The following is a 144,179-nucleotide window of genomic DNA, read 5'->3' on the forward strand; positions in this document are numbered from 1 at the left end:
TCTGAGGAAGCATTACATATGATCACTTTGATATGACATGATATTTGGTCTGCCCCGCAAGTTGAATTTTCGTATATATCAATTCAAAACGTGTCTAAAACAATTTCCAAACACAACATTTTTTAAATCTAAAAAAAAGTATTTAACCTCCACACATCTCAATAGAAAATGGTGGTGGGCTAGCTGAAAGCATATATTTAATAGCAAAATGTACCATTGTTTTCCAGTGCATTTGAATTTTGAACTTGAAAAAAGGGGTTTTGAATTTTCTCCACCCACTAGAAACGGCCGATAATAGGGGGATGTTAGCTAAACAGACATTGCCAGTACAATGGGTCGGACTGAAGAGCTCAGTGACATGTGGCTTTGTCATAGGATGCCACCTTTGCCACAATTCAGTTCATGAAATTTCTACCCTAATGGATCTGCCCCGCTCCACTGTAAGCGCTGCAATTGTGAAGTGGAACCATCTAGGAGCAACAACAGCCCAGCCACGAAGTGGTAGACCACGCAAACTCACAGAGCGGGGCCACCGAGTACTCAAGCGTGTAATGGGTATAAATCGCCTATCATCTGTTGCATCACTCACCACCAAGTTCCAAACTGCCTCTGGAATCAACATCAGCACAATAACTGAGCGTCAGGAACTTAATTAAATGGGTTTCCATGGCTGAGCAGCTGTATGCAAGCCCCACATCAACATGTGCCATGCCAAGCGTCAGCTAGGTTAGTGTAAAGCATGCTGCCACTGGACTCTGGAGCAGTGGAAACGTGTTCTCTGTAGTGATCAATCACGCTTCACTATCTGGCAGTCTGATTGAGGAATCTGGATGTGACCGATGCAAGGAGAACGCTACCTACCAAAATGCATAGTGCCTACCGTAAAGTATGAAGGAGGAGGGATAATGGTCTGGGGCTGTGTGCTAGGCCCCTTAGTTCTAGTGAAGGGTCATCTTAACGCTACATGATACAAAGACATTTTAGACAATTAGGTGCTTCCAAATTCTCACAGAGACACTCCAAAACCAAGTGGAAAGCCTTCCAGGTGGAGTGGGAGCTGTTACAGCTGCAAAAGGTAGGGGGGGGGGATAAACTCCATATTAATGCCCATGGATTTAATATGGGATGTCCAACAAGGTCATATACAGTTAGGTCCGGAAATATCTGGACACTGACACAATTGTAATAATTTTTGCTCTGTATGCCACCCCAATGGATTTGAATTTAAACAACTGATAATTCAAGGGGTTGAACAAAATTATCTAATGAAACATTTAGGAATTGCAAACATTTTCATACACAGTGCCCTTATTACAGGGGCAATGACTGCTTGAAATCTGGAGCGCATGGACATCACCAAGTGTTGGGTTTCCTCCTTTGTGATGCTCTGCCAGGCCTTTACTGCAGCTATCTTCATTTGTTGTTTGTTCGTGGGTCTTTCTGCCTTCAGTTTTGTCTTCAGCAATTGGAATGCATGCTTGATTGGGTTGAGTTCAAGTGATTGACACAGTCATTGCAGAATATTCCACTTTGGCCACCAGGTTTGCACACATCTCAGGAGGGATTTTGTCCCACTTCTCTTTGCAGATCTTCTCCAAGTCAGTAAGGTTTTGAGGCTGATGTTTGGCAACTCGAACCTTCAGCTCCCTCCACAGATTTTCTATGGGATTAAGGTCTGGAGACTGGCTAGGCCACTCCCTGACCTTAATGTGCTTCTTCTTGAGCCACTCCTTTGTTGCCTTGGACGTGTGTTTTGGGTCATTGTCATGCTGGAATACCCATCCACTATCCATTTTCAATGCCCTGGCTGAGGGAAGGAGGTTCTCACCCAAGATTTAACGGTACATGGCCCCGTCCATTGTCCCTTTGATGCGGTGAAGTTGTCCTGTCCCCTTAGCAGAAAAACACCCCCAAAGCATAATGTTTCCACCTCCATGTTTGATGGTGGGGATGTTGTTCTTGGGGTCATAGACAACATTCCTTATCCTCCAAACACAGTGAGTTAAGTTGATGCCAAAGAGATTGATTTTGGTGTGATCTGACCACAACACTTTCACCCAGTTTTCCTCTGAATCATTCAGATGTCCATTGGCAAACATGTTCTTTCTTGAGCAGCAGGACCTTGTGGGCACTGCAGGATTTCAGTCCTTCACGGCGTAGTGTGTTACCAATTGTTTTCTTGGTGACTATGGTCCCCGCTGCATTGAGATCATTGACAAGATCCTCCTGTGTAGTTCTGGGCTGATTCCTCACCATTCTCATGATCATTGCAACTCCACGAGGTGAAATCTTGCATGGAGCCCAAGACCGAGGAAGATTGACAGTTCTTTGGTGTTTCTTCCATTTTCAAATAATCGCACCAACTGTTTTCACCTTCTGCTTGGGGATGGTCCTGTAGCCAATTCCTGCCTTGTGTAGGATTTGCAATCATGTCCCTGACATCCTTGGACAGCTCTTTGGTCATGGCCATGGTGGAGAGTTTGGAATCTGATTGATTGCTTCTGTGGACAGGTGTCTTTTATACAGGTAACAAGCTGAGATTAGGAGCACTCCCTTTAAGGGTGTGTATAAAGTGTATAAAGCCGTTGCACAGGTTGCAACAGATCTCACAGTCTTTTGGTGTTTGTCGCTAACTCACCTTATACTGTCTTTTGTTGACTACCCACAGCTAGCACCTAACATATGTGTTTCACCTTGCCAATCAGAAAATGTGAGATGAAAAGGGTAGTAAGGTTCAAAGAACATTGGACTGAGACGGGGTGTCCGGCGACACTGTGGCCCTATCTGGGCGAAGCCCCGGACAGTGCCCAACAGGCAGGAAATCAATCCACCCACATTGCCAAGCATCAACCAAAGGGACACCCACCAACCACAACCACCCTGAAATGAGGGCTGAGTATTGCCAGCAGAGTACAGCCCAATTGCACAAGTGCGCAATAGAGAGAAAACAAGCCAGTGACTCCGCCCCCAAGAGGCATTGTAGGGATGGCATCCCAGTGGCGATGAGAGCCCACCTGGCAAGACAGCAAGGGTGGACAGTAACAAGCCTTTCTGGTCACCTTCACGCCCCTGGGCCAGGCTACACCTAATCATAAACCGTGCTGTAGAGATGAGTCTTTAGTAGATACTTGAAAGTTTGCACTGAGTTTGCACTTTCTAACCTTAATTGGCAAATCATTCCACAGTAGTGAGAAAGGGCCCTGCCTCCGGCTGTTTGTTTAGAAATTCTAGGTATAATTAACCTACAATTGAATATGAATCCCATAAGAAGAAAATATGTTTTTGCCTGCTCACTCATGTTTTCTTTACAAATGGTACATATTTTACCAGTTCTCCAAGGGTATGCACATTTTTGAGTACAACTGTATGTCAGATGCAGGTCTGTCCATAGTTAAAATGTATTGTTTCACTGGATAACCTTATCCAATTTAGCATGTTAATTTGACAGTTTTAGGATAATGCAAGCAAGCAAACGTCATCCAGCTATCTTATTACATCTCTTATGACTTGTCCATTTGTACCTGGCTTTATTTAGACATTGCTTATTGTGGTTGCACAGCTATCTCTAAAATGTGGCTTACAGTGGGGAGAACAAGTATTTGATACACTGCTGATTTAGCAGGTTTTCCTACTTAAAAAGAGGTCTGTAATTTTTATCATAGGTACACTTCAACTGTGAGAGACAGAATCTAAAACAAAAATCCAGAAAATCACATTGTATGATTTTTAAATAATTAATTTGCATGACATAAGTATTTGATCACCTACTAACCAGTAAGAATTCCGGCTCTCACAGACCTGTTCGTTTTTCTTTAAGAAGCCCTCCTGTTCCCCACTCATTACCTGTATTAACTGCACCTGTTTGAACTTGTTACCTGTATAAAAGACACCTGTCCACACACTCAATCAAACAGACTCCAACCTCTCCGCAATGGCCAAGACCAAAGAGCTGTGTAAGGACATCAGGTATTGTCCTGTAGGCTAGGATGGGCTACAGGACAATAGGCAAGCAGCTTGGTGAGAAGGCAAAAAAATATTGGCGCAATTATTAGAAAATGGGAGAAGTTCAAGATGACGGTCAATCTACCTCGGTCTGGGGCTCCATGCATGATCTCACCTCGTGGGGCATCAATGATCATGAGGAAGGTGAGGGATCAGCCCAGAACTACACGGCATGGCCTGGTCAATGACCTGAAGAGTGCTGGGACCACAGTCTCAAAGAAAACCATTAGTAACACACTACGCCGTCATGGATTAAAATCCTGCAGCGCACGCAAGGTTCCCCTGTTCTAGACAGCGCATGTCCAGGCCCGTCTGAAGTTTGCCAATGACCATCTGGATGATCCAGAGGAGGAATGGGAGAAGGTCATGTGGTCTGATGAGCTTTTTGGTCTAAACTCCACTCGCCGTGTTTGGAGGAAGAAGAAGGATGAGTACAACCCCAAGAACATCCCAACCGTGAAGCATGGAGGTGGAAACATCATTCTTTGGGGATGCTTTTCTGCAAAGGGGACAGGATGACTGCACCATATCTCCTTCTCTCAGTAAGAGCATTGAAGATGGGTCGTGGCTGGGTTTTCCAAAATGACAATGACCCGAAACACACAGCCAGGACAACTAAGGAGTGGCTCCGTAAGTAGCATCTCAAGGTCCTAGAGTGGCCTAGCCAGTCTCCTGACCTGAACCCAATAGAAAATCTATGGAGGGAATTGAAAGTCTGTATTGCCCAGCGACAGCCCCGAAACCTGAAGGATCTGGAGAAGGTCTGTTTGGAGGAGTGGGCCAAAATCCCTGCTGTACTGTGTGCAAACGTGGTCAAGAACTACAGGAAACGTATGATCTCTGTAATTGCAAACAAAGGTTTCTGTACCAAATATTAAGTTCTGCTTTTCTGATGTATCAAATACTTATGTCATGCAATAAAATGCAAATTAATTACTTAAAATCATACAATGTGATTTTCTGGATTTTTGTTTTAGATTCCGTCACTCACAGTTGAAGAGTACCTATGATCAAAATTACAGACTTCTACATGCTTTGTAAGTGGGAAAACGTGCAAAATCGGCAGTGTATCAAATACTTGTTTTCCCACTGTATGTAAATGTTAGTTCATTAGTAATACCACTCAAAACTCTATTTGATCCTGAAACACTGTTCAGTATTTCCTATTTGCTTTGACTTTCAGTGGGAGAACTACACTCCTGGTAAAAGAAACTGAATACACAGTAAACCAAAACAGAAGGTCAGTACCTTCATGTAGTGCTGGTGGAAAAGGCACAACAAGACAAATTTAGACAAATTTGAGGCCTGGCACGAGCTTCAAGAACCGGTCTGCAAGACCTGTTTCTGACCCCTTGCCCGCGGATGAGCCTAGGCACCAGCTACAAGCACAGCAGCATCTCAGCATCGTCCAACACAGCCGGCGTAATACGTGCTCATCCACGGATGAGGCCATGCAAAGCATGGTTCAGCACAACAGCAAGAGAAGTCATGGCCTCAGTGTTGATGTGCCAGACCCTTGAACTGAGATGTTCAAAGTGTATTAAAATAATGTTAGATACTTCCTCAACCTGAAAGTATCGTCTCTGTTAAAGCATAATTTTGGGGCCTAATATAAGCCCCTGGTTGGTCGATAGGGGCCTTTGTGAATGCACAGCTACCTGCTACACCACTTTTCATTATTTTGTTATTTTCATTTTTTTGTGTGTTTATAGTATTTCCTGTCTATCAACTGTCATTTTGTTGTGCCAGTATCCCCTTAGCCCCATCACTGAATTTAAGTCCAGATAGGGACCTCTGTGAAAGCACAGCCACCTTTAGGCCTGAACAGTGAGTCTGTGTGAGTAGTGTCTGATCCAGTGACATGTCTGAATGAGTGTGTGTGGAGCAGTGTGTAATGTGTCTATGTTGATCTAAACGGATCTTTACAGCCAGAAAGCTTGTCTAAGATCAGGCGTAATTACCCTCAATGGTCGGAGACATTAGCACATTTCTAACTCTCTATGTCTCTGATCTTCTTCCTCACTGTCATCTTTCAGGAAAATCCCCTAATTACTGAGCCAAGTGTGAATGCACTGTTCCACCCCACCCCCCACAAGCAGGCTTTGTTCCCTCTCCTGTTTCGCGTTTTTTTATCTCAGCACTTAAAAGCAATTATTCTCTAAATATGAATGCTTTCGAACAGACCCAGCTATTCAAAAGCCTTTTTTTCCTCCCCCTTCATCTTTCTCTTTTTTGCCTTATGGGCAAAAACAAAGAAAAGTCAAGGTGTCTGGTGTCTAAAGATCATTCATTGTTTCCTCCCGGTCTGGTGTCTGAAGAGCTTTCTCCCCGGCTGCAGAAGTTGAGTTGTTGTAATGTGATCTCACATTAAGGATGAAAACAAAACAATGAGGGGGTGGAGACCCCTGAGGATGGGTCCCATCACTACAGAGGAACCATGGGAACCGGTTCTGCACCATACAGTGGCCAGACGAAGGGGAGTGGAACACAGTGGCGCGCCGGGCCTCTTGTGAGGCAGGACTCCGTGATGCTGTTACAGCTGTGACACGGACTCACACAGCAGGGCCTGATGTTCACACTTGCAGATGGAGGTTCATGGTAACTAGTCTAGGATTGTTATGCAACACTGCTGCAATGGTGATGATATTGTTGTTGATGATGCGTCATTTCAGCTGTTTATGCTTAATTGACAGAAGCAGTGGGAAAAGGTAGAGGAGTTGCTGTGGGAAAAGATAGAGGGGGACATAAGGCCACAAGGTGATGATCATTATGATAACGACAAAGAAGGCAACGATGTTGTTCACTAAAGAATCAGAGTTACCTTTATTCGCCAAGTTAGATTTACTCATGCTCAGAATTAGCGGTAGACAACATGCTATTAAATTCACTTATTAAGAAATAACAAACATTGTTTTACAAAGTCCTCCAGCTCCTTGGCATGAACAGTTTTGGAAAATGGCTTGACAGGGATATATCTGCTAAGTCAGATATGTCACATCATTTGTGGAGGCATAAGTGTGCTGTCAATTCCTATTAGTTTCTGTCAACCTGACGACCGAAGAGGCATCAACAAAAGTAAAGGGTTCAGTAAAACGACAGTTTGGAACATGTGTAAAAATGTGGAAAGCACTGGTAAGTTAATGGCAATTGCAAATGGCTTGACTATCTAAAGGCCTGTAGAGTGAATGACTGAAGAATGCTCACCACAATTACAAAAAAACGAACAACTGCAACAGATCAGCAACACTCCAGAAACTAGGCATGGATGTGCCAGCCACAACCATTCACAGGAGACTACATCAGAAGAACTAAAATGCTATATTGCAAGGGGAAAACCACTAGTCACAGTGAACACCTGAAGTATTTGGACAGTGATAAATGTTTTGAAAAAAGGATACAGAGACTATGGGGTTATAGTTCAGGCTTTCAGCTTTAATTTTAGGGTTTTTCATACATTTTTAATCCATTGTTTTCACAGCTATTTGTTATTAGGCATGTGTTTGTTTGCATTGTTAGTTCAGGCACAAGTGACCTGTCAATGTCTAATCTTGATTCAACATTCTTTCTTTGTATTTGCCATCTGGCAAAAGGAGCCCCAACTAAGTATTGAGTGCTGTACATGCTCATACTTTTCATGTTCATACTTTTCAGTTGGCCAACATTTCTAAATATCATTTTTTTGTATTGGTCTTCAGTAATATTCACATTTTCTGAGATACTGAATTTGGGATTTTCATTAGTTGTCAGTTATAATCATCACAATTAAAAGAAATAAACATTTTAAAAATATCAGTCTGTGTGTAATGAATTAATATAAAACTTTTTTAATAGAATTGCTGAAATAAATCAACTTTTTGATGATATTCAAATTCTATGACCAGCACCTGTAGGCCTAGATGTGTCAACCACTACCATATGCCGAAGACTTGCAGAACTACATACAGAACTACAGAGGCTGGACTGCAAGGTGCAAAAACATCAGTTAGCCTCAAAAACAGGATGCCAAAAAATTTACATTTCAGAGTTAAGAAAAAATATCTTGTGGACAGATGAGAATGATTAACATTTACAAGAGGAAAGTGTGAAAAAAAAAGGAACAGGCATATCACTTCATCTGTCATAGAGCAAAGGCTTTGTCAAGTTTGGAGCATGATCTGGCTCACTTCTCCTCATTTATGATGACTGCTGGTGCCAGCAGCTGGATGAATTCAGACGTTTAGCTCTAAACTCAATGGACAGCTCCTCAACATTCAGCAGATCAATGACCCCAAACACACATAGCTACCAAGGGATTGTTCTGGGCCAAAAAGTGACATTTCTTAACCAAGGTGTTCACCTGATCCGAATCCAACTGAGTATGTATTTCACATACTGAAGTCTAGACTAAAGGCCTGTGTGGAGAATAAATACTTCTCAACATACCACCTCAAAAAATTGTGAAAATAGTGTTATGGCTTTCCACTGAATGGCTGCCACAGTAACTGTTCACCTTTTCAATACCCAGATTTAAATCCAACTGAGCTGTTCTTTCAATTTCAGAAAATTAGAATTAAGGCAAAAAGACCCCAAAGCAACTGATAATGGCTGCAGTACAGGCCTGGTAGAGCATCACTAGAGAAGACACTCTGTCTCTCCTGGGGAGTTATTTTAGGCAGTTATTGCATTTGCATACAAAGGACAATACCAAACAGTAGTGGACATTAAATTAATGTATCTCATTATTTTGACTGTGTATAACAACAGTTGCTTTTTTCTAAATGGTTAAACTATTCAGGTCCATATCTACCATTGAGCAATCAGAGGTCAAATCTTCTGTGTTTTTCTGTTTGGTTTTATATATGGAAGTGAATAGAAAAACAAAATCAAAAGCAAAGATTTTTCAGAATTCATGATCACTGTCTGCTTTTGCAAGACACATTTGTCGTCAGGATTGCTTGTGTGTTGTGAATTGAAGCCAGGCAGATAAAAACTAAGTATGTATGGTAAATATAATATACATAAATGTAAGTGGGATGAAGAAAGAAATAATTATGTACATTTTAAAATCAAATTATTGGAAATTATTTTAACATGATGCAAAATGTAAAGCATGACAAAGCAAGATGAACCCTAAGGGACAGTTTTGCAGACACGGATTTAGCCTAGCCTAGGAGTAAAATATCAACTTCAATAGAAAACGCCATGGAGCTTGTTTTTTGTCCTAGACTTGGCTTAATCTGTGTCTGTGTAACCGGTTAAAAAATTTACACTGAGTTTTCTTTACTGACACAGAACAAAATGGAAAGATATAGCCAAACAAACCAAATGTTTTGGAAGGAGACAAAGGAGGAGAGACAAGAGAGAGAAGGTAAAGTGAAGGAAGAGAGAGAAAGAGAAGGTGAAAAATTTAATAAAATAAAATATATTGCCAACGAAGGGACATAGAATTGTAGCCTAGAAATATCAAACACAGTCAAACTTACCTAGGTCAGTGGAAGGGATTTCTGTGTTTACCCAATACAATTATATTGTTTCGTGGGAACTGGTACCATATGTCAATAAAAAATGTCGAGGTTTGGACTTTTGTGCAAAATGGCTTCATAGGAAAAAAGTGTGCAATAACTGTGAAATATCAGTATAGTTGTGTGTTCCCAGCATTTACGCATTAAGAGAATGTGGGTATTTTTATAGAACACAGAGGGTGTGTTCAGGGCCCTGGCAGGCATTTTATTAACAAAAACCGGAGAGCCAGGGCAGGAGGTAATTCAAAACCCATAGTTAAACCCCATTTTTGGGGAGACAGCGTCACCTCTGGGGTGGCATCCCTGTGGGGTTTTAGGAGGAATAGGTGATTGGTGCTCATAGCTTTGATGGATGCTCCGGCACCCTCCATCTCTTAGACATCTTCTTCCACCATTGTTGTGCAGGGTTGCCTCCTTCATTTCCTGTGGTTTTGGCCTCTGCCCCATGCTTCTCCCTGGGAGGCCTTAAATCCCTCCTCTGACGAGGTCTCAAGGGGAGGCGGGTGTGTAGGGGCAGGGTTAGCCCAGCTTGTAGCTTCCGGAATCTTACGGAAGCTACTAACATTTTCTGTTAGGGGGCAGTGACATGTCAGGAAGATCCTACTACAACAGCTGAACTTCATTTGTGATTAATCAGAATCACTTTAAATGATGGCAGGTGTGTAATTACTTCTATTTAACATTAGTTTGAATGAGATTGGTAAATTCTGAACACAGCCACATCCCCAGTTATAAGAGGGTGTGCACACTAATGCAACCAGGTTATTGTAAGGTTTTTATTTGAAATTTTCCCCCCTCGAATATTTCAGTTTGTTTTTCAATTGAATTGTTCACATTATGAGTCACATTAAAAGTGGAAAAAGTTCTGAGATGATTTCTCTTTGTCTCGTTCTTTTACATCACAATAACCTGGCATTTTAACAGGGGTGTGTAGACTTTTTATATCCACTGTATACACATGTTGTGTTATCTGACAATGCCATATGCCTTTTAATGTGTCCTGCTGAAATGTAAAAACAAACAGTCACTTTTGGGGTTCTAAGGATCAAAAAAATTCTTCTGTGCAATCATCTGAAGATAAATACATTCAAGTATTCAAATACTTAATACTTAGTAAAATATCTTCAATCCCAATAAAACTTTTAAAAGCTTATGCTGACTGATTTTACAGGAGTCTGTCAAATTACCTAGATGCCTGGATGCTCTTTCAAAGCACCTGTTCAAACAGGATCTAACAAGTAATGAACAGTAAATCTCTGAAGGAAATTCTTATAAAGGAAGATGTGATCCTTCACTTTGTGTGCAAATTGGGCACAGAAGTCAGGGCACTGTAAATTTAAACAAAACATTGGAGTGATGAACAAGGGCAGTTTTCTCCATTTGAGAGTGGAGCACCATTGTTTCCGAGCTAGGAGAATGTTAAACACCTGGAGATGTTAATGTGAACTGCTGTTAATGAGTGAGTGGGATTTCCATGGCATAACTCTGTTCACATACACCACCATTTTCAAACAATAACAATTTGTAATGACTTCTGATGTAAAAAGTGGGTTATGCATATGGTACAATTAAGTAATAGTAATCACTCCCTGTGAGTTCTGTGAGTTCTCCCCAAAGAATGTGGCACTCGTAAGATTATTAATAAGCATAGGGAAGTTACCGCATATAAAAATGTAGAATTTATCTGATGTGAAACACAAAACACAAACACAAAACTGTTGACAAGCAACTATTAACCAAGTCATGACAGCTTTATTATGAATATAAAATGGACTGATTGATGGAGTTGCAAAATACATATTGTTTCTAACCATGAGCTGCAGTTTGGGAATAATAATTGTGTTGTTTTATATATTTTATGCTTGGTTTGCAAACTGCTGGGACTAGTTGAAGAAGCACCTTTTTTATTATGCTTTATTTGTTTTAGTCATTTTGCTGCACTTGTTTCAATATTACGGGTTCAGCTATCATAAATCATGAATATGACTTCTGTAACACAGAAAAATACATCCCAAAATGTATTTGAAAGAAAAAGTACACAGTGGATTCTTCAGTGGCTACTTAATAAACCACTGGGCTGTGGTAAACGCACCTCCCAGAATTCCCTTCTAATGCAGTACATGTATGAAATGTGCATGATGTCAATATTCAAGTAAACATTTCTCTTTATAAATTAAGGTTAACTTTTTTGAAACGTGTTACTGACATCAAATTCAAAGTGTACACTTTTCTGCTGAATATAGGGTTTAAATTATATACACATCATTGCATTCTGTTTTTATTTACATTTTATACAGCGTCCCAACTTTTTTGGAAATGGGGTTGTATAACAAAAACTAATTCTGGCACGGGTGTCCAGAAATGAGAAACAGAAAGGGACAGGATTTTGACCCAGAAGGTATAGCTAATCTTTCTGACTTTCCCATAGATATGCCCCAAATGTCCAATATTTTTTGGGGGGTGTTTTGTTTTGATTCAAGTGATCAAAGAGCATAAGTAGTTATTTTGGCATAAATTCAACTCAACGGTTATAACTCAATGGTTATAAAGCATTATACATAGTGTTTTGTCAAGAGATCATGTATTGAACTTACATAAATTCAAATGATTATAATATTCTGTTTTTGCTTTCTTGTATCTGAAAATGCATAGATTTGAATTTGGTATCTTAATTATGGTCCTAAATAGGGCCTTGAAATGGTTTACACAAATACCGTTAAATACACACTGAGGATATTTAAAAAATGTCTTGCTCTTCCTATGAAGACATCTACGGTATAACTCCTGTTGGCATCCTTTTCTGTGGCATGGCAGAGGGAGCCCTCTGGGCTTCTTCCTTGTTATAGCGTTGACCTGTGATTCAAACGTATTAATGGGATGCAGATTCCCTCAAATGAATTTTTGCATCATCTTGTTTTCAACTGGCCAAATGAAAACCAAAATGAATTCTCCATGCTGGAAGTTTGACAGACCTCACAGTTTTACATTTCTGTCAGGGATGAGTCAAACCATCACATGGACTTAGTTCCCTATTGAATGAATGGCAGTGTGGGATGCCCCTTTTATTAGTGCTGTAAACATGGTCACAGTTTGATCATGTGCTTTTGGAAATTTCAATAATTGCTTGTTTCTGGGAATTCTCTTTCAAACTCAGTGATCTGGGATGAATAAAAATGAAGGGTTTGCATCTGAAGAACATGATGTAAAAAGTACAGGCACAACATTTCGCCAACCTTGGTTTACAAAAACACATAAACGTGAATGGCTGCTACTTCAACCGCAGCATCGGAAACTGATTCTGCCATGATTTTATGAATCAGATATTAAAAGTGACAAACACGTTATTTGGGGATTTTTTGTTTGATTGCGTACATTAAAAAAAGTATTAATCGCACATCTGTATTGGAATGACCAGGTGCAAAAAAAATAAACAAATAAAAATATGCACACTGCCTCAGCTTTCCAGTCCCATAGACAAGGCTTGAAATTAGTCTTGTAGTACCTTTGCCGTGTGTCAGCAGATGATGATAGGATTTTGGGACAAAACATTTTCAGGTTTTCAAGCTACTTTTCTGCCACAACAGTGATGTTGAGTGTGATGAAGAGCAAAAGTATGTTTTTGAGAGTGCTGTTGTTTTAACCAGGGTTGGTTGTGCTTGATTGTAGTTGCTGTTGATTGCGGTCCTGTTTGATCTGAGGCTCCATGATTAGAAGACATGACCACCCTTCAGTGGCATCATCTAGCTACATCTACAAACGAGCAGATGAACGCAGAGGTCTCTCCAAGTAAATGTTATGAGTACAGGCTGATATTGGACATTAAAATGGTACAGGCCTCTCCATAACAGCGTCTACTGGGAAGCTGAGGGGAAGGAGGGCTCATAGATCCTGTTTTAACAAGACTTTGTTTTCCCATGTTACTCAAAACAGGCTAAAACAATCATCATAATTTTATTCACAGCCTGGGCACACAGATGTAGAAAGAGATAAAGAGAGAAAGAAATACAGAAAGATAGAGAGGGATTGTGTATGTGAACTAGAGAGTAAGCTTGTTCACTTCTCATGCAGGAAGTTAACAGAGACCTGCTCCGCAGGGATTCCTGTTTCCCCTTTTCGCCTCACTTAACCCCCACTCGAGACTCCACGGCACGGGAAGGAGGCCCCTTGAAGAGACTGGCACAGGCTGAGACAGTGTGCGTGTGTTTGTGTTTGTGTGTGTGTGTGTGTTAATTCCCTGTAGAAGTAAAGACGACTAGCTCTTCGTCTGGATAAATTATAGTTATTCAGATTTGACTGTGTGAGAAAGAGGACAATGATGTGTATTGATTCTCAGGAAAGTCTATGGGAAACAGTTCCACTCTGTGGCTTTTTAAAAGACATTTATGGGAAATGTTTTTTTTTTTGCTTGTTGTCCAGGGTCACTGATTATGCACAAACATAATGTGAAAATCAAAATACACAAAGAATCCAAAATAAAGAATTCAACTCATGTAAGAAACAAAAGGGATATGCTTTTCACTCTTTCCAATGTTCGTCTTTCTTTATCACAATGAAAGTGGCCTAATTAAATTAAGGGTAATTTGGTAAGAAAATATGAAGCTATGTGGACATAATGTACCGAAGGAATCCACAAAGAACAACTTAAGAGTTTAGATGTTGTGGTCTTGGTCAGTAAACCTCATGACCATAGCCTTGGTTATGGAACTTGTGGTTTAATTGTCCTTCGGTATCTTGCTGGGCAGTAAGGGAAAAGCTCCTTCTGTCCATTACATACCGTTGCTTTTGAAGAATGTATTGTAATTTCTTGGTTTGGTTAAACACTTAAGTCCCCTAGTTTTCCTCAACTCAAGCAGAAGCCGATGAGATACTAACTTAAATGTGCAGTTGATGATTCATATTGTGTGAAGTGTAGTATTTCAAAAGAAACGGATCAAGTTGAGAAGCAAATTCAGCTAAAAAACTAATAATTCACCTGAACCATAAACCGTGAGGACCGCTGTCCGCTCCAAAATAATTGTTTCATACTAACCACTCATATGTTTTCTCTTTGCACAAGGGAGTTACATTTATCCTGATGGATCTGATAGCGCTTGTGTGTATTGTCTGTCCGTCATCACTGATCCTCATGGGTCTCCGTGGTAACAGAGGTTTGGCTCTATGGAAAGGTCCTCTGCTATGGGAACTTGATGGTGTGTCTTCACAGAGTTAGACTGTATGAGAAACTACCTTAACTGGGAGACTCCCACTCTTCGTCTGCTCATCATCTTCTCTGTCCTCTCTTACACTTTCACGTCTAACCCTCTCTCTTACTTCCCTCTCCCCTCCCTCTTCTCCATATTCTCATTGCTCTTCCATTTCTCCCCCTTCCTCCAGATTTCTGTCTTGGTCCCTCTCTCTGTCATTGAGATACTGATGGTCATCAGTGTGAGAAGGGTTGCACCATGACTCCTGTAGCCCTAGAGCCCTTGGCCCTTCCCGCTCTCCGTCCATCTGTGGGAACTGTGATTTTGGACAGCAGACGCTTTTCCCACCACAAGTCCAGTTAGAAAATAGACCCGGTCGTACGAGGCACCCAAATCAAACCGGTCCTAGCCCGCTTCCCTCTTCTCACGAAGTCTGGGAGGAGAGGTCACCAGCTCCAGAATAAGCTCTAATGGGTTTCGTATGCAGGTACAGCTGGGCCACGGCGACACGGGATATTGTGTTCATGAGAAATGAGAGGGCTTTAACGATCTTGCACTCTTTCCAAAAAAGCATTTTTTTCTCTCCCTACTTCTTTGCAGTTTGTACATATAAATAGTATATCTCTTCTTCTCTAACTGAGAACTGGTCTTGTTTGTGTTGCATTGCTGTCAACTAGCTGATTTGCTGATGATGGCCACTTTGAAAACAAAGTGGAAAAAGAGGACCTTGAGAAAGGTTATTAACTACAAAGGCACCATCAGTTAGAAGGTCATACAATATCGGTTGTTCTCAATGTTTTAGATTTTTTCTGCACTTGCATGCCTTTTGGTCTTTGTCCATACCCGTATCAAGTGTCTCTGGGATTACTTACTGATAAATTAATCTCCTGATGTCCTCATACTGTAAAACCATTCATCAAACCCAATGACTTCTATCATATTCATTCAACATTCTGTGAGTTTCCTGCCTTCTTGAAGAACAACAGTTTTAGGAAGAGGGCAGCAATGAGGGAAGAGAGGAAACATTAAAAACCTGGAACTTGTACATCTATGACAAAGCCTAAACCAGATGGGAGTCCCTCTGATCCCCACATGTGAAGCACAGTCAGTCTCACAAGTGTATGTGATGCAACTGGAAAATTCCCCAGAGCTCTAGCTAATTGAAAGCTTATCATATTCTCTTTGTATTTCCAGAACGGTGGGGGAGCAGCGTGGAAGGACCCGGGCTCTGTGATGAGACTTAAGGAAATGGATGGTAGTGTTTAAGACGGCACAGATCTGTCATACACTGTGAAGGGCAGCGCCACAGTTTCTGTGTGAGAATCCAACCAATGTGAGATCTGTCAGCAGGGATTCTGAGTCAGTGTGTGTGTGTGTGTGCGCGTGTGCGTGTGTGTGTGCATGCGTGTTTGAGTGTGTAGGAAGGCTTTGAGTGTTCTGAGTTAATTGAATGCAGTGTGTCTGGAGCCTGCGTGTGTGAGTCCAGAAGCTTTCTTGTCTTGCCAAGACTACCCCCACAGAAGGCCTAGCTCTGAGACTCAGGACTGCCGAGAGGAACAAGAGAATGGAAGAGAATGGAAGAGTTACAAGATCTGAGATCCGAGGTAGTTAGAGGATGGAGAAACCAGGTGGGATTAGGCTAGTTTGAGTGTAAGAGATTGTGGGTGTTGCATTTCAAGGTAACCGCAGACCTTGTCTGATATCAGACCACCGCACGAGTGAAAGATCTCAAGTGTTCAATCCTGTGGGGAGACCTCCAATGAGCCACACAGCTGCCATCAGCATTGCATTAATTAAACCCCAAACTTCCATTGGAAAAGAGACGTGCATATTCCTATCTTTGCATTTGTTTTTTAACAAGTGGCAACTTGTCGAAGTGCACTGCGTGAAGGTTGCCAGGGCGGTGTCGAATTCTTGGTTCGTGCTCTATTCACGCCCTGGGTACCCGAGTGTTGACAGCTGTGGCATTTGGGAGGCACAGAGGAGTGTGGGTAATTTGTAAGTGAGAGGCGTCCTGATGGGAGGCTGTGGGATAATTAACAAGGAAGACTTGGGTAACGTACCGCCACTGAGGGAGAGGTGGACACGGTACCTATGATCTTCATGAGTCGAACCTCAGGAAGACTTCGCATGGGAACAGAATTTGCCTGAGCAGAATGAATCGGAGTGGGTTTGAGTGAACATATAGTCGTTTCCCTGATTCATTCCCTTACAGTTTAGTCTGCTGAGGGGAACCTGTTTGTGTTTCTAGAGGTGAATGATAGCATGTGCCTACATGTTTACAGTGTTGACTTACAGCTCCTTCCCTCTGCAAACCAAAGAGGTATTTACATCCCAGACTTTCCAATATTGAATGTCAGAATTGAAGAAGTATTATCCGGTGGAATCTCTTCACAGTAAAGTTAATAATATTCAAGAATTCGGTAATAAATATGTTTGAGATCAAACCGCTATAGCTCAATGGTTCAATTGTGATAAATAGTGTTACAACTTGTGTTGACTTAGCTTTTCTCCTCGTTAGGGTTTACTGACTTACATGTGTCACCGTTGTCATTCTGGAATAAAACCAAGGATCAGGAGAGAAAGCTGAAATGTATGTTTTTTTTTTAATTAAAATGATGAAACTATTGAAACTACATTATTTGCACACTTTACAAGCACTTAATACAGAGTCTTTAAGGATATTACATGTATGAAAATTAAATTAACATATTAGCTTCAGACACATGCTTTGAGCATTAAGAAAAGGGAAAGAGAGCAAAATGAATTAACGTTACGGTATAACAAAATGAAGGTTCTTTAAAAGAAACATCAAAAATAAAACAGAAGCATTGTGCTTTTAAATCCCACGTAAAATAAAATACAATTTAATTTTACAATTTGGCCTGGCTGTTTCGCTAATGTCTCATGATATACAGACAACCTCTTGAAGAACAAAGACATTACAAACAATTGGTGTAAAACAACAAATCCAAACCTGCAATACACAATAGGCATTTCTTTGGTTTTGATACAACCGCACTATATTAAGTACATCTTTGGTTTCTCATAGCTGCATGAATGATGCCCAATCTAAAGTTAGGCCTTCAAACCCAAAGGGATGGGTAGGAACACAGTGAGTTTAAGGACATGCAATTCTTTCCCTCCACTTTTCAGGAGAAAGGAATGAATCTTGATATAATTTAAACCAAAATAAGGCATAGAGCAGATCTGTCAATAGAAGCATACGTTTCTTCTGCACTACAACTGCTAGCAACACATTATTGTCTAAAGTGTGGGCTCACTGGTTGGGGGTCACAAAACCATCTATAACTGCTCTTAAGAAGCCCTGACTGCACTCCTCCCTAATCCAGTTCTTAATATGGGACACCAGACACCATGACTTAAGTGGACCAGCACAGCTCATACAAAGATGCTCTGCCATGACATATGAATCCTGGGCAGAGCCCGGAGCTGCTGGCACTAATGATCAGTAAATTACAATAGAAAGGAGAGAAATCACGTTCATAAAGACTTCAAAGGACTCACATCTCATGCAGAACAAAGGGACCTTTGCACAACAAGGGGTTGTTTTTCGTTAGCATTGCCCTTGGTGTTGGGAAGAGGATCTCACTTTGACCCTCTTACCGTCTTCATCCCTAGTTTGTTCGTCTCCCTGGGGTACAGAGGTCATGTCTAGGACAGCATGGGAAAGGCCTGTGGGACTGTGAGAATGAGTAAATACCTGCAGCACTGAAGTTTGGGTGGGTAGGTGACTGTATGCATGTGCTTTAAAATAAGATCAGTCCATCTCCATTTTGTTGGTTGGACATTTGGCTTATTCTAACTTACCTATATGTTTTGAGGATATGGCACCATTGAGTCTGTATGGGAGAAGTTCCTCATTACAGCAGTGTTCCCAAATTACAGTACGGTATGGTAACACTGCATATGTCATCACAATTGTAAATTAGGCTTCAACCATACAGACAGAAAAGAGCCCTAAGCCAATCAAAGTCTGAGGTTTCAGTGGTTCTTTGTACAAACTAGGAATCTTTGTTAGATAAAAGAAATACAATCTCCTAAACCACATAATGTGCATTTGATTGACAGCTGTTTGCCTTTGGTATTTCATCTGATTTTGAAAGGTAATTTAGAAAATAATGTTTAACCCAGACACAGTTTAACTGTGAAAATCTGGGGTTATTGAGACAGTTCCAAACTAACAAAGTTCTTTAGTTGTTTTTGTGTTTTAATATTGATGTGATTTTGTCAATAAGAAAATCTAAGCAAATTTAGTTTGCATAACTTAAAGCCCAATGTGATATGTTTTTCAAACTTTCAAGAAACACTACTTTACAGTGAATTAATATTTTTCTTTTAAATTGTATACAGGTTTTTTTTATGTGCACTTATAATGCATTAAATCTCAGAGACTGCAAATTTCCATTTTTCGAATTTGTGATTTTACAATTTTGCTCCAATCTTTGATGGGGTAACTGTAAAGATTGACCAGAAACTGGTGCCAAAAGTGTTTATTTGGATCTCTTATTGAAGATAGTGGTTTCCTTTCATGTATTGAGCACATACAGACACTTCCAGGCATGTCACATCCAGACTTAAAGGATGGGAAAAAATATTTACTTTAGAAACTCAAGGAGTTATGGGGGTTTGTGATTGGAATCACATAAGTAATGTAATTGGTGGAAATAATATTGGGCTCTAAGGTTCTAATGGTTTAATATCATGAAAGTTTTTAGTGCATCGAAGCTACATTGGAATACAAAATAATAACATTACAATTTTAGTTTTTTTCATAATTTAGAAGCAATATATTACACAAATTCCAATTTTATATTAAACAACAAATAAAAGTTATATAAAAAAAGAAAAGGTAGAGAGAAATGCAAAATAGTTTTTGGGCATAAGTGAACATTTCCTCAAATTTGGCTCAAATAAATATAAAAAGGTAAACTGTGTTATCCAGTTCCAACATACTATACTAAAACAGTTTACAGACACAATGAAGAAATATATACCATAAGTAAACACAAAGAAAACAGTCCAAAATACTTAAATGAATGGAATTCATGAAATAAAAAAAATATTCTCTGCTAAAGTCCTGGACAGTCCTCAAAATATCAGCTATTGTTCTGCATAGATTATCAATACATTAACAACTTTACATGGGAGTTTAACTCAAAGACATCATGTTGTTCATTTTCAATAAGCATTGCTTACTGTACCTCCCAGGACTGATTTGTCCTAGTAGAGGTAATAAATTAAATTTCCAAGCAATGCAGAACTATTTTGAGACCATCAATTGTCCTTGGTGACCTTTATTGGACTGATGGGTGATTCTTCAGATCTCAACACCAAACAGAAGCTTCAGGATTGATTGTCATGGTTACGGTACAGACACAAGTCATCTAGGGCCAGTTCTGAATCTCTCGGTCAATGCTGCAAACAACATACATGTCCTCTGTCTTCACCTACACAGTGCTTCAGTCACAGTCACTGAGGCTTAGCTTGGAACGCTAAGACGGTTACAGTTGTCTGAGGGTTGAGGATCGTTTGGTCTTGTTGGCTAGTTAGCCGCAATAGCGCTTGTATTTCTTTCAGTTCGTTGCCTTTTCATAGTCTTTGGTATGCATGTCTTACTTGTTTTTCACAACATCCTGATATATTACTATGGCTTTTTGTTGTAACACCATAACATCTATTTACAGCTGTTTCGCAGTTCTTACTCATCAGTTGAAAAGCATGAGATTCGTATGGCTTTCTTAGTCTCAGAGCACAATCCCTGTCACAGCGCCGAATATACCCACGGCTTCCATTCAGGTCTTGCCATGGCATTCTGACACACAGTGAATGTTTTTGGTCAACTAGTAAAAGGGTATGAAGCGAGTGCAGGAGAAATAAAAGACAAAAACATGCAGCATTTCTTTTTTTTTTTTTTTTGGGGGGGGGGGGGTTCAATTCTTTGTTCATTCGTCTACTTAACGTTGGTGCTCTCTCTCCTCCCTCGTGCGTCTCCTCTAGCTGTCAGACAGTCAGTAGGGCCTCCACACGGACTCGTCCATGCGACCAGAGGCACTCATGGCCGTAGGGGAGTTGCTGTGGCTGCCGTCCGCCTCCACCCCCTCGCTCTGGTTGCTCAGGCCCTGGTTCATGAGGCTGTTCCCTCCGGAGGCCGAGGCCCCAGAGCAAGGCAGCAGACGGGTGGGGGAGCGCTCACCCCCGGCCCCGCCCGGCGCCACCATGGAGAACTGGTAGGAGCTGGACCCGGTACCGTAGTACAGGTGGTAGGGGGTGGTATTGGACTGGAAGTGGCTGCTCTGGTTCTGGTTGCCAGGGTAGGGCGGGGGCAGGTAGGTGTGGTAGCGGGAGGAGGCTGACATGCCAGTCACACTGAGGCCCCCGATGCCCGTGCTGGACGGGTTGGCTGAGTAGGTGAAGGCCCCAGGGTAGTGCATGCGTGGGTCCGAGAAGCGAGGGTCAGTCAGTGGGGACAAGGAGGGGAACGGGGTCCTCTGGGGGAAGAGGTCAGCTGTGGGACCTGAGAGACAGAGAAAAACAACAATGTTTGGTTTAGAGGCTCGCCAGGGTGGACGCACAGTGACCGTCGCACGCAATCCAACCATGGCAATGTTTCAACCAGAAGCGGTGCAGGGACATGTCCGAGTTCCTGTAGTAAGGTAACAGGTCACGCACGGCCAGTGTGTGTTTCGTGGTTACAACTGCAAAAGGTGTCTAGTTATAAGTAATGAGCGGAGAGACGTGTCAGTCGATAAGCTTTGACAGCACTTGAGCTCAGAAGGGGCTCCCCCTCTCAGACCCGCCAAAGCCTTAGCGATCCAGCTAAACCAGAGGAATGTAGATTAACATTATTCTCTGTTATTTTGAGGAATTAATAGAGGCATTGTCAGAGACGAGTGGTGCGTTGAATAAACCAATTCGAGCTTTTCGTGCAGCGTGTGCTGCAGTGTAACTGCACATGTCACACTGAAGAGAGGGAACAGGAAACTAGAGAGCTAACTGTCAAATTCAGGCACAAACAGGGGAGGGAGGGCAAGAGAGAGCGAGAGAGAGGGGGGAGAAGAGAGTCAGATAGGCTGTGTGTGTTCTTTATATTTGTCTGTTTTGTAAAAGTAACGCAAGCCATATCAATGTCACAGACTTCAGTCCGCTCTAAACTATCCTGAAGTGTATTCACAGGTAACACATTGCACTGAATCCAGCTGTTTTGACTTAAATTTCACACCCACACATTCCCTAATTTATTCAACTGACAGAGGACATTTAGATCTCGCTGAAGAGTTTTGCTCTGCAGTTTCCCTCGCTTAGGGACTTAGGGCAGCTCCTTTCACCAGCTTATTTCCTTAAGCAGAAAACCAGTCTTCTGTCACACAGAAACCCCGGTGTGACTGCTGGGAGAGGCTGATCTGGCAGTTGTTTTCAAACACAGTTTAAGGTGTGTGTGTGTGTTTGTGTGTGTCTGACTGTGACACACTGCCACCTACTGTAGTACTTTGGTTTGAGAGGTGCACACTAGGACATACATGCATGCCTTCTGGATCAGGCACAGGTGATCCATAAAGGCTTTTGGTACAATTACCAATATTTACATGACCGATAGCATTAGTTAATTAATGTGGCAGACAAACATTGGACTTTTGTTGTGTTTTTCTTCATTCTGTGCGACTGTAGACTTCTGTAAACCAATAAACTGTCATTTAATATCTGTCTACTCGGTCAGTTTAATATCTCATTGGCAGGCAGTCAAGAATGTAGGTTTGAACAGGGTGCGGCATTCTGTCACTCAGGAGAGGGTTGGCCAATAGGAGCTGGCAAACATCAGACAACTGTCACCAGTAGTGTTACTGTAGCCATTGCTTTTAAATAAATGGATGTTTTAACATCACAATTATAAACTAAGCAGTTTGGGGCCTAGCTGATTGGCTGAAAGCCATGAAAATATTCTAGGGGTATGATGCAAACAATTATTTTATATTATCCTATAAAGCATGTTGGAGGTGTGTGGTATACAGCTCCAGTTGAAATTAAGAGACCACTGCAAATTGAACACTTCTGTTCCTCACTCAAAACTTTCCTTTCAACCTTTCAAATTAAGAGAGTGGTCTCTTAATTTCTTCCGTAGCTGAATGTCCCATACCTCGCCGATGGGCTGTATCCAGACACTCATCAGGCACTGGGCATTCGAATAACCATCGACTGTGACACCTGAGCGTATCACATGAATAATATATTGTATATATAGACTTTTATTGTGGCATAACCATTTAGAGTGTTTGGAGGTCTTTTATTTTGACAATTACCTGATTAATTCCCAAGCTTGCCTGTGAGTCAGTTTAATTATATGTGCACTACCCAGCCTGGTTCTGAATAAACTAACTTAGCTGTAACTTGACTCAAACCACGGGCCCTTCTGAAAAGGTGATACATAATTAATAAAAATTAGCCTTGGGCTGAAACTAAGCCGGTTTTAGTTGGCAAAGATTTAAAAAGCCACATACAGTTTGCATTCTAGCGTAACTACTTGCCAATGGTATGTTTCTTGAAGGAAGCCTACAGTACTAACGACCTTCGTGAAAACAACTAGCAATGAAAGATCCATGTGTTTGCCTAAAAGCTTTTTATAAACTTAAAATCTTGCAGCAATTAAAAAGTTGCCACGCTGAATGCGCACATGACAAGCAGACACGTCTTGGTCCCAGTTATTGTCCCATCCTGCATCCCTTCCCTATATGTCTGAATTGTACTGATTATTATTTATTTTTTTATTCAGAAAATACTAAAGGACAGCATGAGATTTACCGTACACACAGCAGAAAGAAGTGGTATTTGCTGCTGAGGAAAACAGTTTGTTGTTGGGTAAGGTGGGTATGCAAGCTTGCTCTGGAATTTGACTTCCTTGTCAGTGGCTTGGGAGAGCTCAACATGCGTTGCGACTGCCAGCAGGTGTTACCGGATACCTTGCACCTGCTATACATGCATGCACACACAAACACACCTGCGGAACCTACTAATTTGTTGGTCTGACTTTGCTGGATTTGCTTTTAATGGGTCCGGCGTGCCTACATAACTAGTGTAAAATGTGCATTTGGATGGCAAAGAATACTTTTGTGAGACAGCAAGCACTTGCAGGCCGAGCAGCGAGGGGGGAGGTTATAAAACTTGCGTGCGGCAGTCTTGTTTAAATGTCTTTCCCGTACGTCTGGAGAACTGGGTCCATTTTCAGCAACAAAAAAGTCTGTTCCTTTGCAATTTCCACGGCCCTTGCTTTTTTTTCTGCAGTAAAAATTCTCACTTGTTTTTTGCATGGTGGGGGGGGGGGGGGGGGGGGGGGGTAGTAGAGGAAGGTTGGTGGGGGTAGCTGTTTCTTTTTCCAGAGTCTACCAGGCACTGGAATCGGGCTCCGTATCTGATTTCACGCAAGGAAAATCCAAACCTTCAGCTGCTGTTGATTCGGGAGAAGTGGAGGCGGCCCACTAATTCCTGCTGGACTCCCAAAAACCTCCCTCTCACTCCCTCCCCTGGTCTCCCTCTTCCTGCTAAATATAGGCGTCAGGGTGGAGCCGGGCTCTGTGACTTGATGTCTCTGGCGGCTGTGCCCCCCCCCGCCACAACACATTATCTCTATTTGTCGCCAGTGGAAACGTGTCGACAAAACTGTAGCAGGGACAGACTGCTGTATTTGCTCAGGGGAAACTTAACTGGACACTTCGTAGGGTTGTGTTATGTCACAACTGTGGAGGCCTGCCAGCCAGAGAACCCCCCCCCCCCCCCCCCCCCCCAACCGGCGCTGACCCACCCGACCGGCGCTGCCTCTAGCGGCGAGGGATAGCTCAACGTCTCACATACAGAACAAACGTTTCAATTTTCACCGGTTTTTAAGGCTTGTTCGAAGGAAGCGTGACACTGGCGTGATTTCAGGGGTCTGTCTACGTGAGACTGGTAACAGGAGGAGGAGTGCTGGTTCTTTGGCCTGGGTCCTGATCGGGCCTAGCTTGTAGTGGCGGCCCACCCCACACATGATCTCCATTAGCCTCAGCTGAAACGTGTTGACTAAATTGCAGGGACAGCAGAGGGGATGGACCCCAGAGGGCTGGCTGGCGCGGCTGGCTGTCTGTCTGTGATGTTCCCACTCTAAAACTGATGGCAGGGAATCAAGTTTTTTTTTTATAGAGAACACAGTGTTCTAGTGCGCTCCTTTCTTTCCCCTACTGTACCTTTCTCTTCCCCCACTCCCTTGCATGTGTGCAGACTCCCGTATTACGTTCTGCTACACCCGAGGGAGACCTCTCTCTATGAGACGTCCCCTAATCCACAATCACTGGGCCTGGGGAGACCTCTCTCCCTCTCTCTTACAGGTCCTCTAGTCCACAGTCACAGGGCCTGGGGAGACCTCTCTCCATCTCTCTTACAGGTCCCCTAGTCCACAGTCACAGGGCCTGGGGAGACCTCTCTCCCTCTCTCTTACAGGTCCTCTAGTCCACAGTCACAGGGCCTGGGGAGACCTCTCTCCCTCCCTTTTACAGGTCCTCTAGTCCACAGTCACAGGGCCTGGGGAGACCTCTCTCCCTCTCACTCTCTTAGAGGTCCTCTAGTCCACAGTCACAGGGCCTGGGGAGACCTCTCTCCCTCTCTCTTACAGGTCCTCTAGTCCACAGTCACAGGGCCTGGGGAGACCTCTCTCCCTCTCTTTTACAGGTCCTCTAGTCCACAGTCACAGGGCCTGGGGAGACCTCTCTCCCTCTCACTCTCTTAGAGGTCCTCTAGTCCACAGTCACAGGGCCTGGGGAGACCTCTCTCCCTCTCTCTTACAGGTCCTCTAGTCCACAGTCACAGGGCCTGGGGAGACCTCTCTCCCTCTCACTCTCTTAGAGGTCCTCTAGTCCACAGTCAAGCGTGTAACCCTGATACGGAGGGAGGTTAGCCTGATTTGCTTATGGTAGAAACTGATTTTGGTTGTTAACACAAGGTTGTGTGTATGTGTGTATGTGTGTGTGTGTGTGTGTGTGTGTGTGTGTGTTTGGAGGGGTAAAAGGGACAGGGTGAGGGATGCAAATCCCTGCGCTCACCTGTGAAATGTTTACTCAGGTTGAATGCAAACTGTGACGAACAGAGACCATGGAATGGTGTCTGAGGCAAATGAGTGAAGGGGCGGGAAAGGAGGGAAAACGTCAGAGCAGACTGTCCCAAAGACGACGAGAGAGAGCTCTTCTCCTGTAACCACCTTCCAGACCACAGTGAGAGAGGAGTAACTGTCCCATGTTTGCCAGACCATTACTGGTTAGACAATATATTACAATTTATTTGGATGTAATCAGAAAAAATACACAGCGTATGTTGCAAGGCATTTCTTATTCACTGTGAGAGCTCAACCAATTGCCACAAGGACGGGCAGAGTTACATCATCAGTATGGCCAAGCAATACAACGCCAGGGAAATGATGTCGATTCCACAAGCCAAAGAATAGGATACACAAACGAACACAAATGATCCGTGGCTGTTGGTTTAAGTACGCAGGGCTTTGGGTCAGCGCTTTGCATGGGATGCAAAGCGCTGCCACCTCTCACCGCGGCTCTCCTGAACCAGAACAACATGGTCAACAAGCCCACAGCATCCTCCATGGCCGCCACTGTAGCATGTTAGTCCATTAGGTTTTGCATGGCCCTACCTGTCACCCAGCCTATCAAGCCTTCGGGGTTTGTGATGATAAAACACAAGATTTTCCTAAAGCATCAACGAACCAGATGGATTGATTCATTTTGATTTGTTAACTAAATGAATCACGATGGCTGGCGTTATGACACATTTTTGGTAAAGGGGGTTTTAAGCTCTGGCCAGGAGGCCCAGGGACTGCTAGGTGTTGTTATTGACTCACAAAGAATGACTACGCATTGGGGTCTCTTTAAAATCTGCAGGTCAGCTTGAAATTTTTCACACCCTCCCTTGCTCTGAAGCGCATATCTGGCAAAGGAAGGTCTTGCTTGCATAATGTGAAGTGTAAATATGACAATCTTCCCATTCCATCTGCTTGTTCTAAAAATACTGTTTCAGCCCAGGGATTTCCTTATCGTATCTATTGAAAACAGCCAATTTGCAGCAAGCCTAACTAGTAAGTCATATAAAAATGGGTGTGTGAGTGGATCAAGGAGTACCACAGTAGGGTGTGTGAGAGGATGACTCAGCAGATCTAAAGCGGCGTGCTTTGGTGGTTTCTGGGAAGAGGATGAGTGGGTGGCTGAATGGCCGTAGGGCAGGAGAAGACGAGTGCCAAAACACCAGGACGGGAGAAGAAAAGGAGGGAGGGGTGTTCTGGAATGTTTTGGGATCCAGAGTCCCGGGTACAAACCGAAACACGTTCACCAAAATGTCACAACAAGTGGTACGCCCGTCGCCATTCCCATAGTTCCAGCTCTTTCACTATCTCTATATTAATTGCAGGATGTCAAAGAGATGATTCATTGACTTGGTTAAGTTACAGATATTAAGCTGAGCATCTCAGTCATTGTCCTCAGCTGCCCTTGAAGATGTCGCCTGCAGTTTGGATGGTGTGAATTGGCTCGAGTCATGTGGTGAACGTGGTCCAAACCTCCTGTCTGTATTTTTCCTGCCTGTTTTCTAAGACCAGTAATTATGGACATCTCTTATTTCTCACCCCTCCTTTGGTGCTGTGCTGTGATTGGGCCCTCGCATGTTATGATTTAGCCTCAGAAACCAACAAACAACGCTTGCAAACATCACTATACAGGCCTAGACTCACACACACACACACACACACACACAGTTTTGGGTCATTTAAGGAGAACAGAAACTGTGTTTCCTTCCTGCTGCTGTGACGATGAGAGTGAATGCACCAGAGAGGCAGAAAGAAGGTGAAGATACGAGAAAGGAGCAGAGTGAGGATGAAGGCAGTGTACAGTAGGTTGGGATAGGGGCCCCAGGCAGAGTAGATATAATATCTCTCTTACTTGACCATCTGAGGTCGTCCTCCACTTTGCAAGTCTTCAGAGCTGGTGGGTCAATCTGGTCAGACCACAGGGCTGCAACGGATACAGATAGTATGTGTTAATTAAGGAGAACGTAGACAATACACTAGCCTGATACTCCCTGCTGGGTTTGACACAGAAGCTCATAACGTGAGTGTTTCTAATTGCGAGGCAGAGTATAAGTAACAGGAGGATTAAAGCGTGCTGGTTCACATTATAATTTGGTAGACAGCAGTGTGCTCGTGAGACGTTTGAATGAAGGGAGCTAAACTCTGTTTCCAGTGCCTGGAAAAAGCTTGGGACCTGTCAAGGCCGTTTGAGTGTGCCGGTTTTGGGGAGCAATCTACCTGTGACAGGTCTGTCTGTGCTGACTAAGCAGAGACGAGGGCAGAGGGGCAGCTCTCACCGGAGTGAGACCCAAGGAGAGTGCCTGGGAAAACAGGGCAGAGGGGCCTGATCGAGCTAACAGGGATATTTCAGTCTCTCTTGGGGCTGGGGATTTGAGGAGGTGCGAGGTGTTTGTTGGTCTGTCCAGTCAGCCTGTCAGGCGGAACAGAATCCCTACTGGCTCAGCGCGTGGGACCCTGGTTCACACTCAACGGACACACCGCAGCAGGCCGACAATTTGACATGCAAATAGTTGCTGTTTGCTCTCGGTCTGAGATGGGGCAGTTGTTACAAGCCAACCTGCACGAATTGTGGCCCTCAAGAACACACACGCTTCGACTTGTTCACGCACACCCACACACACATATTCTCAAACAAACACTAGTCTGCATATATATTCCCAGACACTGATGAAATGTGTATACTGTAGATTTTTGGCAGATATACATTTCTCTCCTGTTGTTGTATTTGAACGTAGAGTATGTACAGCTTGGAAATGTTCCTGGTCATGTCCCTGGCCTCTGGTCGTGATACAGTAACACTACACTACAGTCTGAGCTGAGGAACAACATCCTAACTGCTATATTAGCAGTCGTGATCCTGACCTTGAGAGGGGCCAGGAACCAGGGGAGGAGGTGGAGGGAGGTGTTCACCTATGCCCGCACTGGGCCGGTGCTGGCTAAGGCTGGGGTGTGTAAAAGCTCTCTCACCCCCGGAGCTACTCTACTTCCTCTCCAAAGGCCCGGATCAGCACTCAGCCACTGAGAGGTCCTGCGCTTCGCCCCACAATGGGAAATTCTTACACATAAATGGGGTTATTCAGAAAGGCTTCGAAGCAGCTGGTGCGATCCGCTCAAGAAAATAAACATTTCCTTCAAATATTTTGATTGGCCAGTGGACAACATCAATACCAGCGGCACAGATTACCCCTTTTAATAAGAGGTTCGGCCCCCTGGGCGTGCCAAGAGATTGGGGGAAGGGGCTAGAGGGGTCGGATACGATGGCTGCGTCACAATTATGAAGGTTTTTGGGGCGGTGCGACTGTTGCCTGGGAGGACACAAATAAACACTTGCCCTGTTTCTGAAGTGCATCAAGAGATGAAAGGGCTTCTGCCGAGACATTTTGAGCCAAGATGGCGTCCGTCCTCGTGACTCTGAATCCGGCAGCGCCTCACAGACGTGTAATGCGCCTGCCATAATGAAGCGTGTCATTGAGACACAGTGAATGCCTAGCCTTGTGCTGGCTTCCTGTTTCGCTTAGGCCTTAGGCGTCGACACGGAGAGAGAGAATGTGAGAGAGACAGCACTAGAGAGAGTTAGAGGGAGAGAGAGAGAGAGAGAGACAGAGCGACTGAATGTACAAGAGCGAGGGAGAGCAAGAGAAAGACACCAGTGAGGAAGGGAGAGAGTGTTAGAGAGTGAGTGAGAGGGAGGAACATGGCCTTGGCTAAGCTATGTGGGACATTTGATATGTCTTTTGAGCCCTCACTTATAACATGAGCAAAAACAAACACATCGGTTGAAAAATCCTATGTTCTATTTGAGAGCCTCCTGCCCCCCCTCCTTTCCCCTCTCCTCAGACTCAATAGAGACTGTTCATTGCACACATGCAGTTTCTGTAATTGCTGAAATGTAAAACTCGACCTGGCTCTGATGTGAAATTATAACTAACACAAACAGTTGAGTCTGGTAAAAAAAAAAAAAAAAAAAAATCCTCTGGTTTCTCTTTTCTCTTTTCTTTCTGTGGAGACTTGGCTTCAAAATACTTATTTTTTTCATTGGAGAACAAATACATTTTCAGTTTGAATAATTCATTCTGAGGTCACAAAAAGAGAGTAACCACAAATGCAGCTCTTAGGCACCATAACAGATAAACTCCATGGCTTCCATTGACATGTAAATACACCACTGCAGAAGTAAAACACATCCCCCGTTGATGCTCTGGATTCCCTCTAGTTTTGGTTGCGTTCGGCCTAACACCTGTTTTCCTGTACAAACCAGCATGCACGACCAACTGGGACAACAAAGTTGGGAGCCCAGTCCAGTTGACTACATTTAAAGGAAAGTGTGTCCCTGTTATGACGACTAACCATTTCCATGGCTTTGAGACGACAATTCCAGGCTCAAAGCACTGGTCACTTAACTCGGGTCTCGGGTCTTATCAAATATATTTATCTTGTTTTCAGGCTAGAAATCTAACCATCCTAAAAATAAGGTCAATTTTTTTCTTAACAAACTAAAGTTGTATTAGATAATACTGCTTGGTTTTAGAAAACATGCCTTGAATATCAACTAATTTGTCTTGTTTCACTGGCACATTATTTAACTTATTTTAAGCAAATATTGCCTCAAATATGGTAACATTTTTGTATTTTTGATATGACATTTATTGCAGTGTGACAGAAACCCACCAACCACCAGAATCAGCTAGTAGCGATATCAGGTACTACCGAAAAGGTCAAGTCAAAGTTTATTAATCAAATGCACCGAATAACACAGCATCATCCTGCACAATTAAATTCTCTTGACATGACACACAACATCTATGTAATAAGAATTAAGAGACATAGAAGCAAAAATATAGCAATAATATAAATAACAATGTAAACTAGCTGAAATAAAAATAAATACAAAAAGAATAGGATGGGGAATATGATCAATATGGGTAGAAGTATTTAAATATTATAGATACAATAAGAGTGCAATATGCCTCTGAAGGATACATACCAAGGAATATTCAATGTACACTGAATGTACATGAAAAGATATGAGAGACATAGGCTGCATTCGTGCAATTACTATTTGTTGGTTCTAATTAGTTGATCATGTCCTTCCAGGTGTAAAGTAGACACAGCTCTAAAATCAGATTACCCAACTCTATATCCTAATAAGTGCAATTAGGAGGATGAAAAAGATCTGACCCCGGACCAGTGGTTGGGGCTCTGGATCTGATCAGGCCTGTTAGTGGTAGACTAGAGCCTGTAGCAGACGTTCGCTTGGGAGGCCAGTCGGCTTGTTTATGTGGAGTAAACAGTGTGGTCAGTGTGGACAGGAGAGGAGGGGCAGGGCCTCCTTCTAGCTAGAAGCAGAGCCAGGGTTTTAGAACAGACGCCATGTTAGCGGGTATATTCCCCAAAAATGTTGTTTGTGTAACAATACGAGAGCTCCTCTGACACTTCCCTATGAAAGGACCCGCTGTAAACAAGCAAAACAGGATAGCGGAAATGAAGACTTTCTGGGATGATTTATATTCAAGTTTATAATGTGTTGGGCTGTCAAAAGATTTACCGTCTTCCTCGGCTGGGCATCTTCATAGAGCATCAGCTTCATGACAAAATAATTATGCTTTGAAAATGATGAGAAACAGTAACAGGCAAATGCACTGTCTATCACTTAGCATGGATTTAACCAAGAAAGAGGCACCAGACGTCTATAGGCAGGTTACCATTCACCCAGATCTATTTTACAAGCACATTTTTGCTACAATATAAATCACAACGTAATCTATAAGAGCAACAACAAATATTTTCTAATGATTGAACGGAATTGAGTCACCATGAAATAGTTTAAGATCTCTAGGCCTCTGTGTGCAATTTGCATGGCATGGACCGTAGCAAATTAGAATAAGAGCATGGCAAGTACAGGTGCATTCCTGGATTCTATCCATAATCGCTATTGTTGGCTGAGACCTGAAACAGACCGGTGGGCAGGTCATACTGACTGGCATCAGATTATTCCCGCTAAATTTGTCTGAATGGGTCATGGAAACACTTCAGCCACTTTATTCATATTTGATATTCTATATTTTTGCAAAAACGTCAGTTCATTGGAAACGCAGGCAACTGTCTCATCGACTTTCCATGCAAACATTGAAAATATCAACAGAAAAACAGATGGAAATCTAGCTTGTGACTCTGGCTAGGGATATCTTCACAACTAGATGGAATTCAGGAGAGAAAGAGCTGGTCATTCATTCACCAAGTGCGGCCCACATTCTTCACCAACTGCTGCCCACATTCTGTTTCACCGGCACCACTTTGGTGTGCTGAAGGCGTTCACGGTATCTAACGTGGTATGGTACATTCCCCATTGAGACCTGCTATGCGGTAACATACCTTGTGCATAGGTAAGTCATGTCTCAGGTGTCACCGCCCGGTGTGCCAACGGGTGAATCACTTTTATCATACAGCACGTTCTCGGTAGCATAGCAATGACATCCCTGAATTATTATAGCTTTCCTGAAAGCCTACTGATGTGAGGCTACCATAACCCCAGACCTGCAGTCTCCTGGCATGCAGAAAAGCCAGTCTTAGGAGGGGGTCTTGTATGAGATGAGATTGTTCTGTGCAGCACGAAGGTGGTCCTCAGTTTCCTGCTCTGCTAGAATCGTTAACACTAGATCCCTCATTGGGCTGAAATAATTAATAAAACTAGTGTGTGCTTTATCACTCACAGCCATCACACACACACACACACATACACACACACACACACACACACACACCATCTCCGCACCACGGGTTTCTTGGGCTCTCATCAAAGCAAAGAGCACTTTTCTAGATGGCGGAAAGTTATGCTATTATCTGATATTCATCTCCAGCCAGGAACACACAGGTGTTGGAACAAATAGCATGTTAAATGATACCACCTCAAAAGGCAAAATACTTTCTTATGGATTATTAAATTGCTGCTGTCTTCGAAGTTGTTTTTTTTTTAAGTTAAAAGAGCAGCTTTGGTCTGGCAAGCTTGTAAAAGCCCCAGCCAGAGGCTTGTGTAGTTTTGTCTCCTTTTGAAAAGGGAAAGAGGAAAAGTGGAATCCCCAGGATTATTTCCGTAGCATCTCGTTGAAATATTAGCTCCATTTAATCTCAATAAAAAAAAATTTGCGTTTTTTTGTCTCCCTGCACAGAAAGGAACGAACAGTAAACGGTATACGCAAGGAGCCATAAGGAAACGGACAGACGCCTGCATCTGTGTAAACGCACACAATCACAACAAATAATAACACCAAAACAAATGTCGTACCCAATTGTCTGAGTGTGGGATTTGCTCGACTGCCCTGGCAGAGCCACCCATACAGCACCCCACGCCCTCATGCCGGATCATTCCTCATGTCTAGGAGGCTTACCTGTGGCTACGGCTGAACAAAAACAAGCGGCTAGCCGAGCAAGCGCAGTGTCTGCCAGCACTGGAATCCTGTCACTGCATGCGCCGTAATGAGCTCTTAATTACCCCGTCTGTCTGGAGAGGTAGCAGAGCTTGCAACACTGGCACTTAACACGTTGAGAGTGTGTGTGTGTATGTGTGTGTGTGTGTGTGTGTGTAGGCGTGTGTTTGTGTGTGTGTGGGCGTGCATGTTTGTGAGCACATGCTGTGTGAGTATTCCATACGTGGGTGCACGTTAAAGAATTCAGGTCAGCGCTAAGCAGTCGTCTCAAAAAGCATTGTGTTGACAACAAAACTCAGACACTATTTCATGGCTCAGACAAAATGATGAAGCAACAGGCTTTAGTAGGAGATGTCATTGTATTTTGTCATGTTGTTGGCGGTGGAAAACTCAAGGTTTCTGTGTAGATAATAGAAAACATATTTTGCAATAGCAAGACGGGAATCCATTTAATTATAAAGCGTTGACGGATCATCTTTTACCCTGTGATTCTCAGACAAACAGGCTCGGGATTAAATCTGCAAAATACAACTCTGTCTTCGACGGCTGCCAAAAGCAGAGGCGTGCGGCATGTTTGCATGTAAATACATCCCTGTGTTTCCAAATGCAATTTATTACCTCAGAACTATTTCTGTTTGGAGCTGGGTTTGAGTAGCGCGTCGTCTCTGCGTGACGGTCTCATAGGTGGAGATGCGGTAACGTGTGTCTGGGTGTACACAGAAACCCTACTACGCACCTAGCAGACAAGGAGATGGAACACGTCCCTCCAGTGTTATTCAATTATTTTAGCACTGGCCCTGAGCTACACAGTGATGGTGGTAATACCAGAGATTAAGGTGTGTGGTTTTACCCCCCCCCCTCCTACACACACACACACACACACATAATGAGTGTGCGGTTATGCACTTACTCACTTCAGAGGGGGCCCCTATAGCCCCTGGCGGGTGTTGTGTGGAATCAGTTCGGAGCTCAGCGCCTCTCATCCCTGGCGGCTCTGAGACACATTAGTGTGTTGTGTCTGCAGGAGTGTGTGTGCCTCTGTGTGTGTTTGTTTGAGCACTGCCAGTGACGGGGGGACGGGGGGACGGGGGGACGGGGGGTTGGTGTGGGGCCTTTGAGATCTGACAGGCCTATAAAGAGGTAATTCCTGGCCTAATCCTCCAGTAGATGAGAGCGGAGCACAGAGCCTTTCTTCACCTGCCATCCCAGTACTGTCTGTACACCTCCCCTGCTAGACAAGAGGAATTTGGAGACATTAAGCAAGCTCTTATGGATAAGTCCCTCTGGATAAGCTTATCTGCCAGGGCCGAACCATTGACAGTCAACATGCAGTAAAGTACATAACCCAAACGTTAAAACCATCAGCGTGGCTGTTACAGTGGAGCTGTGTCTAGAGGCTCACTAATCACGGCCCTATTGGTCCATTGCCCTGCAGAGGATGTTCCCCTGCTCCCGCCCGGTACATGGATGAACAGTGGCATCAGTAAAACGATGTGTAAGGACGGAGGAGAGCTGTGACTGATAAGATAGTACTTGTGTAAGCTTAGATAGGCCCACTGGTGGTGAGTCAGGAGCTCAAGGCCAAACACCATGTATTGAGAGAAACACCTTCGCCCACAGACAGCATCTTAAACAGTCCTCCTACACCTCTCCACAACACTGATAGAGACTCATTAATGTGGAATGAGTCGGACTGTCAGCCTAACGGGCTGCATGAGAACTAGGGAGTGGGTGGGAGAGGACAGATAGTGTGTGTGTGTGTGTGTGTGTTTATTAGTGTTTTGTCTGCACGCTTCCAGACATGCCATCACGTTCAGAAGCTCTGACATATGTCTGAACCTCCACCCACCTCCTCACTTTCCCCTTAGACACACACACTCTCCCCTCCACCCCCAGTCTCAGATGCAGATCTGTTAGGCCAGTCAGTCTGAGATTGACGTGAATTGCTAAGGTAGCGGGGGTCTGCGAGATTCCTGAGGCTGTAGTGTGGCTTGGTGAACCAGTGCCAGCCCCACTGCCCTGGCCAAGCTGTTTGGCAAGGATAAGGGTGCCACCTGGCATCTAACTGGAGTCTGGCCGCTCTGTGGCCCCAGGCAGGGCATCCAGGGTCAAAGCTGCTGTGAGTGACACCTGCCAGGAGATGTACTAGCTGCTCCTCCGGATCTGGCCTCTAATTTCAGCAGGGAGGATTCTATTCACTCTAGTCACTCTCAGACTACCTCACCCTGTCACACACAGACTACCTCAGCCTGTCACTCTCAGACTACCTCACCCTGCCACACGCAGACTACCTCAGTCTGTCACACTCAGACTACCTGAGTCTGTCACACACAGACTACCTCAGCCTGTCACATGCAGACCACCTCAGCCTGTCACACGCAGACCACCTCAGCCTGTCACATGTAGACCACCTAAGCCTTTAACACTCACACTACCTCAGCCAGTAACATTCAGACTGCCTCAGTCTGTCTCAGTCTGTCACACACAGATTACCTCAGCCTGTCACACGCAGACTACCTCAGTCTGTCACACACAGATTACCTCAGCCTGTCACACACAGACTACGTTAGCCAGTCACACACAGACTACCTCAGCCTGTCACACGCAGACCACCTCAGCCTGTCACACTCAGACTGCCTCAGCCTGTCACACACAAACTACCTTAGACAGTCACACACAGACTACCTCACCCTGTAACACTCAGACTGCCTCAGCCAGTCACACGCAGACTACCTCAGCCTGTCACACAGAGACTACTTCAGCCAGTCACACACATACCACCTCAGCCTTTCACACACTTCAGACATTCACAAACCTCAGGCCATTGAGAAACGTTAGAGCAACACTGTCAACTTATGAAAGTTACTCAGTCAGACCATACAGGCAAACTCAGATCATAATGGAATTCAACTGTCACTGTGTAACTGTTGGCAGAGTAAGTATATAACCCCCCCCATACAGACCAGTCCAGAGGCAGAACATGGACTGTGTGTTTGATGTGATGAGTGGGACTCGCCATGTGTTCAGGGTTCCTACCTTGTATCTGTGACTGTGGGGAGGGTCCCAGGTGGCTCTGGTGCATGGGACGGGCCTGAGTGTTGGCAGGACCCATCCTCAGGCTGGCCCGCTGGTAGCGTTCAATCTCTGTCAGCCTGTCAGAGAACTGCATCTTCTGAGGATCCTCTAGCTTCACCCTGTGTCCTGAGGGAGGAAAAAAGAGAGGAATGCCAAGTTACCACCTACACAGTCGGGAAATCGTGGCACTTTATTATTTTTCCACTGCGGTTTTAAATGTTCAAAAATAGTAAAAACAATAATACATCCAAATGTTGAGTCTGCTGTAATATTAGAGTTGTCTTTCCTCAGGGCTCTGCATGGCCAATGACCATTTAAAGTTTATTAGGTCTTGTCTGTTTAGATTTGGGACGGTTATATTAGCAATGGGGATCCCCAATCTATTCTAAGACAAAGTGTGAAAACAAATAATAAAAGGCCACTGTTCTCTACCAAACCATTCTGATTTAATTACATTATATTAGAGAGCGGTAGCCAGGTTTTCTGAGAAATACAGGCACCTGCCTTGATGTAATTAGATAAATGGCTATAGGTCTCCTAATAGCAGTCATATGAGAACAGCGGAGCTTCAGTAATGTATAACAATATTACTGCAACAATAGAATAATAATAGTATGATCATGATGAAACAGTTGACCAGTGCACAAAAGTAATCTCTCCTTGCCTAACCTGTCTACTTAGCACTGCATGGTAGGGAGACGTGTCCAAATAGGGACTATATGTCTCACAGCAACTCAGGTCTGACAAAGCAGTTACTCAGTGAGGCGAACACCCAGACGTCCCTCCTCGACTAGAGTACTCATTAGTCTGGAACATGCTGCGTGGACTTACATTGTGCTAACAAGTGAGCTGGGAAAGTTTGAGTAAAAGCATACTTGGCACCTCGCATACATCTGATCTAGACATGACGTGGAAAGACACAACGCCACACTCAGTACCCCTATCACTTTGATATTTCTTGAAAGGCTAATTCAGTGCAATCTCTCTTCATCTTATTTAATGTGTGGTGTGTCACACATACGCAAGCACGCACACACACACACACACACACACACACACGCATGAACACAACTAAATACCATACGTGAGTCCGGATGAGGGAGGACTCTAATGGAGACAGGGATTTTAATGTAACTATCAATGCAACAAACGTATGTCTGAAAGAACATGCATTCATTCTGTGGTTTTCACCCTGGCATCTCTAATGTGAAGTAATGGCTAGATTTGAATATTTTATCACTATATAAAGGGGGCTAGCAGACGGCCTGATATGGATTTTGCCCATCCTCTCTCCAGACTGACCCATGGGCAATATATCCTCCCTCCCTGTGACTTGACCCATGGGTAATGTATCATCTCGTTTACCGCTCTGTCCATTTGTTGGATATCACTCCCTCTTCTCTTTACGTACAATATACTTTTCTCTATTTCTCCCTCAGCCCCCCCACCCCCCACCCCCACCACGCCTCCCCCGGTCTCTGACACGCGCACGCACGCAGACGAGCACAGCACACACAGATGATGTGGACTTTAGCTTTTAGCTTTAGCCCTGATGGGATAGTGTATGAAACTGTGCCGTGAAAGACTAGTCGCAGACACAGTGAAATCGACGCTGCGTAACACACACACCTGAAGACTGACACACCTTCACCTCCCGCTCACATACACCACCCCGTTACCACATCAAACACACACACACACACATCTATTCGCTCTCTCACAGTGGAATCAACACCCCTTGTATTGGTTTGTTTGTGCTTGTTTTTTGTGTGCTGGGAAACATCCGGACGCTGTGCAAGTTACGGACCAACGTTTTGACCCTTCCCGTCCTTACGCGCACACACAGCCCGATACATTCTTCTGCTGACAACCTAACACCAAACCAATACCACTCACCTGTTGTTGTTCACACTACTCTGGTCCCTCTTCCCCTAACGGTCCCAACACAATCTGTGTAGCACACACTCCACATATGCATTCATACAGAACACACGCAGAACACACACAGAACACATACAGAACACACATGCCCAGGTCCTGACTGGCTCCGTCTCCCACAAAGACACTGTGGCTACTGTGTGCCTCACCCAAGAGCGGGGGAGGCGGGCACACAGCCCTCCAAATATAGACCAATATATGTGTCCTGGTGCAGTTATTAAGAGATTTACACCACGTCAAACGGCTGAGGTCAGGGAAATGATACATCCCACAGCTCGGTGGACCAAGAGAAAACAACCAGAGGAAAAATGTATAATTGGTCACTCTTTCTGTGGCCCGTGGTGGTCTAGGAGAAATTGGCTGACGCTTTGGGGGTGAAAGTGATCATACCGCGTGATCACACACACACATACACACACACACACACACACACAGCAGTGGATCCAGTGGCTCGGGTCCAGTTGGCAGCGAGTGCGAGGCGACACACTGTACTGTACTTCCAGTAGGGGATTTGGCTGGCCATGAGAGAGAAGCATATAGGAGCAGAGTCTTCATTAGAACCAGGGCCGGTGCTCATTACCCCAAACCCCACAGTTACCGTTAACACCACTAATCAACTCAGATGCTTGACAAGCTCTCTCCCCCTCCCTCTCCCCCTTTTCTGCCTTCCCCTCCCTTTCTCTTACTATTTTATATAAAACTTCAGCAGTTTCCCATCTGGAAGCTTCTCTTAGACATCACCACCCCTCTAAGCCACACTGAGGGGAAACGGATTTGCGCAATGGAGGGAGAATGGATGAGTGGCTTTTCTAGTCCTCGTCTTGGCCTTGGTTAAGAAACAGACGTAACCCTTCGCCTGCTGCTGTTAAACCCGGTGTTTAAGCCTCCTTTCAGCCCTGACCCCGGCCCGTCCATAGACCGCCAGAGGTCGACTCCCACTCTAAAGAGTCTCAGCCGGGGGTCTCTGCGCACCACAGACCCACTTCGGAGGGGATTCTGTGGTTGGATGAATATTTTATGTGTCAGTGTGCACTTAGGAGAGAATGCCCTATTTTTCTCTATGATATCATAACCACAAGACAGAGCTGGGAGATGGAGGCCAAGAGGGAGGCAGGGATGATGTGGTTCAAACACCAGGCATCAATTCACGGAAGGTAAAATGGACGCCAGAAGCTGTAGATTTACTAGCCTCCTCTCTAGATGACTGTTGCATCATCCTAAACCATTATGAGGACTGTGAGGAACAAATAAAAATGTTGATATAAAATGTCTGGTATTAACGATGTACTGAAAATCCTTTCAGTGGAAAATCTCTTTAGAAATAATGTCTCCCATCAGCTGAGTGTTTTCTTTGCTTAATACGAAACCATGTAATCAGCAAATTTAGTGAAGACATAGGGCCTCGTTGTCCCCCATGTTTTTTCGTGTTCTTCAGGGCGTGTAGATGGGAGTTCGATTCAATTCAATATAAGTATGATGCATCAGTGTGGGAAGCTGTCCCTGTGACTGCCCCTTTCAATTTAAACACTGAGCAACGTTATCAACAATGATCGCTAACAAACTGCATTAAGCCGCAAGGAGCTGGAGAATTAAGGTTAGTACTTAGAGATCCTAGACTCTTACTCAGAGCCCACAAGCCCTTCAGACCAGACGAGCTGATCTCAGTGAGTCCTACTCTAACCCCCTAAAGCCCATATCAGAGAAACACGGAGACAGTGTCTGGTCCAAGGGTGCTAATGACAGCTCCTAAACACTGACGGGTCCAGCTGAATGATCACCCGATATGGCCCCTTTCCTCCCTCACTCCTGTGCTGCTGAAAGAAACATATGTTCCCTTGAAAAGAGGGACACATTAAACACAAGCTCTTTTTAGTAAAGGGCTGGGTGCATTTTCAGGGGCAAAGAGAAACTCTATCTGGACGGCAAAGGGCGTTACGTGCCTTGGCGCAGGGCCAGGTCTGTGCTCAATATATCTGAACTGTAAATGTTTGTGTTCATCATATAAATGACTTGATAACCAACATGGTAGAATGCCTGTGTTCGTCTTTAAATGTCTATAATGTCTCAGGAAGGACTATGAGCGCTGCCTACCTAGTGTACATTGAAAATACAGTACATTATATATCGGCATTCAGCCAATAGATGTGATACAGGATTTTCTGTTTGTTTATTTCTATTGTTAGGACATGTGGATTTTGGATTCTTTGCAGCTGCTGAGAAGATTTATAGCGCCATAAAAAACATATAGAACAAACATGTGGCTGTTGTCTGTATTGAAACATTTCAAACAAACAGTTCAAACCTGAACTACAAACCTATTTGAACTGTTCACCAGTCAGAAAACCTCAACTAGTCTGCAAGCGACAGTTGACAGTGCTGAAGTGGCGTCAGCCAGGCTGATAGCTAACTTCCGCTTTGTCTTGGGGCTCAAAGACGTTCCAACATCTGTTATGCACAGATCGGCACACCTGTCTTCCCCTTCCTCCTCTCGGACTGTTTTGTCACCCCCTTTCCTCTATTTCATCTTCCTCTTTCACTGCATCACTGCCATCAAGACGCCTGAGGCGTTCACTATTACACTGGTGCAGCAATGACAGAGTTGGGTTTAAGCGGCTGTCCAATCATAGATCAGTTTGAGGCTGACCCAGAAGGATGTGGGTTTTATTCTTGAGTAGTGTTTGTGGCTGTCTAGTCTAGCCCAAAAAGTATTCACAAACACACACAGTCATGCAAAGACACACACATGAACACAACCACAGAATGGACTCAGACTCAGAATAACGCCTAGGTCTTTTTGTTGTACAGTAAATTGACGTCTAGTGTCCTGAAATAATGGGTTCATTATTTCAGACGACAGGACTCCATAATAGTAACTAGGAAACACTTGGCCTGTCCAGGTTTGTACCAATCTGCAGTTAGTCTAAGCTAAACCTGTCACTGCTGTCTGTCTGCCTGTCTGTGTTGCCTGACTCAGAGGCAGATGTTAGCTAGGTTTTCTCTGGGGACCAGAATCAGCCTGAAATCCCCCAGTCTACAGCAGGGCTAAAAACATACTCACAGCGGAAGACAGAATGTGACAGTGTGTGTGAGCACAGATCCAGTCTTCCTGTCTTGATGAAGGGATAAGGCTGGGGTCTGGTGGTAGTGTAGTTAGAAGTGGGTCTGTGTGTGTGTGTGAGTGTGTGTGTGCATGTGTTTGTTTGTTTGAAGTGAGAGGCATAGGGGCTCTGCCACACAGGGACAGTTCTATAGAGGGGCAGGTCGGGGCAGGCTGTATCAGTTGAGGGGTGCCGGCCAAGCCCAATACACCCGGATGCACTGACAGTACAGAAAGGCCCGTAGCACTGAGCAATCATCCCTTCTTTGTCCCATCACACTATCCCTGTCAGTTGTGTTAGTAGGATGGGCGGTGTGAGGTGGGACACAGAGTTTGTTTTTCAGCTCCTCTTCGGCTGCCTTCACATGCTGCAGACTCAGTCCGCTTAACAGCGAGGAGGACTTTTTTTTTCTGCCGCGTCGACAAGATCATATCAAAGAAACAAGCTGCTCCGGGAGTGTTGCTTTAGCTCTAGAGGTGAGAGATTTCAGGGGTGGGCAGGGCGTGCTGAGCATTGAGGTGTTGGGTCAGAGGTGAGTGGGAGGCAGGGAGGGGCGCCAGCACTGCTATCACATACGTCAACCCCACGCTAGCAGATGTGTCAAACGACTACGCCTTCACACCTCAATGCACACTAACTCATAAGCACGCACGCACAGCTTCAGGGACACACGAGCCACGTCTGCGTGCGCCGACGTGCGCCCGCTGGTCGCTAAGAGGGACGTGGGACCCCAGCTGGGTCATAGGGGGCACAAGAAAAGGCGTACGAACGTGTGCAAGTATCTTTTTTTATTTTCTTCTTTTTTTTTTTTTTGCTATTTCATGTTCTACACTTCAACACAATCTTGACTACCATCAAGGTCAGCAGAGTGCCACAGGAAAAGGCCTCGTCCACATTCTCACAGTGCAGACCAGACATTAAAATGCCGTTGCTGGCTGCCCAGTGGTTAGTATTTGCTGCCTGTGTTAAACTGATGTTTGAACCACAGGCTGAGGAGCCAAGGCTTCTCTCGTCCATGTTTACCCGTGGGATTACTGACTCCTCCAGCACTGGAACCAACATTACATCTCGCTACACCTATTATTTGCAGCCTGTTCCTTACCATTAAGTTCCAGAAAAATAAATATGGCGACCGCATAGTCATGCACGGCGTGTTTTCCAGTAAGCCACAGGTACTCTTTCCCTCAACCCGCCACCACCCTAATGCCCCCTCTCATAGAAAAACACTTTATTGTCATAATGCAGTAAGGGAGAAAATATTCCAACTCATGGGCCATTTATTTTTCTAAATCGAGAGGTGAACCTTTATTAAATTAGGTCTAAAAGGTGGTAATGGCTCCCTCCTGTATGAGTGACTGTAATAAGGAAGAGGCAGGACACAGACTGGGCTTATACTTCCCTCCATTGGTAGGTAAACAGGAAAGAGGTTTGGGCAGTGAGTTAGGGGGGCTGAGTTTGGATATAAAATTGGCCATGCTTTTCTGTGTTTCTGAGAAAAAGCTCCTCGGCAGCTTGGTTTTTGCATCATCGGACAGGATTAAAAGTACTGGCTGAGGCCTCTGTAAATAATTCTGTAATTCTTTGCGTGTCCACTTTCTGCTTGTGACGTCAGCGAATACAAAGTGGAAATGTTGTGGGATTTTAAAAAAAATCAGAGGGCATGCTAACCCCAGGGCCATGTGTTTGCACACACATTGAGTGGATGATTTTGTGTGTGTGTCTGTCCCAACCCAGACTGGAGCGGACTTGAGCATGTGTCTAACCTTCGAGCAGAAATGGCCATAACGACACCATTTCTGCTTGTCCTTTAGTCCTTTGTTGTAGAAACTTCTGCATTCATGTCACAGTGGCGTTTAGAAAGGCAAACAGAAACACAGAGGGAGGAGAAGGGAAGAGCCTGTGATGGGCTAATTGTTTGGCTTTGCTCCCTCCCTCTCTTGGTCTGGCCCTGGCTGAGGCATTCAGAATCATTCATTTGCAACGTTTTCATAGGGGAGCTTTAGTGGGATTATCTACAGTAGTGCGTGTGTCTGTATCTCATTCTCTCTCTGTTCATGGGGATGGAGGTTTGGTGGTAGTTAAGGTGTTTGGGGGTAACTGGAGCATTTGGTGGTAGTTGCAGGGTTTGGTGGCAGTTGAGGGGTTTGGGGGTAACGGAAGGTTTTGGGGGCAGTTAAGGGGTTTGTGGGTAACTGAGGGTTTTGGGGTAACTGGGGGGTGTAGGGGTAATTGGGGGTGTAGGGTAACGGAGGGATTAGGGCTTGTTGAGGGGGTTTGGGGTAGTTGAGAGTTTGGAGGTAGCTGAGGATTTTGGGGGTAACTAGGGGGGTTAGGGTTAACAGGGGGTTTGGGGGTAGCTGAGGATTAGGTGTTTCTACAGGGGTCACAGGGTCATACCCCCCATCCTTGTCTGCCCCATCTTTCCATTGAGGCCTAACTACAGGCCTCTACCTGGATGGCTGAAGACACTAACAGACTGAAATATCACAGCTGAGACACTGAATAAACAGCTACCAGCTCCCTCTTGTCCCGCTCCTGTACGTTTTCAGCCTGCTGTGAATATCAGCCTCAGAACATACGTTTTCTCCTAAACCAATCGAACATGTTCAACTTACAGACTGCATTCCAGCGGAATTATCAGTCGGCCAATATTTGCTCAGTTTCTAATCGCAGAAGCCAAGTGTGACGGAGAGCCTGATCCCAGAAAGAGAGCTCACTGTCGCCTAAAGTCATTCAGAATAACACAGGGGCATTTTTGTGAAACCGTAAAATCACTCCTTCCCTCCAACTTGACTAGCCTCATACATGTACGTCCGTTGTATTTTAATCTCATTTATCAAGAGGTAAAATGATCACAAATGTTTGTCACTTCCTGCTTCCTTTTGGGGAAAATGACGTTAACAACTTTGATTTCCGTTATGCGATTTCCTTCTGCTAATTCTACCCATGTTTATGATCCATACGCAAGGCTTGAATCACCGCACCAGTTTAAGCACTGCCTAGGACCCGATCCTGATTTCCAAATAATCAACTAGAAAAACCCAGATCCAGAAACATCTTTCTGCTCTTAATCACATCATTCTTCAAGCATCAGGACAGATTTTCGCTGTTTACATTCAGAATCTGTCCACAAGAGGTTATTTGTTTTTTTTATGGCCAAGGTCCAGTTCCACATTAGGTCTGATCATGGCTCTCTAAGGATGGTTGAGGATGTTTAGGAAGTAAGGCAGGAAAGCACCACACGTCGGCCAGACGTGACATCTTTTTTTCAGTCTTGGCCCTGATACACCTGTAGGCTTTTTCAAAAACACCCGTCTCAATTTCAACATCAAAGTGGCCTTTGAGAGAGCAATTCGTACGAGGGCAAGCCTTTCATGTGATTTGTGGAGCATAGGCGTGGCCGAGCGGCTGACTTAAGGGATGGACACACCTGGCAGGTGCGCACACACACACACACACACACACAGCTGTGTGCACACACATTAACACACACCTCTCTTTGTTTACTATGAAGAGAGACTGCACAGTCGAGAAATAACACAGCAAATGTCATTGTTTGCCTATTTGCATACTTGGTACAGTCTGTGCCCCCCCCCCACCCCCAACCCACTAACTCTCAGAAGTTGTGGGAACACGCCCAACAGAATAAATATCGGCAACAAAACACAGCAATGCTTAGGTAGATTCAATAGAAGTATAATACGGTGTGTGGTACTGTGTGGAATACAAGCATAAAGACGGAACGCACAGATGAAAGAGGCCTGCTTGTGACTGCAGACACAGCAGGGCTGTAAACTGAACACACGTCCGCCATAACTTCCTCTGTTGCAGCTTTCCAAGGGTTCGGATGCAAACAAACAGGCACTTTTATACTTTTAACTCATTCATTCTCTGTGTTTTTTTTGCTTCAGGCATGTACAGTATCTCACAAAAGTGAGTACACCCCTCATATTTCTGTAAATATTTGATTATATCTGTTCATGTGACAACACTGAAGAAATGACACTTTGCTACAATGTAAAGTAGTGAGTGTACAGCTTGTATAACAGTGTACATTTGCTGTTCCCTCAAAATAACACAAACACAGCCAATAATGTCCAAACCACTGGCAACAAAAGTGAGTACACCCCTAAGTGAAAATGTCCAAATTGGGCCCAAAGAGTCAATATTTTGTCTGGCCACCATAATTTTCCAGCACTGCCTTAACCCTCTTGGGCATGGAGTTCACCAGAGCTTCACAGATTGCCACTGGAGTCCTCATCCACTCCTCCATGACAACGTCATGGAGCTGGTGGATGTTAGAGACCTTGCGCTCCTCCACCTTCCGTTTGAGGATGCCCCACATATGCTCAATAGGGTTTAGGTCTGGAGACACGCTTGGCCAGTCCATCACCTTTACCCTCAGCTTCCTTAGCAAGGCAGTGGTCGTCTTGGAGGTGTGTTTGGGGTCGTTATCATGTTGGAATACTGCCCTGCGGCCCAGTCTCTGAAGGGAGGGGATCGTGCTCTGCTTCAGTATGTTACAGTACATGTTGGCATTCATGGTTCCCTCAATGAAATGTGCCGGCAGCACTCATGCAGCCCCAGACCATGACACTCCCACCACCATGCTTGACTGTAGGCAAGGCACACTTGTCTTTGTACTCCTCACCTGGTTGCCGCCACACACGCTTGACGCCATATGAACCAAATAAGTGAATCTTGGTCTCATCAGACCACAGGACATGGTTCCAGTAATCCATATCCTTAGTCTGCTTGTCTTCAGCAAACTGTTTGCGGGCTTTCTTGTGCATCATCTTTAGAAGAGGCTTCCTTCTGGGATGACAGCCATGCAGACCAATTTGATGCAGTGTGTGACATATGGTCTGAGCATTGACAGGCTGACCCCCCCACCCCTTCAACCTCTGCAGCAATTCTGGCAGCACTCATACGTCTATTTCCCAAAGACAACCTCTGGATATGACGCTGAGCACGTGCATTCAACTTCTTTGGTCGACCATGGCGAGGCCTGTTCTGAGTGGAACCTGTCCTGTTAAACCGCTGTATGGTCTTGGCCACCACGCTGCAGCTCAGTTTCAGGGTCTTGGCAATCTTCTTATAGCCAAGGCCATCTTTATGTAGAGCAACAATTCTTTTTTTCAGATCCTCAGAGAGTTCTTTGCCAAGAGTTATTTTGAGGGGACAGCAAATTTACACTGTTATACAAGCTGTACACTCACTATTTTACACTGTAGCAAAGTGTCATTTCTTCAGCGTTGCTACATGAAAAGATATAATCAATCAATTTGCAAAAATGTGAGGGGTGTACTCACTTTTTTTGAGATACTGTATGTTCTCAGCCCAGCCCTGTGTGTCTTGTCTTTTGGTGAGTTCATCTTCAACAGCAACTGATTCAATCTGTTTGAGATACTAAATACTAACAGCCCCTCCCCCTCTGAGGATGTGTGCAGGGTGATGTCATCACACAGAGAAATTATGGAAGCTAAATACAGTTAGGGGATTAATTCATCTAAACTCGGCAGGGGAGAGTGGGAGGGAAGGAGGAAGTAGAAGCGGGGGGGGCATGCATGCGAGCAGTGACAGGGAGGGTCTCAACACTTCTGTCATCTCGTATTTTTTCTTTCTTTGTATCGCACGTCTTCTGTCTCTGATCATCTGCACTGACGTACACAGAGCTGCTTCTCAGAAGGGATTCGGGTGGATCTAATCAAAGACACTGGGCTGCAGGCTTCACTTTGTACCCTTTGGCTTGTAGGCCTACTGCACAACGAGGGCAGTGTTTTGGGACAGGGTGACACGAAAGCAACATGGTGATCTGCATGTGAAGCGGGAGAACAAAAGATATACGTAAAACATTGGTTGAAATGATGAGTCTCTGTGTGTGTGTGTGTGTGTGTGTGTGTGTGTGTGCCTGTGTACGCATGTGTCTTTTGATCATACAGTCTGGGATGAGCGCGGTGTGTTTGGCGGATGACTGCCGTGGGGAGCTTCAGTCCTGTCTGTCAGGTTACCCGACTGGATCTGTAAACATTAATAAGGCTTCTCCCTCCGCTTGCGCGAGCCTCTCCTCTGGCAGTCATGCAAATCCAGGCCCTACACAAACACACAGCAAAGCCTGCCCTGCCCGTCGACAGGTGGGCCAACGAATGAAGGCCAACCGGGTGGGAGGGTGGGGGGGGTGGGGAGTGTAGTCTTCTCACAATAGTACAGAGGGACACTGCTTTGGCGGTAGATCTCCACTCAGCTGGTTGCTACGGTACCTGGTGCTGACAGCCTGTCAGCTAAGGTTGACACACAGGGCCAAGCGTGTGTTGTTCTCATTAGCTTATCAAATGTGGCCGTGCCATCCACTCACGCCCCGTTCTTATGAACATTTCTAGCGCCAAACATTAGAGTACGGGGCCTGACCACCCAGGAAGTGCATTAAACAAGCCAGGGCCACCCTGACAAGTTGTCATGCACGTAGACACAGACCTAGAGGAGGCAGCTTCACTGTATGTGCGGGCAGACATCCAACTACAGGAAGCCAACACAGTAACCTGTGCATGCATTCGAGAAAACACACACCATTCAACACAACATGAGCACCTGTTATTCTTCAGCAGCAAACGCAGACACACACAAACAACATTCGCAACGTATCCTTTCCTACAGGCAACAACTCTATCACATTTCACACGCATACACACATGCATAGCCTACACACACCCATACACACACCCACACACACAGCCATACACACACACATACACACACCCACACACACAGCCATACACACACCCATACACACAGCCATACACACACCCATACACACAGCCATACACACACACATACACACACCCACACACACAGCCATACACACACCCATACACACAGCCATACACACACCCATACACACAGCCATACACACACCCACATACACAGCCATACACACACCCACACACACAGCCATACACACACCCATACACACACCCACATACACAGCCATACACACACCCACACACACAGCCATACACACACCCACACCCACACACACAGCCATACACACAGCCATACACACACCCACACACACACCCACACTCACAGCCATACACACAGCCATACACACACCCACACAGAGGTTATTCTTACACCCCCCCATCCCATTCCCCATGCTGTTCTCCTCCATTTCCAACACATCCTCAAATAGCCTCCAGATTGGCAGCGGGGCGATGCCTCCTCGCCCTTCGCTGCCCATCCGCCCCCCCTCGCTAGGACCCCCATATTCCCTCCATGTAGCACCCAGAACCTCCAGTTGGTCTGTTTTTACTAGACTAAATCCACCCTTTCCTAAAAATAAAAACCCTGATAGACATGAGCACAGAGCATAGCAATCCTCCTGTCCACGGAAGCTACTGTACACCTCGCACAGTAGAACCAAAACAAACACGCCATCTCAACAGGGATGATCATTAAACCCAGCGCCCATCTGACCTAGTCCTGAAAGCATGGGGGGGGGGTCAGCCTGTAGCGGTTGACTCATCCTCGTAACGCGATCCTCCCGTCGTTCACATGATCACACGCTAAACCCCCCCCCTGCTGGAACCGCTTCACTACTCAAACAGTACTTGACCGTCCCTGCTGGGCGTCACTTGTGCGGTCAACCAGGTACGACCCTCTGACCAGGGGGCAGCACGGTGAGGCCACAGCACACTGGTATTTGTGGGCTTGGAGAGACACAGGGCTCGACGCTTAGTGGTCTTGGGTTAGACCCCTGGTTTCTTTTGACACTGCTCGTCCACACCCTACTACCGAACACAAAGCAGACAAACACACACACGCACACACACGCACACACACGCACACACTCTTTCTCCCATTATAAATGTTTGCTGGTCAACTGTTGACAGCACATACTCCTTTATAGTTGCATGTAGGCCTAAATGCACATACACACACAGCTATATTTTCTTGTATTGCCTGCCTGACTCATGTATCTCTTTTTAGCTCGACATGATAGCAACCCCTTCTTGCGTCCCCTAAACCAAAAATAGCCTCTCTCTCTTTCTCACTTTTTCTCACTTGCTTGCTCTGCGTGTGTGTGTGTGTGTGTGTTTGTGTGTTTGTGTGTGTGTTAATCCGTCTGCACACAGTTTCTGAGATGAAAGTACATTCAACATTGGACAAGACAAATATTCTCATGTACCCTGTAAGTACTCACGTCTGGGTTCCCTGGGCCCGTCTACGGTCACTTTAATGGCACGGTGGTAGGTGGCCACTTGAGGGGGACCCGTGAAGACTGTGATGGTCAGAGTGAAGCTCTTTCCTGGGGTGATATAGAATTGAGAGGGTGGTTGGTTAAGGGCATATGTAACACAGAGTTTCACCAGAGACATCAAACCCGAGCATGTGTGAGGGTTTATTGGCTTGGTTAATTAATTGTGGAAATAAACAGAATTTTGTGGAACATAAGTACTTTGTTCATGACCACCACTGTCGTTCACTGAATGAAAATTGCCTCCTGATATGTGTCCCTTTTAAGTTTGTGAAATAAAGGAACCACCTCTTTGATGGGCTGAAATGTGGGCATGATTTGAATTATTGAGAGAATGTATTCCAGATTGACCAAAAGGCTTACAGCTACAGTTTATTGTTCAACAAGGCCGATTCTTGCACGAGCTTCTTCGAGCTCTCCCATCTGCATGAAAGGCGAGAGGAAAGTGAGAGATCCGTGCAACGGTCCGTTTTGGTCCTCGGCTATGAAGCAGAGCCTTCATAAAAAGGCATCTCTTATTAAAGAGACTGTTGGGGGGAAAGGAACTCTGGGGTGGGGTAATTGACTACAGAAATGAAAGGTACTTTTAATTCGAAGACTAGACCGTTTTCCATTCATCAGTCTGCAACTATTTAAAGTGTAAAATTTAAGGGAAATATGTGATCACGCGGGACAGGGGCCATGAGGAAGGAGACGGAAAAGTGAAGGTTCTGTTGGAATGTCAGCTATGTGCGCGCGAGTTTTTAGAGGTGTGTAAACAGGCAAGCTTTTAAAGGTGCCAAGCCTTGAACTCAATATTCTGGTCCAGACCATTTCTTTTTTTTTACCGATAAAAAATTATTGTCCAACACGTATTGAATATACTACTCTGATACCAACGGTATCAGCTTTTGATTGGCGATCGTGAATGTCTTATAGTCAGTTAAAGAAATAACTTAGTCCTTGTCATTTGAAAATGAGATACGCTCTTAGTATATAAATCATTTTTAAACATAATTTCAACATTTGTAATAATATTTTGTGTTCTGGATTTTCCCTTGTGCTATTAACACTGAGATCATTTAAATTATAGTTTATGTTGTAGGCCTAGACCCAATGGTGGCGCGCACTTCAACGCTATACTGTAGTATTTGCCCCAGGTGATGAATTAGGCTACGACGTCGTTTTCAAATGATCTGATTCTCACGTCGCCGTATTACTTCAATTTATCTAGTAAATATTTGATGACTTTATTTGGATTCTATAGGATATGTTACCAAAAGTAAGGGCTAATAGGACTGTGTCAGTGCACTTTAATAACACATGACGTAGAAGGCCTAATATAGGACTTGAAGACAGAAATGCGTGACTGCCTCCGCTCACCTCGTCCGCTCCTTCCCACAAACCGCAGGTCGTTGAATCGGGCAACCTGGTTCTTCATCACCGCAGACGCGTTTCTCAGCTCCGCAGAGTAATTCTCGTCGTTTCCTGCCATCACCGTGACCAGAGTTCCGTCCGGCACATCACCAAGTGCGACAACCTGAAAGAAAACAACGCGGTCAACCGGGGTCACCATACCAAACCAAACACAGACTGCAACAAACCGCATCCGGTAGAAGAAAAATCGTGCATCATAAAACTCAAGTAAAAGACCTGATTTAAAATCAATACAAAAAAATCCATGATATTTTTTTTATTTGCTAATCATTTGTTCAAAAATATTTAGACATATTTTACTGTAGGTGGGCTACGTTAAACCGTCAGTTAGACGCTTAGTTGCAGCACGTCTGCAATCCATGAAAATGGTACCTTCATTTTTATGAAGCTGGAAATAACATATAAATCTTCGATAGCCACTACAAAACATTTCAAAATAATGTTTGCAAATACTTTTCAATAAATACGTATATGATCTACGTAAGCATTTATAGATATATATAGGCCTATATATTACAAAAATAATACGCTTTATTAAACATTACACTTCTAGGCCACGGAATATATCACATCCGTATATAATTCACTGCTTCATAATATAACTGATATTTTAGCCTTTTTAAAATAAATACTTGAATTAATTTATGCTATAATAATTATCAATACGTTATTATTATTATGTTGTTAATTGTTGGGTCAATATTACAGTTCCTGCAAATCCAAACCCTTTTCTAAATGTCATATAAAATATCCCAAAAAGCCAGAAAAACAACACACGAAATATTTTTGCCAAGTTAACTATCACTTTGGCAGTCATCTACGGTTTTTTCAACTTTATTTTGCCTATTAATATTACAGAACATGGCTCTGCGTAAAAGTCGTTGTAGTAGACTTCTAATGCCACTAGGCCAAAATGCCTGGTTGGCTTGAATTAAAGCTTACAAAATTGCAATAGACTTAAGTTCATATTATTCTGCGGCAACCCATAGTAGTAATACATCATTAATTTGCTATAATTTCACAAATGACCATCTGTTATTAATAGGTAATTTGTCTTACCTTGAAAGCCACAGGAAGTGTCTTGTTGCACCTCCAGTGTGAGGGCAGCACAGAGCAAAGGAAGTTCGGGCTGTCCGTCCGGACCAGCTCGCCAGCGTGGTCTGCAAGGACGTCCACCACATTCCTTGCCTCGGGTCGTGTCCTCAGCGGTCCAGGGGTGCCCATGGTCCCGCTGCCGTCTCCAATCTTGCTGCAGGGAAACGACGTGGAGGGCGGTGTGAACCGTCTGGTGGTGGTAGGGTCTACGGGAATATGCATCACAACAGCTTGGGTCAAGGCCACTTCTCTATTGGTTTTGACGAGTGTTGTTTTTTTGTTTGTGGAGAATATCTTTTTTCCCCGCTCTCTGACACTTGCTCCTTCGGTCTGGGTCAAGTCCTGTGGTTTACGCGAAGAAGGAGCTGAGCGCACGCAGCCCCTCGGTTAAACTATCACAATGAGTCCTGTGAGTTTAGATACTTTTTTATCTTTCCGAAACGATCAAGTTTGATGGTTGCGTGCTATATCATCAGCTCAGGGTGTAGCTGCCTGAGAAACATTGAGTTGCTTTCTGTTTCTCACGACTAGCCTACAGCAAAACCAAGAAACCGCAAACTTCGATCTAACCTATTTCTCACAGTGCTCTGCTCTGGTTTATATGTGAAGCACACTTTCTATTATATATATTCAGCACTTCATGCGATGCCAGTCCAAACTACAATTTTGGCCGCATATTATAAAACGTTAGTCTTTAGGCCTACGGTGACTGAATATAGACCAACTTGAAAACAATATATCGACTGATCGACAAAAATTAACGATGTCCAACAAAAAGGCAAACTATAAAATCCAATCGTTTTGCAATATTCACAGATGCCGACGAGTCGAGTGCTGCTTGCTTAAGCTTCAACTTTACAGGAGAATTTGTGAATATCTTGATTCACCCTCGGTGACTGAATGAGCTCCTTCAAATGAATTGTGCTCTTCGGCTCTCGCCAGACGCCGCAGCGCACAGAGATGTAGCCTACTCAACAGAGTAGGATAGCTAATTTCAGTCACTGGAATCAGCAATTCACAGTTCTCGGAGCGGAGTTCGAGACGCAGAATTCCAAGAAGTCGCAGAAGTCCAAGACGTAGAAGTCCGATAGTTTCACGTGAAGACGTTTCTTTATATTCAAATACTTTTGTTCATCCGTATTAAATGCCTGCAACTTGCCAGAGGTTATCCTTAATAAAACTAAAAAGTAAGTCCCGACTGAGAAACTATTTTCTTGTTAACTGTCTCATTTGGTTGAACGAATCTTGTATACATTTATATTTCTTGTCTTTTTGCAGTAGAAAACGCAGTTGAAGGCAACAAAGACGCGCCTGACTGAGTGGTGGTGCTAGAGTGAAGAGTGCTGTGATATTATTTACTCAAGTCATTTTAGTGTTTAGTGGTTGGAGTGTGGCGATGACTTCCACCAATGAGTCGCCTGGGTTGGGCTTTCATTAGACCAATCAAAGTCTCCGGAATATAAGCGAAGTGAAAGCGCTCTCTGGAACATTATTGATAGATGGTATTTTTGTACTTTTCTACCTTTTGTGCTTAGTTGTTGCCATGTTTGATGTGCTACATTATATTTACATTTATAGCGACTGATGATTTCATGGCTGCAACTGAAAATCTACCACGTTTCAAAGAAATAGAAACAAGTTAAGAATTATGCTTGTTTGTTTAACATTTAAGTGCATTTATAGAGTGAAAATAAAATAATTGAGTACACATTTATTTGGTGAACAATGCTTCTAAGGAAACATAAAATTAATCTTTCCAAGGATGTAAACCAGTCATAAATGTTGCCCACAATGATTTTATTATGGCCCGGATGAATGTTTTTGTCTAATATCATCTAATAGAACGTAGGCCTAATAGGCTTAGGCTATATTACCCATTGTGTGTAAGATGTAGTGATGGGGTTAGAGACCGATTGACCATATGAGGAATACCATATGAGGAATAATACATGTAAAACTATACATCTTTGTCCTTTTTAATTTTGGTCGTGTTTTTTTCTTCCTTATTTATTTAGACACATAGGCTAAATTCGTTTGAGAATTAATATTTCAGGTGTATCCATAATATGTCTAATTAATTGCGTTGTTATAATGATTTGATGGGTTAAATTCTCACTAATTAAAGCGTACCCACGACATTCCCTACAGGCTGACATAAACATGTTAACTCTGCCAAATACCTACAGTAACCACAAGCAATTATATATTGAAATCTCATAATTTAAGATGCTACTCTGTGAATTACACATGAAATGCCACTACCCTGTTCACTCGTTCACAGGCAATGATGGCTCCCTGACACTAGTTGGCGTATTTGTCTTTGTGAAATGGACTGACTACCGCACAAAGTAGGTATGGAGAAACGCAGGCCGAAATACGGCATTTATATACCACCAGGGAAATTAGGAAAAACAACATACATATATAGCCTAGACCTACTTTATAACTGAATCAAGAGAAGAAAATGTATTTCGTAAACGACCTATTCACCTGTTTGGTGTTTTTTATGTATTTTATTTTTGAGGATTTATTAATGTGCTGGAATTTTATTCGGATCCCAATTAATGAAATGCCCATTCATTTTAATAGAAGCACACGCTTATAGGAAAATAAAAATGACTCCATATTTATTCGTTTAATGGCACCTTTTAGGTTCCCACATTTACCTTGGACTGTTTTGTGCCTATCGCCTTCAATTCGATTAGGAAATAATGTCGATATGTATGTTTAATACAGGTGTATGTTATAGGTGTATATTGCAAAATAAACAGATGAATAAATAAATATTTAACAATGTTTTGCAAACCTATATATTTTCTAGTCAGTTATTTAGTAAACAAAATACAGTGCAGAAAATCATTGAAAGGAAGATTACGTGCAACCACATTCGTTTAACAAAAATGTTTTAAATGTTAAATCTTTGTGGATATTTTGTAAAGAGGTATTAAATTATTGGGGATATTTTCCTGCTGTTAAATAGTTCTTGGATCCACTGAGATTTATATCAGAAATAAATAACATGTAGTGCATTGAATCATCGAATAAGGCTTACATATACCAATTGAAACAACATTTTATCTCTTACACGTTTTATATCAATTACTAGAGCAATTTATAAAATGCATGAGTGGGACCACTGTAGGACTACATTTCTTTGTCTTTAATTTTCCAAAGGGTTTAGGCTACTGGCGGCACTATCTGTTACAGACAGACTCTACATATTGCCTCATTGAAGTAAATTCTTATTGGAATGTTTAACCCTCAGTTGACTCTGTTTAGTTACATTGCTAAAAAAAAACATCTAAATTATTGTTTAGGGCGTCGGTATCAATACTGACTTTTTACAAATCAAATTAAAAAAACTGCATCTATTATTTTGGTAAAAATGATCTTTATATGAATGTTGGTTTCTCTGGAGACATAATTACAAGTTATCTGTACCACTAGAGGGTGAAGGGGGACCTATATGAGTGATTTTGACCAGATACGTAGACAGATATATATCACTCGTATCATATGGCTGTATGCAGTCAACATTTATTTATTTATTTATATATATATATATATATATATATATATATATATATATATATATATATACATATATTATTTGTATGTGAATATATATATATATATATATATATATATATATATATATATATATATATACACCAATGTATACAATCATTCAGTGGTATAAATACTTGATTGAAATGCAAGGGAAATGTTTTATAACTAGATTGATACCCACACACAATGAAGCACCTTATGCTATGTTTATAGGTAACAAAATTACCATATTCGTAGTTGCAATCAAAACAGCAAATAAAAGTCAGTGATAGGCTATAAATACTAAGTAACGGAGGTATACAAACCCTCTAACCACTGATTGTACTCGTTGCGCTTTATTGAGGTGTCTTTAAAAAAATATACGTGTTGTATATAATCTGGAATAACTCTACTATCCTCTAATAATCTGAAAATGCTTAAAATATTTCGGGTGCTATGCCATTTCTATATAGTAAAAAGGATTTGTGAATGCTCTTTGAAGCATACCGCCATAGGTCCTAACATGTTATTTCACAAACGGCAGTGTTTGCTCTGGCTGTTATTACACGAAGAAAACTAAGCCATATTTTTGGTAAACGAGTCTCTGGATCATGTTTTGAAGTGAATGGAATCAGTTCATGTCAATGAAATTTATTGTTGATGTCATTATTTTACAACTTGATGTTCGTGGGTTCCTCACTGTGAAAGTAGTCTGTGGCCCAAGAGAAACTCAATGGTTCAGTATTCTGGTTCAGTTTTTTCCCTCACAAATTACAGTTGACTTTAGTCACTAGATAAAAATCAATGCTAGCAATGGAGATGTGGTGAGCATTTAAAAAATCTCAATATCACCTGAAATCAACTCGATATACGTTTGATGTTATTTCAAAGTGATTTAGCCATTAACATATGTTCACGCTCTATTTTCACTGATTACTTTTAGGGTAAGGAACCATCTTACATCAAGTTGTAAAACAGTGACATTCCCCTTTACGAATATTTCTCATTTTGTTGTACTCCCCCTTTAAATGCCAGTCATTAATATGTGAACATTTATATTTTCCTTTCAAATAAAAAATAAATAAAAATCAACTGTACTGTATTCAGAGGACAGTTAGTGGGTTGCGTGCAGTATGCTTGGGCAATATAGTATACTGTAAAATTGTGTTTTACCGTTTTACTGTATAAGTTAATGAACTGTCATTTGGCTTTTTTCAGATGACAGTTAACAGTCTTTTTTCAGATAACACTAATTAAATGTCTGATGCAGGGTACATTTTGGTGTGATTGTTGCTTTTTACAATATTTGTTTTTGGTAATCGATGTATGTAAAATATGCAGGTAGCTTAAGGGTTAATTTAGGGTGTTTTGATTCATAGTGACCCATTATTTCTAATCATGATCGACCGTCATACCCGCTACTCTCCTAGAAGAAAAAAAATTGTTTTTGTTTGTTGTGTTTATTTTAGATAGGAAGGTAATTGTGGTAAGGAAGGGCTCGGAGTGTGTTTAGATTTACCCTTAATTTTCTTTATTATACTGATGTCAGTCAGAAAGATGCGAAGCCAGAGTCTTGCGGAGAGAGTGGCGAGGGAGATCCGATGAGAAGATTATACACTAACACTTAACGCCTGCCAAGGCAAAGACCGTGAGGAAGGAGCCGTTTTAAATCATATTTTAACAACATGAATTGGCGCCTAACCTATTGATAACAATTATCACACAACTATGACTATAGCCTACATTGATTTGCTAAGCGGTTGACTTAAACGCAGACTGCATAGTGGAGAGAGACCTCAACCGGGTTAGCTGTCAGCAGCCTGTTTCTTTATGAGGAGAGAACGTGAACATTTTAATTGCCACAACCGCGCTCGTTGAATGACCTCAAAGATAAAGGCCTATGACTTTATGAGAACACTGGACATTTGTCTAAAACAGGTAATTCATCTAAAATCATAGGCTTTAATATTCCTTGTTGTGAGGTTTAATATTAAGAAAGTGAACTACACAGTATTTATACATTTCTGCACCATTTGGACATTACCTAAAAAGTATCGCATATCATTGAGGCAATGAAAGAAGTAGGGCCAGTGACATCTGGGATATTTCAGTCGTCCTCGTGCGCTTTTCATTATTAATATCTGACTATACAACCGACTACCGTGCGCAGGGGTAATACGCGCATCGGCGCCTGTCATATTTAGACTACTATATTTCAACAAGCAGTTTCTACGGTTTCAGCCGCACAGACACTGAAGACGGAGCCCGTCGTGCCCCTGAACGATTTTTAATGATGCAAGTAGGTTCAGCTCAACCGAATGCAGAACTCCTGGAGGATATCTAGTATCATAAACCCACTTCATGTACAAGAGTACAGAAAGGCAACCCTGTGCCTGGAGTACCACAGGCACTATGTTTTTTATTTAAACCACCTGTGTGATGAATTTAACCAATCAATGAGTTGCTCAATTAGCTGGGCTAGGTCAGGTGGTGTCTACTGACCAGAATTCTGCTGAAGCCTACCTATCCACTCACAGAACAGGTCAGTCTACCTCTGTACTAGATGTTGGGAACGTTTTTACCTTAACTACTACAGGTTTTAGAAACAACTTACAGTATACAGGCTTTGCCAAAAAACAGCAGGCCTCCAGTTTGGAGAGTTAATGTAAAAAAGGTTATAGACATACTCTTGACAACAGAAGGAAGTCAATTTCCTGTAGTTCTATACGTTTTTCCTTGACTTATACCATATTACTATGATATCTGAGAGACTAACAAAGGTGAAATAAAACTGGAGGTCAAGAAGCCTGGGAATGTGCCATGCTTGCCTTGTCTGTATTCAACCATGATTGCTGCAAGTTTAGATTTAGGATTTGGACTGAGTTAGGATCCTCATCGACAAAGAGATATACTTCATTCATCCATACAATATTTACATTGCTCTTCTACTTCAAAACAACGCCCCCAACACACACACACATACGCACACACACACAAATACACATAAATACACATTTATCCCCAAATGCACCAATTGTTATTTGACAAGGTCAATTAAGCAACTGTCAATGACACAAAAATGTAAGAACTGCAGACACACAAGCAATATTTCTAAATTGCACCAGGTGTATTGTATTATTCCTACTCTGAATGGTAAGCTGAAACCCGAGTTCCGCTTTTGTCACTTACTCTTGGTGTCTGCCCAGCATATGCCTTTGAAAGTGTCCCACTACTTCAGCCTATTTAGTCTGTGAAATGAACCTTCTCCAGCCTACAGTCCCTGCCCTGCAGTCGCCAACCACCACACCAAACCTTGGAAGATCAAGGGCCGTAGCAATGCTTTCTTCCTCTCCGTTTTCATACGGTTTGGCAGATAATGAGACGGAATGTAAAAGCTAATAGTTTGAATATCATCCCCATTAGCTGGAAACCCACACAGGCCTGTGAGGTGTAAAACTATACCTCACTGTATCGTGCCCACCACCCACCATATCTTCCACGTCTGATGTCAGAGGCTTTGATGGGCAGACACAGATATATGAGGAGATACAAAAGTGAAATTTTAATTCTCAATGTGAACCTCAGTAACCCCATAAACCCGTGAGCTATTTTCGGACGTGTGCACATGTGCCATTAGAGGGGATCTTTTCGTATAAAAAAAAGGGGGCTACGGGGCAATTACAAATAGTTTGAGGTTAAACGATGACATAAGACAAAGATTTCTATCTTTAGCGGCTGTGGTGGTTGCACATTTCTGTACATTCACAAATTACAGGGCAAGCCTGATCCTCAACCCACCGAACGCATTCCTTCCGAAAAGTGTCTCCTCAAATTTCAGCCGGGGGTTTTCTGCTCAGCGGTAATATGAGTGTTCTGAATGGACGACTCCTATGAAATGGAGTTTTATTCCTCTCGGATTAAATGAGCTCTGCATTTGGACTCAGGGTATTTTTTGTATCAATTATGAATTCTGTGGTAGACTTGGAATGTCAGAGTTGTTTACCCGCTCTCGTTTTTGAAATGTAGTTTGCTATGAAATGGACTTCTGCTGCTTGATACTGTATGACAAGAGTGTCAGGGATTAGTACTCTAAGCATGATGTAAGTCATCAAAGCTTTCTGTCCCTTGTCCCAAAGCCAAATCATATTCTAGCATTTGGATGTTTATAGACAGATTATGGAGGGACTTTGAGAAGTATAATGCTTCTCAGAGAGACTGCAGTGGTTAAAGATTGTTTAATTTTGTATGGGGACTCTGAGCTCCAAATGCTGATGCGCTCTCAAATGATTACATAATGTGTCAGCACATTGAAGTTGATGGTCATTGTTGTCTGGTTTGATGTAGACCAGCAAATAGGAACCACATTGCCTGTTTTATTATACCATATTCATGTCTCCTCGGATCTAAAGCGGAGACCTTCATGTGACCAAGTTCCATTTAGCATGTTCAGATGTGAGCACCGTTACTTGTTTATTGACATTACACACTAACTTCTTTTGGGATAAACCTAAAAAGTAGTACTGTATTCCTGCACACAACAATATGCATGTGATTCACCAGAAAGTCCATTTTATTCAGCATCCACTTAGCCAGTTGGAATATATATATATCACAAAATAATGAATGAGCCTGTGACATCTCCAAAAACCAGCAGCTAATTACTATGTAAGCGTGACGAGCTGAAATACTGCAGAGTCAGACAATGAGCACATTCAGCTCATGAATCTTTAATTCACAGCCTACATGTTTTAAAAGGTGCACAGTGCAGCCAAGGGCTTATTAAAGGTCTCTGAATCAATTGAGTAAAATAATGGCTGTTGGGGGATGTCTGTCTTGTCTCTGGGAGCTGTAACCATTAGTTCCTGAACACTAAAGGACAGCTAGCCTCAGTAACCAAGTGAGGACATTCAGGGTAATGAAGAGGTTGAACGTCAGTAGAACGTTATCACTGTTGTCAACAAACTCTGAGCCCTTGAACATCTCCACCGTTTTTTGTTTCATGCATTATCTGTAACATAACGTACAGTATGTACAGGACATTATTGATATGAAAGAGGGGCACACAGAGATAGAGACAGAATAGAGAGAGAGAGAAAGACAGAAAGCAAGGAAGGCCTATGTACCCCTTTCCTCTAGAGGGAGCTGGTGCAGACAGGGTGACAGTATGTTCTACTGAGTGTGACTCACTAGTATTTGTCCAGTTGTTATACAGGCTTCGGTAAACCACACAACAGTGGAAGGTCTAGCATCAAAGTTCTACACTGCAATGACTGCATGATTGCATAGTAATTCAATGCAAGTCGGTAACATTAAAAACAAACACGGTCATACTAGGACGAGGAAAATTCTGGATATGTGTAAATGTAAAAACGGTAAATACAGGCAACGGAGGCAATTCTGATTCTGATCAATTTACTTCTGAATGGTTTTTGTGTAAGAAAACGTTTGATGCAAATTTTATATGTGATCAGGGTGTAGGGTTTTACTCTGTGGTCAGACCCCACCTCGGTCACACCCGTTCTGTAGCAGCAGTCCAAAGGGACACCTCCGGGCCTGTCCTGGGGACTCTCTGTGAACTCTCATGTCACCATTGGTCCGCCCTCACATCATCTGTCAAGTACACTCAACCCACCATGACAGTTAGACAGAAGGCTATGATGTGGTTACTTGCTGTGTTTATTCATCGGAAAGCCACTAAAAGCACCACTGGACGGTAAAGTCACAAAAAAGCTGTGCTATTATAGGAGCACTTTTGGTGGATTTCTGATCTAGTTGGATCCCGTGTGGGCCCTGTCTTTCTGAGCCACAGGATCTAGTATTGAAGTATTATTCAGGACATTACACGGATGAAGTGACCTGAAGGTGGCCTCATAAACTCTCTGACGCTGCCAAGTTGCATTAGGCTTTAACCCGTGTTTTGGAGATACACATTGACACCATTGTTATTTGTTAATCATACACAATCACACAGTCCTCTATTAATATTTGTTTTCCTGCTGGGGCAGCTGATTTGATTTAGCATGATCCTTATTTGGACCTAACTGTCCATGACCTTGGCCTCCAAATGTGTCTCATAAATGCACCGACTCATCCATCTTTGAGGTTTTTTGTGTGACTTATAATCATTTCTCTTCTTTGTGCCTTTGTGTGTCTGTGAGTCTGTCTGTCTGTCTCTCTGTGCTTGCACACACACACACACACATACACCAACACAAATCCCCAGTGTTTCTCCCTTTCTCTCTCTCTCTCTCTCTCTCTCTCTCTCTCTCTCTCTCCCTCTCTCTGGTGAGTGCTTCTGATGCAAGGAAGGCAATCTGTAATCTGTAGTAATTGCATGTTGCAGAAAAACATTTTTCCGCTGTGGTAATCGCTGCAATATGTGCCTCAGCGTTGCCAAAGTGACAGCACCCCCACCTCCGACACACAGACACACACCCCCGACTGGCTGACTCACTCCCCCTCGCCTCAGCCAACTGTGTCGGGCTGGAGGACACGTAGTCCCAGCCTCCTGTGAATGGGGGGTGGGGGGGGGGGGTGGTTGGGGGTACGGCAGGCAGACGACAGGAGGACTAACTGGCAGGCAGCACACCTGTGGCAGCAGCATCACCCTGCATTCACCTTCGGCAGCAGATTTATAGTTCCTCCCAGTGACAGTTTAACTGCCGTACCACACCGCTGCCAGGGCCCTGCCAGAGCTCCATCACGGCCCCAGCTCACTAACCCTACCACACGCAGGCACAGGCTGAGGCTGGGGCCAGAGAACCGTCTGGGGTGGGGAGGCAGCTCCGACTCAGAACTCTGGCTGTGGAGTATTCATATTCAGAAGGTGTTTTGTCACTGTCTTTGATTGCACAAATAGAAGGTATCATGATGAACATTCCATTATGGAAACATTATTTTAACATCTTATTGTAAGTTCTTTATTTTTCTTTTTTTTTCTACAATCAATTAATATATTTTTTTGTTTCCTTGTTTAAAATTAGGTTAAACTTTTGGTGAGATAAAAAAAAAAAAAAAGTTTGGGGGTTTATTTGAGCCACTGGTGAGGACTATCAAATGAAGCTTAACTCGTGCTGATGCATGTCTTTCAAGCCATCTTCCACCACTCCAACAGTGTCTGACGCGTTTGTGTGTGAAATTGTGGCACATCTTCATGAGGTCACCATATTAATCCCCCTTCACCATTATTTCATGTTCCTCATGCTCCACTGTGAGACTGTGGCCAAACTGCGACGTGACTTGAAGAAGTCCTCGCTCACCATTTCGCCACCCCAAACACCTCAACAGTTTCTCACTGTGTAACTGTGGCTCGACCATGGCGCACATTTATGAAGCTAAGTGGTGCATCGCCTCTCCTGTGCCCAACATTGCCTTAAGGCACATTAGCTCACAGATGCCACACTTCCTTGCAGTCCACAATGGGTAACCACACACCTATGGCGGGGAGGGACAAAAGCAACACAGCCAGACATTTATAGATCCAGACTATCCATTGGGAGGTTAGCAGTCCTTTCCTCTCTGAGCTGCTGCCTGCTGCACAACACAACCCATCAAACCACCCAGCAGTTGAACTTCCCTCTGTGTATGAAATAGTGTCTCTCCGAGATCAAACGCGTCACCCTGACGAGGATAGGAGACAGCTCGGAGCTCTGGCAGCCTTTCAGTCTGACAGCCAAACACGTTTGACTGGCAAACAGAGACGCTCGTTCCCTTCCCCCTGCCAAAATGGGAGTCTGTCTGTGATCCTCTAGCTCGACATCCCACACAAATATAGAAGCGCTATGAGAGACCCAGCGAGGGGTGGGGGTGGGGGCTGAGCCTGGGCCCGTCGGCTCCGAAAATAAGTTGTGAGGCGTCCCTCTCGCACAAAGGCAGAGCCCCATAACTCAGTGTTTTCCCAAAATGAAATCGCATGTGAACCGAATATTAGGAAGCGTGCATGGCTGCCAGCGACCGCCAAGCCATTATAGCCGGGCCTGTAAACCACATTTTCACCAGAAGACAATGCCCCTTTTGTGCTCGTGTGTGGCTGTCCCCTCTGCTGGAACCCATGGAGGAGCCCTGTACAATTAAACAGTGTGGATGAGGACAGGGGAGAAGAGGAGTGAGGGGAGGTGAGGAGAAGAGAGGAGAGGATGTATAGACTGGAGTGTCAGTTCTGTTCCCTAGTTAATTAATCACAGTCGCGTCAGGAGGAGGCAGAGGAGCCTGCCCTCGTTTAGCCTGGTGGCAAGAGGGACCTTTCATGTGGTGGCTCACGGAATGCTGTTGTTCATTCCTTCCTGCAACAAAAACCACATGTTTTTATTTTTTTTTTGTAGCACTGGGCCCTGTCCTCCTGGAAATATGAAGGAACAAGACAAGTTATGTCACGTATGACTGGTATGAGTGCTTTGAAGTAAAGGATAGCTGCGGAGGAATTAGCCAAACCACCCCGGCTTGTGCCAGTGTGTTCCTCTTTGGTTCACATTGCCAAATGATTGTTGAGCTGGCTACCACTCCGTTTACCTTCAGTTCCTCCAAACCACACACATCACAATGTACACACACGTTCACACACAGTCTCACTATCTCATCTGTTATCTATGCAGATACCCTGGCCTGCTACAATCCTTTCATCCTTGTTTGGATATTTAAATGGAGGTCATCAAGGGTTCTGTCAGACTCGTTCAAGTGTGAAGACGCCTCAAAGCATTTCCACATATTGAACTTGCATTTGTTTCCCTCTTTACAGGAGTTCAATCTCCCTGGCCCTGTCTGATTCACCGCAGAGCCAGACTGGAATCTAACGATGACCCAGTGCCTGCGCCCTGACAGCGGTCTATGACACTTTCCACAGTAGACGTCAGAGAACTTCACGAAGCAGTGAGAGACTACCCTGGTCCTGAAGGCTTCCATGCTGATGCAGGAAGGGTGTGGCTCCTACCCTCAGCCGGAGACTTTCAAAGAGCCCTCCCAGACATAAATCCTTTTATCGCCTGCAATAAAACCACTCTTTTGTGCATAAAATTGTTACTGTCAATCATCAAATTGAACCCAATTGAGGTTGAATGAAATCACAATGAGTGAGGAGATAAGCTGTCATCACTGCGATTTTAATTAAACTCATGCCTCCCTGTCTGATGTTTCACAGAGTCCAGACAGACCAAGACACTCTCTCTCACTATTGTCTGAAGCTCACTCCGTACGAGTCCCATTGACTGAATGTTTCCTCTCATAATCTTCGTGACTCACTAGAAATGCTGCCCATGCGTGGATAGCGCTCTGCCCCGTGTAGTGTAGCATACGTTCCCCTCCTCTCTCTGGATGACTCAGAGAGCCTCTTAGGAGCCCTAAATGCTTACTAATTCTCTGATTGCTGTGTTTGGCCCCTTGGGCTCCTCAGAGCCAGGGTGGGCCAGGCTAACGACAAGCTAACGACGACAACGACAACATGCGTTTATAAACCCAATCAGGAGGCAATGGTCTGGCTGGCCGTGCGGTGGTTAGCCTCATCAAACCCTCTCCAACAGCCTCCTAGTCTGCTGACTGAGTGACTGACTTGACTGTTCGCTGTGTCATTATGCTGATTAAAGGAGCGTAGGTTGGTCCCTAGTGACGAGTAACACAAAGGTTTCTCCGTCGGGTTAGTGATGGGCTCGGAATGTTTACGGAGTTAGCCTTGCGGTAGTCAACGTCCTGTGTTATTGCCCTGGGGATGGATGGCGGATAAGGTGTCGCGAGGATCAGAGGTTTAATGTTTACGGTGACATTAGAGTTCAGCATTGGTTGAGTGGCTGTGAAGAGAGGAGTCTGCTTTGTCAGGCTTTAAATCAGTGGTTTAACTCTTGCAATGGTTTGTGTTTAACAGCAGGAAATGTGGGAGAATGTGAGTGAGAGTGTTTTCTTAAAACCCAGATGAATACGGCTTAGCTGACAAAATGTTGGTGGTTATTGAACAATTAACCTTTTCCCCCAGCCGTTCTGCACATCACGAATGAGCCTGGCGTAACAACAATTCAGAGTTGGCCTGAGTGGCAGCAGTATCATCAAGAATATTTTACAATATTTTTAAATTTTTACTGGCCGGCATGGCTCCAAACGAAATTGTATATCTGATGTTTGATCATGTCAACAAACACTAGTCCAACTCATCCCGTTTAGCATGAGCCGGCTATTTCATAATTTAAAAAATTAAGCTAACCTGCTGATATTCTACAACTGCAGTGTTCATTTAATTAGTCACCATAGCTAGCTACTATAGCTCTACACAGTTTGATCATTACAAGAACATATGCCTAGAACTGCCTAGTTCTTCCGTATGACAGTTCAGTATCCATCTTGAAAGCTTAGCTGCGGTGTACGCTCAGCGGTCCCAGAACAATGTTAACACATAGAGAAGTTGGTAGATGATTGGTGGGTAGACTCAATAAAGGCACTGCCTATTGTGCTGTGCAGGGCATTTCTCAAAACTTTCTTATTCATTATTGAAATGCAAGTTTGGCAGATTACTCTACCAGGCCTTCTGCAAAGTTTGGTAGGAAGTATCTGGGAAAAACATTATTACATTATTGCATCAGAGCTACCATGTAGTATGTTTTGTACTTTTCCTTTATAGAATGGTGTGATGTGAACATGGCATCTCCCATGTTCGTGCCGGACCGATACCCAGTAGCAACATAGGGCTCCTGAACGTAACTCAGCTGCTATGAGGCCCACTTGGCCATAACTTCCACCAGTTGTCACAGGGAAAGACACAGAGAATAGACACAAGGTTTCGAGGGCTTTATTAACAAAAACACCACAGAAACTGAGGAATTGATCAAAAACCTAAATGTGAATTTCTCGAGTTGGTGTGGAGGCTTCACTATGGGGGCCTCACGGGGGTGGTTTGGGAGGTAGGTGTGCGGGTGTCATCCCCAGGACTCTTCTTTTCCTTGTTATTGTCTTTTTGGCCGCTGCTATGGCCCCACTTTGTGCAGATCTGGGACACAGGGCCTCTCGTTGGTTGTGGTCGCGGTGCAGCGCCTCATTGCCTCATCCCAAACTACCACCATAACGTCCACCGGGAAGCCTCCAGTGGCTTGCATTTCCATTTCTGATCGATTCCACTCCACACATTCTACTGTGTTTTTGTTAATAAATGCCGTCCAGTGCCCTAACCACTAAACCTGTGTCCCTTCCTTGTGTCTCTCCCCTTGACAACAGTTGATTCATCACAGGAATAAAATTGGCATTTTGTCACGCCATACAAAATTAATAAGTATTCATTGATCTGTTACTACGTGTAGTTATTGCTCTTCAAACATGCCATGGGTGAACTTACTACACCAGTGTTAGTAATTTCATTAGAACTTTTTTTAGTCAGCATTTATTCTGACTGTGGGTTGTCTTAGACTGTTGTGCTCTGTGGGGAGAGCAGCAGGAGGCCATCTGTGAGCTCTTACTGACTATTACACTGAGGTCAGACAGGACTGAGAGAGAGAGAACAATATGGTCATCACGTTGACACCCTGTACGCAACTCTCTGACTCAGCACACAGAGGTGCTCACCGTCAGCTGTCGGGATGTGTGTGTGTGTGTGTGTGTGTGTGAATGCTTCACTGAGTCTGTGAAAAGTATTTCAGATCCAGACAAAGTGACTTAGCACCAGACAGAGAATGGATAGGGAGAGACCACTTCTGCTCCATAGCTGAGGAGGGAATCCCCGTCTAGGGCTTTCTGTTAAGGGATTACAGAACTGAGCAGCTGGAGAGAAATTACACATACAGATGCACAACAAGGTTACTTTAGGTCACTCTTTCAGGGGAAGAACTACTTAATGTATTTCAGTTTGCACTCGTGTACGCTGGAAATATTGGAGCCTTTGGTAAAGACCAGCACAAGAAGCTATGAAAAAATTTAATTGTTGTTTATCAGATTGACACTCAATATAAGAGAAATATAAACTTAAATTAAGGTACAATTGTTCAAAGAAAAAACATTCTTAATTAAGCCACACATACTTTTCTCAAGAACATGTGGCACGATTATAAGAACTCCTAGAAATTATTATAAACCAAATCTAATGGAAGAATTGTTGCATTGAAAAATCTTCAGGAAATGAAGTGGTCATTCATTACTTCCTGTTTGACTGGGGTGTAAATATAACGTGACATATAAACTCCCTTAGTCATCTGTTAACATGGGAACAGTCAGAGAAGACAACGGAAAAAGACAGAGTTTGTTGGATATGAAACATGGATATGAACCAATTGCTATACACAAGGAAATAACCATTTCCAATATTAGGGCAATAACAAAAATCAACTGAATATGTAATTTGTATTTTGCCCCCCAGGCATAGAGAGGAGGATCATTCGAGAGGTAATAAATTCACAGATGGAGAGTTGCAGTAGTTGGTTGAATCTTGGGGTCACCAAGTCTCCAAAACTACAATTTGACATCATCGCATGCCAATAAACATTTTGGATGTTTGCCAGAAGAATGTCTCTACTCTTATCAAGACATCTGACCACAGAATCCAGTTCCAATCAAAGCTCCAATAAGGTTTAGTAAACTCCAGGGGCTTCTGTTCATTTCTTGATGAGAGTGGAGTTCCTAATTAATAAAATTAACTAAAATAAATCATTGGAAAGATACTTTAGATTTAGTTCATAAGAATTTCTAAGGTGCCTAGTTGTAACTATTATACAAATCTTTATTATTTTAACTATTTTACTTCAATTAAATGTTAGATTTTGCTGATATTTTGTGTAAGATTAAGCTGATGAACAACCATGGCCTTTTTTTATTGTCCTTTTTGTTTTTTGTTCCCCAAGTGGGCCAATAATTTAGCAAACACTGTACTGAAGAGTTATCTTGCACATATTTGTTATTCTTAGCATTCCAGTCATGTTCAGTCAATGGGCATTTGAGCTTTAACTTTCAGCATCAGCTAACAGTACAGTCAAGGTTGTTAATTTGACCAATTTTACAAAAACAGTTCCTTCCTATGGTATACATACTATAAACGTAGAAAGTCCCCAAATCCTGTGGCTGGCAAAGTTGAATAACCTGTAGAATACATTATGACCACCAACACTCAATTTACTGGCATTTGCTTTAATACCTTCATGTAAAACCCAAGTCCCTTATATCTGCCAGAAAAAAACTGAAGGTACATTAAACAGAGCGTTCAATGCACAGATGACAGTTTCACTGTGAATTATGAGCTATCCAAAAAGTCTACAAAAAATTCCCATTCTTGACAGGATCATCTGTTGAAATAACTTTTTTTTTGGGGGGGGGGGGGGGGGGGGGGCAGTTTGTCACATCCTTAAAATGTGTGTTTCATCACCCCAAACACAATTAACCAAATGTAAACAACTTAAGATTTTTTCTGGGAAAAACAGAAAAAGAGTATCAAAAACAATTTCATAGCCTGCAGCTTCTATATCCTATCATTATCTGCATTTTTCCTCCACCGTAATTAACTTTTTTTCTTTATTGCTTTTGGGAAGAAGGACGGGCCATGGATGTTTTAAGCATGATTAAAGATTTCTCGTAATGAAGGAAGAAGAGACTTGAGTTGTAACATTCTGTTTGACTTTATGGCTTGTTGACCTGTTTTTGTTTTTGCTGTTGAATTGCCCCATGTTTTCACATTGAAAAACAGATGTGCCATGTCATACTGTATGTAGGCAACTGAAATTAGCTGCATGTGAAAATAAAGCGATGCAACAATTGTTCTCAAACTATGAAAAATGGGAGGATACTTCTTTACGTTGTGGCTACAGATAGGATGTTGCTCAAAACATCTGCTTAACGGTAATACTGAGCAAGGAGGGGTCTTATTGAAAACCACAACAACATTCTTTAGACGTTTTCCACTCAGGTCATATGGTCGGACTTTGTTGGTTCAGAGCATTGCTTGATTATATATAGAAGGAATTAACACATAAAACCTATCTTCAGTTTTTATGTTTTTTCCTTTAAATTAGACGTTGGCTGTTACCGTCATTAGCCCCGAATGTAATATTTGGGGAATGTTAAATCACAGTTTATTACATAGTATCAAACACTTAATGTTACGGAGATTAAAACTTCAAAGCGCCTATATATATTTCAAGTAACTTCATTATTTCCTTTGGTCACCATGTTATTCTCAATGGTGCCAGTACAATATTACCTAAATGTCAGCTGCTTCACTACAACTGTGTCTTAGGGCATCTGCTATACAAGTGGATAATAAGAGATATAAAACGTTACGAGCCTGGGTTTGTTCGTAATTCAATTGTCTCTCAGACAAAAGTGATGAGGTCATGAAGAGGATAATAGTAGCAGTGTGGATTCAATCAATATCACCATGAAGTGTCTAATGAAATATTATCAGCTCATAAGAGAAGGTAATTAAGCATGAAAGCATGACTCATCGGGAATACTGGAGCCATGTATGTTCATTAGATGAGAGACTTAAAAATCAAACAGAAAATTACATTGTGATCATTTCCATCTTATTATCCAATTATCCAAATATTTTTGTCGTCTGCATACTTTCCTGCCTGTACGCTAGTGTTCCTGTTCCGATATTTCTTTTCCACATCGGAGGGTCCCAGTTAAAATAGCTTGTCTAGACGTTATAAATTCTGCTGACATCCCAGGGCATTGTATCATGACAGACTTGGACATTTGTGTCTCTCACCATACCAATTATTTCATTCGGCCGCTCCATAATTATTATGTAAGGGCAAAATACATATTTTCTCTTTTTTTGTTTTCGTCTAAGGGTGGTGTGGTAATGTATTTAGCATACGTTCACGGAGTTCAGTCCCCTCAGAACTGCCATAGACAATCAAAGAGTTGCTCTTAACATGCCGGCTAACTCTGGATGAACTGGGCTAAAAGGGCTGAGACGCCACACACAGCTTTCCTCATGCTTCATCCATTCGTCTGTCACAATGGCCCACTGGCTCAGAACTCGCATCATATCATATTCACTGTACACACCAGCCATGCCATGCCGAGCAAAGTTTACCTTTAGTTTGTTTTTAAGCTGAATTTTAGAAACATATGTCGGTCACCCCTCAAGTGACGTTTGTTGATAGAAATATAAGTTGTTCGCCCTTCCAAAACACTTATATGTCCAAACGAAATTTGTACCAAGAGACCAATATGGTAACTATCCACATTATCAGATTGGAGACTAGCTGCAGAGAAACTGGCCCTTGTGGTTGCTGTAGACCACCAGAAAATTGTATTTACTACAACACTTAGCGCAACTTTAACCTTGAACAACGTTATAGAGTACAGCAAGCTCAGCCAAACGATTAAGGGGAGGGGGTTTGGGGATTGGTTGACCGCATAATCAGCAGGTGCCTCCTCCCTTCCTCTACCTGGAATCCATCTTATTGGCGACCCTTGAAGGTTTTTCCCATCAACCGGTGTTGACAGACGGTGAAAACGTTGAGACTGACCAAAAAGTAAATAAGTACCTTGAAGGCTTGAACGTTTACAACGCTAATCAAATCCAGAGCATTGCTCCTACCCAATAAGCCCTCAGAGTTTTATAAATAGATAAATTGGAGACAGGATTCCTCTACTCGGTGGCCGTCAATGTTTTTTTTTTTTTTTTACATTTGCCTTGCTTTTCAAATATTGAAACTCTTCATATCTGGTTACAGATTCTGCTCACTCAGCCAATTTTTGTGTTTTGTAATTGGAGGCTTGACGCTCAGCAGAAGGGCTTTGACTGGCATCCAATTAAATGTATTATTAATTTTTGGAGGCAGGAAAAAAACACACGGCACATGTCTTAGTGATTAATAAATTCCCTAGGGGCCAGTCTTCCTCAGTGCTGATTTAGTTTTGGCAAATTTCGACGCTTTTGATCATAAGCTGAAGCTTCTGTACAGTAACTTATGACAGGCATTTTGGTTGTATTGTATGTGTTTTCAACTAGATTGGCCCTAGTTATAATATTTTTTGTTAATTATTTTGAGACATTGGTAAAAAATAATCAAAGGTTTATCTGTAACGTGAGATACTTAATTTAAGGGGTTTAGTCAACGTTTCTTCTGCTCACAATTGTTTCTGATTTTTCTTTCACAGTTGTAGAACTAACCAGACCACCTCTCAGAAAATCACCAAAATAACCCCACTACCACTGTGGTGAAGCATGGTGCGTTTCTTACATTCAAATCCTGAGTTTCATTCATACAGTGCTACAAGCCAAACATAGAAAACTATTCCCACCATAATAAACTAGGGCCTTTTTCTGCCACAAAGGGAACTGTTACACTCTAAAACTGCCTCCTGTCTAAAGAGCCTGCTGGGAAAAAAGTTTTCCTTCCAACTTGGAGAAAAAGCTTCTGGGAATCAAGCCATGGTTATGAAACAGTGCCCATGCCTAATCAAACTCATCTTAAACCAGGTACCTCACTGAAGTAAAACACTAATGAAACCCAAACTGGCAGCTTTTTTTGTCAGCGTTATGCTGTTAGTTCTTTAAGTGTGTAGTATTCTTGAGATGGAGTGTACTCTACCGTTGTTTCTCTGCTACTGGTTCAGTTGTGTGCGTACGCGCGTGTGTATGTGTGTGTGTGGTTAATAACTCTAATGTGAGAAAACAGCAGGTGTAACCTCACTGTTCTTTATCAAGGAATAGCAGTAGCCCTGTTAGTCTGCATCAGATTTGCGCTGCTCACACACACACGCACACACGCACACACACAGCCTTGTCTACTTTCTGTCCTAGTATACTAACACAGCCTAACAGTTTTTGGAGGGGATTTCTTTTTCATTACAAATACCATGAGGTGATTTGGTGTCCCTCTTTTTCTCTTTACTTCTCTTTCGCTCACCCCATCTCCGTGCTTCAGGGGGGATTTTTTTTTTTTAAGGTGGAGCACATTCTTTACTCACACAAAGCGCATTAACTGTTGCACATCGCATGTTCACATGTTCACTTCTCAGTGTGAATTATGCTGTTGCTCAAGAATACTGTGTAGCTGCATTCTGTATGGACAGGACTTCAGTGTGTGTCTGTATACACGTAAACAGATTAACCAACATACAGTCTATTTTTCTAATCAGTTACTAATTATATATAAGTATTATATATATCTTGAAACAATTGTGGGTTTTTTTATTTTTCTATTTTTTGGGATAGATAAAGGCACAAGCTATAGGCATAGATTAACAAGATGCTTTATGAAGATTTTCTAGCTACTTCCACATTTCCATTTTGGATTCATGTATTGTAGGACTTGGAAACGTGCAGCCAGCCACAAACATTAAACAGTCTCCTTGATTTTTTCGACCCGTTCCTCATAATTTCAGTTTGATTTCAGTTGAAAAACTGAAGATCTTGGCCAAATTGCTATACGGCTTTGTAATGCACATTGTTAAATTAGACTAACCGCCTCAGTATTTCTCTTACAGTACATGGGGTAGTCTTTATTTGAAATGCTTTCAAATTGAACTCAGGGATTTAATGACTCTTGGCCTTTGTTCTGTTACAGTTTGGTTTCATTTTCTCAACTGAACAAATTGTAAAAGGATATTACATATTCACTAATGATTTCCAATGGTGATTACAGCTTTAAATGCTCTATTTTTTCCCCACAGAAAAACTAAACCAAAAGCCCCAAATAGGCATCTGATGAGCCCTTATTCAGAAATGAGAAAGTCATATTCCAGCCTCATGTTAAATGAGGCTGGAATGTTTTTAAAAAGAATAATTAACTAACAGCCATATCCTAACGCTCAATCTGCATAGAAATAAACAATGTGGAGATAAGTGAGTGATGCGGAGAGGGAGCAGGAATGAGAGTGAGAGAGTGAGAGAGTGATATATTGGAAGGATGCGGCTTTGTCAGAAGGAAACTATAAATGAGTGAATATCTGTCTGAGCTGTGAGAACACTGAAACACCATCCTCTGTCACTCTGCTGTGGTTCCAGTAGGGATATCAGAGGCTTGTTCTCATATGAACGGCAGATGTGCGGGTGTGTGTGTGGGGGGGAGGGGTGTGTGGGTGTGTGTAGAGGGGTAACTGGGGCTCCAGAGATTTTAAGATATAGTCTGCAAACAATTAGGAGCTGGTAGTGCTTCTCCTGTGGCTGTCTAATTAACACAGCAACCAGGCCGTAATCGAGGGGATATTTTGTTTGGTGCCGTTTTTAAGTAATAGAAACAGTGGGAACCAATCTCTCAGATTAATGACTCAGTGACCGTCAGAGTGACATGCTCTCGTTAAATGTGGGAAACTTTTTAGACTGACAGCAAAATAATACACATTTATTGTTCGGAGACACAAAATAATGTACTTCTTGTCCCAGCAGAAACTTTGTACGTGTCCGACTTCACTAAATCAAACAGTTTTTTATTTTACCTGGAAAATTGACACCGATTAATCTGACAACAGTAACATCTGAGGATTTTGTGGTTAAGAACGGAAAGAACTACAGATACTTCAACTCCCCAGCTCTGGGATTTGATCCAGTGACATTTCAGTAACTATGCAGATGCTTTACACACTAGGCTACCTGCTAGGCTATCTGCTAGGCTACCTGCAATTATCCATTTCAATGAACTTTGCAAGCTGTTCTATCGCTACATGTAGCCTTATTTGACAATTTTTTTATGTAATCTCATAATTGATTTGTTTTAATTCCTCAACACCAGAAATCTCTCTTAACTTCAAAATCAAGTAAGGCTTTTTCCTTCAAGTATGGGCTGTTGGATTGAGGTAACCATGGAAACAAATGGCTCCTTCATTAGGAGCGGTCTTTAGCGTACTGCACTCACCTCACCACACAGGCCAACAGTAACTCCTGTGAGTAGTGCAGGAGACAGACCAATGTTTTTTTCTCTCTTTGTTTTATGGTACTGCTCTTTTCCAGTAAAGACTGGTCCGATGGTGCCTTCCTTCCCTCTACTCTCCCAGAGAGCTAGAAAAACTGTGTTAATGCCTGTGGTGAGAAGCCCAATATGGGTGTGTTCCATCAAGACAACATAAAACACATCGCTGAGGCCCAAAGCTGTAAGGACCCTATCGTTCACGGATACTGTGTGGACCCATTCCTTCTTTATCTCATTTTACCGGACTGTTTGGGTTTTCAGTGGCTGCGGCAGAAGGCTCAAACACCAAAACAAAGTCCTACTTTTTGAAGTGTTGCTGTCCCTGCTGTTTTAGAAAGCGAGCGTGCACACACAAACACACACACAGACACACACACACACACACATACATGCACAAACTCCATCACCCTCCTTCTGATGCCAAACAGACGAGGCCACACATTTTCAACAATGGGGAATGAGGTGACTCCCAGAGCCGTCGATATCATTCTCTCTCTGACGCCTCAAGCCACAGACAGAGGAGAAGGAAAGGGGGGGGGGGAGTGGGGGAGAGGGGTTGGGGAGGAGAGGAGAGGAGAGAGTCCTTACCTCTTAGCAGAGTCGGGCCGTAGTTGCCGAAGGAGTCGAAGATGCTGTTGGAAGCCATGTTTTCGTGGCTGAAGGGGGTCCCAGAGCCGTTGCGAGCCCTCTCTGCAGTCGGTAACAACCAACCTTGGAGAGAAACGGAGGTTGAAAGAGAGAATGAAAGAGCTAAAGAGGGGAGAGCGAGAGAGGACAGATCCTGGAACTCAGAGCCTGTTTGCAACCAAGAATTTGGGGTTTGCGACTACCGCAGGAATCCCTAGCCACAAGCCTGCAAAGAGAGCAGCATATGTCTGCAGCACCAAGGGTATGAGACATGAAGCGAGAGGAGAGAATGATAGGGTGAGAGGGAGTCAAACAGAGAGGGATTGAGAGAGAATGGTAGGCTGGTGGAGTGAGGGAGAGGCAAGACTAATTTCTAGTGGTACCAACCCTCTCCAGGACCCTGGCCTTCCGAGTGGACTCACCGTTGCCGAGCCGGGTCTGGGTGCCTTGTTTGCGGCCTGGTGTACGGTGGCAGGGAGTTGTGGTGTCCTGATGGTCTGGTCCGTCAGCAGGGAGGGGCTCTGAGGTTAGCCAGGTTTTCTCTCACTTTCAGAAGACGTGGTGTCCCACGGTGATGGCCTGACTGGAGCGACAGTGTTAGCTAGCACCGGCTAAAGCCACAGCTCTCTCTGCATCCTCGCCATCCTCCAGCTCGCCTCCGTGAGTGGAGGAGCCCACGTCACATGTCGTGTGAGGTCACAGGGCCTCTCCTCCCCTTTCCCTCACTTCTTTTCACTCTTACTCTGTGTGGCTTTTTTCTCTTCTTTGGTTTTACTTTCCGCAGCTCTCTCTTCCCCGCTCGCTTTTGATTGGTCGGCCAGGTTTTGGAAATGTTCTATTTTCTTTTAAGTTCAAACCAGGCTGTGACCTACACTGCTCGGAGTGTGAGAGGCTTTTTGGAGGGTGCCCGAAACCCCGATGTGAACAACCAGAAAGTATTAAACACGCATTAAGGGAAAGAAACAAGAGAGAGGAGTGAGACAGAGAGAGAAAGAGTGGGGCAGACGGCAAAATAGAGAGGCAGCGAGAGAGTAGACTGTGAGGAGTAGACTTGGGCTCGCCGCACGGAGAGAGGAAAGGAGCCGATCCGAGTAGAGAGGGTTCTGTCTTTGAGCGCTGTCAGAGAGAGACTGTGTGTGTTTGTGTATGTATCTCTGACTCACTGCACATCTGTGTTTGTAAGAACTGGTGGTTTTGGGCCTTCAAAACCAACCCTCCACCCTCACTTACCACTTGATAGTATCGTAATCTTAGCCTCATTAGAAGCAACAGTGCCAGCACCTTAGTTCAGCATTGCACTGTTGTCCTCTCTTGTCCTAAGTAGCTCACTTACTGTCCCTTCCACTACGCATCCCCAAAGTCTGTTCTTTTCTACTTTCTCCCCCGCCATAAAATGATTTAAAGATATTTATTTTCAATCTGTAACACAGGACAGAGCAAAACACAGGGTTGATTAAATATTTAGAAAACACAGATCCCCTAATAGACAATGTAGTGAAAACCATTGTGCTGTGAGTACAACCTAACGGTCAGTTACCGTACTGAGACAAGTGTATTAGCAAGTGTTTGTCAGTTAGTCAGATGTTTCTCCCTTATAGTTCTAAACCGGATTTAACCTGATTGTGGTTTTGACACTTTCAGAAAATGTACAGTCTGGTCAGCAACCTAGAAATAGGAGCCTGTAGAGCCCTAGAAGTTTGTCAATTTATCATTTATAACCTAAAGTTGAGAAATACAGGATGCAAACCAGGGAGACAGACAGGCACACACAATCATATACACACACATACGCACACACACACGCAGGCGGGCAGGTCCACTGTATGTGCGAGTCATAGCATAGGTGGCTGCTGCCATGGCCAGCCAAGCCCGTCTGACTTCCCCTCTCTCCTCTCTCTTTCTGTTTCTCTGACAGTCACGCTAACCATGTCTGGCCTCGGGACAACCCACATCCACTGTCTGGACTGTCATGTGTCCTATGGATATGCTAGCAACCCGTGTGTGTGTGTGTGTGTGTGTGTGAGAGAGAGCACGTGCATGCGTGCCTGTGTGTGTCTGAGCATGTGCGTGTGTGTGTATGGGTGCAGCACTTGGGTGTTGTGAATTAATGTTATTAAAGGATGTTGTTCTGTTTCGGTTTATTATTTGCTTTATGTGTTCTGTATGACCTATCTACATGTTTGTATGTGTAGTGTATGACCTATAAACACGTTTGTATGTGTACTGTATGAACTATCTACATGTTTGTATGTGTAGTGTATGACCTATAAACACGTTTGTATGTGTACTGTATGAACTATCTACATGTTTGTATGTGTAGTGTATGACCTATCTACATGTTTGTATGTGTAGTGTATGACCTATAAACACGTTTGTATGTGTACTGTGTGACCTATAAACATGTTTGTATGTTTAGTGTATGACCTATAAACATGTTTGTATGTGTAGTGTATGAAGTGTCTACATGTTTGTATGTGTAGTGTATGACCTATAAACATGTTTGTATGTGTACTGTATGACCTATAAACATGTTTGTATGTTTAGTGTATGACCTATAAACATGTTTGTATGTGTAGTGTATGAAGTGTCTACATGTTTGTATGTGTAGTGTATGAAGTGTCTACATGTTTGTATGTGTACTGTATGACCTATAAACATGTTTGTATGTTTAGTGTATGACCTATAAACATGTTTGTATGTGTAGTGTATGAAGTGTCTACATGTTTGTATGTGTAGTGTATGAAGTGTCTACATGTTTGTATGTGTAGTGTATGAAGTGTCTACATGTTTGTATGTGTACTGTATGACCTATAAACATGTTTGTATGTTTAGTGTATGACCTATAAACATGTTTGTATGTGTAGTGTATGAAGTGTCTACATGTTTGTATGTGTAGTGTATGAAGTGTCTACATGTTTGTATGTGTACTGTATGACCTATAAACATGTTTGTATGATTAGTGTATGACCTATAAACATGTTTGTATGTGTAGTGTATGAAGTGTCTACATGTTTGTATGTGTGTAGTGTATGACCTATAAACACGTTTGTGTGTGTACTGTATGACCTATAAACACGTTTGTGTGTGTAGTGTATGAAGTGTCTACATGTTTGTATGTGTGTAGTGTATGACCCATCCACATGTTTAAACAAGTGTAGTTTACGACTTGTGACCCGTACATGCTCATATGCTAATTGCTGGACAAGGTTGTGTGCTTCAGTCTCTGATGTGTGTGTGAGTGTGTACCTCAGAGCCACACTGCCCTGTAAATGAGTAGTTGCTGCTGGTTAGGCGGCAACATAGGGATGGGAAAATGACACGGCGTCGGAGAGTGTGGCCGAAGGCTGAGGTCACAGGCGGTCCCTGGGCTTTTATCAGTCCGTCTCCTCGGCCACTACAGGCCTCCGACATAACCTCACACAACACACACACACACAGCCTCACTTCCCTTTCTCACACCTCTGCAGGCCGCACTGTACCAGGCCACCAGGAGATTACAGCTCTCGGTGAAGCTGTTCTGTGCTGGTGGCCGCCTGGAGAGCCTGGATCCCGCTTCGGCGTGACGGAGAATGATGTGCTTCATGGATCTCAGTGACCATTGGAAGACAGTGATCCAAATGAAACGTCCATCATAACCAATTGAGTTTTGATTTTGTGGAGCGAACAGCATTCTGAGGAGGGGACAGAGGATGTTGGTGTGGTTGAGTCCATTTGTGATGCAACATGGACACTCCGAAGTCATTAGTGTGTGCTTTTCCGTGATCCATATGATATTGGTAACAATTAGAGTGAACGTAATTTAGCAGACAATTTTATCCAAAGCGACTAACAGTCATGTGTGTATTTTAAGTACGGGTGGCTCTGTTTGGCTTGCGCTGAAACAAAATGATCTGCAGACTGAATGCAGGCAGGACCACACTAATATTAAAACCATGCCTACACACCGCTCAAACACTGATCAAAGAAGTTACACTCCACCTAAAGTGTATAGGTATAACACTTTACAGCACATTATAAGCATATGTGACCTTTAATAATATTTTCCTTTTGGCTGAAACGAGAAAGCCATTAGTAGCAGCATCACAAGCGGTCAGGAGCAGAGGACAGGAGAAAATGTGCGTAAAGGCAAAAAACGCTATTGAAACCGTTACTGCGGTAACCGCCATCCAATAACGGCCGTGCTGAATTCCACGAGCGTCACATCGCAGGGATTTAATCTGAGCTGTACACACAGCCGTGAACACACAGTGGTGCCGCGCCCAATCAAGCCGCTCCGCTCTCCACTACTTTAGCCCCGAGCTCCTGGAGTGGGGAGGGGGCTTCTGTGATGTCCTGACCGGCTTCATCTGCACTCGTTTATGGTGGGGGAGTACGGGGCGGTGGGGAGAACAGGAGTAATAGGATTATTGGTCTCACAGTGGGGGCTTTTGGCGGCGAGGTCTGTGGCGGTGTGTCTGCGTAACACAGAAGTGTGAGCGCAATCAATTCTGTGTAATGTATGGCGAAAAATGTTTACGCTTTAGTTTCATAGGATTAACGGGGTATGTGGTTTATATACGCAGTTTTTTTTGGTGTTTTTTCTGTTGTTGCTCGTGGCATGCCGATGACATTATTTATTCACATTAAATGTATTCCAAGAATAAAAACGCTTCAGACAGTCATCAATTTCCGTTTTTTGGTTGTTGCTGTGTGTGAAGAAATTGCATCTGGATTTTCCACTGGGGAACAAAAAAAAGCTAAAGCAAAGATGGTGGTATCCCTCTTTCTCTTACAGTAGTTATCCATGTGACCTTTATTTTTCTTGAGCAATAAGGGGAATTGGTTCTGTCCATATAGCACTGTTAGTTAGCATTTAACTGAGTGGATTCAAGGCCGTCTCTTTGTCCTCTCTCCTCTTGCTGTATTTTCTCTTTGTCTAGGTAAACATCTGCTTTATGTTTTGAAATGTATCTTGGTTGCACTGCCCATGACCGTGAGGGAAATAGTCAGAAGATCATTGTGGCCTTTTGGATTCTTTTTTCTGCTGCCCATGCCTTGTTTATCAAGCCCCTGTATTTAAGCTTAATATAACTCCTGTTTTGCTGAGAAAACTGTGGTGGTTTAATCACTGTCAGTGGTCCTACGCCTTTCGGGTGTGGCTCGGGAGGCAAAAAGGACTGAGTGCGGTCGTGCGTCCAGCTGCAAAGGGTCTTATTTTGTGGTCTAAAAATTGCAGGCTTCCCCATATGTTCCCCATAAACGTGGAATGCAGCGTGGGACTTGAGGAGGCTTTTATAATGAAGTGGCCGTCATTGCATCAAACGCAGGCAGGCAAGCAAGGATATGGGCCGCACTTTTGCCCACTGGTCCAGGAATTAGATTGGATTTGGGGCATAGACAGACCTAGTGTTTTTACTGTTACCATACTATTCACAAAACACCCCGTCTTCACCTACACACCCTGTCCAAATGTAATTAGGAAAAATTGATGAGCGGATGCCAGTTTCAGAAGGTACAATCCAAGTTACCATTTTTGCATCCACTTCATCACACACATTCCAAGAACACTGTTGAACTTCGGTCTAAAACCCTCGTCATGGTGGGCATGTGACCGTGCCTAAATTAACAAGAAAGTGCGAAAACCCCCAGGCAAGTTGCATCTAAAACAACAGCGTTGAAAACACAGACCGACCGTCGAGCCTGTCCATTTCCTGAACTTATTCAGGGCCTTGTGAATCATTGTTACTGAAGAAGTCTGAAGTTCCAGCGTGAGCAGAAGCCTCAGGCCTGCGGGCCTTGTGTTGTTGAAAGGAGGCACTCCCAGATGCAGGGCAGCGGTTGAGTATACAGTATCATGGTTGGAAGTGATCACTCGGCCCATTATTTATTTATTGGCACTAGCAGACATGGAGACTGTGGTGAGCACACCGAGACCAGAGCAGGCCGGCGTGTCGCCACACTCTACACATCGCAATGGAGCTCTGGCCTGCGGCGGCTAGGCAGGCACAACGGAACCGGCAGGCAGGAGCGGAACTCTGGGAGCTCACTGTCAGAGGAACCGAGTGTAGAGATGGAAGGTAGCTCCTGAAAGACAAGGCATCCTCAGTATAGCTGACATGATCTTTAGAGTATCAATAATAATACCCCAGCTCTAATGCCCTTCTTGTTGGAAAAAGGCACAGCAATCCAATCTTGATCTGTCACATGCTTTTTTACAACAGGTATAGATTTACTCCAAGAAAGGACAGTAACTGCAGTGGGATTTACTGACACTGTGTTTTGATTTGTTGTGTTGTGTATTTTTTTCGGTGTCCCAGTTCTGTAAAGCAGACATCTCTTTACTATTTTCTGGTTCTGTGTTGCATGCAGCCCCCCTCCTTTTAACTTCACCCTGACTCTTCCTGTTTTTCAGATACAGTGTACCAACCCAGACACCAAACTCTCTGCTTCTCACGAGTGACATTTAGTCTATGCCTATTCTTTGTGAAAAAAAGCTGTGGGCTATATGTAATGAAGTTTATGTTGTGCAAAATCAACTGTAGATTTTTGATATAGATTTATATACTTTGGCCTGGTTTTCCAGTGTCAAGGCGAATAGAGGGGTGTTGTACTATGGCAGCACTGCAGCTGTACCTTGGTGAGAAAATGGCAGCTTGTTTTAGTGACAGTTTCTCCTCACTGGCGGGTGGCAACATTGATTGATGTGCGTTGTCGGTTGAGCTCCTTTCTGTGGGGTTTCCATCTCTCACAGTCGATAAGCACCAGAGCCTCTCAAAAACCACCAGCATCCCCAAGACCTCAAACACCCCAAGCACCCAGTAATGTTCCAAAACCAGGCCTGACCCAGACCAGATCAGACCTAACCCAGACCAGACTACGGTCTACCATCAACCCAGCAGCTTTCCACCAACCTCATAGAATTGCCAGGAAACGCAGAGGAAACCTTGCTGTAACTTGGCATGCTTGCATCATTGACTTTTGTTTCTACCTTTCAAGCTGCATTTAACTCAAGTTGCTTGTATACTGTATGTATGCTTGCATGGTCATTTTAGCCACCATTTTTTATTATCTGTGTGTTTGTCTGTGCATGTGGTTGTGTGTTCGTGTGGGTGTGTGTTTCTCACTGTTTGTGTGACTGTGTGTGTTTGTGTGTGTTTGTTTTCTGTGGTTCAGACAGAGGTTTGGATGCGATAGACAGGTCTGCACGCATGCTAGTTTGTCTGTGGAGCAGGATGTTGCTGTGCGCTAACTACTCAATTAGAGCACAACCAGATGCATGGAGGTTTCTTTGTGTGTGTGTCTTTGAGTGTGTGTTTTCGTGTATAACTGTAACTGTCAGTCATTCGGGAATTTGTACAGCCTTTTTTTTTGTGGAGTTGTTTATGGATTTGTCCTCCTCACCTTATGTCGTTGGCAACAAGGGTATTTAAAATTTGGTTTCCTTTTTTCACCCTATTCCCAAACAAGTAAAACTTTTTTTTTAATATGAATTGGATTTCTCAAGGCTATTATTGTGTTCATAGAATTTGAAATAAATTGCCATTCTATGTTGACAAACATTATTTAAAGTTATAAGCATTCAGAAGCTGAGAGCCATAGTTGCTGAAAGTTTTACAACATAAAAAATATAACATTATAAGCATTCAGAAACTGAAGTTAATTAGCATTACCATTCGCATAGAGAATATAATGTTATTTAGCTTTGTGGCAGATTGTCACCAATTTTTGTCTTACATTGTTTTATTTATTTTTTGTAATGCTTTTCAATAATGCTCATGGAGGGAGGTAAGAATCTGTAATTTTAGTCCATAATTTTAGACATAGCTTTTTTCCCATTTGAAATAATAAATATTTAGGCAGCCTATTACTTCGATCTTGGCCACAATCAGACAATATTGTCCAGCTACAGAGTTATTAAAAATAAAACAGGCATAAACTGGCAGTTTATGCCAGGTTCCAAGGGCTAATAAAACTATACAAAACTATAAAAAAAAATAATACATAGGATGTCTTTAAAATTCTGTGCATGCAATTTATTTTGGACAATTGTAATTGCATATTTGACAAAGTTTTGTTAGCAAGAAAACAATCATGTTTGATATCAAAACTAGGTCAAAGGGGGCGTGGCCTCACACAGCGGGTTGACAAACAATGTTACACCAATAACTCACCGTGTGAGGTCATTAAACGGCTCATCAACACCAACTTTAGGCTCACTACGGCCTCCATTTCCATTATTAGTTGGCGTGTGGATTATACAACATGTGCAGACAACATAATCAGTTGGTTGGCAGTTTTTCATTTTCTCAGTAGCGATCAGATAGTGGCTCAGTCTCAGGCAGGACTGATTAGAAGACAGGCGGGTGGCAGATCACCAATGGGCGTGAGAGGACCATTACACCAACCTCTTTAAAGATTTTAAGGGTGATAACGTCAGGAAACTGTTACAGGGCCGTCACATGGAGCTACCATGGTGTGTGTATGTGTGTAAGAGAAAACCTGTTTTTTTCTCCCTGTTTCATGTGGGGGCAGTTGGCTTTTGTCAGTTTCTCTTTTATTACGGGGAGTCCTCCTTTCTGTTGAAACCTCAAACACTGTTATCATTCTGGTGCATCATTTTCAAAGGTATGAGTTTGGACACTGTACACATGAGCACTTAATACAGAAACAAAGCATCAAATTGACTGTGGTCTTTCTCATTATAAAATGGAATCATTAGATTGAAACTATAGACTCTATAAAGTCTACTAAAAAAGAATGCATTACTTGTGTGAAGGTACACCATTCAGGTCCATGAAGACAGATAGGTCCATGAAGAGAGCTCCATATCTAGGAGTAGATAAATGGTTCTCATTTCAGAACACAATAATGCTGTCTATATGTCCCTTTGTTGCAAGGACACTGATGTTTTCCTGACTATTAAAACCAGGCCGTCCTCGCCTTAGCTTCAACCACCCGGATCCTCCCAGCACGGCACATGGTTCGATTTGGAGAAGCGACAAAAAGCACAATACATGTATTCTTATGTAGAAACAGTTTCAGTGTGCGTTTAACATATCCTACCCTGTGAATGTTTCAGATTCAGAAAAACCAAATGTTTCTTTTTCCGTTGCACTCCAATTCCGTGACGCAAAAAGACTAAGAAGAATTCTAGAGAATCTTGACGTTCAGAAGAAATATACATACATGTGCATATATAATAGATGTTTTGTTTCTCAGAAAGTTGTGAGTCATGGTGTCACCACATTGATCACCACAGAAGCAGCATGTGAAGGTTGGTGGTCTCTCTGCTCTGGGTATTTATTCACCAGTACACGCTGTGTTCTACAGTAGCGTGTGGGCAAGACCCACTTTCAGAATAGCCGGCCCGTGTCAGAGCTGTGGTACCCTACTCATCCCTGTACTCTGAGTGGTTTTATTGACCTACAATTGGGAGAAAGACTTCAGGTGGGTGTGTGTGTGTGTGTGTGTGTGTGTGTGTGCGAGGCGTGTATAGGTGTGTGTAGGAGTGTGTGTGTGAGTGCACATGCTTAAAGGTCAAAGGACTTGAACTTGTGCAAGAGGCAGTGCTATAATAGCACACATCATTTATTCTCTGTATGTCGTTCTCACTTTCTCTCTCAGCCCATTCTTTCTCTCACTCGTTCTCTTTCACACCGTCCTTCGCTTCCTCTTCCTCTCTTTCATTTGTCTCTCTATCTGATGTATAGGAGCAGTGTCCATTAGGAAGTTTTATGAGCTGATGGTGACACAAGGCCCTCTTTGGTCCCAAACAGCTCCCAGAAGCCTTTCAACTCCCCAGGCTGCCCTCTATAATACCCTCGTTTGGTCCTTTTTCTCTCTGTGTCTACCTACCTCTACCTCTTTCTTTCTGTTTCTCTCACTTTCTCTGAGGTTCTTTCACCCAGGGTTAAGCTATAGTTCGAATCTAAATTTGATTCTTTGTTACATGGTCCTGGTTGATTTTACTTTGCCAAATGTCAAACAATCTAAAAATGCCTAAACCAAACCACGTGTTCATGCCAAACATTTGTTTACTGGGGAAAAAGTTCAATCCATCCATGATTATCAAAAAAAACTTAACTTGTATGTTTCAAATGTCTCATTGTTACTTTCGCTTTGTCTATGAAGAGCATGTGGGAGGAAACGGTGTTGTAGCCATTCTGTTGCGACGTGACTAGTTGATATTCAGGAGCCTAACTCCCTGACCCCTGTCCCATTCAATGTATGAGTTGATAACTGTGCTGCTACTCACAGAAGATATCAGCTGATATCTTCAGAGCTATTACCATATGATGCATCACATCAAATGCTTGCTGAAAACAACCAACAATATTTTGCTCATCAGGTTGTTCTCCTGAGTTTGATCTTGACTGAGTTCTCACATGCATCAAAGCAACCCACCGTACCAATTTCGTGCAAACCACGGCTTGTTGTTTAGTGGGCTCCTGGGTGTGGATAGAGTGTTTGCATCAGGCCAAATGAATTCATTTGGATGGAAACGCCTTAGAGTTTGGAGAAGATGGTCAAAATGATTGTGGTTTGAAAACCACTTACGTTTCTTTATTTTGTTCTTCATCATCTAATTTAATTCCATAAATCAAGATTGCATAATGTGGATCTTGCAGTTCTATCTATTGGATGGCCTTTGATAAAGTCGATTTGGGCAACTTACTTGCGGCCTTGCAGATTATCATGTCAGAGGCGAGTCCAACTCTAAGATGAGAGCCCTAGTGTAAGGATAAGCACCACACGATCACTATCTTAATTTCCAATATCTGTGTCTTCATCTCTCACTGTGCTGATCTACTATAAATGAGCACTATCAACCTTGATACACTTGGTAAAGATGTGTTTGTGTTTGCTGTTCCCCGTGCGTGTCGCCATCCTTGTGTGTTTGCGTGAATGTGTAGTCCTGAATCCCCGGACACAAACACCCCCTCGGCTCTTGTGGTTCCAGACAGCGTGGCTGATGTATGGGCTTCAGCTGGCTTTTATTCTGCATGCGGGGACAGTGCTGCCTTTGTGGCCCTGGGGAAGGCTGAGAGGCAATAGGCAGAAGGAGGCAGGGGCCGCTCCGAATGAAGGCCACTCAGGGCAGCTTTTCACGTGGCCTCTAATGCAGTCCAGACCCCCTGGACCGATTGGGTGCTCGGAGTTACACAGTACATGTATATATGGTGTTGGCATGGTGTAGTGAAACCGCCCTCATCCAGTCCACCTCACTCTGCCCCGCGTTTTTTCAGCAAAGAGACATATACACCTCCCCTGGTGTCAAAGAGCGCCTTGAGACGGCCCCTAATGGGTTTCCTCCTCAGACAACTGTTTGAAGTGGAGGGGCTCTCTGGGCGTCAGGGGGCCTCTGGGAGATGGCCGCTGCTGGACTGAGTACGATCTGTCTGTCAGAAAGGGTCTGACGGGGGACTGGGGGAAGGGGTTAGCAACGACACAGGAGCACAGTGTAACGGGGGGGGGGGGGGGGTGGGGGGTGGGTGACAGGTTGCCATTGACCTTGAGATAGCACAGTTGCAAGGAGAGGTGCCTTGTGTTTCAGAGTGTCTAAATGCAACTGCTGAACAGGAAGGGAGAGAGTTACAGAGCATTTAGTGTTAGTGTGGTTTAACACCTCTGTATGTCTTTAACATTGTAGTGGGATGGTTGTACAGTACAATAAAACACATTAGAAACCAGGAAATTCACACCTTTAAATCTTTATGTGGCAAACTGCCGCAATATTATCTTTTTGAATAGACGGTGGCAAAGAGAACGGATGCGTTTCTTTTCAGAAATTATGGTAAATGCTGTCATGCATTGGTTTAAGGTGCGTTATGGTTTTAAAAGCATATTTGACAACAGAAAACCGAGATCTTAATATGGAAGCGACGTGTCTAAGTGAGCCTCAATATCTGTTCTTATGTCCACACTACCAAAGCACCACACCTCCTCTGAATCTCTGTACAGATCTCTTCTGTCTAAGTACCCAAACATTCTTCTTTGTCTTCTAGGTTCAGATTTTTACTGGTCACATACACATCACAGCAGATGTTTTTTGGCTCAGTATTCCAGAATTTGGGATTTGAAATTATACAGTGAATATGGGGTTAAAGTTCAGAATATTAATGTACATTTTTTACAAGATTTTTCAGATTAATCATAAGAACATTTTACACCTGTTCCCAGGTACCAAAACCTTTAGGACTGTTGTCTTCACAACTGTTTGTTATTAGGCATTTTTTTCTGTTTATGTTTTTAAAGCATGGATATGTCTATGATATTGATTCCAGGCTTTTCATTTGTATTGGGAGACTCTTGCTGATGTCTGACAACATGATGATAGGAAAAAGAATGTGAATGTAATTTAAGCTGACAAACATGAGGCAAATCAATCAATAAAAAGTAAATCATAGTAAAAAAAATCTTAGATGTACCAACATTTAATGTTTAGAAAATTAAGATTAGGGCAGAAAGCACTGGCGAGCACAGCAATGGCAAACAACCTGATAGAATAAGGAATACGACTATATACACATGTATATGCATGTAGACGACGGAAGAATTCTTAAATGGTGAAGGAGAAATTCCTAACAGCAGTCCAACAGATCCAAAACACTCCTCAGGAGGTAGGTGTAATGCATCAAAGACTAACATAAGCATTACAGTACATCAGCAAAGGTTTAGATGGAATACCACAAGATGCAAACAACTAGTAAGCCTAAAAAACAGAACGTCAAGGTTACAGTTGACAAAAAAAAACTAAAAGAGCCTGTGGCGTTTTGGAACAGTCTTATGGTCAGACGAGACAAAAATCCACCTGCTGAATGATTAAAAGATTAAGGTGTGTGTGAAGAAAAAAGGAACTGCCAATGACAAAGTATACTATCTCATTTGTGAAACTTTGTGGTTGTGTTAAGGCTTGGGCATATATAGCTGCCTCTGGAATTGGCTCACCTTCTGATGTGTATAGAAACGACTTTGCATACAACCAAATGCCTCTCACTAATCGGATGGCCCCGAACACATCGCCATAGCTACTACATACCTTTTTAGGGACAAAAAGCGGAGTTCTTGACTGGCCAAGTCAATCACCTAAACTGAATTCAACTGAGCCCTCTGGAGATAAGACTAAAGTCAAAATGGCCGCAAAACAAAGAGGAACTGAATCAGCACCATGGAAGGGACCCAGCATCTGGTGATGTTTATGGGTGGCAGATGCAATCATTACATGCAAAGGATATGCGACCAGTAGATAACATGACTACTTTATTCTACGTGATGTTAACTTGTCCAACATTTTTGCCACCCTAATATTGGGGTTATAAAATCTGCTGTAATTTGTGAATTAGCCATGAATGGTTTCCTTTAGGGTTAGGCGTTGGGGCTATGTTAAGTTTAGGCATAAGAGTTAGGTTAAAGGTTTAGGGATAGGTAATATGGAACATGGATTTCTGGGTCATTTTTAAACCTCACTTCCCCGCAGTGATATAAAATACATAATATTATTGTGGGGATGTGTGTGATCCAAAGATAATAAAAAGGCTTTGTCTGAATCACTCTCTATGGTGTTTTTGGCAGAGCAATAGTTGATTAACGGCATTGTCACATAACGTAGGTGCACCTTTTGTCCAGGTTGGTTAGGATGTGGTACAGCACAGTGCCATCGTCTGTGACACTGCTGGGCAGTACGCAGTCTGGGTCCAGGATGGGGTTATGACGGAGGTGTTGTTGCCCTTCACCAGGCTTCGCCATGATGAATGACGTCAGCACTACTGGATGGTACCCAGTGCTTGGTAATGGCAGTTGATGCAGACTGCTTCGCATGGTAACCCAGACAAAAGATCAGATCAGGGTAAATGCGACTGGCAAGGTGCAGTTTGGTCCAATGGTCTTAGCCGCTGCTTCTGGGGCACAAGGACTGCTGCATCGTGGGTTAAAAAAGGGCCCACTGATGTTTTAAGCAAAAACTCTCTCCGTTCCTGTTTCAACAAATACTCTCTTTCATCAACGTTCTTTCCACTAAGGCTTAACATGCCTGAAAAATTTCTTTAAAACGTATCTATTTATTTTGTGTAAATGATCACTGATCTGATGTCTAAAAATTGAGTGTAGGATATCATACTGAAAGCATTCTTTGCAAATTACATGATCAACAAAATAATAAAGAAACAACTGAAAAGTTTAGGAGCCATAAACCGGGAACTGTATCTCTAGATAAAAATATAGACAAAATGTGGTTATGTAAGGAAAGAGGGGTCTATTTCCCTATCCCTACCTTGAAAAATATGTATATATTCAATATTATATATATTTTGGCTCACATGTATTTTTGTAAAATATGCCATCGGGGATAAGGTTCGAATCAGAGTTAGGGTACAATGTTCATTTTAAGTTAGGGATAAGGTGAGGTTTTGTGGGGTTATGGGTAGAGTTAGAACATTACCCGTTGATGTTCCAGGGACAATATAACAACCCTTTTTTTTGCAGGGTACAAAACGGAAACTGAAACTTATTGAGGAACACATATAGTGTATACATAATTAGGCAACAGAGCATGCATGATAGTGTGATTCACAACACCCTCTAACACCATTCTCTACCATTAAACATCACGTTTGAGGTAGTTTCCCACGCTCATTGCCTAAAATACGCCTACAAGCCAATGTGTTCCACCGAAGCATGCATTGACACACACACACACACACACCAGAGTAATGACACTTACGGAAATCCATGCAGCGCTCCATCCCCACGTATCATGTCTATGCCTTTTTGGAAACAGGTGTTTGGTGCATCTTCTTCCCTTAATTTCAGGAAAGAGCAAAGTGTGCAACTTGTCTGCAGCATTTTGCATGTCTGTCTGGGAGCAGGTGCTTGCTGACATACTGGGGCTTTGTGGTTGCGGTTGGTGGCTGGCTGCTCAGCCTCACTCCTCTGCAGACAACCCAGAGGGAACTGGCTCTTTTTGTCTTTAATCTTAACCTTTTTTAGAGCATATGTGTGTGTGACAGTAACAGAATGCTAGCACTGTATACTACCTAGCTAGCACATAACGTTCAGAGAACCGTATGTTTCTTCAAAGTTGATGAGTGCAAGGTTGTCCTTGTGATTGTAGTGCGTAGAAAATGTGCCCCGCATGGAGGAGGATAGTTGCTTGGCTTTGGAACACTTTCAGCACATTTAGGGGAACTTGACAAGACAAAATTCTTCTGTGGTTCGTTCAGTGCTTCAACCAAATATTTCCTTCAGGTTTCCTGTTAGTTCTATTTAAAGGCCTGCTCTCAAATTGTTCAGAGAACATTCCATCAAAACCACAAGAAAACTTTAAAAACATTCATAGAACTTCCTAAGACGCCACCCAGAGAACTGACCTCAGGTGGATGGGTTGGATATTGAACAGAACTGCCTTGTCTTGAGGCACTGTAGTGACTGCTTGTGGTAGGTTGGGTGCCTGCAAGCTCATTCATCTTGTATATGCCCAGAATATTTCTTAGTGGAGCCAGCAATGAAGTTAGAAGCCTAGACTGGGGTAGATGTGCATTAGAGGACCCATGTCTTTGTCTTAAATTTCCACCTGCTGTGGAGTATTTGAAATGAGGGAAGGCCATAATAACATGGAGCTTATCCCACCAAATAATTTGGTTCTTTGGAAGTTTTTGGAAAGAATGCTTTTTCACATTGGTTGCACAAACAAAACTATATGAAATTATGAAATAGACGTGACAATATTGTCAGATTTTCAATAAGTTTTTACATGATAAAGCCAATCACTTTATTAGGTAGTCACCTACTTGTTCACACAAATAGACACACATCAAATCATGTGGATGTAATTCAATATGTACAGCATGCACACATGTTCAAGGTTTGGTCCTTCGACCAAACATTAGAATAGGGAAGATGTGTGATCTAAGTGACTAATCATGGTATGATTGTTGGAGCCAGACGTGATGGTTCCAGCATCTCAGAAACAGTTGACCTCCTGAGATATTCATCTTACAGCTTTTAGAGTATACAGTGGTGTGATAAAAAAACGTCCAGTGAGTGGCAGTTGTGGCAAAAACACCTTGTTACAGTTTTTCTCGATTGCTCAAATACATTTGTCCACTCTGACATCACATTTTCAAAACAGTTAATACATAGGCTGAAACTGAAGCTCACTGGCCAAAATTAATAATTTTACAAAATGCTCTAAAACTCATAAAACATAAAAAAAATATGCAAATATTCCCATCAAACACCACAATTTGTGGTCAAATTAACATATTCTTTCAATCAGTCACTATACAATGAATTACAAAATACAAAATCAAGCTATCAATATGAACCAGTTCAAACTTATAGTAATTTGTGCTATATGCCTGTGCCATTTGTTGATACTTTAAATAGTTATAGTTTGTGCCAAAAAGCAATATCACAGCATGAATTGTATTATTGTCTCCAAAGATATACGTTTTTGAGATGCCCAATTGAAATACTGTAATAAAAGAGACAGTTCTTTCATTTTATTAAAGAGTTCTTTCATTTTATTCTTGTGTGCAGGTCTTTCCGTGCCCATGAACTGTCATTGACACGTAAAGACTTACAGTAAGCACCTAGACAAATTCACACATTCATTATGGTACAGCTTTACAGTAGTACTGCATTCTTTCTTCACCAAAGAAATAATAAAGAATTTATCCCAAAATCTGAAATACTCACAAACTAAAACTATTTATTGTACAGCATCAGATTTGCACATGCACTATTTTTTCCATACTTTTCAAACTTTTTTTCAACCAATGGAAAGATATGGATGGAAACATCCAAAAAACTAAATAAAGAGTTGAAATACTAATTTAGTCTATTCGGTCCTGACAATTATGCCACAAGTTCTCATCAATATTGAACTGGATGTTTTCCCCTTGCAATGCACCGTGAGAAAAATCACCTTGCATGTGGTATCCTTCCCTGGCAGTCCTCTGCACCTACTGCCAGGCAACCAGCATTCATTGCCTCCAGGAGGGACATCTGCTCATCTGCTCAATCAATCAAATGTATTTATAAAGCCTTTTTTACATCAGCAGTTGTCACAAAATGCTTTTACAAAACACAGTAAACAAAACAACAGTAGTGTTGAATTTCAGTGGCTAGGAAAAACTCCCTAAGAAGGCCGAAACTTAGGAAGAAACCTCAAGAGGACCCAGGCTCAGAGGGGTGACCAGTCCTCTTCTGGCTGTCCCTAATGAACATATTAAGACTACAAATTGTAATAATTAAGTCCAGAGTCTATTTAAACTTACTCCAGGTCGGAAGCATGACCAGATGGACAAAGACAGGGAAAACACAGGGGAGGGGGAGGTGTCAGCACAGTGGTAGCTGAAATCAACAGGTATCGTCTTGATCTGCAACACAACCAGGAGGACATTGGACAGGGATAGCAACAGGTCTTTCAAGCAAGGTACTCCTCAGGTGTGGGCCAGGTCCTCATATCATCCTAAGTTTAAAATGGCAGGAGACAGGGAAAATGTATAAAAACCAATCCTCCCACAATTCAATCTCCAAGCAGAGAAGAACTCCTTAATTGGGTTCAGAAAAGGAGCGTACGCAAGGAGAAATTGTATCATCATACTGTTCTGCAAATCATTAATTCACAAAGAGAGAGTGGTGGAAGGCATCACTGTCCCAAATGATGACATCCAAAGTCATGTCATCGCTCTTCGGGTGTAACCAGTCTTTCATTCAATGCATCAAGACCTGTGATAAAGCGTCTGTATTGTATGGGCAGATAGTTGGTGCGTGGCAAAGGACAACATCATTGGAGATGGCAGCACACATGGTGATATTGGCACCCCTCTGACCTGGCACTGTAACAGTGGCCCTCTGCCCAATGATGTTCCTCAACCGTCTCCTCACTTTACAGTGGTTCATTTACATGAATTAATTTGTAATGTGCCCCTTCCGCTTCCAGCTTTATTATTCTCTAAGAAAAAATAAAGCTAATTATTCCAGTTGCATGTAACTGGATGGCATGACAATAAGAAATCCTTACCTGCTCATACTGGAGTCCTGCCTCCTTCACCATGTCAGAGTTTCTTGGGAATGGAACTCTGTATAGCTACTTCATTCCAACATTTAATTGAAGGACTCAATCAATAGTTGCCATCCTCACCCTGTTGAAATGTCTAAATGCGCCCTGATCTGCCATATACTGCCGTCTGGATTTCACGCAGTCTGATCGCATTGTTTGCCACGACCATATCTATAGTGGCAGTTTCATGTTCAACACTAAAGTTCTTTCCTGCCTCCAGTGTGTGGTAGTATGTGGATTCTATAAAGTAAATGCAAAAAGCATGTCAAAACTGATATTATGACAGTCACATAAATGGGATTGATGAAACAACTGCATCACTCTAGATGATGTATGTTCTGCCAACAGTGCAACACAGTAAAGCTGAAATGCACAGTGGTAGATGGTAACATGGTGACTCACCTATTCTCATTCGGAAAAAGCCTGAAAATAGATGCCACAGTGCCCCGACTCAGAATGGGCTGGACCCTTTGTCCGGCCTCTCTAAAGGACAAGCCATGATTGATGACATTGTCAATAATTGTTACCCAAATTTCATTTGAAACTTGAGCTCTATTTTTTCCTCTTGCGGCGGCTCCTCCACCACTCATGCAAACTCCTCTTCCTCAGGCCTCTCTGCCATGACCTCTTCCTCTCCTTACAACTCCTCTTCCTCAGGACTCTCTGCCATGGCCTCTTCCTCTCCTTACAACTCCTCTTCCTCGGGACTCTCTACCATGGCCTCTTCCTCTCCTTACAACTCCTCTTCCTCGGGACTCTTTGCCATGGCCTCTTCCTCTCCTTACAACTCATCTTCCTCGGGCCTCTCTGCCATGGCCTCTTCCTCTCCTTACAACTCCTCTTCCTCAGGACTCTCTGCCATGGCCTCTTCCTCTCCTTAAGTGCATTTGCCCTCTTTGATCCACGCTTGCAAATAGCAACACAGTTGTGGCATCATTTATAGATGGTGCATTAGAGATTCATAATTATGCATGTACTTTCTATCAGCTGTGAATAGATGTTTTCCTTTTGTTCAACACAATTAATCCAATAGAGTTTGGGTTCTTTCCATGAGATCTGTGGTAACTGTTTTGACAAAGAGTGTGAAAAATGAAAAAGTGTCAATACATTTGCTAGAGAAGACTTATACTGTGCTAAGAAGGTGATGATGAAGATCAAGTGGATCTCAATTTCATTAAGTGTGTCTTATCAAACGAGGAAAACTGTAATCAGAAGTCAGAAAATGGCCAGACAGAAAGCCCAGAAACTGTCAAATTACCACTCCCTGCAATAGTTGTGTGCAAAAAAGCTTTTCTGAATGCCCAATGTGTTGAAATTTGAAGTAGAAGGAGCCAAAAGGGGATCATTCACTTTATTTTAACTTTGGAGACCCAGGTCTCCTTTACAAGTGTGCCCTGGGAACAATAATACAAGAATAAAACAAACAATTAAATACAAAGTATGTTACATTTTTTCACAGATACAAATATGCCATCTCAATCAATTAAAACAAACACGTTTCTCACTATAAAAATCAAACACTGTTATTTTTTTATTGACACATGGACACCAAGGCATCCAAACAAAGCTACAATTGGACACAATTCCACAGGAGGTGCTTTATATGAAAAGGCAGACCTATCCGACTCAATAGTTACAAAAGGTGTCTGTAACACTAAACAACTCTGCGATTTTGTATTGTAGCCAGAGATTCTAGGGGTCAACAGATGTTAAGTATGTTGGTATCCTGTGGAATAGGGCTTTATATAAAAAAAAAGCGTAATGAAGGGATCTACGCATTTTTAGGTAGGTCCAGCCAACCTTCTGGTAAATTATGCAGTGATGGGTATTTTAACTGACTGATGCAATAAAACAAAGGGCGTCAGATGCACTTGTGCTGGTATATTGTATCACCATAGTGGATCCAATTATTTAACCTAATCCTGGACTATGGAGACATATTTTTTGGAATTAATACTGTTTTGAGAATTTTGGATTTTTTTAAAAGGAAGCCTCTCCCGGCTCAAATTAATGTGAACTGGGCTATATACGGATATAATGATGGAAATCCTATGATATATTTGATTTTCCAAAACGGGAAGGCCATGGTGTATGGATATAGGTCTCCTGAAAGAATTGTGCCAAACTGAGCTTTGTTCCAATGCTTATATTCTACATGAAACCAAACAATTTTATTTAATGAACAATGCACTACCTCACAACATCTGTAAACCTCTCCACATACAGAAATTTGTTGCTGCTTTAAAATGAACTCTGAGCACCGGACTTGGCAGTACTCTGGAATGTGGGAATCGTCAGAGATATAAATGGTGCCCTTCTGAGGTGGGATTGCTGGTGTATAACCAGTTATATCTCACCTGAGATGTGAAAGATTTATTCGACGACAAGCATCTGTCTCCAGCTTACGGGATACACCTATAGCACGGGGAAAGTTAAGAACGCGTGAATTGTTATTTCTACAGGTAGATGTGCGTTAAAATTCCAGGGAAATTATAAATATATCATTTAGTCTGGTAAATGTTTGTTGATGTTATTGGTATGTTACATAAGCAAGGTAAATGTGAAGTGGTATTTAGCAGTAATATATGTTTTGGGTACATTAGTGGCAGGGGCACTAAGTGTAAACACAACGCAAAAGAAAATATTTCTGCATTGGCTTGCAATACTATAGACAGGCAAAGAACATCAGCAAGATCAACGTTGGTATTTCAAAAATAACTATTATATAAAAATATTTTTCTACAAATTATTATCGTATTCTCAATCTCCATTTTGTTATTGGGGCGGTATCTGAATTCTGGAACTATTTTAGGGACAGACTGAAATTTAAATTCACTTGTACAACATTGTGTTGAGGAGATTTTGTGTTTTTATGACCTGATTGTGTCATTGCAAACATTAGTAATTAGTACATTAAGTACTTGTGCAATCGTGTAATGTCCCTTTAAAGAAATTTAAATCCATCACCCTATCCGTAGTTGAAGTTCAATAATTTTTTCTCCAAAATAAGTTATTTAAAAGCCTTTAACCTATTTTCTGTTAATAAAGTAGATTTTTTAAAATGAAATCATAATGAAATGTTCTCAGGACCACCCTGCAACATAAAAAACCAAACAGTTTTCCCAAAGGAGTTGAAGCTTGCTATTCTGTTTTTAAAAGGTTTAAAAAAACGTTCAATTGTAGCATTCGGGAAACATATAGTTTCGTTCCCACAATCAATACGAAACCAAAAACATACATGCCAACAATTTCAAAGGAACCAAATGTGCTTGTGGGGTAAGCTCCATTCCAAATCACCTGAGTGTTCAACAAGAGGCTTTCGTGACAAGCCTCTGAGGTTTGGTTTCCGCTACTGGTCTGTTTGTGTGTGTATGTGTGTGCGTGGGTGTGTGTGTGTATGAGCGCATGCATGTGTGCGCAATGTGTGTGCATCCATGTGTTTGTTTGTAGGTGAACTGTTGAGCATGTAGCCAAATGAGTGTAACGCACTAAGCGAGGGTGTTTGAATACTGGCTTCTCATTGTCTGACAACTTTGTAGGATACCATTCTGAAGGCAATTCAGATATATTATGGCCAGGTTTTAAACTGCTACCATAACAATATCGGACATTCACTGTTGTTGTTCTCGTTGTTGTAGAATCACTACAAAGCAAACCACTGGTGTCGGTAGGAGGTTTAAAGGCCCCCTTTTTTTCCTGTGGGCTTTGCTCTGGTAGGGAGCCACCACGAATGGTGACAGATGCCAGAGATGAATAAGAGTAGGGCAGGGTTTGTGGGCATGCACCAAGGCAGAATATCTAAAGAGAAATAAACCAAAGTAGGTCCATCATAATGGCAGAGACTGTCGAGTGTTTTGCGGGCTAAAATGAAGATGGGTTAATTTCCATATAGTCACGTCACATCCGAATGAATCAGAATATGAAGGGGCTGTGATAACGGCTGCATGCGCCTGAAATGCAGATTCTGAAGTTCACTGTGTTGGACAGAAACCCTGTTACCCAGAAGTCCTTGTCAGGTTCTGCTCAGATGAGTCACGTTGATGTATAGAAACGCCTGGATTTACCCCAAATCAAACCACTGCTCACTGTTTGAGTCATTATGCTTCAGCCTGCTCTCTCTCTCCCTCCCTCTCACACACACATACACACAAACACATACTCCGGGTCACACAATATATGACTTTCCACAGTATACTCTGTGCAGCCCATTGCAACATCAAATCGTTAGACTTCAGCAGTATGAGCCTACAGTGGGTATGATGACACAGCCTATTGCACGTTAATTTTAATCCCAGATTGTTCTGGAAATCCTCACAAGGAAACCTGAGACAATGGATGTTTGACATGGTTTTTATCACAACACATTTTTGAGAAATTCCTTTTCAATGTGGACACTTCAGGGACTACCAGGTGGAGCAGTTGTCTAATACACTCCCAGTGCTGGGATGCCTGCCAATGTCTTGGTTCGAGCCTTGGCTGTGCAACTTGCCAGCATCGCCTGGGGTGTGGGGAGGCACAATCTGCAGGGATTACCTGGACTCAACATGTTCTAATGACCCCTTTAGGCGGATCAAGCACATGCAAAGATTAACTGAGGTTGTTAGTTTAGGGAGCACTCATTTTGTTCTTCCTGGTCATGCAGGCAGTGTGAAAAGAAGCAGAATTGGCGGGAAGTCAAGTATGGCAGTGGTTGTTTTCTATAAATAAATACAAACCTGAGGGTGAAGCTTGTGAGATAATCTGTTGAGCTTTTTGTTGAGTCATGTGTTGTTACAGGCGATGTGTAATCATAGTTAGCTAAGTTAACCAGCTCACTCATATGTATGTCAGCAATCCACTCCTGACACTAAAGCCATCTACTAATTTTAGCTAGTTATCATCATCTTTATCATTTAGCTGTTTGTAATAGAAAACCACTGAGAAGATTCCAATCCTGTAGCTAGGTAGCAAGCAAAACTCAACAACAAATGTATTGGATTGTGGGAGCGATATATTCTCTTTTTACAATCCAATTCATAAAAGTTTGTTGTTTGTGAACCAGTATATTAATCTCTTAATCATGAAGGGAAGAATCTACCGCACCCCAATAGTTAAGAGGTGAAGGTACTTAAAAGGTAAGAGAAACTGACCACCATGTTATTGTAAGCCCTAACTGAAGCCCTGCTGGACCAAATAAAAATATATATCTTTAAATATTATTTTAAACAATAGTCTCTTCAGGTACATTTCTAGTGGGACCTCTGTTTGGATGTTGCTTTTGAAGTTGTGGTAAGCATTAGAGCAACAACAACAACTACAGTGAATGGAAAACCGATTGAAAACATCACTCCCTCTGCTGGTGATTATCTGAATGTCGTTAATTAATGATCTATGAAGTCAATTTAAATTTAGTTCTTGTCACTTTCATCATCGCAAAAATATATTGTGCTACAAATCTAAAACAAATATCAAGTACAAATATCAAGCGCAGGTGTGATAATAGCCAGCACTATCTGAGATACCAAAAACACTATATGATCCGGACACGCTGACAATAACTTGTGCTGAGAAATAGTTAGCCTCACGGTGAAGGAGCCAGACATATTCATTATAGTGCCTCTGACTGTACAATAAATCCATTAATGTGTTTACAAATGAAGTCTTGAAGGGAGGTCAATAATGATGGAAGGTCAGGATGGTTTCCAGGGAATGAGATGTTGTGTTGATGAAGACAGCCATGATGGACATCCAAACAACCAGAAAGGACAGATGAGTGGGAGAAACTAATATGGTTCCATTACTTTCTCCAATAACCCTACTTCCTTGCACACAGGAACACTGAATAGGCCCTGTTTCTCGACCTTGAGAAGAATGCACTCGCTTGATATGGTTTCTTTAAAACACCTTGGTTGTCTCCGAACCCCCTGCAGAATGGGTTCCTTCTATGTTAACTCAGAGACGCCGTCCTTTTGACGTTGCAAGACAGTTTAAATGAACAGGTCAGCATAGAAACAGTGGATCATAAAATAACTACACAAACAAATTCATACATGTTGAGCATGACAGGTCCTGCTGGTCTATTGCTATACCTACTGAGATTAAGAAATCACTAGACCTGCCTCTGTCTGAGCCTTTATTGCATGAAATGGCAGCAGGAGTGCCAAGCCCTTAAAACGACTTATGACCCGCCTGGCCTGACACTAAACGGCAGTTCCATCAAGGCACTAAGGGGTCTGGTTCCCCACTGGCCCTGGCAGAAAACAGCCACTCTGCACAGGGTAAATGACAGGGTGGGATGTTCAGCTAGAGTGACAACCTAAACGCTCCCCCCAGGCGTCACAGTGGTCCTATTGCTTTGCTGGGCTGAAATCTTTGACTTCAGGGCTTCAGTCCTGGCAGGTGCCAGGTTCAGAAGCCTCGTAACAATCTCTCAACCCTGTGGAGTACAGAGAACAGACAAGGATCAGACAGGAAAAGTGTGTGGTGTCAAATGACAATGGATGCGGTCTGATTAAGCATGGTGTAATTGGCCGTTACTCTCCTTGACAATTGCTTGGACTACTCTCAGCCCGTTGGTCAGGTTTTCGTCCTCGTCTTCGGCCCGGTCCTCATCTCACTGTGAGGAAGAATTTCGGTCAGTCTCACTCCCTGGCAGGCTGATGTCTCCAAGTCTAAAAGCATATCACACCTCAGCACAATATCAGTGAGGGCACAGAACAAAATGTAATAAGAATGTGTAGGGGTGGTTTTGCTTTACTGCACCGCTTCATCTCAAACCTTGGCATGGAACATGGACCATAAAACCATAACTCAATATTATGTCAGAAGAATTTCATTAACCCAATCAGAATAACAAATATAATTCATCATCCAAGCTAAATTAAAATTACCTACCCTTGATTAATTCACAAGGAAATCCATTGCATCCATAAGTGAATTCAAAGAATAGTCGGACTAATGACAGATCTCTCTCGCACCCCTCCTTTTAGGGGAGGGGCACAGCACTCATTCCAGTCAGAATTAGAACGTTTGATAAATTATCAAACCCAAACTCAGCACGCATGTCCCTTTTCCGTTCCAGTTAAAATATTGCATGATCCAAATAAACATGCAGTATGAATGCCCACCTAGAACAAACACACAGCAGATATACATCAGACAGATGAAGCGGACATAAACAACTCATCCCCGGAATCTTTTTACTTCAGTTGACAGCCCTCTAGGGTACTGTACAGTACGCAGTGTGGTCTTAGCTTTATCCTTACCTCTTCCCAATGCTACATGCCTAGCCCTTATCGAGAGCCTCGTCACACCCAACTTTTTTAATCTTTCAAAAAGAGGGAACCTTGTTGCACCTGTGGGTCTTCACTCCATCCGACCAACTGGTGTGTTTGGGCGGTACCCCAGCCGGCATCAGAACTCTTTGACGTTAGTGTATGTTCCCACAAAAACGTCATTTAATGTTCGCTTATTAGTGTGTTTCACAGTACTAACTGGACTTTTGTACTCATAAGAATATCCTGCTTAACTGGTTGATTGTGTCAACATTGCAAATGAACTGCATTATAATTTTTTCGGTTAGTGAACCACTTTTATCAGTTATTAAAATGCCTTGAAGACTAGCTTCTTATTCAGCTATAGTTATCAATTGTTTTATCCACAATAAGTATTTTGTAAATTAAAAGATTATATATTAATCACAGCTGTTCAGGTAATGAAGAAAACAGCATAACTTGTGTTTAAGAACCACCATTTTATTATAATGAACTATTATGGAGGTGTTGAAAGATCCGGTGGCCAACCTTCTGCAACTTCGATGCATGTTGTGTACTGAAAGAAATGTCAATGGAGCAGTCCCAATGTGCAACAATGGGTATACTGTTCTATTGCATTTGTTCTATTTAATGTTCTATTGGACTATTGTAGGCCATTTCATTGGAGGTTTTCGGGTTTTATGTGTTGATGAATTCAGAGGGGTTGATATGAGAACACTGAGAATGCCCACACCCATGTACATACTATATACAGTATACATACAGTATTTATACTGTATGTATACTGTATACACACAACCACACACACACACACACATACACACAGAGACACATCAACACAACCGGCCTCCTCCTCGACTTCCTAGGAAAATATGCTAAGAACAGATGATTTAAAGCAACTACTTGGGGACAGTTAGGGTTAACTGTCTAGCTCAGGGACAGAACAATGATTTTCGCCCCTTTTGACCCATAGGCTACCCTGCCACCGCATATTCCTCATGTTCCTTTTCTATCCCGCGAAGGATGCTTGATGGATACATGGCTGGACCAACACGTCTTGTATCAAAAGCCATTTAGCTACACAGATGATTCTTTGAACCTTTAGGTTTCCATTGTGACAAGTATAGCTGAGTGACTCATGGTTTACATAACCGTTGAAAGACCAAACGGTCAACAGCAAGATGAGAGAGTTGACGAATCACTGCATCCCACGCTTGTGGTCTTTAGAGTGTGTCAGTCGTTAGATGCATGTTTCCATTATGCTACTGAAAACTGCAGACCCTGTCCCAAACGTTGATGCGAACCCTCCATTTTCAGTGACGTTTCTGCGAAAACAAATTATGAGGCAGCAAACACATCCAAAATGGCTCAACTAACAACTGCATTTTCCTAGAAATTTTAGTTTTAACGTCTGCTGTCAATTTATTCATTTATTTTTCATTACAGAGGGATAGTCAATCTTAAGAAATATGCAATGCATAAAATGTATATATTTATGTGAATAAAGTTACAATGGGGAGAATTTGTAAATTTTGTGCATTATTAAGTTTTCACTTTCTATTTCATGGCATGGCAGACAGCACTCTTTTGACATGAATCATCAACTATAACTAAACAGTGTACATATCAGCATTAATAGAACTTCTGTTCAGACAGCGATATACTTAGGGGAGGGTGGAATACCACAGACATCCACAGACACAGAGTTTTTGTTTTTTTTTCTCCTGCCTTCCCCAATCTTCAAGGCAGAAGTGAGAAACGGTTTAGAAGTGTGACCGATGCTTTCCTGTGAGCACAGAACCCAGACGGCTGTCTGAAATGCTCTCACGCGAACGCTGTCCGGGAACCATGGCGACGGCAGGTCACAGACATAGAAACGGAAGTGAGCAGACGACTGAGGAAGTCGTTGGTTTTTTGATGGCCATCGACGTGGTTTCATGTGTGTATTGTCACCTCGCCTGGTCTTTAGGCGTGGGAAAGAGCACCGATGACACAGATGACCAGTCTGATTTTACTTCACAGGCGAGAAGTCATGCACTTCCTTGCAGACATCGCCATCCACTTAGTATGAGGTATATCATGATGTCAGTTGTTCAACATTCACTTGATACTGTTGATATATAATCTGCAGTCAGATTCATGTGCATCCGTGCGTCTGTGGAAGCCCCCCCCCCATCTTACAGCTATCGATGCTTTGTGTTAGGATAAGGGGCAGGCATCACATATTTCTGTCTCCTCAGGGCCATAAATACAACCACAACAGCAGCAGGGTCCCAAACAGCAACAACTAAACCACACAAAAGTGTGTTATTGCTGTCTGCTACCTTGGAAACTGTGGCGTAGGTCTCACCTACATACAACAACTCATCATCCCACCCTTTACTCATATTCTTACTCTTCTCAGAGGGGGGCACTCTCCGAATAGACATTTACAAGTTTTTTAGCCAGAGAGGCTTTAGTGGAGTCTTGCTGTAGTAGGAGCCAGGGCTTGTTGGATTCTAACAACAACCATAGAGATTTTACTGGCTGCGGCCCAGGCAGGCTTCCCTCCCTCCTTCAGGGGTTTTAGTGGATCCAGCCTGTTGTAGAGCTTTAATGTGTTCTGACCCCCAGTTAGATGGACTCTGTTGAGGTTTTATTGGTCTGCTCTTGGTTTCAGAGTCACAGAAAGAAGCTAATGACAATTGATCGTTATCAAATATTCGGCGAATAAGCATAAAGTAACTGCAAACTCATGCCACTCCTGGGCCCTGGCGTTCTGGTGGTCATCTAGCCCGCACCGGGTTTCACGGAAGGAAAGTATCTTAAAACACAGATGGAATTTCATCCCAATTCTTTGAATCTCCTTTTTTTCTGCGGATACATAGAGGTTGTTTCTGTTTTAAATGTCCATCCATGTCTCTGTGTTCCATATGTATAGTCCTAGTCAGACTATGACTGAGAAGAGTAACACATTTACTGGATGTGCTTGACTGTCGTTTAACAACACTAAAGGGGTTCTCAACTGGTGGGACATGTCCCAAATGTGGGTAATAATAGGGTTTCATTTGGTAAAAATTGTACTTTGAAGAATTGTTTTTTAAATAGAAATGTCAGGGCGGGCTTTAAAAAATGTATTCCAAATTGAACGTGTGTAGAAATATTAATGAAAGTAAATTTTTACATGATGTAATTTTCTAAATAAAGATGTTTCATTAATCACAGATTTTATCACAGATGGCAGGTTCTTGTGATGTAAAAGGATGAGACAAAGATAAATCATGTCAGAACTTCTTCCGCCTTTAATGTGACCTATAACGTGACCAATTAAATTCAAAACAATTCAATGAAATCTTTGAGAGAAAAAAAAAAGAGAAAAAAAGTATAATCTGGTTGCATAAGTGTGCACACCCTTAAATTAATACTTGTTGAAGCATCTTTTGATTTTATTACAGCACTCTTTTTGGGTAGGAGTCTATTAGCATGGCACATCTGTCAGATTGCGAGGACATCTCCTGTGCACAGCACTCTTCAGATCACCCAACAAATGTTCAATTGGATTCAGGTCTGGGCTCAGGCTGGGTCATTCCAAAACGTTAATCTTCTTCCGGTGAAGCCATGCTTTTGTGGATTTGGATGGGTGCTTTGGGTCGTTGTTGTGCTGAAAGGTGAACTTCCTCTTCATCTTCATCTTTCTAACGGACGCCTGAAGGTTTTGTGCCAAAATTGCCTGGTATTTGGAACTGTTCATAATTCCCTCCACCATGACTAAGGCCCCGGTTCCAGCTGAAAAAAACAGCCCCAAACCATGATGCTGCCACCACCATGCATCACTGTGGGTTTGTTGTTCTTTGGGTGATGTGCAGTGTTGTTTTTGCGCCAAACAGACCTTTTGGAATTATGGCCAAAAAGTTCAACCTTGTTTTCATCAGACCATAACAAATTTTCCCATGTGCTTTAGGGGGACTTGATGTTTGTTTTTGCAAACTTCAGCCGGGCTTTGATGTTTTTCTTTGTACAAAAAGGCTTCCACCTTGCCACCCTACCCCATAGCCTATTCATATGAAGAATACGGGAGATTGTTGTCACATGTAGCACACAGCCGGTACTTGCCAGAAATTCCTGCAGTTCCTTTAATGTTGCTGTAGGTCTCTTGGGAGTCTCCCTGACCAGTTTTCTTCTCGTCTTCTCATAAATTTTGGAGGGACGTCTAGTTCTTGGTGATGTCTCTGTTGTGCCATATTTTCTCCACTTGATGATGACTGTCTTCACTGTGTAGCTTGAGTTTGAATGTGATTGGTTAATTCTGAACACAGCCACATCCCCAGTTATAATTAGGTTGTGCACACTTATGCAACCAGGTTATGGTAAGGTTTTTATTTTTCCTCCTCGAAGATTTCAGTTTGTTTTTCAATTGAATTGTTCACATTATAGGTCACATTAAAAGTCGAAAAAAGTTCTGACATGACTTATCTTTGTCTCATTCTTTTATATCACAACAACCTGGCATTTTCACAGGGGTGTGTAGACTTTTTATATACACTGTATTTTGTGGTTTACAACAATATAATCCATGTGGAATTATTGACAAATAAAAAGGTGGGCCTTTTATTTTCTCATTTACTTTTGAAATATTAATTAGATTCAACTTTACTGTCATTAAACAATTACAAGTACATTACAACAAAATGCAATTTGCATCTAACCAGAACTGCAAATAGAAGACTGCAGCAAATGTATGTTATGGGTGGTATGTATAAATGTGCAATGAAGGCAAATGCAAGTACAAATGGCAATTCTAAATGGGTAATGAAGGCAAATTACTGTCAGTATTGAATTAACAGATCAATTATGCCAAAATAAATTACACTGTGAACATTTGGTTACAACAAAGAGAACATGATAACATTTGATGATAAAATCCAAACATGGAGGTTAACACTAAACACTTTTAAAACAAATTTGACACAAACACTATTTCATTACAATTGAGAGTTCAAGGTAAGTGCACTCTAGCCAATAGCCCAGACACTCAAATTGGGCAGCTTAGGAAACCTGATGGGATTTCAATAGTTTAGAGATTATTTGTATTGGTCGAACAGTAGCAATAGTCAATCTTCCTGTCACCAATATAAGCCTCTGTATGACTCTGATAATTGGGAATATCTGTGGGTTAATGCATTTCCACCCCCATTTCTTGCATGAAACATTTAACTGGCACAAAAAGATACCACCACCACAATGCTGTATTTTTGGTTGACCTTTGTAAAGTTTACTGACAAATACAGAGTTTCCATTAGGCCTTTCGTGACATTTTTACAGGGCCGGCTTCAGGCATAAGTGACATAAGAAGTTGCTTAGGGCCCCTGACCGCTAGGGGGCCTCCGACTGCTAGGGAGCCCCCGACCGACAGGGGAGAGGGGGCCCCAAATGAAATTTTGCTTAAGGCTAGAGCCGGCACTGCATTTTGATTTCCAACAAACAATCCCATGAAAAGGTTTTATGGAAGTCTGATTAATGTGTGAGTGTGAACCATGATAGTGACATGTGGGTGTTTGGGGAGACGTTTCTGTCCGGAGTGGTGAGTCTCGTTCTCCCACACCTGCCAAAGCATGGCTCACAACTCCCCCATCGCAGTGACCAGCCTGACCAAGCATGTCTACTTCTCCCCATAAGCACCCTGAGCGGAGGGAAGAGAGGCAGAGATGGGAGGTGCCTGGGCCGTTCAGGGAGAAACCACTCTGTGCCTTGAAGGGTTATGCAACCCTGACAAAACATGAAGCAGAATCAGGCACGTTGGCCCAGCATTGTCCAGGGAGGCCAAAGGCATTGTCAGCAGGGACTTCCTGGTATCACTGTGCTGTAGTGACCGCAGGCAGCTCAGGTGCCTAACTGAGGTCATTAACTAGCTGGCACAGTCGTCTAGGAGAATGGCCTGCTGAATCAGATGGGAGTTGTTGCAATGACATAGGGCTGCCGATGTGAAATTGTTGAAGTGACACGAAAAAGGGTTAGCTTTTATACCGTTTACTTTCCTTTAGCGGTCCGAAATTCTGACAAGGTCTGAAAAAAAGGAACACCTGACATTGTGTGTACATGATCCCCACAAGGTCAAATGCTCTTATTAGCCTAGGAGTTTGGTTTAGGGAAAGTTACACTTGGGGTTAGGGTTAGAACTGGGGTTAGTGGTTAGGATTAGTAGATAGGCTTAAGGTTAGTTAGATAGTTAGAGATGGTTAATTTTAGTTAGTTAGATATGGTACATTTTCTTGGGGTTTGGGGCAGGACTCGGGTTAGGTGATAGGGAAAATAGGATTTTTAATGGGAATAATTTTAAAATATAATCAAGGATAACGACAGAGAATGTGTGAGTGTTTGTGTGTTTGTGTGTGTGTGTATGGGTGTGTGTGGGTGTTAATAGGAAACAGAGAAAAAGAAAAGAGGAAACAGACAGCGTAATGTCGTGTGTGCTAAATACCAAATCACTACAGGTGGGAGATGGACTGTGGACCACATAAAAAAAAAAGAATGGATTCTCAGTATTCGTTTGATTTGACTTTCATTTATAGATTCTTGAAAGTTCCAATAGAACTGAGAGAGACCTTCTGCAAACTTTCAGGGTAAGAAGTCAAGTGTAAGGAACCATTGCTTTACTACTCCTGTTTTATTCAATCAAATGTAATGGTAGTGATGTTCTTACCCAGTCAGGCCAATACCATTGCATTCTCCTTGAAAATCATGAAGGCCACTGAAGTTCATTTCCTGTTGGTTGGTGAGAGGAGCTGTTTGTATGTTATGGAAAGCCCCCCAACATCATGTGACCATCACCATGGTTACTTAACTGCTGCATTGCATCTCCTAAAATGAATGCGGCACAGGTGAGGATGAGTCACTCTGGGAAATGAACAGAATGACCTAGAAAACAGGATCCTAGTGGTTTTGCCAATATCTTTTTCTCACTTAAAGGAATTCCCCCCCAAAAAGTCCATCCCAAGCAAAATGGTCAGTTAAACCTTGGAATGAACCTGATCAAAATCAAACAAATTAAATTGTGCACAGAGGCAAGAACAATGACCTACATTTTTTTGTTACAATAGATGATCACATGCTATTAGACGTTACAAATATGTTGACATGTTTAGCCAGTCAGACCAGCTCTGTATCTGTTAGGAAGTGATCGCTGCCCGGTAGTCGCGTGGTGACTGTGGTTATTGAGTACCAATGGCGAGGTGATATAGTTTCTTTGCCTACAGAGGTGTATCACAGTCCAGCCCAATAAAAGGGAGTCCCTGTGCGGCCTGGTTTTAGGGCCTTGTTAAAAACACCCAAAACCAGGCCAGGCTTTTAAGGTCACTGCAGGGGAAAACCACCACTCTTCAATGAATGAATATTTTACCTCACTACCGGCAGTACACCCGCGTTTAGTGACCACAGGCCATGTTAAGTGTTCCTGACCAGAGGCAAAGGGGGCACTTAACAAATGATAATGCCCACTACCTACCTACCTAGCAGTGTTTTGGGGCCGGGACGAAGCTGAGAGCCGTGTGGTGGCTGGATCCAGACCAATCTACTCCACCACTGACCTCCTTCAGGAACCACACACTGCACACCACCATCACCCCCCAACACACATACACACACACACACACACGCACCTCCACATGACCCTCTTCCTGGCTCTGCTGAGAGTAAGAGGGACATCAATCATGAGTATAGATGACAGACGCCACTCTAGAACTGACCCCAAAACCCCATCTCCAGTAGGAAATATCTCTAAGCTCCACTGAAGCACTTCCACTTGAGGAACAGGGAGAATTGCAATCCAACACGCAGCAAATGTTTTCATCTTTCATTCAGGCCAAATTGACAGTTTGTGACTACTAACATTATATACATTTAATATGGAGTTGATTCAATATTTTACTGATTTAAAATGTGTAGGGAAAATTCTATTAGTCCTGCAATCCATCTACCCATATCAAACTCCATTCTACAGAAAAAATAGCTCACAGTCTTTCATAACGGCACTAGTTTACAGACCAAAGGACATTTTGTTTTCTCTTTTTGCCTACCTTCTCCACATCTCAACACACATTACAGGGAGTAGAGAGATCTGTATCACCAAACGAAACTGTAGAAAAGTGAGTTTCTGAGCCCAAGTCGATTACAGCCGATCTAAATTGGTTGTGTTGTAGATGTGTATTATAAGGGGAACGATGGAACTCATCTGAGCGAAACAGCACTGAGAGAAGACACCGAGTGATAGATAGCCCATCTGTGATTTGATTTGCTGCTCAGAGGGGACCTTGAATGTGAAATAATTGCTGACTGGTTGTGTGTTAGATGCTCCGGCCAGGTCCAATCTCATGGTTTCAGATGACAGTAACGCTCAGGGTTCCCAAAGGGTGTGATGGTCAGAGAAGGAAATGGACATGTGAAATGTATCTAACCTCATACGGGGCTCGGTCATATAAAGCAGGAATTTAACAGAAAGCTATCCTGTAATTGTACACAACACCAACTTAACCGCTTACAAACACTGAGAACCATCTACAAGAAAGAGAGGATGAGTTTGGTTTGATGTGAAAATATTAGAACGCGTCTGAGGAGCAGTTTCAACGAAAGGAGAAACCCGTAAGGAACGAGCTGGCAGGCCTTCTGTGGGGTCCTGCAGAGCTTGTTCTGTTTAACCCTCTCCAAAGAGTTTTAAAGTGTTACAAGTGCATTAGCGCTGTGGGTCGTGTCTTTGCTTGGCTAACCTCTGACCCCCTAGTCTAATACGAGCTTGGGCCACGGCAGTGAGCTCATAGTGCGGCCTGCTGTGTTCAGAGTGGGTGGAGAAGGGGGCGAGGTGGGCTGCTGTTGCCTCAGGGAAGTGCAAGGTTCAGCGGGGAAGTGAGGGGCATGGTGGTGCCTGTAATGACCTACTCATAGATCTTTAATGGCCCCCTCCCTTAGTGTTAGTGTTAGCACAGGGGGACCATGCCAAACACACTGAATTATTTACAAGCCTAAAACTGTGATCACACGCACACACACACACACACACGGTCACTTTACGCGGTGTGAGCCTGACCTTTGTAGGATCCTCCCCCCATCACCCTCTCTCATATTAGCCTTTGACCCTTTCTCTCACTCAAAAGCCATTTCCATACACAATGACAGATATGACAAAAGGCCGCAAAGTCTGGACTTCACAGAATGAGTTCAGAGTGTGTGTTTTATCTTTTTTTCAGGTAACTTCAACTGAGACTGAGAGACATATTTTCAGTTACAGCTACAAACCTGGAAGCTGTTAGGATTAACTGCTCTGCTCAAGGCACAACAACAGATGTTCTATCTTGTTGGCTCAGGGATTCAATCTAACAACCTTTCAGGTATTGGTCAGATGCTCTGATATATCTCTTTTTTGGCACATTACATGAACACAAAAGTTGTTGATGCCAATGATAAAATGTATCTGCCTGGCATCTTAATTACACTGAATGATAACAGAAATGAATGCCTAATTGCTGAGCTTCATAATCAAAGTGATGAGTGGTTTACTGTGTGTATGTTTGTGTGTGTGTGTGTGTGTGTGTGTGTGCACCAAAGTGATGTCCTGTGTGAGGACTGAACCATGTTTTACCCTGTTACCACCCCACCTTGTGGTAGACAAAGCAACAGGAGATGCTGTGTTGGGTGGACCGTTTCATCATCAGCTGGTATCCCCTTCTGTTGTCAGACCTACATAAGCTCATGAAGTGAAAACACACACCCACAGATACATTGTCATTTTATTTACTTTCATTTTGAATTCTGATGGCGAAGTGAACGGAACAACATTCTAGATGACGTGGCTGTGGTACATCATCAGTTAAACCGTCTTTCCTCTGTTTCCATTCCCGGCTCTGATCATGAACCCAAACCCCAGAACGGCATCCGAATATCCTGTCAGGAGTCAAAGACCGTGACGACCCTCATAAAACAGTCATGCAGTGGTGTGGTGCTATCATCAAACAAAGCACTGTGTGAAGTCCTCCCCTCCCCCCCCCTCCCCTCCTCCCCTCTTCTCTCCTCTTCTCCCGCCCCGGGCCCAGTCGCAGCCATGAGCACAGCCAGCTGTGGGCCTGCAGAGGCATGTGCGCCTGCAGTCTCTTAACCAGAAGTGGCTAATTGCGGCTGGAAGGCAGGTTAACCGGGCCCGGCATGGACCTCCAAACCTGCAGTAGGACCGTGACCATCATTAGAGTGACCGCAGCCACCGCTCACCCAGGCCTTAATGCAGCCCAGGGCTCCATGGAGGGGGCCGCTGTGGCTTTTAATGTCGGCCACGTTGTGTTTATGTGGCAACGATGCCGGTCTCCTCACTGCCATTTTGACAGTTGTTCGTTAGACAGAATTCACTTCAAAGAAGTCCCTCTCATCTGCATTATGAGAAATGTATTAACTCTCCACTGTGAGCTCTAGATAAGAGTTCTCTAAAATCACTGAAATGAGCAGAGCAAGACCCACACTAAAGCATGTTGTAATATCAGTGTTCCTTGTTCTGACATCTGTGTTCCATGTCCTAATATCAGTTTTCTATGTTCTAATTTTTGTGTTCCATGTCCTAATATCAGTTTTCCATGTTCTAATTTTAGTGTTCCATGTTCTAATATCAATGTTCCATGTTCTAATTTTAGTGTTCCAAGTTCCAATATCACTGTTAAAAGATCTAATATCAGTGTTCCATGTTTAAATTTTAATGTTCCATCTTCTAATATCAGTGTTATAAAATCTAATATCACTGTTTCATGTTCTAATTTTAGTGTTCCCTGTTCTAATATCAGTGTTGTAAGATCTAATATCAGCGTTCCATGTTCAAATGCCCAAAAGTGTTAATAGGACAAACATTCCTAATTTGTTTTACTGTTAGCACATCATGTTTTACATTAAGCCTGTCAAAACAGTATGCCAGACAATCCTAATGTATTGTCTGGCATACTGTGAGTCAGTGTGTGTGTGTGTGTGTGTGTTTAGTTAAGTTTTTATATATTTACTGGTATTATATTTTTTGGTTCTCACAAAGATAGATAAACAAGTTGGTGTGCATGTGTGTGTGTGTGTGTGTTTACAAGTTTTAATATATTTACTGGTATTATATTTTTTGGTTCTCACAAAGATAGATAAACGAGTTGGTGTGCATGTGTGTGTGTGTGTAAAAGCAGCACTTACAGCATGTTCTACCATCAGTGCAGGTTTTTTATGTGTGTAACATTAGCAGCAGTGATTGAACATGTCACTGATGGCTGATGGTGAGTCCCAGGACAGCAAACGACCCGTCACCTCCCTGTGCGGATGTCATTCGTCACCCCCCCACCTCCCCCTAAGAGGCCTGTTGCAGTTTTCACTGTAGACCCAGGGGTCAGATGGAAAACATACACTCATAAACAGCATCTATTATTCATGGCTTACAGCAAAGAGATCGGCTCTCATGCACCAGCTACAGCAGCTGTCAAAGCATGCTATTCAGCTCAGCCCAGAGCCTAAGTTGGAGAGATTTGCTCTGTTAAAATACCCCGACAGGTCAGCCGTCAAAGGCAGACATAACACAGGTTAAAAGGCTTGTGTTGTTGACATAACAGTGTTTCTTTCGGCATGTGTTGTTGTGTTGGATGTTTTATGAAGCATACCTGTTTGACTAAGGCTACGGTTAACCCTGGTCTTAACACCATTTTCGTGTTCATCCCCAGTCCTAGCCGCAACCATCACCCAAGCCGGTTCCAATCTGCCGACTGTGTGCTTAATTATTTGCCTGTGTGCTTAATTATTTGCCTGCTTTGGAAAGGATGGCTTAGTATCCAACTTTGTTTTGTCACTTGACAACAGGGTTCTCCCTGAGCATGGGCCCAGCTTGGCTCGGAGTTCACAGTGTGTTAGTGTACTAATCCATTACAGTCCCCAAAGGCCCTGTGATTATACGCCCTGCTAATACACACACATTGGGGGTTTTCTTTGGAGACTTTCTCTGATGGTATCAACTACCTACACCCGACTGTATGTGCGTGTTCACGTGCGTGTCGGTGTGCCTGAGTGTTTGGGTGTGTGTCTGAGTGTGTGTGTCTGTATGTTTGGGTGTGTGTCTGAATGTGTGTGTCTGTGTGTATGGGTGTGTGTCTGAATGTGTGTGTCTGTGTGTTTGGTGTGTGTCTGAATGTTTGTGTCTATGTGTTTGGGTGTGTGTCTGAATGTGTGTGTTTGTATGTTTGGGTTTGTGTTTGTGTGTTTGGGTGTTTGGGTGTGTGTCTGTCTGTTTCTGTGTGTCTGTATGTTTTGGTGTGTGTCTGTATGTTTGGGTGTGTGTCTGTAATGTTTGGGTGTGGGTCTGTATGTTTGGGTGTGTGTCTGTATGTTTGGGTGTGTGTTTGAATGTGTGTGTCTGTATGTTTGGGTGTGTGTCTGTAATGTTTGGGTGTGGGTTTGTATGTTTGGGTGTGTGTCTGTATGTTTGGGTGTGTGTTTGAATGTGTGTGTCTGTATTTTTGGGTGTGTGTCTGTCTGTTTCTGTGTGTCTGTATATTTTGGTGTGTGTCTGTATGTTTGGGTGTGTGTCTGTATGTTTGGGTGTGTGTCTGTATGTTTGGGTGTGTGTCTGAATGTGTGTGTCTGTATGTTTGGGTCTCTGTCTGTATGTTTGGTTGTGGGTCTGTATGTTTGGTTGTGGGTCTGTATGTTTGGGTGTGTGTCTGAATGTGTGTGTCTGTGTGTTTGGGTGTGGGTCTGTATGTTTGGTTGTGGGTCTGTATGTTTGGTTGTGGGTCTGTATGTTTGGTTGTGTCTGAATGTGTGTTTCTGTGTGTTTGGGTGTGTGTCTGTATGTTTTGGTGTGTGTCTGACAGTGTGGGTGAATGAAATGGCCGCACACAGCTCATAATGCTTTGGTTTAGGTAGCAGGGATGGGATGAGAAAGTGGTTCTTGTCTCCACTCTGACCCCCTCCCTCTGCTCCCTTCCCAGGCCTCCTGACCCCACCCTACTCCGGGCCAGCTCAGCAGTAAGTGACTCCCGCTAACGACCTCTAATGATTTTAATCATCTGCAATCAGACAAGGAGTCGTAAGTCTCTGGGTGAGGGGAGAGAGACAGGGTTTTCTTTGGGCTGACCAGTTGTGCAGCGTAGGAGCCTGGCACAATTACCTCCACAGTCAAGGGGAACATGACTCCTCCTCAAAGCCTTGCGGAGAGCAACAGAGTGCTGACTGGCCCACTGCGCTGATTTGTTGGCTGACTTCTGTGTTAACTGAAAGAGTAGGATAGGAAATCTTCCAGTGTAATTTGACAGTTGGTTTCCAACCCATCTCTCTGATTCTGTCTACAGACTTCCTTAATGATTTCACTTCTCTTGATGATTTGAGTTTTATTTTGTGGTTAACTGACACTGAGAGAAAGAGAGAGGGTGAAGAGACAGAGAGTCAGAGCAAGGAGAGCGATGGGGAGAGAAGTACTGGAGAAAGGGATGGGGGAGGTGGGAGGGGGGAGTAGGAGTGATGGAGACAGACTGGGGAGAGAGGGAGAGAAGGGGGAAGTAGCAAAGTCAGAGATAGAAGGGAGACGAGGAGGGACAAAGAGGGGAGGGCGATAGAATGGATGGTGTTAGGGCAGAATGTCAGTAAAAGTCAGTATGACAGTGCCAGTTGACTTTAGTTTCTCCCAGAACAATCAGCAACATATTGCCCCATAGTATAAAACCAACCACCATACTGTATACACTACAATTCAATAGTTTTAGGTCACTTAGAAATGTCCTTTCTTTCAAAAGAAAAGCAAGTTTTCTTTCCAATAAACAGTGTAGGCATTATTAATGTTGTAAATGACTATTGTAGCTGGAAACAGATAATGGTCGTACAGAGGCCCATTATCAGAAACCATCAGTCCTGTTTTCTAATGGCGCATTGTGTTTGCTTATCTAAGTTGATCATTTAAATTTTTTTATTGATCATTAGAAAACCCTTTTGCAATTATGTTAGCAAAGCTGAAATCTGTTGTGCGGATTAAAGAAGCAATAAAAATCTTGAGCAACAGCTATTGTGGGTTTAATTACAGGCTCAAAATTGTGAGAAACAAAGAACTTTCTTCTGCAACTCATCAATCTATTCTGGTTCAGAGAATTGAAGGGTATTCCATGCGAGAAATTGCCAAAAACAAACGATCTCTTACAACGCTGTTTACTGCTGCCATCATAGAACAGCACAAACTGTCTCCAACCAGAATAAGAGTGAGAGGCCCCAGTGCACAACTGTGCAAGAGGACAAACACTAAATGTCCAGTTTGAGAAACAGACACCTCACAACTTCATTAAATAGTACCTGCAAAATCTCAGCATCAACAGTGAAGAGGTGACTCCGGCATGCTGCCCTTCTAGGCAGAGTTGCAAAGAAAAGCCATATCTCAGACTTGCCAATAAAAAGAAAAGTCCAAGATGGATGTAAAAGATCATCCACATCCTCCCAAAACATACATCCACATCCTCCACAAAGATACATCCAAATCCTCCAGAAAGATACATCCACATCCTCACAAAGATTCACCCATGTCCTCCAGAAAGATACATCCAAATCCTCCAGAAAGATACAACCACATCCTTCCTAAGGACACATCCACTTCCTCCTCAAAGTTACATCCACATCCTCCCCAAAGCTACATCCACATCCTACCCAAACATGCATCGACATCTTTCCCAAACAAACATCCAAATCCTCCCTGACAATACATCCGGGTCCTTCCCAAATACATCCACGACACTTTGCTACAATGTAAAGTAGTGAGTGTACAGCTTGTATAACAGTGTACATTTGCTGTCCCCTCAAAATAACTCAACACACAGCAATTAATGTCTAAACCGCTGGCAACAAAAGTGAGTACACCCCTAAGTGAAAATGTCCAAATTGGGGCCAATTAGCCATTTTCCCTCCCCGGTGTCATGTGACTCGTTAGTGTTACAAGGTCTCAGGTGTGAATGGGGAGCAGGTGTGTTAAATTTGGTGTTATCACTCTTACACTCCCTCATACTGGTCACTGGAAGTTCAACAAGGCACCTCATGGCAAAGAACTCTCTGAGAATCTAAAAAAAATAATTGTTGCTCTACATAAAGATGGCATAGACTATAAAAAGTTTGCCAAGACCCTGAAACTGAGCTGCAGCACTGTGGTCAAGACAATACAGCGGTTTAACAGGACAGGTTCCACTCAGAATAGGCCTTGCCATAATTGACCAAAGAAGTTGAGTGCACATGCTCAGCATCATATCCAGAGGTTGTCTTTGGGAAATAGACATATGAGTGCCAGAATTGCTGCAGAGGTTGAAGGGGTGGGGGGTCAGCCTGTCAGTGCTCAGACCATATGCCGCACACTGCATCAAATTGGTCTCCATGGCTGCCGTCCCAGAAGGAAGCCTCTTCTAGAGATGATGCACAAAAAAGCCTGCAAACAGTTTGCTGAAGACAAGCAGACTAAGGACATGGATTACTGGAACCTCGTCCTGTAGTCTGATGAGACCAAGATATACGTATTTGGTTCAGATGGTGTCAAGCGTGTGGCGGCAACCAGGTGAGGAATACAAAGACAATTGTGTTTGCCTACAGTCAAGCATGGTGGTGTGAGAATCATGGTCTGGGGCTGCATAAGTGCTGCCGGATCTGGGGAGCTACAGTTCTTTGAGGGAACCATGAATGCCAACATGTACTGTGACATACTGAAGCAGAGCATGATCCCCTCCCTTCGGAGACTGGGCCGCAGAGTAGTATTCCAACAAGATAACGAGTCCAACACACCTCCAAGACGACCACTGCCTTGCTAAAGAAGCTGAGGGTAAAGGTGAAGGACTGGCCATGCATCTCCAGATGCTCCAGACCAAAACCCTATTGAGCATCCGTGGGGCATCCTCAAACGGAGGAGCGCAAGGTCGCTAATATCCACCAGCTCCGTGATGTCGTCATGGAGGAGTGGAAGAGGACTCCAGTGGCAACCTGTGAAGGTCTGGTGAACTCCATGCCCAAGAGATTTAAGGCAGTGCTGGAAAATAATGGTGGCCACACTTTGGGCCCAATTTGGACATTTTCACTTAGGGGTGTACATACTTTTGTTGCCTGTTTTTGGACATTAATGGCTGTGTGTTGTGTTATTTTGACTGGAGAGCAAATTTACACTGTTATGCAAGCTGTACACTCACTACTTTACATTGTAGCAAAGTGTCATTACTTCAGTGTTGTCACATGAAAAGATATACTGAAATATTTACAAAAATGTGAGGGGTGTACTCACTTTTGTGAGATACTGCATATCCTCATCATTCCTAAAGGTACTTCCAAATCCCTCCCAAACAAACATCCACATCCTCCATAAAGATACAACCACATCCCCCCAAAAGATACATCCATATCATCCCCAACGATACATCCACATCCTCCCCAAAGATACATCCACATCATCCCCAACGATACATCCACATCCTCCCCAAAGAAACATCCTCACCAAAGATAAAAATAAAATGTGCAACATAGCTGATTCTGAGTGGAACTGGGAACATAGCGAGGCTGTTTGCGGCCGTCCCGGGGACAGGAGGGGTAGTTGGGGGGTTTGAAGCAAAGCTGCCAGAACCGCATGAAGTGGGACCACCCAAGGTGGCGTCAGGACATTGGCGCGGGCTCTGGAGGGCACCCGGCCGGCAGCCAACCCGTGCCCAGGCTGATGCAGCGCTCTGAGGCTGTGCCAGAGTGGACGAACTGCTCAGCTGAACCCACAAAGGCCACTTCAGCCTCCAGCCCTCCACAGCGTAGCTTTCATAGCACACCACAGCAGCCCCCAGCGATCCACATCCCAGCCAGCCACAGCAGCAAGCAAACAGGAGCTGGGGTGGGCCCAGGGTGGGGTGGGGAGCTGGGGTGGGCCCAGGGTGGGATGGGGAGGGGGGCTGGGGTGGGCCCAGGGTGGGACGGGGAGGGGGACTGGGGTGGGCCAAGGGTGGGATGGGGAGGGGGGCTGGGGTGGGCCCAGGATGGGGAGGGGAGCTGGGGAGGGTTAAGTGAGGGCTGTTTTTGTTGAAGGGTTGGGTATTTTTAGGATTCAGTTTCCTCAGATAGAGACCTCCCTTTAAGAAAACCGAAGACGCCATCGGTGAGATTTACCAGAGAATGTTTATGCTTCAGCAGACCAGTGTCAGTGTAAAAAATCCTCTTTGGTGAAAACAAAACATACTGTACAGTGAGTCATGTTGAATGTTACAAGATGAGCACAGAAAGAACCCACTGTCCTTTGACAGCACAGTTTGGGATGTGATTGTGTTTTTGCCCCTTTGGTATGGTTAGGTCTCACCGTTCTGCAGCTAGAAGAACATTGCAGTTCTAATGAGTGGCTCCATGTTGAACTCTTCTCGTCCTGTTCTCTCCCAGTGGTCATTTCAACATTTAAACTGCATAACAAAGAATTTGCCTGGTGTTTATCTCTGCCAGTCATTTCATCCTAGCACTTAAGCCTTATAAACTCAGCGGCAAATCAAATTAGGCTTTAGCTTCTCTCAGCAGTTCAGACCTTTCTGGTACAGTATAATTTATCCCCCTGTAATCCACTTTGCTAGGTAAATCCACTTTGCTAGGTATAGCAGGGTGGCTGGAGAGGTGGAGCTAGAAGGATCAGGCCTTTAGTATGGAATGATGATGCTTAGAGAGATTTAGTAAAATTAGACCTGGATTAGAAGTGGTGGTGACATTTAGTATTTATTTCTCAAATTGTAGACATGGTGAAGTTTAGTCTACCTCGAAATATGATGTCAGGGCAAAATGCTTCTCTGAGCCAACATACATCTGCACACGCACTCTTTCTCAGCCTCCCCCCTTCTCTCCAACGCTCTCTCCTTCCCTCCCCCTCTCATCTCCTCCCATGAGAGGGCTACTGTGCAGCAGGTTCGGGCTTGATTCAATTTCAGTTCTATAAAACATTCTCTGACATAGAAAAATATTTGCTGTCAACGTTTATCAGATTATGTCAATACAAGGGGAGGTGGGACTGTACAGGCCATTCTGACCGGAGACTATGTAACATGCTGCCCCAAAACCCTAATACAGAACATGTTGCTGTCTCAACTGCAGCATCCACACAACATTCAGAAAGAAATGGGTAATTATACTGTACGCATGCACAGAACTTTACTGCTCTGTTCCGCAAAATGAACATAGCCTGCTGAGTCGGCTATAGGGCACGCTGTATTGTGCTTCAGTAATGTGGCTGTAGATTGTTTTTTGTTGACTGTGAGTGTATATATGTGCAGTACATCATGTTAACTCAGTGCCCCTCGTGCGGCTGCTTCTCCATCAATGAGATCATAGAACTACTACAGTAAAAGCGGTGTACAGTAACAAGGAAACCTCTCCTTCTCTGAGCCGGCCCAGCCCGTACCCATTTGAGTGCACTGCTGAGATGGAGGCTGTGGGTTCATTTCTCATTTCTCATCTTGTTTTAGTTGAGGAGAGCAGAGGAGGGCGGGAGAGGGTTGTACGGCAGGTGTTGGAGTGATCTCCGCAGCCTCGTTCCCCAGCCCGTTCATCATTGTCATGGCATAGCCCACCGGTGGCCTCCCCCGCCTCCCTCCAGGCCCCCACAGCCTGGAGGTATAAGGAGGAACAGACCCACACTAATCTGGCTCTTACTTCATACTGTCTCCAATTCATACTAGATACTGTCTTTGTTCATTCTACATACTGTCTGGTTCATGCTACATACTCTCTCAAAATCATACCACATACTGTACCTGGTTCTTACTACATACTGTCTCTGGTTCTTACTTCATACTGTCTCTGATTCATATCACATACCGTCTCTTGTTCGTCATACCGTCTATGATTCTTACTACATACTGCCTCTGATTCATACTACATACTGTCTCTGGTACTTACTTCATACTGTCTCTGATTCATATTACATACTGTCTCTGGTTCATTCTTCATCCAGTTTCTGATTCCTATTACATTCTGTTTCTGGTTATTTCTTTATACAGTTTCTGATTCATACTAAGTACTGTCTCTGTTTCTTTCTTCATACTGTTTCTGAATCATACTACATACTGTCTCTGGTACTTCATATTTTCTCTGATCCAATAACTATCTGGTTAATTCTGCCTTCTGCCTCAGGTTCATTCTGCATATTGTCTCTAGTTAATAGTACTGTCCCTCCCCAGGAAACCTTCACATCACACTCCTGCTATCTCCCTCTCTTCATGTCCTTCATGAACCCCCAACTCCCTCCCTCCCTCCACACAAACAACTCCCTCACTCCTCCTGTGAGATACACTGTCTCTCTGACGCCCCTCCACAAAATACATTTGCAATTAATTTATTTTGCTTTTGTTTCCTCTCCCTGTGCCTCCGGCCCCTTCCCCTGATCTAGATCACAGGGTCTGGAACACATTTTGATGTGTTAGCTGTAGCGTGCAGCTGCGTTTTGGGGACATTTTGTTACATTTTACTTTTTAAGATAAGTGAAATGCCGTAATATAAAAAAGCAAGCAGTTATTACATTGCAAAATGATGTTTGCTAAACTGTAGAGCTTTTAACTTAAGCAATTATAAACATTAATTATGGAGTAATTGGTTTAATAGGTCAGTCTTTTTTTAAAGTTAAAAGGACGCGACTTGCTATCTGGAGGAATGGCTACTTGAGTTGAATGGATTTTCTTATATGGTTTGTAATATTCTTATTGTGTAACTGCTAAATTCTAACTTGAGATATGAGCTCATAACTGTGTTACTATAACCATGGTTCCCTGAGGCCGGTTCTAGCCTTCTGGGGAGGAGTTAGGCTCCTTGAGGCTGGTTCTAGCCTTGTGGGGGATTTAGCCTCCTTGAGGCCGGTTCTAGCCTTCTGGGGTTTTAGCCTCCTTGAGGCCTGTTCTAGCCTTCTGGGGTTTTAGCCTCCTTGAGGCCTGTTCTAGCCTTCTGGGGGTTTGCCTCCAAGGCCGGTTCTTGCCATCTGGGGGTTTAGACTCCTTGAGGCCGGTTCTAGCATTCTGGGGGTTTAGCCTCCTTGAGGCCTACAGAATTGGATTTGGCCCCATCTCACACCATAAAGCTTTACGTTAACCATGTTTATAAAATGACAACACTTGTTTGAGCAAACATACAAGGTACAAATATTAATGTAAAAAAAAAAAAGAACAACAGAGGGGTCTGCTAAGGACACTTTTTACCATTCAGCTGCATTCTATGATTATCTGCAGTTCTCACAATGCCGTAATAATCTCCCTGATTACCAGCTATTCTAATGATGCTACAGCAGGCACATCAAGCATGAACCTGTCACAAAAAAAAATACAATTATAATGTATGTGTAGTCTAAATTGCAATTACATTATAATGATTAAATTAATAATTACAGGTATGGGATTTTTGTGTACTATAAATCATGGCATATTTGCATAGAGTATGTTTTTAAATGGAAACTTATTACACACCTACCTAACCAATTTAGTGTACAGCATAAGCTTATTGAACTAACAAAATGTCCACTTGCTGAGCTGAGTTAACCCCCTTGTTATCTAATGCTGCAAAAGATAACCAAGCAGAAACATGCCAGCAAGTTGTTTTAGCTTGCTAGCATAGCTGACTAACATAGTTGGATGCAACAATAACAACTACGCAAAACCAAATATCTGTCATTGTTGATTATCTTTCTCAGTTTCTCTCTTTTGGTGTGTTCTTGATCTTTTTACAGATATTATATCATCATGCAACCCTCTGCAAAGACATTGACTGGAAGTAAATATTTCTCCCTGCCCACATCTAAAAATTGGTGTTATGCACAATGAATTATCCATCATTATGATGGCCTACCTGTAGGCTTTCATCAAAAGATGTATTTTTATAGCATAAACATTTAATTATAATTTGCCTGCTTGTCTGCTTTTGTATTTTGGAAATCAAATTACAAATGGCTTCTTTAAAAATAAGCTACAGATATTCCCATTTTGAAAAAAAAAACTAACAATAAAATGTCAGTGATATTGGCCATATTGAAAAACCCTCCTGTGGCTATTTCTAAAGTCTATGGTAGATGTACAGTGCACAAGCCTAGTATCAGTGTTCACAAGAAAGGCTGAGGGAGATGAAGAGCTCAGCATGCTCCTGTCATAGTGTGAGATCTGTGGTCAATATGACAGGCCATCCTCTGCCCTGATATCTCTCCACCCTGTATACCAGTACCACTCACTGTCAGCTGGCCTAGCCTATACCCCTCTCAAGGCTGCTGGAATATGTATGTTAAGGCAGCATCTTGCCACAGCACTTTTCAATCACTTTTGATTTAGTTCAAGAGAATACTGTGAACACCGAAAGCAATTCAACAGTGACAGTTGTTTTGTTTATTTGTATATATATTGTAGCACTTTGGATTTGAAATTACACTATTAATATGAGGTTAGGAAGCAGACTGTCACCTTCAAATTTAAACTGTTTTTATTTATATTGGATTAACCATTTAGAAAATAAAGCATGTTTTGTACACACTCTGGACATTTTTGGCATTTTCTGACATGATTATCTACAATAAAGTAGCAATGTTTTGTACAACCCCATTTCCAAAAAAGTCGGGACCTTGCGTTATGCAAATAATACATTTCTCAGTTTCAACATTTGACCTGTTGTCTTTGTACTTTTTTTATACAGAAAATAGGGTTTAAATTATTTGCACATCATTGCATTCTATTGTTCTATACATTTTACACAGTGTCCCACCTTTTTTGGAACATAGTAGTTACGCTTTTGTCAAATATTCACTGGATGCAAATGTTTGCTTTAAGCCTGCCACCCACAGACATTACCAGACATTACTTGGTATCTTCCCCGGTGACGCTCTGCCAGGCCAGTACTGCAGCCATCTTAATTTCCAGCATATTTGGGGTCTTTTTGGTTGTATTTGAGAAGTGTTCATTCAATAGACTTCATAATTCATCATGCTGCTGCTTTCACCAGTTCCATAATCAATTAAGACAAATGAACCTATTCTGGTTGTAGTGATACTTGCCCAGAATATACCGCCGCCTCCACCATATTTCACTGATAACGAGGTATGTGAGTTTCCATTTTTCTTCACACTTTCCTCTTGTCATCACTGTGGTACATGTTCATCTTTGTCTCATCAGAATCATTATCATCATTATCATCATTATCATGGGTCCTCAGTATCTTTACCAGAGCTCTGCAGGATCCTTTTGGTATGTTTTAGGCCATCCTTTTGCACCATGCATTCTTTGGTCAACCACCGTGCTTAAAGGAAAGGTTCGCTATTTTTGATCATGGGGCCTTTTCTCTGATTATCCTGCCTCATCTTGGTCTGTGGAAGCATTATCTTTTGGAATTAATACAGTTTTGAGAGTTCATGATTTTTTGTGCACTCTCTCTCAAAGCTAAAATGAAAGTGAACAAGGCAACGGATATAGTGTTCGAAATTATATGATGCATTCTGTTTTCCAAAATGGGAAGGCCAGGGTATATTGATATAGGTCTCTGTATGTTCTCCAAAAACAATTTGTGTCAAAATGAGCATTGTATCAATGGTTATGTTCTACGTCAAAACAAACCATGTTTTTAATAAACAATGCACTATATCCCTCACAAGATTTGTAAACCTCCGCACCTGAGCTAACAGCGCGATGCTGTTTCAAAACAGCTGAACTATGGTGCTGACCTCGTTGGGGATTACCGGGAGAGGCTTCCTTTAAAAAATCGTAAACTCTCAGAACTGTATTATTTCCAAAAAAGAATGTCTCCACAGGATTAGGCTAGATAATCTGAAAAAAGGACCCAGGATCAAAAATAGTGAACCTTTCCTATAATTTGTGCTGCCTCCAGACGGTTCTGGATCTGGATCCGGATCCAGACCCGGGACAAGGCGACTCTTATCTGGCACCTATTGGGACCTGCACATAATTTGACAGATCAGGTTTTCTGTCGGAATAAGAATAAAACATGAGAGTTTGACCAACAAAGTGGTCAAAAATAACTACAATAAAAAAACAGCACTGCCTATTGCCTAGTCACATAATCGCACACACGGCATCAGAGCTGTCAAAAGAGTATGTGTTTACCAACTGTGGTGGAATGTTGATAGTGTGCTAAAGTTAGTAATAATGTCTAAAAGTAATTTACGTTTATTTAAATTTTTTCAACCCGTGGGTCAGTCGGCACCTAAACAGCCCAGGGAGGAGAGCTCCATGGCTGTTATGTGGAGCGTTTTTGACCATTAAACAGAAAGGTAAGAATATGAATTTACCAGAGACTGTGCTGTAGTGTTAATGACTATGATCCAATAATGTTGATGTTATGGTGTAGTTAGCTAAGCCTATCAATGGATTGGGTGCAATGCTTGAATTAGAATAAGAGATTAGTTTGGTTGTCGATGTACATAAGTTACAATGTTGGCACAGACCAGTTTTTCAGTGATGACAGGTATGGGTGTGTTAAGGCATTGTGTTCATTATATTTACATTTTTTACTTATTTTTCAGCACGTGCCCGAGGCTTTTTCTTAGTTATTTCAGCACCGTGCCCCTGTTATAGCTCATTCGATCCGTTAACTTGTTCCTTGCAAAGATTTACAGGATGCACATTCACTTTGTAATCTGGGACCTCTAAATATACAAATGAAAGCACTGGTCTACCAGGTTATTTTCCATTGCTGAGCTCACCAGTGCTTTGAACATTTGCAAGCAGAATGTTTCAGTTAGCTATTATTTATCTATCTCATGATAGCCAGCTTGACTTGCATTGACACTTCTTTGGTCCTCAAGTCATTAACAGACTCCAAATTCAAAGCCTATAATCAGGAATAGATATTGACATCTCTCTTGTGCATTCACTAGGGGGGAATTTTATTTCCTGGGGGGGAATATTATAATAAAAATATGTTTGTGAGGTCACACAATATAATTTTAAAAAATATATTTGACTTCACAAATATATTTTTATTATAATAATCCGCTGTTTGTTTGCTATTGCTCGAGTGAAATGCTTGAACGTGCCCTTGATGCAAGTAAATGCAACAAAATGTTTGCTATTTATCCCTGTTATTTCTTATCATGGGCTTGTGAAGTTGGCTAATCAACTACTTGTGGAACTACCGTTCTGCATTCATTTCAACTGTCTGCGTCTCTAGTCTTTTCTTGGGTGTTTTTCTCTTTATATCATACCCTACCTCCATCCTCTCACTTTTCTCTGGCTCTATATCCTTTTTTTTTTGGTTGACTATTCTATAATCTATTAAATGTCACTAAATCATAATGTAGTTTAAACTTATTTTTACAGAAAAAATATAATATATATTTAATGATAATAAAAATGTATTACATTTACAGAAAATCCCAATTATCAGTAATTAACTTACACAATAATTTGATTTGCTAGCTAGCACACGTTCAACATTTCCCATCAGGAGAAGAAAACATTTCTAGAACTGCTAGATTTTAAAATAACATTATAACGGACACCACTAAAACTAATGGGAAGCTAGCGAGTATCATATGTCCTGTTTTGCCGCCACTGTTGTAGTAATACTCAACTTTGGGCTGAGTCTGGCTGTGTGACGGAGAAGCCCTGTCAGCAGCGTTCTTAACAGGTCGTCGGAACATCTTCATTATGGTGCTGCACTTGGCAGCTTCTGCTTCAAGAGACCGTTGTCGTTTTTCTTTTTTACAACAAATGTATGTTAAGAAAAGCAACAAATAAAAAACAACTTTAAGATATTGAACAATCCCATTCTGCAAAAATGTTGGACAAATTCAATAATTCCGGGGTCACTGCTCCTCCCACTTCAATTTTGAAACTGAGTCAGTCCATGTGAATAGGCCATTGGGTAGACCTTTGTGCACCAGAGAGACAGAAACAGGGAGAGATAATTTGAAGTCAGGCTAAGTGGTCCACAAAATTCACATAATGACACAACAATCCTGGACCTCTCAATGGCCTGGTCTCAGAATGATGACGCAGACTATTTTACGTACATTTTAGGCAAGGGCCTTTCATAAGATATATTACGTGCAGTAAAATAACACTAGAGTCGGAATGAAAAAAAAAGCAAGCCGGCAACCTTCCGCATCTTACCCAGGTGCGCTACCTACTGCTCCACTGGGGAACCTGTAAATAGTTAAGGCGAGTGGTGTTGTCACAACATAAGTTTGAAGTGTTTGAAGTGATTTTCTTTGTAATCCTAACCCAAACCTTAACCCTACCTTAACCCTGGTGCTGTGATATCTAACCTTAACCCTAACCCCAGTGCTGTGATGCCTAACGGCAACGTAACGTTGTTGATAAAATGCTTTTATAACATATACTAGCGACCTTGCAATTGTTTTTACTCATCCTAAATCCCCATGTCTAATGTTGGTCAGTGGGTAAGGCGACTGCCTTGTAGCTCAAATGTCACCGGTTCAAAAAGCATGTGTAACATTTTGTCCAAAAACGTATTTCATAGCGTTCGTAAAAAAAGTTTTGGGTTAGGTAGTATGTTTGAGGTTAGGAGTTAGGGCTAGGGTTAGATAGTATGTTTGAGGTTAGGTGTTAAGTTCTGGGTTAGGTAGTATGTTTGGGGTTAGGTGTTAGGGCTAGGGTTAGGTAGTATGTTTGAGGTTAGGTGTTAGGGCTAGGGTAAGGTAGTATGTTTGAGGTTAGGTGTTAAGTTTTGGGTTAGGTATTATGTTTGAAGTTAGGTGTTATGTCTTGGGTTAGGTAGTATGCTTGAGGTTAGGTGTTAAGTTTTGGGTTAGGTAGTATGTTTGAGGTGTGGTGTTAAGTTTTGGGTTAGGTAGTATGTTTGAGGTTAGGTGTTAAGGCTAGGGTTAGGTAGTATGTTTGAGGTTAGGTTTTAAGTTTTGGGTTAGGTAGTATGTTTAAGGTGGGGTGTTAAGTTTAGGGTTAGGCAGTATGTTTGAGGTTAGGTGTTAGGGCTAGGGTTAGGTAGAATGTTTGAGGTTAGGTGTTAAGTTTTGGGTTAGGTAGTATGTTTTAGGTTAGGTGTTAAGTTTAGGTAGGATAGTTGAGGTTAGGGTTAGGTGGGTATTAAGGTTAGGGTTAGGAATTTAATCATAATGGTAATCATAAAGGCGGTGTTTCCAAAAGTATGTGAATTGTCAGGAAGGAAATGAGGAAATAAACAATTGTGACTTATCACAAGGTTGATCTAAAAATATATCTATATTAATTTGAATAGGATATAATCATAACATTGGGGACTTTTGGTATGTGGGTACACACCTCACACACAGCAGGTATACGTCGATGTTAGCTGCTCCATCACTCAATCTTCCTTTTATGTACAGGACAAATACTATGGTTAAATATGGTTAATTTCTAAGCACAGGTAAATAAGAATTTAATAGACTGTTATATTTTTCCGAATGGAGGATGTTTCAATTTAGTCATATTGGTTATATTGAGCTGAAGTTGCTCTGTTGAAAGACAACCATGTCAATGTTATTGAATAAGCTAGAGTTTTTAGTAGGCAATAAATCTGGAGAAAGGATGTTTTTCTGAATCACAGGCGGTAGGCTCTTCCCAGTCAGAGGCGCCGGTCCTGCGTCTGTCTCCTAGACTTTGAGCAGCAACCATATCATCCTAATTTGAAGACCACAATTGTCGGGGGAAAGCGCTATTCATCTTTATCCAACCTAATAATCACCCTCAAAATACATTCGGAACAACATTTATTGTGGGATGTTCCCAGCTGATGAAAGGCTGAAAAGAAAAGATTTGTAAAGAAAATGTGGAAACTATTATTTTTTCATAAATCTTTGAATTTCTATTTATCATTTTTGCTGCTCAAAATATTTAAGCTTCCAACCTTAGGAGTCAGATTTTGTGGCTTAGCCGCACAGCCACATCCCCATCCACAAAGGCCTAGCAAAACGGCAATCTGTTGTATTTAAATTTAATAGGGATCATCACTGCCCCTTGTGGTTGCACCATATATATAACAGAAACGCCTGAAACAAGATGCCCCGTATAATCATCTTAACAAGAACTATTTTTTGAGGGGAGCTTTTCTTCTGCAATGTTCAACCAATCTAGTTAAGACGGAGTGTCTCCTTGTTTAAACCCGTTGACCTATTAAAAAAGTGTCATTCACCAATCCACAGAGTCCAGAGTTGAGTATGGCGACCAATTAGAGTTAAACAGCTAACATTCTCAGAGTGGACATCACATCTTGAATTGGGGCCTGGTCAGGCTAACTAACAAATCAAATTGGTAACGTTTCCAATATTTCTTCAAATCCCTTGAATCCGCTGGGAGTTAATTGATTAGACACGGCTGTAGATACGTAACACGGCATTGTATGTACTAGACAGTAATTAAAGTATGTAAACATGTCTGAGGGAGCTTTAAGCTTAACCAGGCTGTTTATTAGGCCTGAGCTCTGTAATTTTGCTATCATATATAGGTTACTCCAGTTGGTGTGGGAGTGTTCCAAGAGTCTCCGTTCAGATCAAGTTAGCCGTTAGTGTCAGAGCAGGGCGACAGTGTGAGTCCAGAGCAGCACCTTACTGTGGGTAATCTATCAAACCGAGTGAAAGCCATAATTAACCGTCTGAGAGACTTCCAGACACATACAGTTCAAGTTTCACATGTTTCCGGGCTTCTCTCTTCATGCTGTTATTGGCTCATCCCTCTGAATAGAGAACACACTAAATACAGAAGGTGGAACCGGACCCTGAATAAGAACCATAAGTCAAGGCAGAGGAAATACAGTATTTCAGTTAAAATATAAAAAGTGTTCACTTTGCCTTGAAAAGATTAATGTGGCCACTGCTCCAAGATGTCTTCAAAACACCACAGTTTAAGTCAACTGCTTCTATTTATGTGCGTGCGTGCGTTTCCTATCTATTCCAGTGGCATGCCGAGCTAATTGCGCTGTTCCTCTCCCCCCAAAACAACTCCACATTACCCGACTGAAACACGGCTCCTGCAGACCCTGGTTCTGGGAGGGAGCAGGAGGGATGGATTAATGATAATTGCGGTGTGTGGGAGGCTGGAGAGAGACCAGGATTACAGAGGGATTCTCCTTGATCCACAGAGATGCTGATGGTAATACTCTCTGCCCATCCCTCCCCTGCACACACACACACACACACACACACACGCTAGACATTCAGTTTATACCCACACACACACACAAAACCCCACACACATACCCACCAGACATTCTATACACACACACACCCACACACACACACACACACACACTCCACACACATACCCACCAGACATTCTATACACACACACACACCCACACACATACCCACCAGACATTCTATGCACACACCCACACACACACACAAACACACACAAACACACACGCACAGAGTGACATCGTGTACACACGCAGAGCGGACAGAGCGGAACACGGTTACAGGAGCTCACTCTAAGTACAGGGTATGTATGTCCGTGCACCGAGCCAGTGTGGGTGATTCACTCCTTCCAGGGCAACAGACCGAGACTGGCCTTGCGTCAGGGATACCTCACGCCCGTCTACGTCCGCCCCCCGTGTGCGCAGGCCGCCCCTGTAGCTGACGCACCGCCACCTCACTGGGGTTAGCACGCCGTCTGTTTCCCAACACTCCCCGTGTTGCCTGGCTCAACTCCCTCTTGTTCGGGTCATATCCACACTTAGGCACTGTGTTACCAGGAACTCGATATGCTGACCTCACTGTGATGTCTGGTGAAATGTTGGTATGCCAGCACATCTACTTGTTGGTCCTCTCGACCTCAACAATGTAATAGTAGCGAACGAGCCGTCCTTAAAACAGCATTGTTTCCCCACAGTCTTCTAGACCTCAAGTGTGCGGTGCATTTCTGTCTGTGTGTCATGCTCAGGCCCCACTCCTGTGTAGAGAAGTATCCCTCCGCCAAACCTTCCCTTTCTGCTTCGTCAGGCGCCTCCGCCATTAAACCACCTTCGTGTATGTGTGTGCGTGTGTGTGCGTGTGTGTGCGTGTGCGAGAGAGAGAGAGAAGCCGCAGCTTGCCCTCTACCTCTCCCCTTAACAAAATCATGTCAAAAAGCAATTAATATCTTAATACCTCCATCAGCGTATCCGTGGCCGGCGGCCTTCAGTCCTCACAACTCACCAACGGGTTGTTTTCCACACTGGGTCTGGACGGTGGTTTCCCCGGTCTCATTTCCCAGTGCCCTGGTGGTCAGCTGTGGTTTTCAGGGGCACGAGGAAGGAGACTGTGGGCAGGGAGGCCCTCCACTCACCTCCACTCTCAGCCGAGCGTTAAGTACTCCTCGCCAGTCTCTTCAGTCCTGAGAGCTGTGGCAGCCACAGCCCGGGCCCTAATGCAGTGGCCAGTCAGAAACCCCACTCCGCTCAATACAATCCATTACGGCCAGAGGAGATCAGGCCCGTGTGAGGGGGCAACACCTCAACGCTGAATCTTCAATATGCTAATAGTTGCTGGGTGAAGCATTCTCCAAGTTCAGGGCGGCACAAACTGTCAGGGTGTAAAACATAAGAAGGTGTGAGATGTTCGATGGTCGGCCCTTCCGGGTGCATGGCTCTAGAAGCGGATTTTGAACCCGGTCTGTGTCACGGTTGGTGTGGCTGGGTGTCCGATAAGGGTGGCGCTTAGGACCCGACATGGCTTGGGGGAGGAGGGTCAACATGCTGGCTTTGTGTGTTATACGTGCATTTGGAAATGTGTTGTTTGGACATCCCAACCTTTCCTTAGACAAGAAGAGGCTCAACCGTTAGCAATAGCAACTCTGGAGCAAATAGGGCCTTGCTCAAGGGCGCATCTTAAAAAAAAAAAAAGGTATATTTTAATTAATGGGTCAATAGTCCAGTTGCTAGGTATCATTTTGTATAGTACTGTGCCTTTCTTTCTGTCTTTATCTTTGCTTTTAATTATCACATGCTCATGTCAGCCATGTACATCTCTGCAAATAGGACTTAACACCAAATGCCTCTCTTACACACACTCAGTTCATACAATACTTGGTCTGAGTTAGGTGTTTCTTTTACAGCTTAGGTTTTCAAAGGAAAGGAAAGGCCAGAAAAGGAAGACTTTTGAGCCATAGTTCCACAATATTTTGTTTTTTTACTTTTTCATTCATTTCTTTTGGCAGGGTCTCCCTGAAACTGGTGGAAGGTCTTGGCAGGCCATGCGATAAAATCTCAGGATTAAAGAGGCTGAAATAAGTACATAACTCATGTATCTATTAACCACTGAGAAGAGTGAAAAGAAGTGTATTTGTTTTTCCGCCCTTGCCTGGCCAGTGAGTCTGGTCGTGTGATTGTATAACGTCCTCGTCTCAACATGTGTGTAACCTCTCCAGTCCCTTCGCTGTGCGGTTTCAGTCTAAGCTGCTACCGTTCCCCCATCATTTATCTTACCCAGCTCATTTAGGAGCTCTCGTTAACGCTCCAGACACACACGCACACACACACGCACCCACATACACACACACACACACACACCACACACACACAAGCACGTAGCGGTCCCCTCTGGCTTGTGACTCTAACCGAGGTCATCGGATCCGTCTCAGGCAGGCCAGGCCCACACACCTTGGCTGGCTGGGTGGCAGCAGTGCTGAGTACACTGTAGTGGTTTGGGCATGGTCCTCCGCTCCGCTCTGCTGTGCTCTCCTCTGGACACTGAGCCTATAACTGTTGTCAGGGCTCCAGCATGCAACTTTACTTCACCTTCAGACCAGGCTCACATTAAACTCCAGCTGTACAAATATGTATACGTTTAAGTACCAGGGCCATGTGGGAGAACTCCCACTTTCTGTAGATTTTAGCTGTATTAATTACTTTGCATAAGGGTATTTTGCAGCGGTTGTTCTGATAATATGGTAACTTGTAGCGGTAGCAGTGGTGGTCTCGTACAAAGTGCTGATGCAGGCAGCCCTTCCTCTCCTTATAGGGCACATGTTGCTGAAAAGAGTATGGCCAGGACCCAGCTGGCCATGTAAGAAATATAGCACCAGTATTTGTCACAGGTCTATAGGTGGTTTAGATCTGCACAGAAGGCCATGGGATACAGTATCCCCTTGACTTGAAAATGCACATTGTCAGGTAATTACACACAATTAAGGGGTTGTGAATGCTGATCCTATAGAAATAGAATCCAGTCTGCATATGACTTCAGATGGGTGAGTAGTGAGGACGTTCCCCTGTTTTTCTCAGACGAAACCAATTCAATGCCTTCGATACGGATTGAAATGGTCTTAACTGAGCAATGATTGGTGATTGTGAGACAGGGAAGGGACTGTTATGATCATTCCCTGGCTCTGTAAACTGTTCTGAGTGGCCCGATTGTAGGCCAGATTGATTTACTATTTATCCCTCTGACAGCCCAGATAGAGAAGAGTCATAATTCTGTGCACCGTGGGGAGATTAAATTCCTGTATCGCTGTCAGCTACATTAACTTACTTCCTGGATCTCAATTCAATTAGCGTTCGTTGCAGCATTCTCAAGCATTAATAAATCAATAGCGATGGCCTGCTCATAGTCCGTGTATGTGCATGAGCCCTCCCCGTCTACGTTCATGTACATTACTGTTGTGATCATTACTACACTGCTGCAGTCAGGACAGGCAGTTATGAGATTTCTATTTAATTGCACTCATGACTTGCAGGACGGAACATGCTTTTAATATTTAAAACACAGACAGACGGATATGATCTCGGGCACCATTGCACAACAGAGTTGTTCAGTAGAGAAGCGCTCCTGATTTCCCTGGTGCCACTGTTATAACCGTGTGATTAAAGGCGAACAAAACAAACATACAGCAGTCACTGTGTTAACTGTTTCACTGCTGCTTGCTGGAGGAAGGCCTTGGAGAGCGCATCGAGTTGGTGCGGCTTTTCTCCCTGTGTGAGCAGTGGGGGAAGAGATGCGACCCCCCCCCCCCCCCCCCTAGCCTTTAAGCCCTAGGAGCTGTTTGGAACAATCTGAGACAAGGAGTCAGAGCGCAGGCCAGATCTGGGTGCTGTGTGATCGGGGATGAAGAGCTGTGCAGCGCTGCATTAGTGGTTGTCCCTAAACCCTGAGCTCTGCCTGAGGAAGATTAAGTGTGCCGGGATGGAGAAAATGAAACAAATGAATGAACGCACAGTGTGTACTTTTACCAGTCTATGATCCAGCAACACCATTATTTTCTTAGGTCTTTGAGATAAAAAATAATCCTAGAAGATTGCAGCCAGCGGTTTACAGATGGAAAGACATTCTTTCACTATTTGACCTTCAATGCTCTAAGCAGAAAACAATAAAATGCATCTGTGAGTGAATCTCCTGTTGTTTTATATTTGTGTGATTGATAGTTATTAAAAAGGCAACAAAATTGTCAAATGATTAAAAAATTTATGAGAATCTTGCTTTCATTGTGCATTTCTCAGCTGTTTGTGGTATGTATTTGTTTACAGGTAAATGCTCCTTTTGGTTAGTTTCATTTAAGATTCCTCAGGATTTTGTTGACAGTTTTCACATTATGTTATTTTCCACTCAAGGTATCTAAGACCTTGGTTGATTCCTGACTACAAAACGTCATTGTATGAATTACCAGCAGCTAATTTCTCCTCTGTGACTGATGAGATAGTTGATAAGGGCATTGATTGCTCTCCCTCAGAGAGGAAGGGTTTCATTGTGACACAGATACTGTATCTTGGGGCATGGCAGCGTTCACTTCAGTAATCAGCCCCCCCCCCCCAAACTCTTCCCAGAAGTCTTTCTATATGAATTACACTGCATAGCACACACATCGCTAATCTGAGGTGAAATAAACCTCTTTTAATCCTGTACAGAGAAGGAAGGAAGAGGGGAAGCCCTGAGAGATAATTATATTTTTCATCTGCTGCCGTGCCACTGCATGTTTCTGACTTTTGACCTTTAATGTTAATTCGGCAGTAATGGTCTGGTGAGCAGGTCTTCAGTTCAGTCCCTGTCTCTCCGTCCCTGAACACAGCACCCCTCCAAAAAAATTTAGGCCTTAATTATCTTCAGCGAGCCAATTTCTGGGAACATAATACTGTCTCCAAGAGCCTGCCGTCAGACCTTTGGATGATCAAAACAGGCCATGAGGACGGGAGTTAAGAAGAAGCACACCAACCAGTAGGCTCATCTCCTTTCAAGGCATATGGTGCAAATTTTATCAAAAATGGGGGAGTTCTGGGCTGATGTGAAAAATAAGGCAGGCTGTAAAAACCCAAATCAAAAGTGCCTCTGGAAGTGATTAGCCACAAAGACGAACCAGCTGCATCATCAGTGGCATTTCAATCTCCTATAGGCTGGCAAACTGGTCAAGCGCGGAGATAGAGTATCCCAACCCATCTCCATGTGTGAGGATGAGCTGCGGGACAGGGTTTAGAAACTGTCAGATGAAGAGGCGGAGAGAGGTGTAGAAGAGAGGGCATGGGGAGACAAGGGGGGAGAGACAATGGGGGAGAGGAGGGGAGGGAGGTGTCAATGTCAGGCGAGGGAAAGAAAGTCGGGGGAGGAAGAGGCGCGGGAAGGGAAGAGAGTTGAGGAGGTGATGGGATGATGGGTCAGGGCGTAAGACCGAGGAGGAGAGGGAAGGATGTGCCCTCTGGGATATGACAATGTAGCAGTCCCTGTGTGTCCTTAAATATTCATGTTCACTGGGAGTCTCAGCACTTACTGATTCTCTGTAGTAGCCCTGGGAGAGCAGATCTAACAGGAACGTGTTTACATTTCATTTCTAATTAGACCCCATCGTTTAGACATTATAGATTGAATGTTTATTCTGCCGACATCACATTGTGACAGCTACTCAACAATAGCAGCACTGAGAAAGTGATTCACTGACTAGACAGTACAAAGTCGTCCCAAACCCATACAAGCCCCTGTTCTTTGCTCCGGGGGGGGGCGGGGGGGGTGAGCGGGTGCGGGTGGGGAGCATAGCTACTGGAAGCATGGCATCTATTCTATTCACCCCCATCACCTCCTCATCTCCACTCGGGTCACTTAATAGACAGAGGGCAATCGTCTAGTATCCAGCACCACTGACACCATCCATCTGCCCTGAGAAGCACCAGGAATCAATGCCATCAATGCCATTACCAACAAAGTCACAGGGGCCAGTGGGTGGCAGGCCAGGGAAGAGGCTAATCTTCCAACTAGCTTGTCTGGGGTTATACCATGGTCAGACCTAGAGGTGAAGGTCAAGTTTCCAAAGTGAGTGTCACAGATGCACCCAGATCGAGGAGCAGAAGGTTCCACCGCTACGGTCCGTCTGTTTGGCCATTTCATGGTGACCCGTGTCTTTGTATGAGTGCACCCTAGGTTATGCAAGTCCACTCGCGATGTGTCCTGTGGCCACGACCAGACCTGTCCAAGCTGCTGGAGGGACAGGGGGTTAAGACCAGACAAATACAATTCTGTTGCCCGGAGGGAGTGTTCCGAGTCAGGTCAGGAGAAGGTCAAGGGAGAGGGCGATGATATTGACTATATCCGGCACCCATGGAGACCCCACAGTCGCTTGGAGAGATCAGTGTTACTGTATGAACATCAAGGAAAAACGGGTCCCAAGATTTCATTTTTTTCTTGTGCAGATGAGAGTGCGCTCTGTATCTCATATTAATATGCTTAGACGTCAACCCCAACTACCCCAACTATCAACCCCAACTGCCTTATGTTAGTCATCATGTTCTTAGAAAGGATCCCAGTACAACGACATCGTTGAATCCAAGAGCCCATGTATTGTTTCCAACAGAGGCTCACAGAACTGAGTGCAAGCAGCTGTGCCGTCTACCAAGTCAGACGGAAATGCCGTGCTACTGTACTTCTAGTGTTAGAATGAGGTAGAGGGCTTGCTCTTTTGACAGGGCTGTAAAATTAGATACTGTGATTCTAGTTTAAGCACCTGAAGCTTCTTTTGTTTCAACTGGAGCCTGTAGTGGAGCTGTGATCCTGGGATCCAGCCCAGCTCAGACAGAGGTTCCCCCCAGAATTGTGAGACAGGTCAGACTGCTCCAAGCCAAGGAACTTGTTGGGCCTTACCCAGGTATTATGGGCTCTGACTGGTTAGACAACCACCTCCTGCCTCCCCCTCCTCCCAGACTCCCTCTCTACCCTCTCGCTATCCCTGTCTCTCTTCCTCTGTCGTTCTCCTCCAACTGATAAGGGGTGTGTTTATCAGTTGAAAGACACCCAGAGAGAGTGGTAACCTTAAGCATTACTTATGTGGGCGTTCATTTGACGAAAAACCTGTCTTGATTTGTTTGTGGCTCCTAAGTGGCTTATGACACGGGCAGTCTGCCCCCGTTTTCCCTGATAAATGGTTATGGAGCGATTTAGTAAGAAGGAGGAAGGGGGAAGATGTAGTAAAATGGAGGAAGGGGGAAGATGTAGTAAGAGGGAGGAAGGGGGAAGATGTAGTAAGAGGGAGGAAGGGGGAAGATGTAGTAAGACGGAGGAAGGGGGAGGATGTAGTAAGACGGAGGAAGGGGGAGGATGTAGTAAGACGGAGGAAGGGGGAGGATGTAGTAAGACGGAGGAAGGGGGAAGATGTAGTAAGACGGAGGAAGGGGGAAGATCTAGTAAGAAGGAGGAAGGGGGAAGTGTGTGAGATCTCGCCAAAGATCTCGCCAAGGATTTTCAGAGCTTAACTATATTAGGAGCCACCCCCCACCCTCTCCAAACAAATACTGAGAACGCACACACACACATATATATATATACACACACACACACATATATATATATTTCATGCACATACACAACACTTACAATACACACACACACACACACACACTGGGTGGTATGTATGGAGAGTAACTAGGACAAAGACGATGTGCTGTTCTCTGTCTTCCATGCTATTTGGAGGGGATAGGGTGTGACTAATGTCTAGTACAGTGTCCCTGTTTGGCTAGACGCTCCGGCGGAGTGTACTGTGTGTTTACTTTGTAAAATGGCACTGTCTGTCTTTCCTCGGCTGACCTGTCTATCTGTCTTTCCTTGGCTGACCTGTCTGTCTTTCCTTGACTGACCTGTCCGTTTGTCTTTCCTTGGCTGACCTGTCTGTCTTTCCTTGGCTGACCTGACCTGTCTGTCTTTCCTTGGCTGATCTGCCTGTCTTTCCTTGGCTGACCTGTCTGTCTTTCCTTGGCTTACCTGTCCATCTGTCTTTCCTTGGCTGACCTGTCTGTCTGTCTTTCCTTGGCTGTCCTTGCAACCTCTAAATGAATGTGACCTGTCCCACCCGGTCTGCTCCGTAAGCACTGCCACAATGTATTAACCCACACAGCTGCCATGCTAATGGTCCATGAACGCACACAGGGCCCTTGGCCAGGAGAGAAGTTGGTGTGTGTGTCGGTGTCTGTGTGTGTGTGTGTTTTTTTTTTTGTTTTAGGTCCAGTTATACTCATGGGGTGCAAATGTCCCCATGAGTATAGTAAAACCAGAAAAAAAAAATTACGGTCCCCAGGAGGCAAAAGTAAGGGTTTAGGTTTAGGGTCAAACTTACAATTCATTTTAGAGTTAGAACTGGGGTTTCTTTAAGGTCCAGGCGTTGTTGGTTAAGTTTAGGGTTAGGGTTAGGCATTACATCTAGGTAAAGTTTAGGCATAAATGTTACTTTATTGAGGTTAAGCTTAGGTTTAAGGTTAAGATTAGGGCAAGGGAGCATTCAATTTCTATTTTCTGGTCCCCATGAGGGTAGCCATACAAACGTGTGTGTGTGTGTGTGCACGCTTGCAATTACCATACAATTGACTGCCGACTGAATGCAGTGGACCTTACAGCCTTGACTTCCTTTAAGTATTCCTGTATAGGTTAAGAGGAGAGATGGCCACTGAAACACACGGATTAGCTCTGGCTGATGGCAGACCACAGTGGGGGAATCTGTGGTGCACTGCATTTCCTTTAATATCCTGGCTAATGTACAGAGAACACACTGGAGACTGGCCGACCTACCACAGCACCCCTCCTCACTTATACAGCGTTTACATTTGATCAGGTATAGATCTGGAGCAGCGAGTGGTGAGCCTGATATGAATACACAAATTAGAGATAAAGAAAATAGTCGATCCTTTTCCTCTTTCTTAAATAGAAAGTAACATTGGAAGAAAGAAACTATGACGATACATAAATCTAGTCCCTCTTTCAGTAACAGTGCAGACATAAAGCTATACATGACATACTGTAAAAAAAAAGTATATCTCTAGATTCTTACATTTTGTGTTGTTAATATGATGTTAATGTGATGTTAATATGATGTTAATGTGTTGTTAAAATGATGTTAATGCCATGCAAATATGTTATTCACAATGTCAACAGTAGTTTATATTAACATCATCACTTGAGCTGTCTTACAGTGGGATACTTGGATCCCCCTTTACTCTCTCGTATGAATTCACACAGCTGGGGATATGAACTGGTTAATGATCAGCGGCGATGACGGTGGCACAACCAATAACCCACTAACAGCATGGAAGTCTTCAACTGAAGAGGAGGAGGATGAATGGGTGCAAAGGGAGAAAGGAGGAAAGCGGAAAGAGACGGAGGCGAAAGAAAGAGGGCCAGAGAATGAGGAGATGGGAAGGGGTTGGGGGGTTGGGGGTGGTGACTGCCTCAACCACACAAATTAAGCACGGCTTCATGTGTAGGCCTTCATTGCAGGGTTCACAGCAGCTGGAGAAACCACATCTCCTCCCATGGACTCTAGCCAGGGTCGTGGCCAGGCCCGAAGAAGCATCGTTGTTTCTATAAAACACCAGAAAAAAAGAGAAGCAGCAGTAAAAGGAGACTGCATAGGGGTTTGGGCTCCGAGCTGAGGAAGGAAACCACACAAAGACTATGAGCACACTGGAGCGAGCATTCGCTATTTCTGCGTTTCAGTTGAACTCCCCTCTCTTTCTTTCTCTCCCTCCCTCCTTCGCTCTCCCCACCCACTCCAACTCCTCTCGGAAACCGTTATGTCGAGCCGCTAGCCCTCTCAGCCGGTCAGAGCTTCCTGTCTGCCATACTTCTGCCATCCGTGGACCCCAGCCTGCCAGCCAGCCAGTCTTACCTCACTGGTGACCCAGTCAGCCCACAGACAGACGACAACTACTTTACAGCAGCAGAACTCCACAGAGAGGTCCCCCTGTCCTCGGTAATATAGTACCTCCTGAATTCACTCTTCCTCCTAAGTCGCCGAGCACAGCTAGCGTTACATTTGGCAAGAGAAGCACTGTCACGGAGCAGCTGAGTAAGCACACCTGAGGATTGGACTCAGGTGTAGATGTGATGTACTGAGGCAGCTGCCTCCGCTGCCGTGATGAATGGGAATGGAAATGAGACTGGGACTATGAGGGCTCCCCACATTACCAGGCATAACAATTAGGGCCATGAGTTTTCCCTCACTATGTGATCAGACCAAGAAGAAAACTGTGAAACTACATAGAGAGAGAGAAAAACTGTTCTCACTCTAATGCCGATGCTTCCTGCTGAGACTTCCTGCTGACCCTGGTCATGTGACGGGGGTATTTGGACTGTGGTGGTTGCGATGGCAGTTCCGGCTGGACCGGTTGGGTCTGGTTTCTCTCACATGGGAGGAGTACAACTTGGCTCTGTCCCCCCTCTGCTTGACTGTCCTCTTTGGTTTCTCTTAACAATAGATAAATGTAACGGCTGGCCGGTTCTCATGTCATTCACGACATAATTACACACTGTTTTCTGGTCATCCTCGGACCACTGCTATATATACTCATACACTGTGTATACATGACTGTGTGCATATTGATTCGTTTGGCTCAGGGTCTTTCATACTTTCCAATGCTTTTGTCTCCTGACATGTTCCTTAGTTTGGCAGTGTGTGTTTTTGGTTCTGCTGGCCAGGGTAGATGAAAGAGGCCAGCAGTGTTATGCTGCTGGGTCTTCAACCCAGGAGAGAAGAGAAGGGACTGGCTCTCTGCGCTTTCCCCTGATGACAGATACTTATTCTGGGGAGGTTTCTTCCCCCGTGGAGGGTAAACACACACACACAGAACACACACACACATACACAGAACACACACACACCGTGGTGGAGTGTGAAGGTGTTTACTGTAGAGTAACCCAGAGCAGAGGCTGTGTGTAGGGCACAGCGAGGGCCTGACCACCTACAGTGTACTGCAGAAGCCCAGCAGCCATCACAGCTGCTATGCATTTGGTGGGACCTTTGGAACAAAGCAGTTGTCATAGGAAATAAATGCAATTAACGATATGCTTTGGTTTCTGTCATATCCCCTTATTTCTTTTAACTCTGTGTGTGTGTGTGTGTGTGTGTGTGTGTGTGTATGCATGTGGCTGCGTGTATGTTTGTGTGTGTGTGTTTGTGAGTCCATTTTGTTTTGTATGACATTGTAGACGTATGACAGTTTGTTTCCATATCTATGGACATGAAGACGTTTGAACTGTACCCGTCAGACGTATGTGTTCCTGAAGAGCCAGCGTTTGAGCGCAACGTTTCAGGCTGCTGAGGGAGTTTTGTCACTTTGTGGGTCAGGCATGCGCCAAGTCGGGAGGAAGTGGCACTCGCTACGCTTTGCAGCGTGACATCCGTGACATATGCATTACAGTGAAGTAGCACGCATTACATGTGTCTTTGTATGACACCACATCATGTGAGTGGACTTTTTCTCCTTTCAGGATCACCAATGCATTTCATTGTATGTCACCAGAGCGCCAAGTGTGATTGCCAAAACAGAAAATCTGCTATCTCCCTGCCCTGTTCCTGGGCGCAACATGATCATTTCCATGGAGTCTCCTACGGAGAGGGAGGTGGAGTAGGAGGAACATCTGCAAAGGGCCCTGATTATATCTGAAGATGTGGAGAGGGAGGATGAAGGGGAGAAAATAAAGGAGCAAGATGAAGGAGCAAAAAAAGTTTCTGACTGTGAAATGACTGCCAGATTTCTATTTGTGCCTCTTGAAAGGCCCACGTCTCTGCTGCTGGGATGTGGGAGGAGAGTGCTGGCAAATCAAAGCCTGTTGGATACAGATCTCTGGAAGCCCCAGCTAGTAAACAGCACCATAAAAGTGGCTTGCGGGGTGGAGCGTCAAACAAAAACTTGAACGTCTGCCCACCTCCAGTAAAGCCGCGGCTTCTGCAGGCGTCTCCGTCGGCACAGCGAGCGGCTGCACTCTCCACGGGCGGGTGGGCACCGATCACGGATAGTAGAAGGGGCTTTCAAACAGGCCGTCCCTTATCTTTCAATCCTGTCTTTTGTTCTGTTTCTTCTTGCAACCTCATCATCTTCTTTTTATTTGTAACTGAACCCCCCCCCCCCAGCCCTCCAGTCCAGTGGGGGCTAGTGTGAGGTCTATTGTGAGGTCCATAGTCCTGGTGTGTCATGTACAGGCCTCGTCTGTCCCATGCGTCTCAGAGAGGAGACACACTTCCACACACAGGGCCGAGCTCTGAGTCAGCTCTGTCTCTGTGGCTGCTTCATTTTGACACTTTGTCGGTGCCAAAGATCGTTGCACAGTGTGTTTTTTTTTCTCATTCAAGGATGTAAGTGTTTGTGACATTGTGGCTAGAGGGGGCGGAGGTGTTGAGGCCAAACTATTTCATTTTAAACAGCTCAAACCCAGTAGCATTCCAATATACCATACACTGGAGAAGAGAAGAAGTCGCTGCCTGCGTGCTTCCCATTGGAGGAGCTTCATGCTGTGTGGCATTTGTGTGTTGTTGCCAAACAGTTACCCACCTCGCCCTCCCATGGGTCATGGTAAACGTTCATTCAGCTAGGGAACTTCATTGGTCAAAATGGTTAACCCTTTTACACACACGCTAAAAGAGACAAACTGTCTGAAACAGGTTAATTATAAAATAAATCAAGGATGGGGATACTATAGCTCTATCGTAAGCTATCTAGAAACCTTTTGTATCATGGTCACACAGTGAGGACATCAGTCATCAGTTGACAAAGCATGGAAAAGGGGCCCAGTTCTAAAGCACAACGGATATTGTGAACCACATACAGTACAGACATGAACCAGATCTCCCCCGCCGTCTAAGCTAAATATCCACTCTGTCCTAGTATTAGCCTCATCACTCAGCTTTCCAAATGTACTGAGCAGGCAAAACCCTCTCCTAACAAAAAGCAGTCTGTCCGTGTGTCTGTCTGCAGACAAAGCACTGCCCTCTAGTGGTGTCCTGTAGCGGGCCCCTGCAGCGCACAGCAAAGTCGTCATCATGCTTAGGGACCAGCAGTTTCTCCCGATCACAAGAGCAACTTGGAAAACCTCTGGGCCCTAGTCACGTGGCCCTTGGGGCTTGGGATGAAAGAGTCACAGTGTTTTCAAAGTGAGCTATTTCTGCAGAAATCTGGAGACTGTTTATCAGTAGTAAGCATGAAACCCTCCCTGAAAGCAAGTGATGTGGTTTTACAACCGTGAGTACAGGAAATGTGAAACTAAGTAACTATATGTGTACCGATTACTAACTTTCTATCATGATGTCATATATAAATGTAGATATTTTGTTGGGTAATTTCGTTATGACAGTTATATGTGGATTGGAATTATTCAAACATATTTAGCTTTCCCACAGCAAGAAACAAATCAAAACCGTTTCTAATTATTACTTTTCTTAAATTGAAATACGAACATGTCTAACTACAAATTTACAGTAAGCCTTCCTCACTCTTTTCTCTCTCTCACTCCATCTCTCTCTTTCTCTCTCTCTCTCTCTCCATCTCTCTGTTCTCTTGTTAATAGTTTAAAGACCTCTCTACAGTTGGCCTCATTAACGCCTCCCCAGAACAAATTAGTAGGTGTTACAAGGTCAGAGGTCAACTGCTGCCACCGTGTTGATGTCGCACCAATGACACACCACATGCAGACCTTATTTATTATAAAAAGGTGACTTTTAAAAGTCCATTACTTTTCATAGTGTCCGAATATCAGTCAAACGCTGCGTGATTACAGTGACTCACATTTCAACCCAGCTCCCCCCAAGTCTTTTCGCTGCTGACTGAACTCACAGCTTTTATGACAGATACGCTGCGTGTTTTTGTTCAGCCCTGGAGGGCCAGACAAATTGGCCGTCGGTAGAAAAAGTTTTGCTGAATGCAGCAGCATTGGGGAAATTTACAGTGATTATTCAGCTGGTTAGCCTCTCCGTAGAGAGAAAGAGACAGAGGGCTAGGGGAGGCAGTAGAGAGACAGATGGATGGAGGGATGGAAGAAGGCAACTGAGGAATGGAGGGAGTCTCAAGGCTTTCACACGTTGAGAGGATACTCTGATCCCAATCCAATGCCACAGCACAGCCCCCTGATTTACACCTGTGTGCATTTAGGCCATGTCTGTCTGCTGAGAGAGGAATGAAGGAAGGCAGGGGTCTGGCTGTTCTCAGCCTTGTGTTGCCTCCCATGCAGGGCAGGTGGTTTATCAATGGGAGTATTATTACCTAGCCATTAAAAACAATGATATCTCTTCTAGAAAAGGAGGACAACTAAATTAAAAGGAGTAATACCATGTCAAGTTATGACTGTTTTCATTCATGAATACAGTGTAAGAATAATAGTTGAATATGTTTATATATATATATATATATATATATATATATATATATATATATATATATATGTATGTATATACAGCTGCGGAAAAAATTAAGAGACCACTGCAAATTGAACGCTTCTGTTCCTCGCTCAAAACTTTCCTTTTCCACTTTTCTAGAAAGGAAATAAAAAGGTGCAGTGGTCTCTTAATTTTTTCCGGTGCTGTATATATATTCTGTCAATATATATATATATATATATATATATATATATATATATATATATATATATATATATATATGTGTGTGTTTATATGTATATAAATATATAAATGTTAGAAATTCAAAAGATTGAGTAAGAGAAAGCAGGGACTACCGAAAGGTGACTTGTAACCTCCACATGTAATCATGGGCACAAATACACTTGTTTATTTTGGTTGGGACCTTGTGATTTTTCGGGTGAGAGTGTAAGTTACGTGTCACCAAAATTAAAAATTAAACTGAATTGACAGTTAATTATTGATGGTATCACCTCTATTCCAGCAGTATCTTGGGGGGTGGGGAGAGGGGCGGGGCTACAGAGAGCCTCTCCCTGCATTAAGAGTTGGTTGAGGTTAGAGACTCTAGCCACGATGCCCACCCATTTGTTTTTAGCTTTGTGATTGATTATCGCAGGAAGTTCATAAAAGAAGATATCCCCCTTCCAAACTGTATCATCTTGGGCTGTGATGGCCGACTGCTGAGTGGACCTAAGTGCTTCTTCAACCACAGCTAAGTATATTCTGTGGACCTGAGGACACTCAAGCCGCTGGGAGGATGTGTAACGAGTAGTGGGTTGAGGGAGTGTGTGTTGTGTGTGTGCGTGTTGGGGATGGGGAGAGTATGGGGTAGACAGGCAGGTTAGCCACATTGCTCTCTGAGCCTGTAAGCTGCTCCCACTAATATAACCAACAGTGGTGTGTATGGGGTGGCGTTGGCTTCCCAAGGGCTCCCACATCCAAAATGTTTCATTTGTACACCCATAATTATTCCTGGGTACTTCTAAACCCAGAAGACCACTGACTGTCGAGCTCCTGGCACGGGGGAACTCTGTTTATGGGGCTGTTGACCAGTAAAATGTTGTCACAAATGTATTTTGTCCATGCTTTTTATTCCAAACAACACACACCGCGTCGAATGATCCGTGAGCACGGCCATTAGCATGAAGAACGAAAATATTATTTTTTTATAGGTGAGGGTGTACTGGATCTGTTACCTGTTGAAAAAGTGCAGCAAACTGAACCAGCCAGGCCATCCAGCGGGCTGAC

The 144,179-nt window shown here is 43.2% G+C and overlaps 1 protein-coding gene across 3 annotated transcripts; it reads right to left on the reverse strand.

The window, feature by feature from the left end:
• Positions 1–20,626: 20,626 nt before the first annotated feature.
• runx3 (RUNX family transcription factor 3) lies at positions 20,627–75,965 on the reverse strand. 3 transcript variants are annotated; one of them, XM_010879238.5, is made up of 8 exons: positions 75,534–75,960; positions 75,073–75,195; positions 52,079–52,320; positions 50,966–51,122; positions 49,535–49,654; positions 36,275–36,439; positions 27,667–27,738; positions 20,627–21,224 (listed from the first exon to the last, which is right to left on the reverse strand). In XM_010879238.5, exons 2-8 carry the CDS (start codon positions 75,128–75,130, stop codon positions 20,719–20,721), a joined length of 1,320 nt encoding a protein of 439 aa, XP_010877540.1. In that variant the 5' UTR covers positions 75,131–75,195; positions 75,534–75,960; the 3' UTR covers positions 20,627–20,718. The 3 variants fall into 3 exon arrangements, with proteins under 3 accessions (XP_010877540.1, XP_010877541.1, XP_010877544.1); XM_010879239.5 differs by having other exon boundaries at positions 49,550–49,654; positions 75,534–75,954; XM_010879242.5 differs by lacking the exon at positions 27,667–27,738 and having other exon boundaries at positions 75,534–75,965.
• Between the last annotated feature and the right edge of the window lie 68,214 nt (positions 75,966–144,179).

Source organism: Esox lucius, chromosome 15, assembly GCF_011004845.1.
Source record: "Esox lucius isolate fEsoLuc1 chromosome 15, fEsoLuc1.pri, whole genome shotgun sequence".
Lineage (NCBI taxonomy): Eukaryota > Metazoa > Chordata > Actinopteri > Esociformes > Esocidae > Esox > Esox lucius.

Coding starts and splice junctions, on each gene's coding strand:
- runx3 (XM_010879238.5), bottom strand. CDS start 75,130: ATGGCTTCCAACAGCATCTTCGACTCCTTCGGCAACTACGGCCCGACT. Junction 51,123..52,078: donor CACTTCCTGTGGCTTTCAAG/GTAAGACAAATT, acceptor GTTTTCTTTCAG/GTTGTCGCACTTGGTGATGT. Junction 36,440..49,534: donor CAGACGTGAGTACTTACAGG/GTACATGAGAAT, acceptor TTCCTCCCTCAG/GACACAGGGTGAAGCTAGAG.